Source organism: Mus musculus, chromosome 9, assembly GCF_000001635.26.
Source record: "Mus musculus strain C57BL/6J chromosome 9, GRCm38.p6 C57BL/6J".
NCBI lineage: Eukaryota > Metazoa > Chordata > Mammalia > Rodentia > Muridae > Mus > Mus musculus.
Genome location: NC_000075.6, coordinates 77732646 through 77876824, shown reverse-complemented (window position 1 = coordinate 77876824; position 144179 = coordinate 77732646). Strand labels below are relative to the sequence as shown.

At 43.4% G+C, this 144179-nt stretch overlaps 1 protein-coding gene, 1 long non-coding RNA gene and 1 pseudogene across 8 annotated transcripts; 1 reads left to right on the top strand and 2 right to left on the bottom strand.

Moving 5' to 3' along the window:
• Positions 1-24779: 24779 nt before the first annotated feature.
• On the bottom strand, positions 24780-25244 carry Gm19572 (annotated as a pseudogene).
• On the top strand, positions 24921-80328 carry Gm34654. 5 transcript variants are annotated; one of them, XR_379642.4, is made up of 5 exons: positions 24921-25156; positions 67525-67674; positions 68096-68190; positions 69720-69898; positions 75524-76087. It is a non-coding gene; the product is annotated as a predicted gene, 34654 (long non-coding RNA). The 5 variants fall into 5 exon arrangements; XR_379644.2 differs by lacking the exon at positions 24921-25156 and adding an exon at positions 66200-67251; XR_001779235.2 differs by lacking the exons at positions 24921-25156; positions 75524-76087 and adding an exon at positions 80046-80328 and having other exon boundaries at positions 66200-67674.
• Positions 80329-82335: 2007 nt separating this feature from the next.
• On the bottom strand, positions 82336-122290 carry Gclc (glutamate-cysteine ligase, catalytic subunit). 3 transcript variants are annotated; one of them, NR_151778.1, is made up of 17 exons: positions 121866-122290; positions 101634-101746; positions 100517-100699; positions 97190-97303; positions 95683-95741; positions 95458-95591; positions 91417-91491; positions 90959-91075; positions 89976-90114; positions 89671-89874; positions 89436-89548; positions 88926-89018; positions 88533-88637; positions 85029-85110; positions 84842-84945; positions 84652-84772; positions 82336-83785 (listed from the first exon to the last, which is right to left on the bottom strand). NR_151778.1 is itself a non-coding variant. In NM_010295.2 (16 exons), the coding sequence occupies exons 1-16, from the start codon at positions 122013-122015 to the stop codon at positions 83574-83576; spliced, it is 1914 nt and encodes a 637-aa protein (NP_034425.1). In that variant the 5' UTR covers positions 122016-122290; the 3' UTR covers positions 82336-83573. The 3 variants fall into 3 exon arrangements, 2 of the variants coding, with proteins under 2 accessions (NP_034425.1, XP_006510875.1); NM_010295.2 differs by lacking the exon at positions 89671-89874; XM_006510812.1 differs by lacking the exons at positions 89671-89874; positions 121866-122290 and adding an exon at positions 112664-112743 and having other exon boundaries at positions 82340-83785.
• Between the last annotated feature and the right edge of the window lie 21889 nt (positions 122291-144179).

Sequence of the window (144179 nt, the reverse complement as noted above, 5' to 3'; positions counted from 1 at the left end):
AACACCAGGAAAACAAAGATAAACTCCTTTTGGAGGATTAATACATGAGGTAATCATGTCACAGCTGAGGCTCTGGATCTCACATCTTTACTAGTGTGTTAGAATTTCTGATAAAACAATTTAAAAGCAGATTTATTTTCAGGATCATTATTTTAGTCCATGTTCTCTTGGATCCATTCTTTCTGAGCCAGTAGGTGACAGAGTATTAGGGCAAGGAGATTGTGGTAGACCAAAGTCAACCTATCTCATGGTGGGTTCAGAGGAAAAGAGAGAGAGAGAGAGAGAGAGAGAGAGAGAGAGAGAGAGAGAGAGAGAGACTATTAATTACTGTTCTGCTGCTGTGATAGAACACCATGACTGAGGCAAACTTGTAGAAGGAAGAATTTATTTGGGCTTACAGTTTTAGAGGAGTAAGAGTCTGTCATGGCAGGAAGGCATGGCCACAAGCCATAGGCTTGGAGGAAGGAGTGGAAAGTTGAGAGCTCACATCTTCAAATGTAAGCAAAAACAGAGCAAACTGGAAGTAGGGGGATGGTATATATCCTCAAAGCCTCCTCCTTCCACACTGATGACATACTACCTCCGGCAAGGCCACACTAACTAAACCTCCACAATAATGTCAATACTGGGACCAACTGTTCAGTGGTGACCCTATGAGGGACATTCCTCACTCAAACCACCACATTCCACTCTTTGACACCTATAGATTTATGGTCATATCACAGCATAAAATGAGTTTATATCAACTTCAGAAGTCTCTAGTCTTTCAAAGTTTTGATATTGTTTAGAGTTTCCAAGGCCTAATTCTCTTTTGAGACTTAAAATAATCTCTTAGATATAATCCTCTGTTAAGTCATTGAGTAACTTACTCCAGTAAGTTACGTACATCGAACATCAAATGGCACAGAATATACGTTCCCATTCCAAGGGGAGGAATGGAGCCAGAGTGAGGCGATCCCAGACCAAAATAAGATCAAAACGAAGCAAGTCTAACACAGCAAATCCTGTACCTCCAAGTCCAGCATCAAAGAGTTCAGATGGATCTGTCCCTTCAGCTTTGCCTATTACTGACATGTCTTTTGGGGCTGGCTCCATTCCCTGTATGTACCTCTCCTTGTCAGATGTCTTATGGCTCTGGCATATCCAAATATTGGGATTTCCACTGCAACTCAGGCTTTGCCTTCATAGCTTCCCACAATAGTCTCTCCTAGCCTCTTGACCTCTTAGGGCCTTCATGCAGGGACTCCCCAGTCACACGTGAAGCCTAGCTTCAGTGGCTCCCTAAAACCGCAAACAAAGTATTCACAATCCTTTCCCTCTTACATCCTTTATGCCTCTAAAGCAGTGGCTCTCGGCCTTCCTAATGCTGGGCCCTTTAATACAGTTGTTATGACCCGCAATCAGAACATCATTTTGTTGCTTCTTCATAACTGTAATTTTGCTATTGTTATGAATCATAATGTGAATATCTAATATGCAGGACATCTGATATGTGACCTCCAGGGGGTTTGCTACCCTCGGGTTGAGAACCACTGCTCTAAAGCCAGCACCGTGTAGATATTATTGCCAAAGGTGGCCGCCAGCTTTGGCTGGAGCCAGCCTCTGTGAACCACAGCAACAGCAATTTTTGTTTGTTACTTTTTAGGAGGAAAACTCTTGAGGCTATTTTCTTTCACAAACTGGAAGTTTAACCGGATATGGTCTTGTGGCAAGGGAGCTTTCCACTCATCCCAGTGCAGAGTGGCCCTCTCTTTGACAGAGGTCTTTTTTTTTTTTAATTCGATATTTTCTTTATTTACATTTCAAATGTTATCCCCTTTCCTGGTTTCCCCTCCGGAAAAACACCCTTCCCCTATCCCCTACCCGCTATCCCCTCCCCTCTTTCCCCTATCCTTTATCCCCTTCCCCCTCCCCGTGCTCACCAACCCACCCACTTCTGCTCCCTGGCTCTGGCATTCCCCAACACTGGGGAATAGAGCCTTCATAGGACAAAGGGCCTCTCCCATCATTGATGTCTGACTAGGCCATCCTCTGCTGCATATGCAGCTGGAGCCATGAGTCCTACTATGTGTGCTCTCTGGTTGGTGGTTAAGTCCCTGGGAGTTCTGGGGGTATTGGCTAGTTCATATTGTTGTCCCTCCTATGGGGCTGCAAACCGCTTCAGCTCCTTAGGTCCTTTCTCTAGCTCCTTCATTGGGGACCCTATGCTCAGTCCAATGGAGGACTGTGAGCATCCACTTCTGTATTTGTCAGGCACTGGCCTTCCTCTATACAAAGGATAAACAGGTTGAGAAAGTCTTGTGTGCGCTGGACTGGCCAGCAATAACGATGCTGCAACAGGATCCTTCTGCACACATATATTGGGAGAGCTTGATTGCAGAGGCGAAGAGACCCCGAGCCCAGAACTAGTGCTGCTTATATAGGCCTAGGAGAGGCGTGTCTCACTCCTAGATTGGTTATGCACTAAGCCTCATTTGCATGTTCCTCATCTGATTGGCTACTCTCTCTCTCTGTACCTCACAGAGCCTCATTATCATACCTCATTTGCATGTCTCACATCTGATTGGTTATACTCTCAAAGCCTCATTATCATGCCCGGGCCAGGCAGTGTCTTTGCAAAAAGCTTTACTGCATATGTATACATTGGTTGTTTGTCCAAACTTATGCGTGGTGGCCAGCAGTAGCCAGCGCCACTCTGCAACAGCACATGTGGCTCCCCACATCTCCCCCTTTTTGTTTTAATAAAATGAGGCTGGACTAGGCCTGTGCAATTATGTCCATCCGCCGTGGCTCCTGTTTTAGGTCGTTCCTCTAATGTCACAGCCTTACCCGTCATAGGGTAACCCTATCACCACCGGGCCCATGTCTTAGGTTGGTCTGTGCACGAGGAAAGTTGCTCGTCTCTGGATACCGCAGTGCTGTGTGACAATAACTGCTAAATGACTTAGGGCAAACTCTGCAAAAGAGGCCAGCCAAAAAATGAGTTAGTGAGGAAATCATGATCACCCTATCGCTTGCAATGAGGGAACCTCAGTGATGTGCAAGGGCTGATCGATGATCGTTGAGACTCTCTCATCTCAGTGCCGTGGAGTGCAAGAGCAGAGAACTCAAATGCCGACTAATTCTTGAGCATAGATAACCAAATTTCAGGGGAGGAGCCGTTTTCAATAGCTAAAAGTGCCTGAGTTATAATCACCTTGTCACGTTTTTGTTGGGTTCTGAATTTGCATACCAACCAGAGCATGAACACCAGTCCACAGCATATGGCAGCACCAAACAAAATCACTCCCACCCATTCCTTAAAGTAAGAAAATGCAGAAGTAAGCCAAGAGGTAAAGTCTCCGAGGGTCACTGGTTCCACTCTGGTCCCATTAAGGGTCAGGATCTGTATCTGCAGCCTCGTCTGCAACCTTTCCAGCTCCTGCAACCAGTTCCCCTTCAGGTAATTTGATAGGTCTGTACTTTTAATAAAAGAATTATTAATATACCTATTGGGAGTAATGCACACATGCGATGTGGATGCCACACAACTCATTTGTATGACATCCATCATCTGTTCCATATTATGTTGTAAAATATCCACTCTCTGATTCACTAACATTAACCCTGAGGTGATATGAGAATCCACCCTTTGCAGGGTAAGCAATGCTTCAGACGATTTTTCTGCTATCTGACTTATGGTGTCAGCGGTATTAATTTGATGGGCCATAGCAGTTCCTGTGGTAACTGCTGATGCCGCGGACACCACAATGGCTGTACCAATGGCAGCTGTGATTCCAAAACCTCTCTTTTGCCGAACAAGACTCATTATTGGGAACTTCTCTGGATCTGCCTCAACAGGCACAGGGACAAAGGTTGGTAGATGTACCACTAAGGCTAAGAATTTGGTTCCATTCCAGCATTGTGTCAAAAACAAGTGACATTTGTACAATCTAACCATTCTGTATTATTTTGAAATTCAGCCAATATAAAGAAAAATGGAGGATTGACACAAACTTCTACTGGAGAAGTAGTCATATTTCTGATAACTCGATTAGTGGTCACATTATCTAAATGAGCAGAGGTATTGGAAAGTGTGGCAGAAACATTCAATATCTCATGAAAGGTTCTAGTCAGCAATGCAAAGGCTGACAAACTGGTACTAGCACCTGCCTCATTACTTAAAATCCATTGGTAATATGGCCAAATATTTTCTTTCCCTGTAGCATCTCCTTTATCATTCATTACAGCAAAATCTAGTGGAGGTGACAAAACAAAACCCTTTGCTATTTCTTTCCGAGGAAAAATTTTTGATTGACAAGGTGAAAAAACTATAGGAAATGCGAGGTCCGGATGACACCAAGGCATGCTGCGTATAGCAGTAGCATTGCCAACAGGCCATCGTGATCTTTTGGGAATGGTCACCTTTCCCTTTATCATAATAGTGGTGATGTTTATAGGTGAAGTTATACTATTTTCAACATCACCTGAGTCTGATTGCGCTCCTTGAGCAACTTGTGTTAAAGCATTAAACAACACTCCAGAGCTCACCTTATTTTGGCTAAGGGGATCTGCCTAATTAGAGATAATCTTTTTCTTTAAAAATATACAGGGTGTAAAAGGTTTATCCACATTATGCACAAAGCATAGTGTATAATTCAAATGAAAACTAGTACTCTTATACACCCGTGGCTCTTGAGGAGTTTGTCGTGCATAAGGCACATCCAAAAAACATTCCTTTGCAAAAAACAAAGGCTAGGTAGAAGAATTGGAATGTACCGGTAAAGGTACTGGCCATGATCTTACTATGGCCCACAAAGGTATATTATCCCGGTCTCAATCATCAGGAGCAAGAGGATCATCTTGGGGTTCATCTTGCTCTTTCACGGTCCTTGTCAGTCGGGACCCAAGGTGGATTTTCTTTACCCTCTGGAATAACACAAATAGCTCCCCAGGATCTGATTAAGATAGGATCCGGGCCATACCATTTATTATCAAGGACATTTTTCCATTTGACCATTTCATTGGGCGATTGAGGCCATTGTCCATGCCTTTCAGCTGGTGATATTCCAGCATCATCCAATTTTTAAAAATTAAGAGTAAATATTGTAAGGGATAGAGCCATCTTTGGCGTCATAGCCTCTATTCCCCCTTTCTGTTTTTGCAAATATTGTTTCAGAGTGCGATGGGCTCTCTCAATGATGCCGTGGCCTTGTGGATTATAGGGCAATCCAGTAACATGTTTCACTTGCATTTGTTTGCAAAATTGGCTAAATTTAGAAGAAGTATATGCAGGACCATTATCTGTCTTTAGCACTAGGGGCTTGCCCCATGCAGCTCAAGCCTCTAAGCAGTGAGATATGACATGAACTGCTTTTTTCCCTGTCAAGGGAGAGGCATGTAGGACACCAGAACTGGTATCGATGGATACATATACATATTGTAATTTCCCAAAAGGTGGGATATGCATGACGTCCATTTGCCAAACATCTAGGGGTCACAATCCACGAGGATTAACACCCACGGAAGGTGCATTAATAAATTCTACACATTTACCACACTGTAGGACAATATTTCAGGCTTCGGTTCGTGTGAGTTTAAACTTTTGTCGTAATGTAGAAGCAGGGACATGGTAAAGTTGATGAAAATTCTTTGCACTTTCTATAGAACTTTGTGATAGGAAAACCATGTCTCTGGTGGCTGAATCAGCAATTGCATTTCCCTTAACCATAGGTCCAGGTAATGATGTATGTGCTCTAATATGTTGAATATAAAAGGGATGCTCACGCATCAAAATACAATTTTTTATTTTCATCAAAATTTCAGATACTGGACTAGACTGCTTAAAATTTCCGGCAGTCTCTAATGCTAGAACCACATTAACTACATAAACAGAATCAGAGATAATATTTATGGACATAGGAAATCTTTTAAAAACTTCTAAAACCACCAAACATTCTACCAATTGAGGGGCTCCTGGTGTAAATTGCAACCTTACAACCTTTTCATTGATTACATAACTTCCAATTCCTGTTTTGGACCCATCTGTATAAATATCAATGGCTCCCTTTATAGGGGTATTAGCCATTACCTTTGTAAATATTACTGGATATAATAACATAAAATGTAATAACGGATGTTTAGGATAATGATTATCAATTAAACCAGAATAACTGCATCTAAGAATGGCCCATTCATCTATAGTAGCACACAATATTTGCATTTGTGCGGCAGTATAAAGAACAATTATGCTATCAGGCATTTTTCCAAAGTGAGTAATTGAAGCTTTTATCCCTTTGTGGGCCATGTTTGCTACCATGGTGGGATAATGCTCTATAGTCTTATTAGGGGATATATGTGGATGTATCCATACTAAAGGACCATCTTGCCATAACACAGCAGTTGGCAAATTGATGGTGCATAATATGCATAGGCACAAAGGTTCTTGCTCATTTATATGATTTAACTGTGCTGCTTGGATCGCTTTTTCTACTTTCCTAAGAACATCAGAAGCCTCAGGTGTTAATTGTCTCAATGAGGTAATATGTGATTCTCCTTCTAAAATTTGAAATAAAGGTTTTAATTCTGAAGTAGGGATCCTTAAATAAGGTCTAATCCAATTTATATCTCCTAATAATTTTTGAAAATCATTTAATGTCTTTAGATGATCTTTTCTTATAATAATCTTTTGTGGGGTGACACATCGTAAAGTAATAGTGGCTCCTAGAAAATGACTAACATTAGACTACTGTACCTTTTCTGGTGCAATAATCAAACCATTATTTTTTTAAAGTTTCATTAAGCAAGCCATAAGCTTGCTGTATACTTTCTTCTTCAGGTCCACAAATCACAGTATCGTCCATATAGTGACAAATTTTTAAGGAGGGGAAACCATCCCTAGCCGGTTGTAAAGCTTTTCCTACATATAACTGACATATGGTAGGGCTATTTGCCATTCCTTGGAGTAATACCCGCCATTGGTACCTTTTATCAGGCTCCATATGATTAATAGAAGGCAAGGTAAATGCAAATCTAGGATTATCTTTCTTATTTAATGGAATGGAAAGAAACAATCCTTAATATCTACTACTATAATTCTCCAATCCTTAGGTAGAGCTGAAAGTAGGGGGAGTCCTCTTTGTACAGGACCCATAACTTGCATTTGTGCATTAATGGCTCTTAGGTCATGTAACAATCTCCATTTACCTGACTTCTTCTTTACAATGAAAATAGGGGTGTTCCAGGGTGATTGAGTGGATTCCACATGTCCCAGGTCTAATTGTTCTTGTACTAATTCTTTAGCTGCTTTTAACTTCTCAGAGGGTAAAGGCCACCGAGGCACCTACACCACGTCCTCCGTATGCCACGGAATGGGCAAAGGCTCCTCAGCGGCCCCTAGAAAAAACCCAGCCCTTTCTTGTCTGCTTTTTCTGTGGCTTTAACTGGTGAAATTCTACCTTGTAAAAATTTCCCCAGACCTAGTCCAGGTATATATCCCATTCCTTTCATCATTTCCTTGCTTTTTTTTTGAGAATAGTCATTAGTTAGTATAAAGTTCATGGCTGACAACACATCTCTTCCCCATAAGTTTACAGGTAAAGGGAGTACATAAGGCTGAAAAAGCCCTGTCCTTCCTTCTTTATCTTTCCATTGTAAGGACTTTGCACTTATAGTTGGGGTAGCCTCATATCCTAATCCTTGTAAGCTATGTGACGATTGATTAACAGGCCAAGAAGCAGGCCACCACTTACTGGATATGATGCTTTTATCTGCTCCTGTATCCATTATACCTTGAAAGGGTTTTCCTTCTATTTGTAAAGATATGTACTTTATTTTCAAATCTACTCTTTCTACCCTTTGTACACTGCTTTTTGCATATCACCTGTTTTCTTATGTTGTTTAGAATAACTCCAACCTTGAGTTTCCAATTTTAAGCTAACTTTCTGTTACAAGCAAAAGGCTGCCTGCCCCTTTAAAAGCTTTATTTGCAATCGGCCCTCAGCAGGGCTTTTTCAGCTGTACTTGACTCCCAGCCACCGTGCAGCTAACTTGTCAACTTTTGCTGTGCAGACTGAGACTGCTTTTTATATTTTTCAACATGAAACACAGAACAACAATCATTCAATCATCCAAACAAAAACAAACACAAGTTGGCAGACATATAGATAATTTGGTGCACCAAAAACAGACAATAGAACACAGATATCTTATCCGAAGCTAAAAATATCTCCATAGGAGCCAGAGAGGAAGCAGGACATCTCCTGTTTTCCGTCTGTCCCTAGGAGGGCTCTGAAATAGCTTATTTTCATTTTTTCTCCTTCTTCTAGGAATTCTGCACAGTAGCTGCTTCTAATAGTTACTCCTCTTTCCCTTAGAGCTATCTTTAAGCCTTTGATGAAGGCTGCCTCTTTAGTCAAAGTCCTCGAGAGGAGGGTAAATTGACTTAATTTTTTGTTCTTCATTTTTTATATTATCCTTTATATCTTTATATTATCCTTTGTATCTTTATATTTTTTAGCTTCCTTTCTTTTTCTCTCTTTTTATATTTCTTAAGTTACCTATTTTTCTGTGCGAGTCTTCTTTTTCCTTTCTCTCTGTTTCTGATATGCCTTCCTGGTACTCCTACAAAGTCGCTGTCCTTCCTTAACAGCTGGTCCCACACAAACCCAGCAACAATTACCAGACCTACTGTGTAAGAAAGCATACCTCTCAGAGACTTACCTTAATTTCTTTATACTTACCGGTACCACCGTTCCCCAGCTGAAGAGTTCTGAATCCACGTCGGATCCTTCTCAGCAGTCTGTTTTACGGGAACCTTTATTAACCGCTCCTTCCCCGTGATGCAGTTCTGAATCCTCCTTGTAGCAGGGGGTCTTCGCTCATGCCTGAAGATGTTTCTTGTCCCGGGTTTCAGCACCACTTCTTGCGTGCTGGACTGGCCAGCAATAACGACGTTGCAATAGGATCCTCCTGCACACATTTATTGGGAGAGCTTGATTGCAGAGGCGAAGAGACCCCGAGCCCAGAACTGGTGCTGCTTATATAGGCCTAGGAGAGGCGTGTCTCACACCTAGATTGGTTATGCACTAAGCCTCATTTGCATGTTCCTTATCTGATTGGCTACTCTCTCTCTCTCTCTCTGTACCTCACAGAGCCTCATTATCATACCTCATTTGCATGTCTCACATCTGATTGGTTATACTCTCAAAGCCTCATTATCATGCCCGGGCCAGGCAGTGTCTTTGCAAAAAGCTTTACTGCATATGTACACATTGGTTGTTTGTCCAAACTTATGCGTGGTGGCCAGCAGTAGCCAGCGCCACTCTGCAACGGCACATGTGGCTCCCCACAGAAAGAAATTAGGGAAACAATACCCTTCACAATAGTCACAAATAATATAAAATACCTTGGTGTGACTCTAACTATACAAGTGAAAGATCTGTATGATAAGAACTTCAAGTCTCTGAAGAAAGAAATTGAAGAATATCTCAGAAGATAGAAAGATCTCCTATACTCATGGATTGGCAGGATTAATATAGTAAAAATGGCCATCTTGCCAAAGCTATCTACCTATTCAATGCAATCCCCATCAAAATTTCAACTCAATTCTTCATAGATTTAGAAAAAACACTTTCCAAATTCATCTGGAATAACAACAACAACAAAAACAGGATAGCGAAAACTATTCTCAACAATAAAAGAACTTCTGGGGGAAATCACCATCTCTGATCTCAAGCTGTACTACAGAGCAATTGTGATAAAAACTGCATGGTATTGGTACAGTGACAGGCAGGTAGATTGATGGAATATAATTGAAGACCCAGAAATGAATCCACACACCTATGGTCACTTGATCTTTGACAAAGGAGCTAAAACCATCCAGTGGAAAAAGGACAGCATTTTCAACAAATGGTGCTCGGTCAACTGGCAGTTAGCATGTAGAAGAAGGCAAATCAATCCATTCTTATCTCCTTGTTCAAGTTCAAGTCAAAGTGGATCAAGGACCTTCACATAAAACAAGATACACTGAAACTTACAGATGGTGGTCCTTTATCCCAGCATCACATTCTGGCTCTATGCAGACAGAGTGCATTCAACAAAGATGTACAGCAATGGCCCCATCACCCAGAAGCCACAAGAAAAGACACTGTGAAGAACTTCAGCAAGAGGAGACGCTGCTCCAGAGGACACAGTGTGTGCACTGTGACAGGGACCACCTTTCAGCAGTGACTGTTTTTTACATGACCTGAGGACCGGAGAACCAGAGACAGAGAGAGAAGGGATCATCATTCATTATCCTTCCCTATTCTCCCTTCAAGAATGTTTCCCTTCCTACTCCCACAGCTGTTGATGTAGAGGGTTTGGAGGTCCAAGAGTGGACTTAACATAGTCCACTTATTATAGTCTGGCCATCTTGTTAATTTGAAAATCAAGCTCTCCCCTGTTCAATTTTTACTTCTCATACTACTAAAACTGGAGGCAGATAAAGGACTGACTATAGATCGGAGCAGTGGATGCCAGTGTCGAGTAAATTGGTTCTGCCAGACAAAGCACAAAGTGTGGGAAGCCATTCTGTAATTGGAATTTGTATTTGTCAGAACTGAGAAAATCAGTTCTACCACACAACACAAATCGCAAATCACAAGTGATTCACTGCAGTGATCCATCAATACAGATTCAAAGGCTGATCTACCACTGGAGTAAAATATGAGCCACACTGTCAAGGAAGGAAGGCAGTCAGTCAATTGAGGCACTAGCATGTCAGGGGAATGTGGAATGGACAATGGCAGAAAGAATAGTGAACTAAAATTAGGATTAGAGAACTGAGAGATGCAGAGACAAGGTGGAGCCGAGAGATGCAGTGACAGGTGGAACTGAGAGATGCAGAGACAGACAGGTGGAGCTGAGAGATGCAGAGGCAGACAAGTGGAGCTGAGAGATGCAGAGTCAGGTGGAGCTGAGAGATGTAGCAGTTATTTTGGGTGGCTCCCCATCCCCTTCTCTGATCATTTTCCCCAAATATTTTAGTAAATAATAGCTCACTGCCTTTGTCACCATGGCTGAGGTAACCCACACAAAAGCATCTATGGGGGTTTGTTTATATATCATCTTCATAGCAACAAGCCTAGTGTCAGGGAGGCAGGCATGGTGCTGAAGAAGGACCTGAGAGCTTCTGCATTCTAATCTGTGGGCTGCAGGCTGAGAGCGAGCAGGAAGAGCTGGGCCTGACAAGGGATTTTGAAATCTCAAAGCCCACCCCCCAGAGACACATTTCCTCTAACAAGGCCACACCTCTCCAATAAGACCACACCCCTAGTCCTTCTAACCTTCAAACAGTTCCACTCCCTCATAGCTAAGCATTTAAATATGAGTCTACTATAGAGGAGCCTTGTATTCTCATTCAAAGAACCACACTCACATAATACAAAACTCACCACTTTAGAATGTTTACATTGTTTTTTTTTACACTTACAATCACCTCTACTATCTATTTCAGAATATTTTCGATTAGCAGTTGTTTCCAGTTACCCTCCCATCCACTTGAAATCACTATTTTCTTTCTCTAGACATTTCATATAGATAAAATCCTGCAACGAGTGGCCTTATGTGTCTTATGTAGAATAATGTTTTCAAGGTTGGTCTGTGACATAAGCAGGTGTCTGTATTCCATTCCTTTTTTGGCTAGCTAATATTCTATTTCAAATACAGCATGCTTTGTTGGCTAGTTGCTTAAGTTTTGTTGTTTTTTGTCTGTTTGTCTGTCTGTTTGTTTGTTTGTTTGTTTTTTTGGTTTTGGGGTTTTGTTGTTGTTGTTTTCAAGACAGGGTTTCTCTGTGTAGCCCTGGCTGTCCTGGAACTCACCCTGTAGACCAGGCTGGTCTCGAACTCAGAAATTTGCCTGCCTCTGCCTCCCAAGTGCTGAGATTAAAGGCGTGCACCACCATGCCCGGCGCTTAAGGTTTTTTTCACTGGGATTACTTCTCCTTTTAGCTGCTATGAAGATTGAATGATGTTACTATATGTACATATTTTGGAGTGAATGCTTGTTTCTTTCTTTAAAAAGAAAAACATATATGTCTAGAAATAGAGCTGCTGGTTTATATAGTATTCTGTGTTTAGTGTCTTGAGGATGCTCCAAACCTTTTCCCCACCACAGGATTGATTTTACACCTCTAGCATTCATAGGCTGGCACCAGCGCCCTCACGTTCTCATCCGCACTGGTTGTTGTTTGTTAGAACTATTCTAGAGGTTGATAAGCATTAGGTCTCTGTTGTCTTGCTTTCCATTGATCTGATGGCTACAGAGCATCTTTTCAGGTGCTTTTGGCCATTCGCTTATCTCCTTTGGAGATGTGTCTGCTCAAACCATTTTCCTGCATTGTAGTTTATTTATCTTTTTATTGTTGCATTGTGAGACATCTTTATATATCTTAATATTGCATCCTTATTAGAGATGTGATTATCCTGTATTGCCTCCTTGGTGTGGATAGGATGGTCATTTTCTTAATGGTCTCTTGTTACACGAAAGTATTACTTTAAGAGGGCCCAAGCAATTTATGCATGTTCCCATTGGTCATTGTGTTTTGTTTTGTTTTTGTTTTTGTTTTGTCTTATAGGTAAGAAACTTTTGCCTAGTAACAGCACACAAAGAAGTCTTACAACCATGCTCCCATCTACAGATTTCATAGTGTTTGCTCTTTATTTGGCTTTTGATTCTTTCTGAGTTAATATTTGCATGTGGTATGAATTAAGTATATTCATTCTTAGACCAAAGTGTGGTACTTCAGTCCTTCTTAGAAGGGGAACAAAATACCCATAGGAGGAGATAGAGAGACAAAGTGTGGAGCAATGACTGAAGGAAAGGCCATCCAGAGACTGTCCCACCTGGGGATTCATCCCATATACAGTTATCAAACCCAGACACTATTGTCGATGCCAAGAAGTGCTTGCTGACAGGAGCCTGATATAGATGTCTCCTGAGAGGTCCTGCCAGAGCCTGACAAATACAGAGGTGGATGCTGGCAGCCAACCACTGGACTAAGCATGGGGTCCCCAATGGAGGAGTTAGAGAAAGGACCAAAGGAGCTGAAGGAGCTTGCAGTCCCATAGGAGGAACAACAGTATCAACCAACCAGATCCCTCAGAGCTCCCAGGGACTAAACCACTAACCAAAGAGTACACATGGAGCAACCCATGGCTCCAGCCACATATGTAGCAGAGGATGGCCTTGTCAGGCGTCAATGGGAGGAGATGCCCTTGGTCCTGTGAAGGTTTGATATCCCAGAATAGGGGAATGTCAGGCCTGGGAAGTGGAAATGGGTGGGTGGGTGGGTGGGTGGGGGAACACCATCATAGAAGCTAGGGGAAGGGTGGATAGGATAGGGGCTTTCCGGAGGGGAAACCAGGAAAGGAAATGTAAACAAAGAATATATCTAATAAATTTTTTTCAAAAAAGTATATTCATTCTTTTTTCCCCTGTTCAGAAAATCATATACTGAAAGAATAATTCTTTTCATCATGTGGTTGTCTTGGCACCCTTGTCAGAAATCAAATGAACATAAATGAGGTTCCCTTCTAGTCTCTCAATTTTATTGCGTTATATTCTCATCCTATGCCAGGACCACAAGCTTCTCAATCACTACTGTTTTGCAGTACATTTAAAACCAGAAAATCTGACAAATGGGACCTCATGCAATAGCAAGGCAAAGGACACTGTCAATAAGACAGAAAGGCAACCAACAGATTGGGAAAAGATCTTTACTAATTCAACATCTGATAGAGGGTTAATATCCAATATATACAAAGAACTCAAGAAGTTAGACTCCAGAGAATCAAATAACCCTATTTTAAAAATGGGCACAAGCAAAGAATTTTCAACTGAGGAATATCGAATGGCCAAGAAGCACCTAAAGAAATGTTCAACATCTTTAGTCATCAGGGAAATGCAAATCAAAACAACCCTGAGATTCCACCTCACACCAGTCAGAATGGCTAAAATCAAAAACTCAGATGACAGCAGATGCTGGCAAGGATGTGGAGAAAGAGGAACACTCCTCCTCCATTGTTGGTGGGTTTGCAAGCTGGTACAACCACTCTGGAAATCAATCTGGTGGTTCCTCAGAAAATTGGATATAGTATTACCTGAGGACCCAGCTACACCACTCCTGGTCATATACCCAAAAGATTCTCCAACATATAACAAGGACATATGCTCCACTATGTGCATAGCAGCCTTATTTATAATAGCCAGAAGCTGGAAAGAACCCAGATGTCTCTCAACAGAGGAATGGATACAGAAAATGTGTTACATTTACACAATGAAGTACTACTTAGCTATTAAAAAATGATGAATTCATGAAATTCTTAGGCAAATGGATGAAACTAGAAAATATCATCTTGAGTGAGGCAACCCAATCACAAAAGAACACACATGGTATGTACTCATTGATAAGTGGATATTACTCAAAGCTCCAAATATCGGAGATACAATTCACAGACCAAATGAAGCTCAAGAAGAAGGAAGACCAAGTGCAGGTGCTTTGATCTTTCTTAGAAAGGGGAACAAAATACTCATGGGAGCAAAATGGAGACAAAGTGTAGAGCAGAGACTGAAGGAAAGGCCATCCAGAGACTGCCCCACCTGGGGTTCATCCCATATACAGACACCAAAACCCAACACTATTGTAGATACCAAGAAATGCATGCTAACAGGTACCTGATATAGCTCTCTCCTGAGAGGATCTGCCAGAGCCTGACAAATACAGAGGTGGATGTTCACAGCCAACCATTGGGCTGAGCACAGGGTCCCCAATGGAGGAGTTAGAGGAAAGACTGAAGGAGCTGAAGAGATTTGCAACCCCATAGGAAGAATAATATCAACCAGCCAGACCCCCCAGAGCTTCCAGAGACTAAGCCACAAACGAAGGAGTACACATGGCTCCAGCTGCATATGTAGCAGAGGATGGCCTTGTAGGCATCAATGGGAGGAGAGTTCCTTGGTCCTATGAAGGCTCAATAGATGCCCCAGTGTAGAGGAATTGAGGGCAGGGAGGCAGGAATGTGTGGGTGGGTGGGTAGGTAGAGGAACACCCTCTTAGAAGCAGGGGGAGATGGAATCAGATAGGGGGTTTCCAGGAGGAGGGGAAACCAGGAAAGAGGATAACATTTGAAATGTAAATAAAAAATAATAAAAGCCCCAGAAAATCTGAGTACTCAGTTTTTGCTCCTTTTCTCAGGGCTTTTGATTTTAGAAGGGGTGCTATTTGGAGTCTTCTGTATTTCCATATGAATTTAAGACTCCAAATGCCCATTTGAAAAAGAAGAGTTTGAGAGTTTGATAAGTGTTCATCACATTCTTAGGTCTCCATTTTATGTGAAATGAACAGTGATATAACGAATGCTTTGGAATAAGATTGAATGTATTATAGTGTGAACGTAACCATTGAGTCTGTAATGCTCTCTGCACTGGAGACATAGGTCCTGTCTTAGTTAGGGTTCTGTTGCTCTGAAGAGACATGATGACCACAGCAACTCTTAGAAAAGAAAACATTTAATTTCAGCTGGCTTATGGTTTCAGAGGTTTAGTTCATTATCATCATGGCAGGAAGCATGGCATGGTCCAGGCAGACGTGGTGCTGGAGGAGCCGACAGTTCTACATCTTGATCCACAGGCAGCTGAAGGAGACTACGTGCCTTACTGGACAGAGCTTGAAAACGGGAGACTTCAAAGCCTGCCTCCACAGTGACACACTTCCTCCAACAAGGCCACACCCACTCCAATAAGGCCATACCTCCTAATAGTGCCACTCCCCATGGGCCAAGCATTCAAACACATGAATCTATGAGGGCCATTCATGTTCAAACCACCACAGGTTCTTATTCTAAGGGGAAAAGTGATGTTAGTATAGAAAGAAGGTATCTGCTTTTCACTTCAGACTCAACCTGCCCTTTTTTCCATCTTGTCCTGGGCTGAAAGAGGCCAACTTGGACCCCAGCACTGACGCTCCCTCACTGTCTGGCTTCTGACTACATTGAGCCAGTATGAGGCATCACTGAGAGACCAGAGAGAGGCAAAGAAGAGGCAGCCCTGTGTTTTCCTGTGCGGTGGCCCTGATGCTGTTTGTTACCATGTTCTGCACAGGCAGACATCTGGGCCCTGTAGGAGTCCATCTACTTACATATTTAGCTCTGAAGGTGTGGCTGGCTCCCCTAGTTGCTAGCCCTGGAGTTTTCTACCATCTTTTACCAGTTTCTTCAAATCCTGTGTAAACCTTTATAAACAATCCTGTTTCTAGTGTGCTTTCTGCTCTGTCCTCGTGGACAGCACAAAAATGGACAGACACACGCAAAGCCGGAAACCAATACAAAGCTGTGTAATAGCAGAATGTACAGTGCTTTATTATTTGCAAAAAAAATTATGAAAAATATATTTTATTTTCTTAAATTTTGTATTAGGTATTTGGTTTTGAGGTAAGTGGTGATATACGAAAAGAATGTAAAGGAACAGTGATTTGGGCTGAGGAGATGGATCGGCAGCTAAAATACCTGCTATACAAGGCTGTGGACCTGAGTTCTGATCTCCTGGTCCCTTATAAAGCCTGGTAAAGCAGTGAGTGCCTGTGCTCTCATGACCAGATCGGAAATGAAGACAGGAGAAACCCAGAAGTTCTCAGGCCAGCTATGCTGTGTACACAGCAGTGGACAAAGAATTCTTCCCAAAGGCAGTGGAATACCGTCATCATGGCAGATAGATATCTAAACCTCTCTCTATCCCTCCCCCTTGCACCCCCCTCTCTCTCTCACACACACACAGCAGGGGAAAAGACAGAGACAGACAGAGAAAAAAAGAGACTGAGAGAAGAATCAGAGATTTTGAAAGATGGGTGTGTATTTTTTTTCCTGTAAATGTTTGAGGCAGACAGTCCAGACTTGAGATGGGATTTATGATCCATGACCCACTCAAGGAGTTCATTTCCCTGTAGGTCATTGTCCCTCCAGCTTGAGCACAGCACTATTCTTTTTGAGAGCATAATGCAGCATCTATTTGGAGTTTTGAGGTCAGTAGCATGCAGAGTGGGAAGAAGGGTCAAAAGCCATGCATGTATCAAAGGAAACTCCTGCGAACCACCACATAACCCCTTAGTTTATAGCCCATATGGAGAGTTGGGTGTGGTTTGGAGGCTCTTGGGCTTGACTCTAGCAACACACACACACACACACACACACACACACACACACACACACCTATGTATATACTACCTACTTGCATCCAGTCCAAAAGAGCCAAGGTAATATGATTTTAATTCTTAGCATCCAGTTCTGCAATTAAACGTTCTAAAAATGATTGAAGATGAGAATATAGGGTAATGAGAGTCATTAGCAATTTTTTTCATGTACTTTCATTTTAAAACCACTGGGAAGAATATGGAGATGTTGACAGCAGAGATTCCCTGGGGAAGAGAGAGGCAAAGCAGGCAAGAACAAAAACAGAGGAAAACAACAATAATAAAAAGATTTTGACTAAATATCTTGCTATATATTTCATTATGAACTATGTATTCATATTACCTACTTACAAATATAAAGAGTCCCCCCCCACACACACACACACAGGGCCCCTAATGAAGGAGCTAGAGAAAGTACCAAGGGATCTGCAACCCTATAGGAGGAACAACAATATGAACTAACCAGTACCCACCCCCACCCCAGAGTTGAGTCTCTAGCTGCATATGTAGCAGAGGATGGCCTAGTCGGCCATCAATGGGAGGAGAGGCCCTTGGTCTTGCAAAGATCATATGCCCCAGTACAGGGGAATGCCAGGGCCAAGAAGCAGGAGTGGGTGGGTTGAGGAGCAGGGCAGGGGGAGGGTATAGGGGGCTTTGGGGATAACATTTGAAATGTAAATTAAGAAAATATCTAATAAAAAAAGAAAGAAAAAGACATTCCCCCCAAAATAAGAAGGTAAAAGAAAGCAAATGCTGATTAGTCTTGAGTTTAGTCAGAACAGAGGCTCCATGGAGCCCAGTGGACTAGCTCTAACAATTAGAATGACCTAGTCAAAGGTCATTCTAAGAACGGGTTAGATCCTTGTTCTATAACAAGTATGTGAAACTTCAGGCTAAATTAACACCAGGAAGCTGTTGTTAATACTTTCACTTACACGAGTTACCCAGCACTCTGAGATTCACAAAGACAGAGAGCAGGATATGGCTGCTATAGGCTGTGGAGGGAAAAAGGAACTCCTTTGGCTGGGCTGAATGCAGCACGAGATGAGTGCGTTGTAACATTGTGCATTGCACAATAACCTATACATACCCCAAGATACTAAGCTATGAAACAGTTGAGATAATTTCATATTATTTTTAAACATAGTTATAAAACAAACTCAGCTATACCATTTAAAGGAACCTAATTGCACCATTAATACCTTGCATGTGTAATAATTGCATTGTTTATATATTGTATAATACCAAGCATATTCTTGGGTCCTATCTGCACTCCAAGGTCAGAGGCTTGCTCAAGAGGGAAGGACGGTCACTAGTGTGTCATTTCAGTATTCTGCCTCCCACACAGTAAGACGAGAACAAGCTACTTTTTCAGGGACATTTTCTTTTCTTCAACTTTCAGGTCCCTGCTTAACCTCAGGAGGTCTGGATTCTACTGTGTTTATGAGACAGAATTTCCTTCATTTATGAGACTCAGTGATGCCTGAGCACAGTTCCTAGTGGTGGACACACATTTTTCCAGAATGGAATGACATTTCATTTTGGGGGTTTTAGAATTCATTTTAGATTAAGCTGTCTATGGCAACTCTATCTGAGATAACCATCAAAGCCTGTTTCAGAGAACTCTATTGTTGGTTCCATTTTTTTCCCTCCAGTTTAAAGATTAAACAATACCCTTGAGAAAACCTGAACATGATGTCATGCCTAAGGGACTAGTGTAGAAGGGTTATGTGTGAGCGTGCCAGGACTGTGAATGGAATTTAAGGGAGTGGATGGGCACAATTGAAGCCATTAACACAGTTGGCAGAGGCAAGCTAGTCATGATGCTAAGAGAAAAGTAGGCAAAAAAACCCAGAAGTTAAAGCTTAATATGCAGCATATTGCATTCTGAAAGCAGAGAGACAACCTTATCACATACGTACATGTGTCGCAGACCTGGGTAGCAGATGTATAGAAGACCCTGCTATACTTTCTTCTCTGCTGTAGTCAGAGCATGAGCTTCCGAGTGAGGGGTGCAAGCTGCTCACACATTCAGCATCTCTCTCCTCGTGCCCTCATTTTCAGATGTTGGATGGCTGACACAGCTCTCACGGGATAGATTAGTATGGCTCGTTTAATAATTTGGATCATTAACCTGTTAGATGACCCCATAGTTCACTCAGCTTAATGTTTCCAAAGTAGCACACGGAGTCTGAGGAGCCATTTTCCTCTGAAGATGGAAGTCTGAGGAGGCTGTCTTGGCTGTGTGCCTGCCTAGCTGTGGACATGAGAGGAGCCCTGAGCTACAGAAGAGAGGTGATGCTCTCCCTCCCTAGACACCATGCTTTATTTAGATTTTCCTGTTTCAAAGCTCTAACCCCTTCAATGCTTTCAGGCCATCAATCTGCACCCTGGTGGTTAAGTGTGGCCTATTTCATTTCAAATCCATCCTTTCATACCGAACAAAAGAAGTACACTAATGGAGTGGCCTAATTGGTAACAACTGTGGGAAGTCTAGCTTCTTCTGATGGAGCAGTTTGCCTGCAGACCAGGACCGAGTCTGTGGAAAACTGGATGATTCAGGATCAGCTGAATATCCTGGATAATTCAGGATCAGATTTGAGGACTCTGAGCAACTGCCAGACTCTAGGGGTGTCAGGAGCCATCATAGGACAAGCTAATAACTAGCAGGTGAGCTTCCTGAGATGAGTCTGCATTGGATGAATAAATAAGCCACGACAGATTTGCTCCCATAGGCAAGGCCCAGGAGAAAATCATTTTAGCAAAGATTCTTGCTATTAATATGCTTTTTCTGTTATTATTAAACATATATAACAATCGCTAGGTATTGACCCACACTTTTAAGCAGATCTCTGCAGAACAATGAAGATATATTGTCTTGTGGTGATGCTATATAGACAAATGGATGACTTCTTAATTCTTAATGATGATCCTGTAAGAACTCCTAAAATTTTGTCAGTATTTATTAAGCTCTTTTATGATAGTCAAAACTACAATGCCAAGAATTGGCAAGAACTCTGCCAAGAATCTAAGTGTCACCAGTTAATCGTTTCTACAACTCAGAGCACATTCCAAATGGTTGTAAAACTATTAACCAACGGTCATAAAAAGGGAACTATGATTTATTATAGTTGCTAGGGCAGAAGATAAAATATTGACTGGGTTTATTTATACAAAACTTCACTAATAACTTAGTTATGTTTTTTAACTCTCTGTGAACCTGTGGATCTGTGACAGATGATGAATGTTTAGCCAGATAATTACTCCTAATGGATGTGCACGTAAACATTCACTGTTGTAAACTTCTTATTCAATTTATGATTTGAATTTATGTGTAAACTTGCGATGAACTTTTTTTTTTTACCATGTGAACATGTATTCTGAAAGATGTATAAGTGCTGAGGACAAAGAGAAGAGACAGAACTGAGCTGAGGAGAACTTTTTAGACAGAACACTTTTTAGACGGAGCTGAACAGAACTTTTTAGAACAGAAACGAGGGTAAGTTTTTAGTCAGGACACAAGAGAACCTTTTAGAGAGAACTGAACTCAAGAAGAACTTAGAAGTAAAGGCACAGCCTTGGGAGAAAAGGCATTGAGATTAAGAGCAGTATTGTGACATCAGAGCAGGAGGAGTACAAGATTAAAAGGAGAATGCAGAGTGGAATAACTTAGAAACTATAGGTAACATAAAAAACTAAGAGAGCACTGTGCAGAAAGGCAGAGGGAAAGAGGAAAAAAGAAGAAGCTGCAGAGATCAGAAGGAGCAGGCAGGCTTCTCCTTACCATGCAACAGAACAGGTCTTTTCTTAATAACAAGGCAGACTTAGTCTTATTAAAAGAAACAAAGTTTCTTCTTACAAAATTAAAAATTCATTTAGCATTAAAAGAGTAGAAGCCTTTTCTTTCTTTATGCAATAAAGATTGGAGCTCATTTTTCATCCAGAACGAGTGGGTTCTTTCTGCACTGGTGCTTGGTCTTTTGATCCAAATGCATATGTAAGTATAGATGTGTAAGTATGTAATTGTGAGAATGTATACAAGATGGAACCAACTGGTTTGAATGGAAGTGTATAAATGTGTATGCATGAATATGTATATGAATTTATGTGAATTTATACACATTTGCTTATGTAAAAGTTTTCCCTTCAGGGAAAACTGATTCTCTTCTCTTGGTTCAATAGAAGTTTATTGCACTAAACTTTCCCCTAGCCTGACAAGCAAGAGACTTCCGGATAAAAGGGAAAAGGCTCTTAGCAATTAATCCTTTACTTAATCTCCTGCTGTTTTAGGATAAGGTGCTAAATGCCAGAGACTGCAGTCTCTGGCCTCAGAGGAACACAGAAGGCAGGTCAGCTACATTAGTAAAGTAACTTAGACTTAGATAAGTAAACTTTTTATTATTATACAGCAACTCTATGTATCTAGTAGACAAAAGTCTTACCCTATGCCTACACTTTTCCCCCTTCTGCTACTTTAAGGAGAACTGAGAAGAAAAAAGAAGACCACACTGGGGCTGGCCCCTGGCAAGTGGCCTGGAGACACACATTGCAGGGGTTTATAAAGACAAACCCACAGGCATTGTTAATTCCTAAAAACTACAACTCCCAGTGTTCCAGGAGGTTACCTAGTCCTTGGGAAGGTGAGGGTTACAGGTTAATTTTGGGCATTAGAATTTGGAGGACATCATGCAGAGAAGATTATGTGAAGCTGAATTCAGTAAGCCAACCAGGGAAAAACAACAAAATAAGCATTGTCCTAATATGAAAATATGTCTAACAAATCGAAATATAATATATAAGCAATGGAAATTTGTTTTCCATGAAACAGAAGATTATTGAAGTGTGTAAAGAGAATGAAAAATATTTTCTTTTTATAGAAATGTTTAGAATCCTACCAAGAATGCACTGAGAATTAAACAGGGGACAATAACTTGTTCCAGTCTCTTATCAGTCATCTGTCTTTTGTCACCTGTCTTTTGTCACCTGTCTTTTGTGACTTTAAAATAGTTTAGCACTTCCTGGAGGTTTGGTTGCAGGCATTAAGCAATAGCTGATAACTGCTCTAAAATAACCTACCAAATTGCATTTGCTACCACATCCAAATAAAGCAAAGGCATGGTAGATGGTAGGAGCAAGAGTGGAGGAAAGGATGTCTTACCTCTATGCAACTCCCCATGTGCTCAGATGGGTTGGTGTGTGTGTGCAATCATGAGGAACTCTTGTACACTAAACAAATTCTGCAGGTAGACGTAATGGGTAAAAGTGACCTTAATAATGATCCAGGGTATTGGTGGCTTTGTGGAGCTTCAGTAACCTGGCCCAGCCAGAAGAGTCTATAAAGATGGTATAGACACAGATCCTTAGCACAGCACTTGTGCAATAGGTATGACACGATTGTAGATACTCTTAGTTGTCCTGTGTCCAACACTGCATTCAGAGCTCCCTGCTCACTCTGAGTTGGTGTTCACTTAGCTACATGATCGCTGAGTCTGGTTGCTGACACCATTTTGTGGCTTTCTCTGCTGCAGACACTTAAGTTAAATCTCCTTGGCTTCGCACTTATTTTCTTCCGTTTCTCAGCAGTAAAAAGTAAGGACAAGCCTTCTTCCCTTCCATGTCAATCCTCCTCCTCCACAGCACCTCACACTTCTAGCTTCCAAGGGTCTCTTCCTGTTCTCTGTGACTAAATTGCCTCTTGCAGCTATCTGTCATTCAATGGTCTTTCCCATCACATCTGCCTTGGAAAAGCTCTATAAAAGCCCAAGCCAGGGCAGGATGCTGATGTTGTGAGAGAGCCTCAGTGAGCAGTTTTAAGATGAGTAAGTATATTTTATGCCTATGATATAATCCAAGCTCCACACTAGTGGTTTTCAACCTGTGGGTCGTTACCCCTTTGGAGTTGAATATCAGATATCCTAAATATCAGGTATTTACCTTACGACTCATAACAGCGGCAAAATTACAGTTATGAAGTAGCAATGAAGTAACTTTATGTTTTGGGGTCACCATGACATGAGGAACTGTATTAAAGGGTCACAGCATTTGAAAGGTTAAGACCCACTGCTCTAGACCAATTGATGATCAAAGAAATCCATCATCCTCATCTCCAAATTCACACATAATTTGGCAGATACTAAGTTAGGAGGAATTGGAACAAACTGAGACTATCCCAGAAAATAGAGATACCATCATGGCTGAGCAGGAGAACCAACATTAACACAGGAAGTCACTTTTCTTACTGATGTCCTCTGGGTTGTGTCCCTCCCGATGTGTTATGTTGAGGTCCATGCAAAAGGAACAGCAAGCAGCTTTAGAACTCATGGAGGGTTGCCCACTGGTTGGCACAACTATGGTGGGTGTGCCTTGGAGAGGCAGAGCCCAAGGACGAGGTGTCCTGAGAATTTCATGCTGTTATGGAGCGTCTCTGCTTGTTGCCCTCATGGTCACTGCATCCCTCATAATCTGTGAGTCGGACGAAGGCTCTGAAGGGGTCTCAGCCCCTCACTGGGTAGTGTCATTGGCACTTACAATAATAGCAGTTGATCTTTTCCAAAAGAAAGAATTCAGAGATGTAGATTATTAGTAAAGCTAGGTTAAGATGTTTTTGTCAGTGGCTTTGATGTAAAAAAATTGGAGGAAATTTATAGTTCAGAAAGGCATACTCTTTTTTTTTTCTAAAACAAGCTCATGATGTTTATTATTAGCAAGCAATGAGAAGGAGGAAAAAAATTAAAAGTTTTCACAAAACAGACTGTCGATTTGTTAGCTTTTGGGAAATACTGGACACCATGTACACACAAGTAAGCGTGTTATTAACTGTAATGTACATTAAAAAAAATACAGGGTTGGGATGTGGCTCAGCTGTGCTGTGCTAGCCTAGCATGAGCAGGGCTCTAGTTAGAGCCCTGGTACTACATAAACCAGACGTGCTTCCGCACACTGGGAATCCCAGCACTCATGAGGTACCAAAGTCAAATATTATCCTTACTGACACCAATTCCGAGGCCAGCCTGGGATACATGATACCTTGTCACAGACAGGCAGACAGACAGACAGACAGACAATGCCCAGTGTGATAGCAAAGGCAGGCATCTCTACGATTCAGAGCCAGTCTGGTCTACATAGTGAGCTCCAGGACCAGCCAGAGCTACATAGTGAGACCTTGTCTCAAAAGAGCAAACAAACACCTAAATATTTATGCAAGTATTTTGCCCATTCACATGCTGAATAAAATATACATAAATATTATTTTTACAAAATCCCAAAAATCTAAAATTATGCCAACTATACAAAAAGAAGACAGAAAATAAAAATAGCACTAAGGGATTTTATTGCCTGAAATGACAAAATGAACTCTGTATATCATTATTTACATTGCTTTATTCCCATCCCATTCTTTTGGTTTTCAGTCGTATGACATCTACCCTTCTTACAATTTCCTCATATGAAATGCATTATGTTCCTCTCAGTCAAGGAAAATGTCAGGCTTCCTTATCAGCCCCCAACCTCTAGACATTTAACCTCTGAATCTCTGGAATTGGTCTCTCCATCAGAGTTCCTCTTTAACATTCTATTTTATAAGTTTGGCACGTGAGACTTTAACTGCTCTGTCACGGCTTTCTCTTCTTCAGTCAATAGAGTTAGCTCCAGGTTTGTTTGCTTTTGTAGTTCTTGCATCATGGTTATTGTCTTGTTTAAAATAGCACAAATGCAGCGTTTGGTCTCTTTTTGCTCAACAGAAACTGCCTTAAAGCGTGCACATAGAGCTTGATATCGAGACTTTATTGCTTTGTTGATAATTCCTTTAAAATTGCAACTGCATTTTTCTCTCCTGCTGAATGTGGGTGATTAGTCTTGATTTCATATTCCAATCTCTATTGAAGGTAATCCAAACCAGAATCGGCTTTCTGGAACTTCTAGGCCATCGGTGGAGAACATTGACTACTTACCCGGTAGGTTTCCTTCACTCTCCACTGACCAGCAGTTCCAGCTTATCGAACTCTGCCTTCATATTGAATAGTTGTGGGCATACTCTTGATAATCGCATGAGGGATTTTTTTTTTTTTTTTTAGGTCAGGGAACAAGAACAATGGCAGCCCGACTAATACTAGCTGACCTGCCTTTCTTGCTAGAGCTGGGCTGTTGATCAAATTGTTAATGAGTATATGTACACCCTGAGCATTTAAAGTAGAAATAACTGGGTTTTTTTATATGAAAATTTAGAGTTGTGCTTCTTTAAAACTTTAAAAGAAAGAGAGCTAGAGAGATGGCTCTGTAGTTAAGAGCAAATTGGTTTTTTTTCTAAGATTACTTTTTAAGATAAATAATAAAATGATTAATCCTTTCTTTGTAATTGCAAACTGTAGCCTGCCAGTTAAAGAACGGGCTGAGAAGAATACATTGCTTGCTTATACTTTGTTAATCTATAACAAGTTACTTAAACAGAATGTACTTGGGTTCTTGGGAATAATTTTCTTTTTTAACCTGTAACACATAAAATGTTTAATTGTATAAGGATTTAGGGGAGGATGCTGTTTTTTTTACTATTGTAAGTTGTACTTATTGTAATCATTCACTTAAAGAAACATAGATTGTAATCATATTGTAACTTTTATACTGCTGGAGCGACTTCCCTGGGGGATACAAGCTATGGGAGAAAAAACAAAGTTGTTGGAGCCTTGCTTCATCCACCAAGTGTGTGTGTGTGTGTGTGTGTGTGTGTGTCTGTGTGTGTGTGTGTCTGTGTGTGTGTGTGTGTGTCTGTGTGTGTGTGTGTGTGTGTGTATGTGTGTGTGTGTGTCTGTGTGTGTGTCTGTGTGTGTCTGTGTGTGTGTGGTGTTTCCCTCTTTTTGCTGACCCCAGAGAATAAGTTTTGCTCTCTCAGAGAAATCCTCTGCTGAGTGATTCCATGCTGATTCCACACATCCCCCCTCAGTACCTGGCCCGTCAAAGCTGACCTTCAGCAGTGTTAAGTCACTATTTCTTTTCTTAAAAAAAAAAGATTTATCTTTGAGTGTGTCTCTGTGTGTCTCTGTTTGTGTCCATAGGATTCAGGAGAGGGTGTTGGATTCCCTAGACCTGAAGTTACAGGAACTTTCAAGCTACCTAATGTGGGTTCGGGGAATTGAACCCAGGTGGTCTGGAAGAGTTAAGATTTGGTCTTAACCACCACGCAGCCGTCTCTCTTGCCTCTTTCTCTTTCTCTTTTAAAGATTTTTTTAAAGTTTTTACTATTATTATCATTATTATCATTTATTATTATTACTATTATTGGTTTTTCAAGGCAGGGTTTCTCTGTATAGCCCTGGCTGTCCTGAAACTTACTCTGTAGACCTTGAACTCAGAAATCCGCCTGCCTCTGTCTCCCAAGTGCTGGGATTAAAGGCATGAGCCACCACTTCCAAAAACAAAACAAAACAAAAAAAACTTTATTTATTTGTGAGTATATGTCAGGGTGGTCACAACCCTCTACCACACTGTACTTGTAAAGGTCAGAGGACATCGTGTAGAAGTCGTTTTATTCTCCATGGATTGAATTCAGGTTTTCAGGCTCAGTGACAAACACCTTGACCCAGTGAGCCTTCATCTCACTGGCCAACACCAGTGTTTCTTAATTCTGAAAGTGTATCAGAGTGCAAAAGAACACGCGAGTCTTGTTTTCTCAGACAAGAGTTTTCAAAAGAAATTATGTGTATTTTAAGAGTTTAAACCTAGATTAAAGTTAAAGGATATGTATATTTATTTATAGAGAATATTGAAAAAAATCTTACTTTGGGTTCTTTATTTGTATGAACCCTTGATCAAAGGAATTCTAATCAATTTCTTCTTCTAAGCCACATTTTACAATATAGTTGTTCAGAAGTCACTCTTGAATGGATGTTTGTTAGCAGACATGAGACTATCCCTAACCTCGTGGTACAGCTGTATCCCAGATCATGGCTGAGCAGGTGTCCTACTGATGAACGGTACTTAGCTTTTTCTTTTGTTTAAGAATATGACTTAGCAGGAGGCTTAAAATACCCTGGGAGTCATATTGTGAACAGATGCATTGCCAACCAAACTTTGCTGTTCTGCTAGCAAGGTGTGGGCGGAGTAGACTCAGAGTAATTTACATAGCCCTAGGATTTTCTGAATGAGCTTTGGCATCAACTTAAAGCCACCGACAACATTAGCATAGCCATTGACAAGAAAGCCAATTTATCCTTTAGCCCTTTGAAGTTAGGCACTGACTTTTCAGCAGTTAGGCAAGTCCCCAGAAGGCATCCTCTTCCATATGACAGTTTCATACACAAGAAAGGCCTCCTGATTTAGTGCTGTCACCATAAGTAGCACACTGCAGCTAACACATGAATGGGTACTGTTTCCCTGTGTACCTTCATATTACAGAGTTGGCTTCATTCTTCAAACTTATGATGCAATCTCTCTGGACATCAGAAGAAGGCCTCCAGAGCCAACTAACCTGGGCCCATGGGAGCTCACAGAACCTGAACCAGCACCTTCTCGTCAGTCGTACCCTCACCTCTCTTGGTTTCACAGAGGTAACAAGAGTTAAGGTCTTATACTAGTTTGGGCATTGGCTTTCAGGACTCTTGTGACTAGTTTGAATACTAGAACTTTCTCCATATTACATAGAACCTATGTGGTTTATCTCATTTGTGTGTCTACTGCAGGTGTAGTTTTAACTTCCTTTAGTAGCCCTGTTGTGCATTCATTCCTTAGCTAACTGGTGACCACATCTAACTTTTGACATGCTTGCTTCATTGACTCTGGCTTCTAGGTTTGTTTGTACAGTAAGAGACATACAACTCTGTCTTTTACTTGAACACTCACAGGCCACTGTAGGTTTATTGATCGACCTGTGACCTACTTTGCTTTCTATTGCTGTGATAAATATTGTGACCAAAAGCAACTTGGAAAGAAAAGGGTTTATTTGACTTATACTTTCACGTCACAGTTCAACGTCCAGGGAAGCCAAGACAGTAACTTAAGCCAGGTACCTGGGGCCAGAAACTGAAGCAGACCATAGAGGAACACTGCTTACTAGCTTGTTCCAGGCTCATGTACAGTGTGCATTCTTATATAACCCGGGACCATCTGTCCAGGGGTGTTACTACCCATAGAGAGCTAGACCCTCCTCCATCCACCAGAAATCAAGAAAAGGCACCAGAGATAACGCCCACAGGCCAGTCTGAAAGAAGCAATTACTCATTTGAGGTTCTCTCACCCCCCCGTGTCTTTAGTTCGTGTCAAGTTGACAAAAACCAACCAGCACAGCTCAATTTTAGTGTTTTTGCTTCCTCAAGAAATAGGCATGCTCACAGAAAATAGACAAAAGGAATGACTTGTGGGTGGGCATGTCAGAAACACAGTTATCAACTAAGCTGGCATCTAATATGGACCCAGTTTGTAGTGCTCCAAACACACTGTAACAGATACATTAATGATGAAAACATGAGCTAATTTGTAAACTGTCAAAAGATGACAGAGACACAAAGCCATACAAATCATAGAAGTGTCAGGTTGATTTATTTCCTACTGTGGAGGTCATGTTTATACCTATTGGGTTGTTGTTGTTGTTTTCATTTATAAGCAATGAACAATCTTATGCCTGTATCATTTTGGAACTGTATCAGCATAATATACAGAATAAATTTTTAGATATAGAATTTTGCTAAATGAAAGTGTATGGACAGTTAGGACTTTGGTAATAATTCTTCACCAAATTTATGTCTATGATATTCCACTAGCAATATGGAACTACCTCATCAATTTAGGACCATCAGTCTTCTGACTTTACTATTCTGATAAGTTGGAAATAGACCCAATATTGTTTCAATATACATTCTTTTTAGTGAGATTGAAGATGTCTTCATATTTAAGAGTCAGTTCTACATCCTTATTGGGGACTGCCAAAACTTGAAATTTTGGCATTCTTTATTTGTTTATTTATTTGTTTAAGACAGTGTTTCTCTGCTGAGTTTTCAAAATAATTATAAATCTATGTTCCATCTTTGCTTTCACAAAATCAAAGAGAAGACTTTGTATTATGGAAGTTCTTGAATGCTGTAAAGAATCATTTAGGAGGGAGGGAGGAGGGAAAGAAGAGAGGGAGGTGGGGGATTCAGGAGTGAAATTCCTGGGGTGGTGTAAGAGTACAGCTTCAGGAATATTTAGTAACAAGTATTAAAAGCTAATATCTGCTACAGGTATATCAGGCACAAGTGTTCTAATGCCAGGCAGGAATTAAATAATTTCTGACTGTGAAAGAGGTACTTCCTCCTTCAGACAGCACTTGTATCAGAAATATTAAAAGGTCAGGTTGTGCTTTGGCTAACAGGTTCTACTAACCAGTTGAAGAAGAAACTGATAGTGCCTCATGAGGAAATTGGACATGCACTGAATTACAGGAACTGTCTTTCCTGTCTACTGGCACATATATGAGCATCTACTTTCCTCCCCCCACCCCTATACCTTTATCCTTCATTAGCATGTGCACAGAGACCTACCTGGCACCTCGTTACTATGCACAGAACTTCAATAGCCTTCCCTCCCTGGGATCTCCTGCCCTCAGCTTCCTTTATTGATCACTATAAAGGTCATTGGCTTTCTTTTACCTTCTCATGATAACTCAATGACTTAAGTTCTAAACTTACTCTCATCTTAGTCTTGAAACTGAGACCCACATATGCCTTGCTCAAAGTCACGCTGGGAATGTAAGTCCACACTCTTAATTATAGTTTGTCAGATTGGTAGGAAATACTTGGTGCCTGATGCGACCTAAATGTGTGTTCAAACCCATGCACAGAGAACAGGTCCCCAGTGGGACAGTGCTTGAAGGTAGAAAGTTTGGGAAGGTCGTAAGGCTAAGGGGCTCAAGTTCATGAATGGATTGTGAAGTGGTCTGACAGAGAAAGTGTGGTCCTTCTGCTCCTCCATCGTCTGCCAACTGAGGTCCCACAAAGCACCATCTTGGGAAGAAAGCAGTCCTCACTAGTTTCCTGAATCTTCATCTTGAGCTTCCAGCTTCCAGAAGCTTGAAGCATGTCCGTCTGTTCCCGATGCTGCTCCATATGTAGTGTCTGACAGAGGTCAAGAATCCCGGGTAGAGAGATGGCTCAGCGGTTGAGAGCACTGACTACTCTACTAGAGGTCCTGAATTTAATTCTCAGCAACCACACGGTGGATCACAACCATCTGTAATGGGATCCAATGTCCTCTTCTGGTGTGTGTGAAGACAGTGACAGTGTACACACACACACACACACACACACACACACACACACAGAGCAGACAACTAGGCCAAGGAAGAGCTGCAACAGCAGCAACCGAAGTACAATGGATATTGAACACAGAGTATGAATGCAAACCAGAAATGAGGCAGGGTGAGGCATGTGATTCTGTTTGCCTTCACTCGCCTCCAGTTGCTGACAGCTAAGCAGGTCATTGTTGTTTTTTATCCCCATAGGACTTAGTGTTCCGGCTGCCAGATGAAAACAGTATTTACTCTGAGCCAAGAGCACCCTTTAACCTGTCCTTAGGTGGCTCTGGTCAGACCACGAATCAGCCCACACATCTTGGCTAGGATTCCCATCGCTGGTCCTAGTGAACAAATGTGCTGATGGCTCAGACCTGTGAGAGCAGCCAGAGAAAACAGTCTTATGAATTATGAAAGAATATGGGTGAACTAGATAGAAGATGCCAATCAACAGACTGCATTGTGAAAGGGGCCATGAACCTTATTCTAACACGTACTCAGTATGAGCTCATCACGCAGTAGGTACTGGGTTATCAGACTGAACTCCATCCTAAAGCCCTGAAGGTAGGGCACATGACCGCATCCTTAAGCTCCGCTCAGCAATGACTGGCTTTGAGCCCCAGGTGAGCTGTTTATTCAACAGTTGTCAAATGATCTAATGAATGATGGAAGGCATGCCTCGGTGTCCTTGCCTACGCGGTTCTCTTCACCTAGAACTCATGGCATTTGGAAATGCCTCCTTCGCCTCTAGTTCTTGCCTAGTGTTAACTGTTCCCTTTCTAATTCTACAGTCTATGCAGTTGGATTTATAACAATAGCATATACTATCTACTATTTTGCCTCAATGTCTATGTATTCCGCTCTAAACTATATAGTAATTCCATCTGCATACTGAATTGAAACAGAAATGCCCATGTATTGTTCTCAAACTAGTACACACATTTCCTAAATGTAAGAACATCTTTACATTTTGCCCTGTAAATCCATTGTGTATTACTTTCCTCCTTGGGGCAGAATGCTTCGCAGAAGCAACTTAAGGGAACAATGATTTCTGTGGGTCATGGTTTAAAGAGATGCAGCCCACCAGGTAGGGAAGCCATGACAGCAGGAGCTGTGCTCAGCTGTGGTGGCAGGGACATGGAGTTGCTCACATAGAAGAGATTCACGAAGTAGAAAGAGAGAGAGAGATGGATGTTGGCCTCCTCTGGCTTTCTCTACTTGCCTTCTATTTGACCTGGGACTCATATCCATGGGGTGGTCCTAACCACTCTATAGTTGAGCCTTTCTGATAAAACCTTATAGACCTTCCCAGAGGGGCATAACTTAGGAGATTCTAATTAAGTCGGACTGGCATCGAAAGCTGAGCATCACAATCTAATGGCACTAAGCACTGCCATGCTAGTCAATTTGACTTCTTCAAACAGAAAGTGGAGGATTTCTTGTCAAATCAAAGGAGACAGAATTGAAATGACTTGTCTACCTGATCCTTAGCTTAATGTAAATGTACACACATCTAATTTAAAAAGAGTAAAACATGCCTATTCCATTGAAAGTAGAGAAGTAACTTAAAACATCATTTAGTTCCTATGAAACAGCATGTAACTGTAGCACAGGCTAGCCTGAAACTCACCACATAGCCTAGGCAGGCTACATCTCATGGTCCTCTTCTCTCAGTCCCCCATGGTGCTAGGATTGCAGGCATGCATCACCATGCCTGGTTTAAACTGTCTTTACTGCCTGGCAGTCCCTGGAGTGTGTGGACATCGCCTCCACATGAATCTAAAGATGGAATCTATCAATAGGTGTCCCAGTCTGTTACTGAGTCGTAGCCGGACTAATCCCACAGTTTTCTTTGAACATACACTATATAGTTCTTCAGCTCCTTGTTTAAAATAAAATATTTCAGCCAGGCAGTGGTGGCACACACCTGTAATCCTAGCACTTGGGAGGCAGAGGGTGGTGGATCTTTGAGTCTGAGGCCAGCCTAATCTATAGAGCTAGTCCTAGGACAGCCAGAGCTACACAGAGAAATCCTGCCTTGAAAAACAAACAGCAAAAACAAAAATCAAATATTTCTGCTTTGTATTATGTAGTCAGAGATATTTTTCAAGTGGCTGGTAGGTTATAAATGTTCAAATAGCCTAAGTTTCACGTTATACATTCACCAATGACCTATCTCAAATTCCTGAGGCAAGTGGACTCAAGCTTTCTCCTCTCTATGTCACAGATGGCATCATCACTATCCTAAGGATGAATTGCATATTTGGATCAGGGGGAATAGAAGCTAGCACTGACTAAATCATGCAAGCCCATCTAATACATCCATTTATAATATTCATCCTATCCTGTCTCCATAGGATGTTGACAGAAGGGGATTTAGACTGATGAAGACAGCCTGACTCAGACTGTTGGAGCTGAAAGGAAACTATGAGAGCTCACTTAATTCAAAATCTCCATGGACAAAACAGCCTCTCTTATAGCAGAGCACGTTTCCTTTCAGCTCCACACTTGGCTTTTAAATTTGAAATGTAGATGCATAATCACCAAAGAGTCGCACCATCCCCCGCACACACCTCCAGACTGTGATCAGCCCAGACGCAAATGAAATACAGAACAATGAGAGTGGGAAGGAACAGCAAATTGTTTGTTACCCTTACTCTTATCTGTCTTATCTGGGAAAGTCCGACCTGCTGTTTCACTCATAACCTTCTGTTCTCAACCCCAGTATTGGCCACATCTATTCTTCCTGATACAAAGATGCAATCTACCCTTGTGATAGTATAGAGAAAGCTGATAAAGGTCAATTCTACTTACCCCAGGAAGCTGAATGAGGCCAGACCCTGGCAAGAAAGAGCTAAGTGTTATACAAGATTTATACTGAGGCTGCATGAATGTAAAGGGCTCTTTGGGAAGATTGCTGGCCACCAATGGATGTCCAAGAATCCTGCAGGTCCTTGTGTCACATTGGGACTGTGGAGGTATAGAGCCTTGTTGACTGAATGGCTACTTATGGTTCTCAGCATTTCCAATGTGCTGGCAGCCATTCCTGGCCCTCTTTATATTTGGGCTACTAAGAGAAGGTGCCATCCATTCTCAGAAGATTTTTCCTGGAAATGTCCTCATAAGCCCATCCAGAGGCAACAAACAAGACAAACCATCTCAAAATATCCATACATAATTTCTTCATCTGGGAGTTGTTTATCATTTATTCCTTTGAACTTCTCACAGAGAGAACTGAATTGTAACTCTTATAGAGCTTGGCACTTTCTGTTGGATCTTAGGTATAGGTGTAACCTCTTCTTCAGTGAACTACTAATAACTTCTTAAAGTTAGGGAGATGCCTCAGTAACATTTGTGTTAAATGTAGTGTGGCACCTTGCAAATGCTTTGTTAAGTGCTCACTAACGCTGATTGAAATAACATACTAAAATATGTTAAAATATACATCATTCATTTAATAATTTATTCATGGAATAGGTGACATCTGAGAACAAGCAAGAAGACAAATTGAAAGTCATCAAACGGGGGCTGGTGAGATGGCTCAGTGGGTAAGAGCACCCGACTGCTCTTCCAAAGGTCCGAAGTTCAAATCCCAGCAACCACATGGTGGCTCACAACCACCGGAGATCCTGATGCCCTCCTCTGGTGCGTCTGAAGACAGCTACAGTGTACTTACATATAATAAATAAATAAATTAATTTATTAAAAAAAAAAAAAAAAAAGAAAGTCATCAAACCAAGTAGAGACAATGGAGTGGAATAGAGCAAGACATCTTAATTTATTTTCTTGTTTCCAGGTTTTAAGTCTATATAGTTCATGGTCTATAGATCCTTTAGAGCTGAGATCAGATAGAACTCTCAAAGTTCCTATGGCTTCTGGGCATTCAACTCTGGGGAAATCCAGGGTCCTTGCATTGTCTTACAAAGCCTTGCTTTAAAAGAATGTCTCCTCCTTATCTCTGCATCCTCATCACATCTTGTCTCCTCACTGTGCTTCATTTATTCTGCCCCACATGGTATGTTTCCTTCATTCCCCTGTTAGCATCCCTCTCATGCTAAGCCACACATGTTCAACCTTTTCACATTATGATCTGATGCTGTCATCTACAACCACCCATAGCTCTCTCATAGCTCACCCATAGTCTCTCTGGAATGTCCAGAGACGACTCTTTTGTCTGCCCATGATGCTCTTTTGAGGTTCCTTTAAGTGCCTTCTTTCTGTCCCATCAACTACAAAAGCTGTGGTTGAGTTTGCTTGCTTCACCTCCTTAAGTAGACTGCCCAATATGTCTGGAGAAAGGTGGACAACAGGCAGAACAGGGAAATGCTGTCTGAGCCATTGTTAAAGACAGGATCAGGTGGTAATGGTAAAGATATCTGCTTGTTTTCTCAATGAGGAGGGTGACCACTGCAGGAATTTGAGCAGAAGAATAACACAGCCTGTCTTCTATTATGCTGACTTACTTTGGATGTTGTGGAGAGTTTGCACTACTGAGATTGAGTTTGGAGACCCATGAGGTCAGGTGCATGGTTCAGATGAGAGCTGATGGTATCTTACATCATAGGGACAGCTTTTTAATATTACTTGTACCTGATTGGCCATCAAAGTCACTTCTCTACCTCTCCCATGGTAAGGGAATTAGATTCAGGTAGCCCACTTGCAGAATCCCTTGGTAATGGGCATGTGGAATTAGAGTAAAAGATAGACATTCCCTTTGTACTCAAACCTTCAACCACTTGTAGCCTGCTTTCTGCAGGCTCTTACTCTTCACCACAAGTCAGTTTTGACCATGCAAACGAGGGTGGTACACTAGAAGATGTTGAGAGTCCTGGACCCTACGGAGCAGAGGTCCTGCCATCCTGATTTGTTCATCCTAGATTTTAGCCTGAGAGATGAGCCGCTGAATCATTGTTGATCTTTTTACCAGCACCTTTGTTTGTACGTTTATGAGGTGGTTTAAGCCACTTAAGCTTTATTTTCATGTGTAAACTTTCAGTAATACCAATACATTTCTTGTAAGGCTGTGGTGTTATCCATGAGCTAAAACTGAAATGCCATGATCATTTAGTGACCCTTTGCCAACTATGACAAAAATAATCTCATCTTTGGTTTGGGCAATGGGTATCTGGCTACTAAAGCCTTGTAGTTGATAAGCTGGTAGAAAGACTATTAAGCCAAAGCCTGGTTAGAGACTTCTAGAATCAGTCCCTCCCTTCTCCATTTCCCAACCCCATCTAGTTGAAAGCCTTGGGAGAACAAGAACAAACAACTGAAATTAATAATCAAAGTCAGGGATGAAATTAATAAATAGAAATGAAAAAGTAACACAAAGAATAAGAGGAAGAATTTGTTCTTTGAAAAAATTAACTAGATTAACATTTAGCCAAATTATCTCAGAGAAAGATGATGCAAATTAAAAAAAATTAGAGATGAAGAGAAAGATGTTAGGACAGATACTAGGGAAATTAAAAGAATCATAAGGTCATATTTTTTAAAAAGTTGTTATTCTACTAAACTGAAAAAAATTTTAAAAATGGATGAATATATGACCTACTAAAGTAAAATCAAAATGAAGTAAATAATTTAAATAGGTCCATAACATCCAATTAAATAGAAGTAGTGGACCAGATGAATTCAGTGCAGAATTCTACCAGACCTTCTACTGTAACCAACACTAATACTCTCCAAACTGTCCATAAAATTGAGACTGAAGGAGTATTTCCAAATTCTTTTTACAAAGCCAGTACTACCCTAACACCAAAACCAGATGAAGGCTCAACAAAAATACAACGCCATAAGCCAGAATCTCTGAGGAATATATATGCAAATCTTCTGGGCGGGGGGAAATTCTTGGAAACTGAATTTGACAACATATCAAAAAGATTACATACCATAATAAAAATCAGCTTCATCACAGAGAATCAATGATGGCTCAAAATACATAAATTAATAGACATAATCCACCACATAAGTTAAAGGGCAGAAGTCATCTCATTGGACAAAAGGCCTTTGATGAAATCCAACATGGCTTCATGATGAAAGTCCTAATGGGATGAGGCATATGAGGGCCAAATCTCTGCATAATAAATGCAATTTCCAACAAGCCTGAAGCTAACATCATTCTAAACCCAGAGAAACTCAAAGCATTTCCACCAAGATCAGGAACAAGACAAGGATAATTCTCTATTTCTGTTCTCTATAGTTCTTGGAGTCTTGGCTAGAGCAATAAGACAACTGAAGAAGAACAGGGGGATACAGATAGGAAGGAAGAAGTCAAAATACCCATGTGCAGATGATAGGATTTTATACCTAAACACCCTACCAAGAAATTTCTAAAGCTAATACATACATTCAGCAAAATAACAGGATACAAAATCAACACACAAAAAGAAGTAGCTTCCTATATCCAGTCAACAAATACACAAGGAAAGGAAAAAAGAAAAACATAAAACAACCACCACCACCAACAACAACAGCAACAACAAAAAACCCAATACCACCGGGCAGTGGTGGCACACGCCTTTAATCCCAGCACTCGGGAGGCAGAGGCAGGCAGATCTCTGAGTTCGAGGCCAGCCTGGTCTACAGAGTGAGTTCCAGGACAGCCAGGGATACACAGAGAGACCCTGTCTCGAAATTCACCCCCCCCCCAAAAGAAACATGAACAGCAAAGGATGGCATCATTTAAATGAAGAGGCAGCCTACAGAATGGGGGAAATCCCCAACTTTACCAGTTGTACATCTGACCGAGGGTTAGTGTCTAGACTATTAAAAGAACCCAAAGAACTAAACAAGAAAACACATATCCCAATTTACAAAAAAATATGGGGCATGGAACTAAACAGAGTTCTCAAAGACAAAGCACAAATGACCAAGAAACACTTGGAAAAAATGTTGACCATCACTAGCCAGCAGGATGGCCAAGACAAAAAACAGTACAAAAAAACAAAACAAAATGAAGACAAATGCCAGCAGATGCTGGTGGAGATGTGGGGAAAGGGGTAGCCTCTACTACTGGGAGTGCGAACTTGCGCAGCCACTGAAGTTGAAGCCAGATCTTCCTAAGATCCACCTGAAGCACTCCTAAGGATGCGTCAAAGGACTCTATCTTCTATTGAGATATTTAGTTATCTCTTGTTGCCCTATTCACCGTAGCCAGGAAATAGAAACAGCTGATGCCCATTGGCTGATAATGTAAATGTGGTACGTTTACACAATAGACTATTATTCCGCGAGGAATCAGGTCAGAGCTCAGGCCTTTAGCAAAGGTGATGTTTCTCATCAGGTGTCACCTTCAGACAGGTGACCTGTCACAGCTTGAAAAACAGTATTCTCTCTCTCTCTCTCTCTCTCTCTCCTCCCTCTCCCTCTCCTTTTGCTCATGAGTAAAAACAGAACCTCCCTCCGGCCTGCCTGGAATACTCACCACAGCCTGCTGCTAGGACCCTTGCTGCTCTCACATTGCAGTCTCTGAAGCTGCATAGGACATGCTGGGTCAGTACAAGGCACACTGTGTACTCATAGTCCCGACTGGCTGTGGTCCTGCAGCTTCTACAGCAAAGCCTCCCAGGATTCTCAGAAGAGAGGAAGCTGGAACGTGTTATAGCTGTTTGCTCCAGGCCTGTGTGAACCACCTGGGAATAGGGCCGGGGGTTGAGCTGCTGACCCTGGACTTCTTGGCCAGAATCTTTAGATGTGTTGTGTCTCAATACCCAAGCAAACTGAGTTAGCTTCCCTTTTCATTCACTGAAGGTGTCATAGAACTGACGTGCACTCTTCTGTTTGTCTGGAATATTCTTTCTTCTTTCTTTTCCCTATTGACTGTCTTCCCTGGAACACAGCCTCCATTTTGGCTGAGATTAATACGTATCCTCATTATATATTTGATTTTCAACCTTTCAGACATTCTATTTATTTACCACAGCATAACATTTAACACTGTTTTTATTTGAGGGTGTTGTTGTTTTGTTTGTTTGCTTTCTTTAAAAATCATCTCCCCATTCTTCTTGCAGAAAGTTCGAGTAGGCCCAGCTGGGCTTGCTTTCTAGACTTGCTCAATATTTAAGAACTTGGCACCGTGAGTGGCTCCCACGGTAGACACATGCAGGCAGGACTGAATCAAGTTCTACCTGGAGGCATCGAAATGCTTGTGGATTTTTTTTTTCTTCCTTTTCTCAGGAGATGGTAGAAATTCTTAGTCGTGACCACACTGCCTCCATTGAAGACAAGAGAGGAACATACCAGGAAGTTATCAGGAAGTTTGACTGCTGTCCTCAGAAGAGAGGACCGAGGGAAGGCATGGAGCAGGGAGGGCATTTTCTTAGTATTGTCCCCTTTGGGCAGCGGGGGATGGAACATGGTGAGTGCCTTGAGGCTTCAGAGAACTTGAAATCCTGCTAGTTCTCTTGTACAACTTTAGCCATCACTATTTGCTTCATCTATTTTGCTTCATCACTATGGCGCTACACTCATAGGCCGTCCGATTATTCCCTCTTTGATACTGATATCTCTTCATGCCCTGTTCTCCACCAAGCCCTTGAGGGTTGATTACAGCTATAGTTATAACTCACCTTTTCCAGAGACTTCTTCAGCAGTTCCGCATCCATCATGAGTCTTGACAGATCTATTTCTTTTTAAAAATGTTTTTATTCCTTTTTACTGTATGAATGTTTTGTCTGCATACACGTCTGTTTGACATGTGTGTACGTGATGCTAAAGAGGTCAGAAGAGGGTGTGAGGTCCCCTGGAAAAGGAGTTACAGGCTGCTGTGAGGGTGCACTGTGTGGTCCTGGGAATCAAACCCACTACTTTTCAGCTCTGAGCTGTCTCTCTCTCTCCAGCCCCCAACAGTTCTATTTCTTAATTCTTTTGGAATCAGAACTTGGTAGAAATTTTATCAGTGTGTTTTGATTCTATGATTTTGTTTTGTTTTTTTTCATTTAGGTTGTACTATTGAACAAAAAGTTTATTTGAATCAACAGATATACTTTAAATAGAAAAAGACCATTCTACATAAATAATAAAGTAGCATTTTAAAGTTCAGCTTCAAGTTTATTACTAAATTCTGCAGGGAACTGACTAAACAAACCCCAATACTATTCTTTCATGGCCAGTTTGTACAGACAGCTATGAATAGTGCAGTGAACTCTGCCCGCAAGGCTGCCAATACAAAACCTTATATAAAGAACTGTTGTCCTTTGTGAATAGGCGATTATCAGCTGGTGTTTCCTCAGCTGAAAGCTGAGGAAAGCGACTTGTCAATGGCCCAATACAAAGTTAGATTATTAGATAAAAGTTCCACTCAAAAATGGCATATATATATATATATATATGCAATAATGATTTACATGTTGACAAAGCATCAATAACATATTTATTAATACTTACTGGCTAGAATAAATTGTATAATTTGAAAAAGAGAAATATTTCAATGCAAAATTATTTATGCTCTTAAAAATCATTATGTTAAAAGCAAAGGAGAGATGGGTGGTGGTGGGCCCTGGGAAGAGAAGAAGGGGCTGGAGGTGGGGAGTTGGTAAGAGATAATAAATACAAAGTATGTATGAAAGTACAGTAAGTACAGCCACCATGTGATATGCGGATTTAAGAAGGACAAGCAAAAGATATTATATTTATAATCATGATGCTTGTTGATGAAAGGGCAACAGTGAATATATAATGTCTAAAAGATGAAAGAAATATACCCCACACCTTACCATATTGACATAGTTATTGGAAGCAGTGAAGTTTTGTTTTATCTGCGCTAAGGTCTTCCAGTCTGTCCAACAGCATGCGCATGAACAGTCCACTAAGTGTACTCTGCCCCATCACATGAGGACAGCTTGGAACTCACAGATGAGTGCCCAACATCCGATATCTTCACTTTGGGGTAAGAGAAAAAGGATTTTGGTCTATAAATTTCCCCTCTTGCTTCTGGAGAACATGAGGCAACTCTGTTGTTACCAAGATGTGAGAGCCATCTGGGTGTTGCACCGTGAACTGGCCCAGGACCGTGGACTCTCTGAGTCCAGTAGAAATGGCCTCCCTGAAGCCACACTCTCAGGTGTGTCTTTCCAGACGCGGAGCATCTTTTCCCAGGCAAAAAGTGCTGATGCGCTCAGGAATGTCCATTCTCCCAGGTGCTCAGGGAATCTCCAGGGAAGCAGTAATTTTGCTTCTTATGTTCATCTCTATTGCTAAATTAACTGACAATGAGTATGTACTAATTTCTCCAATGAGAAAAACAAAAATAAAAACCCAGCAAATATTTGAAAAGCAATAGGGAAGAAATCGACTAATGGTCTTCCCTGGCAACCATGGCTTCCTTCAGACTCAATTTCTTCTCTGTTGACTGGCCCCTTTCTTACTGTCACTTCAGACCCACCCAGAGAACTTCCTCTATTTCCTCTTCCTGTTTGGTTAGGATTGACCTTGGTAGAACAATGGGCTTTGGTCTGTTTCTAGATTCTTCTTGTGGTCTGTAATCTTTTGGTATGAATGCCATTGCTGGTAATAGCCTCAATCAGTTTCCTAAGTTGTGTTTCTCTCTGTCTCTCTGTCTCTCTGCTTCCATCTCTTCTCTCTCTGTGTGTCTCTGTCTCTCTCTTTCTTTTTCCTTTGTCAAATCTTTCTAATCTTTATCCCTACTGCAGCAATCTTTTTGTCCCTACCTTGTTAACTAATGACTTGAAAACTTTATTTGGATATTTTAGTTGTTCTTATGTAATGAGGGTGAGTTTTACAATTTATTCAACAACAGCACATGTTATTTTTTTGCCAGTCCATTTCAAAAACAGATGGCTATACAGTGACAAAGACACTTGCCACTGTATCAATGAGCCCCAGAGTTCCTCAGGGTATCTGCCTAAAGTTCTTCCTCCACAAAAATAACAAGACAATCTTCTGCACAGGATTGTTATGAGGATTGAAAGAAATAGGCACTTAAAGTAATAGAGATGATAACAGTGCTACTAATTTTCTGCCTTCATTTGATAACAGCTGGGGAGCCTCTAGGAGGAAAAACTCTGTATCCGGTGGAAGCCGGAGCTTAGAGCTTATAATTCAGTGAGCAGATCTGACCTTCAGTCTCAACCTCACAGGATTGCTGTGAGAATTTCATTTGAAAAGCATAAATCCATGTATATACGAGCATACGTAATCACAATGATCTAGGTTGAGCAAAATGTATTTGCTGCCGATAAACGCCTTATACAGTTGCTCTATATTTCTCAAGAAACATGGGAAACAGAAAGACTGCTTTTCAATATTATCGCCCTAGTATATTTCCACTCTTGTTTTTAAAATGGAATCTATTTTTACCCTCGTTTTAGAAATAGATGTGTTTTTCCTGGAACTAAGTGCATGGAGTAGAGTCGCTACTAGTTTCGAGGGAGCCTGATTCAACATTGGGTGCAGGAAGGAAGGCTTGATGTAGGGCGAGAGATGGTTGAGGCTAGGAAGGAAAGGACCCCCACTGTGATGACTCGACCTTTTGTGTCACAGAAACATGTGGCAGATGAGACTCTGACCTTCAGATGTTACTTGGACAAGAAAAGCTTGGAGGAAGTCAGTTCTGAGGGGTGTGCCATTTCCTGTGGGTAGTTGTCTCTCTGAACTCACCAGGGAGGGACACACTGCACGCTGAGTGATTCCCAGGGCAGTCAGAGCTTCCTGATGTCTTCTAGAGCTCAGCTCTTGAACCTGCTCCTACTGAAAAGACATTGCATGCTAACATTCCCTAAGCCATATGCATGGAAACGTTGGGTAGATTGCATGAAGGTAGTTGGGTAGGAGTATTGCTAGGAGTTCAAAGAGTATAGAATGAGACCCAACTAAAAACAAAGAGAAAAGCTGAGATACAGTCAGAGATACGTGATTCCCCACAGAGGGGGAATTACCTCTTACTCTATCTTTATTGGTCCATCATTTATAGATAACTCTGTTTATTGCCAGACAGCAAAAGTACACTGTCAGCAGACCCACAGGTCTACGGAGTTAAGAGATAAAAATGAGTTTGTCTTATTGAATTAAGTAAAAACATTCACTCTATTCCTCGAGGCCCCCATTTGCATTAGAGCAGTGCAAAAGATGTGGCCAAAACAAGAACCAAGCTATCACGCTGAATGAGATTGAAAGGATTGAGGGGCTGGAGACATGGCTTAGCTGCTAAGCATCTTAACAAACAACGAAAGGCTGAAATAATTCAATACTCTTGTGGTGTTTTGAATATACTTGGCCTAGGGAGGGGCACTATTAGGAGGTGTGTCCTTGTTGGAAGAAGTGTGTCTCTGTGGGGGTAGGCTTTGACAGACCTTCTTCCTAGCTGCCTGGAAGGCAGCCTTCTCCTAGTGGTCTTCAGATGAAGATGTAGAACTCTCAGTTCCTCCTACACCATGTCTGCCTGGATGGTGCCATGCTCCTGCCATGGTGATAATGGACTGAACCTTTGAACTTGTACGCCAGCCCCGATTAAATGTTGTTCTTAGAAGAGTTGCCTTGGTCATGGTGTCTCTTCAACGCAAGGGGAAAGCTAGTTACTAGGGATTGGTATTATAAACCTTATTGTTTATGTGTTTACAATTGAATAAGGGATAGTTATATCATATTAGGTATTATTACTTGGTTTTTGTTTCATTTGGACTTTCAATTTAGAATTAACTACAATCCAGTAGTGGAGAAAACAGGTTTTTGATCTGGATCTTGAGGCATAGTGACCATGAAAAGCTTAGGCCCAGACATGGTGGTATACACCTTTCATCCTAGGATACAAAGGCAAGCAGACTTTTTTCTTTTTCTTTCTTTCTTTCTTTTTTTTTTTTTTTTTTTTTTTGAGACAGGGTTTCTCTGTTTAGCCCAGGCTGTCCTAGAACTCACTTTGTAGACCAGGCTGGCCTGGTCAGAAATCCACAAGCAGACTTCTGAGTTCAAGGCCAGCCTAGGACAGAGCAAGTTTTAGAAGGAGAAAAGCTTAAGTCCAGGCACAGTGGCACAGGCCTTTAATCCCAGCATTCAGAGACAGAGCCATGCAGATCTCTGAGTTCAAGGACAATCTACAGAGCAATTTCCAGGATGGCCAAGTTTAGGCAACGAAGGAGTTGGAAAACAGAAAGCTGGCAATAATGTAAAAGAAAAGGGGATCATGTTCCGGCCCCAGCAGGCAGCAGAGCTCCATAGCTTTGGCACTGTGGCTCTAGCTTTTGAGTTAAGAATAGAAGGGACTACTGAGACAATTGATGCTGGCTAGCTGGAGCTATGAAATTAGTGGTAATTATGAAGAGACCAGCATCACTGATGTGAAATCTTCTGGGAAGTGTTTTCTAAAGAGCACAAAGAAGCTGTGTTCCAGAGATAGCCAATCTTGAACCTCATGCTGCAGTTGGACTTGTTAATGTGTAAGAATCACCTAGGTGGTACTGGTTTTGAAGGTATGAAGGGGTCCTGGAGAGCCTCTGAGGCTTGGCACTGTGAAGAGAGCCTATGAGAGGCTTTTGCAGCAGATGACCCCAGTGTATTGGAAATGCCAGTCCTATGGGATGACCACCAAGAATAACAGCAGCAGCAGTGGAGTTGAGTCAACCAGAGCCTTACAGAGGGCAGAGCTAGAGAAGTGTCATTTTGAGAAGCCCAGATTGTGTGTGGATCCTAGACATTGGAAAAAGAAGCTGTGAAGCTGAAGTTGAGATGTTCAAAACTCCAGAGCTGTCTGATACCTATCAAGGAAAGCTGCTATCAGGGAGTGGAACCAGCCCAGGAGAAAGAAGTTTGTTGCCGTGTGTGTGTGTGTGTGTGTGTGTGTGTGTGTGTGTGTGTGTGTGTGTGTGTCTCCAGCATAGACCGAGCCACCTCTGTCCAAAGACAAAAGTTCTGGGGTCAAACTGCCAGCCTTGAATACCGCTTCTGTCATTAATTGATTGTGACTTTAGTTCAGGATGAAGGTAAATTCGACTTAACTTGTAGTTGTGGGGATTAAATAAACAAATATAATATATATTGGGACAATTTGAAGAGTGTAAGCAGTATAAGGATTTGTATGGACTACATGAATCAATGCATAAGGCACACACAATGAAATGCTTCAGGAATGTATTATTTATCATTGGTTTTTCTATCAGTTTCTAGTAATTTCCATAACAAATTGCCACAGACTTGATGGTCTAGGAACAGCAAGGATTTAGCAGTTATCCTGGAAGCTAGAATGTCACTTTTGGTGTCATTAGGTCAAAAGGTAGAAGCAGGGAGGTGGGTAGGGGTGTGAGCAGGGATGTGGGCAGGCATGTGAGCAGGGATATGGGCAGGGGTGTGAACAGGGGTATGGGCAGGGGTGTGAGCAGGTGTGTGAGCAGGCATGTGAACAGGGGTATGGACAGGAATATGAGCAGGGGTATGGTCAGGAGTGTGAACAGGGGTGTGAACATGGCAACACCCACTCTGGCAGCTTCTGGTGGTAGCCAGCACTCCTTGGTTTGGGGTGGTAGCATGCCAGTGTGTCTCCATTTTCACACTTACCTTTATCTTCTCTGTATATGATACAGTTTCAGGATGATTTCTTCTTTTGGACTCACACAGAAGTTTAGGACTCACACCTGCTCACACCCCTACCCATACCCCTGTTCACACCCCTGCCCATATCCCTGCTCACATGCCTGCCCACACCCCTGCTCACATCCCTGCTCACACCCCTGCCCACCTCTCTGCTTCCACCTTTTGACCTAATGACACCAAAAGTGACATTCTAGCTTCCAGGATAACTGCTAAATCCTAAGTGCTATATAGTAGAGCTAAAATAGCGGAAACTTAGGCCATGTCTAAATTAGGTTTGTCTGTTGTTGCAATAAAACCCATGACCAAAAGCAACTTGGGGAGGAAAAGTTTTATTGTATTGTAGCTCACAGGTTCAGTCCACGATGTAGGGAATTTAAGGTAAGGATCTGGAAGCAGGAACTAAGAAGAGGCCATGGAGGAACGTTGTTTCCTGGCTTGAAATCCATGGCTAGCTCAGTTTGCTTTGTTGTTGTTGGTATTTATTTATTTATTTATTTATTTATTTATTTTGGTTTTTTGAGACAGGGTTTCTCTATATAGCCCTGGCTGTCCTGGAACTCACTTTGTAGACCAGGCTAGCCTCGAACTCAGAAATCCGCCTGTGTTTTGTTTTTAGAGACATGGTCTCGCTATGTAGCCTTAAATTGTCTGGCCTGGAACTCTACATAGACCAGACTGATCTTGAACTCATAGAGATCCACCTGCCTCTGTCTCCAAGTATTGGGATTAAAGGGATGTACCACCATGGCTGGCTTCTGTTTGCTTTTTTGTGCAATTCAGGACTAATAATCCAGGGCAGCACCACTCACAGTAGGCTGGACCCTCCCATGCCAATCATGAATTAAGAAAATGCTCCTTCAAACTTGCTTACAGGCCGATCTGATGGAGGCATTTTCTCAGTTGAAGTTCCCTCATCCTGTGTGACTATATCTTGTGTCAAATTAACCAAAACAAACAAACAAACACCTAGAAGTGCAAGCCAACTCCAGTGCCTGTCAGGGAGGCCTTTGTTCAGGAAGAAGTCATCAAGATAGAACCCTATGGTTGGGCCCTGATGGTTTTCCAGGAAGAGAGAAAGAGATCAGGCACACAGACTGGTAAGAACCCAGTCTCTTGCCTTGTGACGTCCTCTGACACCTCTGGATTCTGCCAGCAAGAAACACATCTCCAATTTCGAGTCCTCAGACCTACACTTTTGAGTCTGTAAGTCCAAATAAACTTTTTTCTTTATAAGATGAACCCCATTCGAGTGTTTTGTTAACACGGTGTAGTATGTCTAACTCCCTCTGCTTCTTTGTGAGACACCTGTGATTGGGGTTAGGGCTTACCTGCGTGGTCCAGGGTAATCTACTCATGTCAAGAGCCCGAGCTTCATTACATCTGCAAGGATCTCCCTTTTACATTTTTATTTTGTTATTTTTCTATGAAGACTTTTGCAAGTATGGGAATTCAAACTTGCCATTCCTGGGAAGTGCTATCCAGCCTACCACCTTACATTACCCTGTCTTCCTGTCATACCTGGTTCTTTTCTTCTCTCCTCTTCCCCCATCTTTCTTCTCCTCCCACCTTCTCTCCTTCTTCTCCTCCCCTCTACTTTATGTTTCTTCCCCTTCTTCTCTCCCCACCTCTCCTTCATCTTCTTTCCCCTTCTCCTCCCTCCAGACAGAGGATAGAGTTCACGTCCTCCAGGAAGCCTTCTCTGATTGAATAGGGCCAGATTCAGTCCATCTGCTGTGTGCTCCCATGTCTCAAATGGAGCTTTGCCATTTCTTTTTTCAGTTGACCTAATTTTTCTACAGCAGTTTTATATGTACAAAAAAAGTTAATAAATCCACAGTGATGCACATCCCCCCTGCTCCTTTATAATTTCCTCCATTATTAACATCTTGTAAATAGCATGGTAGCTACTTTACAATCTCTGAGGCAATATTGAGAAATTATTATTGATAAAAAGTTCATGGTTTACATCAGGGTTCACGTTTAGCTACTGTACAGTTCTGTGGGTTTTCACAAATACACAATGTCCAATGTTTATTATTACTTTATCTTAAGAGTTTCACTGTCCTAAAAGCAGCAGTTAGAAAGTTTACTCATCTTATAGAGGATCAGAATTCAGTTCCAGCACCCACGTGGAGGTAGCTCAAAACTGCCAGTTAACTCTATTTCCAGTCTAACGCCCTCTTCTGGCCTCTGGTGGCAATGCACTTGATGTGTGAGTGCACAACACACAGATATACACACAGACACACTCACACACACTTCAAAATACAATACAGATAACATTGTCAATACATGTCTTCCTCCAATTTGTCCCTCACATCCTGTTAGCTCTTGACGGGCCCCATCTTAGCATTACTTTTTCTTTGGACCTATCAGATCATTACACCCCACCTCCCCATTTTCATTCTCTCTCTTTTCCTGTTAACTTTTTGGGTTAGAAGATGAAATGATTTCATCAATGTGCCCTCATACACATGTAATAATATGCCTTTTATTTTTATTCTTTCTCTGCCCCCCATCCTGTCTTCGATCACCCCTTCCTCGCACTGGCTAGCTTTACAGTTTGTTTGCTGTTCTACCTTGTCAGCTATGTGCCATGACTCTCCCTGTGTCCTACCTCCTTGGAGACTGTTTCTGTCCATCTCCACTCTTTTTCCCAGTTTCATGATGCCCATAGAGGTGACCGAGCACATGATTTTAAAACCAGGTTCCACATGAGAGAAGTCATCCAGCATCCATCTCTCCGAGTTCGGCTTACTTCCATTAACATAACGATTTCCAGCTGCCTCCATTTTCCTGCAACTGTCACTATTCTATTTTAATTCGTGGCTGCATAAAATTGCACTGTGTGTATGGACCCCGTTTTCTATTCATCTGTGGATGGACTTCTAGGCTGGGTTCATTTCCAGTCCCTTGTGAGCAGCACAGCCATCAACATGACGGAGGAAGCATTCCTGTGGCACGATGACTCAAAAGAGTAAGTGTAGCTGGGTCACATGATCATTGTGTAATTAATTTAACATTGAGTTGTAATGGTTTCTGTAATGTTGTGCAATGTCCTGATATAGTACGCCTGAGAGTCCTATAGCTGGGCCATGTGGTAATCCTATTTTCAGTACTATGAGGAACCTTCACACTGACTTGCATAGCGGCTCATTACTTGTGCTCTCTCCAGCCCTGAGTGCATTTCCTCTTTTTCCTCGTGCTTGCCAGCACTGGTTGTTAGATCTCCTTTTACAAGCACATTCAAGTCCCTTCACATCTTTTCACGGCTTGATCTCTTGTTCCCTCTCAGCACCAGATGATGCATGCTCTGTCGTCTGGATGTAGTAGTATAGTCTGTCCTCTCACAGACTGAAGGACAGCTCCACGGTTGCCAAGTTTTGTCAGTAAAACTGCTGTAAATACTTTTGTACAGTTTTGAGGGGGCAGACATAAGTTTTCAGTTCGTTTGAGTAAATACTAAGAAGTGTGGTTGTTGAATCATATGGGGAGATTAAGTTTGCTTTGTAAGAAACTTCCAAGATGTTTTCTGGAGAACCTGTATGGTTTTGTGCTTTCCCACAGACAGTGAGTCAGAGCTCTTCTTGTTCGCCATTGTTGTTGGTGCTGCTTGTTGTTAATGTTTTGGCTTTTAACTGCTCTGACAGGTGAGTGGTGTCTCCCTGTTATTCTAATGAGTAACTCTCTAGTGCCTAAGATGCCCAGAGCCCTTCAGTCAGTGCAGCTTTGCTGAGGCTTCTGTTCAATCTTCTGCCCATCTTTTAATTGAATTATTATTATTGTTTTCAAGACAGGGTTTCTTTATGTAGCCTTGGCTGGCCCAGAACTTGCTTTGTAGACTAGGATGGCCTCAAAGTCACAGAGATCCACCTGCTTGTGCCAACCAGGGTTTGGTTGAATTGTTTTCTTTCGACACTGAACTGCACAGTTTGTAAGATGTTGTGTATACACTTCATTAGGTACCCATTTTGCCATGATCTGCCCTTGGTCCTGCAGTATTGCTTGTAGAGTACTTTTTTCCTAGTGTGTGTATATGTACACAGCATGTGTGGGGTGTGTGTGTATGTGATCACATGTGAGGTCATGGGCATGAAGGCCAGAGGCGGATGTCTTCCTTAACTGTTCTTCACTTGACTTTGTAGAGGGAGGGTTTAATAGTGAACCAAGAGCTATGTGTTTGGCTCGTTGGCAAGCTGGCCCAGGACACCCTGTCTTTGTCTTCAGAACTCTGGAATCCTGGTGGCTATCATACCAGCCTGGTTTCTATGTGCATTCTGGGGACCAAACTCTAGACGTTATGGTGGGCAAGTGTTTATGTACTGACCCCACCACCTACCAGCCATGTAGAGCACTGGATTTATTTTTGAAGATTAAAAAGAAATTATTATTATTATTATTATTATTATTATTATTATTATTATTATTAGTGTGTGTGTATGTGTGTGTGTATACATACCAGAGCCTTGTAGAGCTTTTTTAAAAATTTAAATCTAGTTTATTGGGCTGACCGAATGGCTCAATTTCCAGGCAAACCCACTGAATTGAGTTTGATCACAGGAACCCTCATGGTGGAAGGAAGGAGAGAACTGAACTGATGTCCATAAGCTGGCTCTGACACCCACATGTGGGTGAGGACACACACACACACACACACACACACACACACACACACACACACGAACACACACACAGTAAAATAACAACAATAGTAACAACAACAACAGCCAAATCGATGACACATCTCTGCAGTTCCAGCACTCCAGACGGGTGGCAGGAACACTAGCTTGGACAACATACAACAGCACAAACAGACCTTGCTTAGAGAAGATGGGAGGTGAGAACCAAATTCCACAAGTTGTTTTCTGATTCCACACATGCTTTTGTCACACACAAACACACACTGCCACCACCATCACCACCACCCATCAAAATAATCCAGTTTATCAGTGTTTTTCTTATACCATACTTGTGATGCTGTGTTTAATAAAGTTCATTATAAAACCTAATGTTACCTTGAGTTCTCCAGACGTATTTAGAGAAATACATTATAGGTTTGACTTACAGTACCACAAAAATAGTCATTTAGGTAAAAATCGATTTATTTAGATTTAGCGGCTGCATTACCCTTCCGAAATCTCATGGTTTCCTGTTGTAAGTCTGTCACCTGCTTGCTTGGACTTTCTCCATTCCCCTCACTGCTCCTGGCTCCTGCTCTCCTGAGTCTGAGCCTGCTTCAGATCATTTATTATTTTGCCTGAATTTGTATTCTTGATATTTCCTACGCCCATCTAAAAATATTGGCCATAGGGATTCTATGCTACCCAGTCACCCGGCCACTCTGAGGTCTCATAAACAGGGCAGCTGTTTCCCCAGCCCTGCCCCTCCCCCAGAGCACCCCAGGGCTCACACAGCTATGAATGTGTGTCAACAAGCCTGCCCCTAAAAAGACCGAGAGGAGATGGTGCTTTGGTTTCCACCGAATGCCAGTGTCTCCTTACAAAGGATGTGCTGGTAAGAGGTCACAACTGAGGGGGACAGGCCACAGCTTAGGGATGTGTGCTCAGACTCCCACTAACTTCCTATGACTCGGTTTCTCACTGATCGGGTTTTTGGTTTGTTTGGGTTTGTTTGTTTGTTTGTTTGTTTGTTTTTTATGTGTTTGTGATTTGAAACAAAAGCAAGCGGCTTAGTCAGAGGAAGAATGTCAATTTTTTTTTTACTCTGTCTAAAGCAAAGAATACATGTGTTAAACTGAACTTCCTCTCCCCTAGAGAAACATATTCAAAACAAAATGTTCCAGTGTTATTAGTAGTGAGATCTAACAGCGTAGTGTTTCTGTGACAACCATAATTTCAACTTGGTGGGAAGCAACTCATGCCTTTCAAATCATTTCATGTAAATCATGAATCAGGAAAGTATTTTGTATTCTGACCTGGAAGTTATCCCCCTAGAGACTTCCTTCTTCTCTTACCTCAGCCTTGCATGCAAATACCACTTTGCTAATAGACTGCCCTAGCACTGTTAGGCTCCGCCTTCGGTGGAACTTGGCCACTGTCACTTCAATCTATTAGTAAGACAGATGGTTTTGATTGTTTCCAACAATGTGAAACTTTCAGTAAAAGCGTGTGGTTGGTTTTCAGATATACATTTTAGAGTTATTGTGGGTGGTAGACCGTTAGACCATCTAGTAAATGTTGAAAGGACTCCAGCAGTCTGTACAGAGGGAAGATCCAACAGCCAGTTCTCAGAGGAGCAGGATCCTCTAACTGCACTTTCCAGCTGTGAGGCTGTGCACAGCTGGGGGTGGGGGTGGGGCCCGCCTTGAGGGCCTGAGACTCCCGCACCGGCTCTCTCCTGATGAGTAATGATTCTACCCTCTCCTAACCACACTTCCAGTTAGTCTCCTTGCTGGACAGGAAGTCCAGCTCTGGTAACAGCCATTAAAAGTCTCTTAATGCTTTGCCAGGTTTTTGTTGTTATTGTTGTTGTTTGTTTTGTTTTACAGACAGGCTCTTTGCATTTACAGGATGGTTTCTGGTTTTGTGTTTTTGTGGGATTTCTGTGTGTGCAAATGTGTGTGCCTCTATGACTACACGCATTTCTTGAGTTTTTCCTTTGCCTTTTTTTCTTCCTCTGTTTGTTCTATCTCATTCTAGTTTGTTCATTTTTGTTTTATTTAATTTAATTTTATTATGATTATTATAACATTTTTAGATGTCTGTTTGTAGTTTAACAAGACAGAGAAAGAAAGGGTGTGGATTTGTGTTAGAATATATTGTATTTTAAAAATCTATTTTAAATTAAAATTTTTTATTTTTATTTTATTTTTTAATTAAAGTGTTTAATTAAATTAAAATTTTCAAAAAGTGCCCATAGGTTAAAAATACTTCCAGATTTTTTGATCTCTCTCTCTCTGAAGCATAAGAAAGCTGAGAAAAACGTGCTGTCTGTTTAAGTAGGGCTTACTGGCTAGCTCAGACTGCTGTGCCCACTGGCTTCATTGACTTACATGGCCTCAAGTGCAATTAAGAAGGGGAATCCCACATATAGTAAGAATCACTAATAGTTCAGGTTATAATAGGATATTCTTATTTGCTATAGGAAGACGAAGAATTAAGAGACTAGAAACAGTTCAATTTTGAAAAGAAATGTGTGTGCTATTATACAAAATTATTATTATTTCTACTTGATGACGTTCTCAGGCAGGAAAATATGGGAAAAGGCCAGCAAGTGTAGAAATATCATTTGCATGAGATTTCAGTTCAGATTTTTGTATGTCCACACAGCTCTTCTTTTTGTACACACACCTTTGTGCACAGGTTTTCTGGTCCATGAGGGAAGCTCGTTCTGACCTGATCTGAGTGCAGCTTTAGATTCTGAGGTGACATGGGATGTGCCATGAATTTTCCAATTCTTGAAGCTTTCTTCCATGGTCTCCAGAGCCATGATTAGACCTCCTTGCTTAGCACACACACATCATCCAACACGGTGACTATTCAGTGGGACATAGTACTCATGAATTAGGATCCGAAGGTCTCTTGAGGCCTTCCTTTAGAAACCAGTCTATTATATATAAAATTACATAGCAGTTACAAATGGCAACAACAGGGTTAACAATCACAACTACCTCACTCCCCAGACCTCTGGATTAGGGTGGTCTGGGGTCAAGTTTAACCTGGCCTTGCTAAAGAGTGGCTCACTCAAAATGGAGCAGACCTCAGCAAGGTGAGACAACTCAACTGCTTGGCACTTAGCATTTAGCATATCGGACATGATGAAGAGAGTCTGCAATGTTCTCCTTCAGTGGGGGTCCCTGTGTAGTAAAGTGGACACACAAGGAGAGAGGATGCAAACAGAGAACGTGGCCATGCTATGTGCTTGCTCAACCTCAGGTTTTGAGACAGACATTGAAAATCGCCAGACTAGGAAGTTTTTAGTTCAGTTACAGCTGTCAATTTTTATATTCTGTATTCCCTTTTACCATGAGTTAAGACTTGGCCTGCTTTCAGGCTGGGAGGGCAGTCTGTAATCTATGAATGAATGGCAATTTGGAATGAGAAGCAAAGTAAACTATTAGCCATAAGTACTGATATGTTGAGAAGCCCTCAGATAACGCTGGCTGGTGGCTAAGCCAGAAGCTGTCTATGGGCTTCAGTTGAACATTTTAGATTCTCCGGGCAAATGGTCTTACCTAATGGGAAATGGTGTTGAAGCAGGCTGCTCTGTCTTTGAAGACTAATAAACAGGTAGAACATTTTTTGTGGAGCTGCACAAAGCGACTTGAACTTGTACTATGACGCTTAACCTTGTACACACAGATATGCACACAGGGTCTTGGGATCTTTCTCATTCTGTTCTCTGCACCGTTTCATTAACCATAAGTGCTACTTGCAGATCATTGAAGCACTTGACTAATGAGTTATAATTCGCAATTTGGAACTTAGAAATGGGGAGACAGTTGAGGAAAACTGGGGCTGGGTTGTAGCTCGGTGGCAAAGAACTTGCCTCCTACTATATGCAAGGCTCCAGGTTTAGTCCCCAGTGCATGTGTATACACACACATGCACAGGCACTACTGTATTGGCGGAGGGCAGCTCATCCTTAGATTGGCTGTAGCTATGGTTTCTCAGTCTGAAGAACCAGGCAATTCTACTCTTTGGTTACCTTTGTAGTATGTGTGGTCAAGTCATCTTGGTTTATCCAATGTGTGTGAGATCTGCCTAGGAATAGTGTCAGAGCTACTTAGTTATACGACTTATGCAGGTAGAAAGTTTCTATAATGATTTTCAAGTTGGTGTATGAAGCAAACATATTACTTTTCATAGAAGTCAATCCATAGAGATAAGGATCTGTCAAGGGTTAGGTAAATTCTGATTGTGCTCTGATGGGCAATAGGGTTAGCAACCCAGTAGGGAACTACAATGTAATTCAGAACCAATACAGAGGCCATGTGATTTGGACCATCAGACAGGGCCTTAGAGTGCTGGACCCCAGACGCCTGGAGAATGTGATATGGGCCCAATCAGCAGCACCAACATCACCAAGGAGCTCCAGAATCTAAGATCATCTAAGGGGGAAGCTGTGTTTTATTAAGTTCCTTGGTTGATTCTTATGCAGCCCAAATCTGAGAACCATAGACTTCGTGGAACAAGTGGATGCTTTCTCCAGAAGCGTGTGTGTTATTGCAGATCCTTGCACAGTGTGTTTGGGGCAGGGTGAGGGAGGGATCCTAAACTGATACTGAATAAGGAGGTTAGTAAACCTGGTGAGAGCCTGAGAGATTGACAGCCCCATAGATGGAACGCCCACCACGCTTGACTGGGAAAGGCCTGGTTCAGGAGTTACAGGGACGAGCAAGCGCCTGGTGGGGCTGGAGAGTAGAAGGGAGCTACAGAGTGGGGTAAAGGGGTCTTAGTCACGGTTCTGTTGCTGTGAAGAGACACCATGACCAAGGCAACTTATGAAAGAAAGCATTTAACTTGAAGCTTGCCTATAGTTTCAGACTTAATCCATGACCATTATGATAGGAACATGGCAGCAGGTAGGTTAGAATGGCCCTGGAGCAGTAGCTGAGATCTCACATCTAATCCACAGGTTGTAGGCAGAGGGAGAAAGAGAGAAACTGGGCCTGGCGTGGGCTTTCAAAACTTCAAAGCCCACTCTTGGTGGCACATGCCTTCTAACAAGGAATCACATTTTCTGTAATCTTTCTAGCATACACATTTGTCTGAGGTCAGTCATAATATTCAGACTTTAAGTGAATAATTCAGTGGTATTGGTTTGTTCAGCTTTTGTGTAGCCAGCCATCGAAACTGTCAATCATTCCTCTGCTTCCGTCTTCCACACATTTCATATCAATGGCTCATGTGCTCTCTAACCTTTGTGTTCAGCGTCTTTTATTGGGAATAATGCTTTCAAGGTTCACTCCTGCTGGCATGTATTTTATTCCTGTTAGAGCTGAAGAGTAAACCATTATATGAACAGACCTCGTTTTCGGTTCAGCCTGGTAACCACTACACAATGGAACCTATGTGGACCACACTTCCTTTCTTCATCCATGGATGAACCTTTAGGTTGCTCTAGCTTTTGCCTGTTGAGAACACTGTTGTCACAAGCATTCGTCTGTGGTGACAAATGACTTCTTGCTTTCCCTTCCTCATCAAAAGATGGAGTCAGTCCATTTCATTCCAACTTCTTTCATTTTAACAACTTAACTTCATTCTTGAAAACAATGTTTATATATATATATGTATTCTTGGTGCCCTTGGTGTCCAGAAGAGGACACTAGATCCCCTATGACTAAATGGTGGTGAGCCACCATGTGAGTGCTGGGTATCAAACTTAGGTCCTCTGGAAGAGCAGCCAGTATCTTAACCACTGAGCCATCTTTCCAGCCCCTTCATTTCATTCTTACTCTGTAGTTGCAACTTTTCTGTTGCCATGATAACACCCCACCTCGCAGCCTTGCTTTCTACAACAGACACCTCCCTTGACCTGGTTCCCCTTCCTGTATGCAGCTCTCCTTAGCAGATATCTCAGCTCTGGCATCTCCAGCATCTTGAGATCTCCTTTGCAATCCAGGCTTCACGTTTCCAGTGACATGCTATGGCCTCTCAGAGCTTCTTGTCCTCTCAGGGCCTCCATGCAGGGACTCCTGTAAAACACACTCCTTGGCCTTAAAGGATCTCTGAAACAGTGGAGGATGAATCCATGGGCAACACCGTTGTGTTTGGCTGCCAGCCTGGGATGAAACCGGATCCCCTTAAACCACAGGAACAGTTTGTTTCCAGTTGCTTTCAAGGAGCAGGAACCTCCTTAGGTTTTCTTTCCAAAGCTGGAAGCTTAGCTGGGTGTGGCCCTACCCCGAGGACATCCTTCCCTTTTTTCCTGTGCCCTCTCCTTAAAGGCACTAATCTCCACAATTACAATACCTACTGTATTGGCTGTAACACAGGCTTCTTACTGCTGCTTTTCTCTTCAACCTATATTTTTTATTTCTTTCCTCTCCACTCGCTCTTTTTTAAGTTGCAGACCTGAATAAGAGTAATTACTAATAACTATGCTAAAGAGTTGATATTATGTTGCCTTGAAATTTCTTCTGTCAAATAAATTAGTCTTTGCTAATTTAGCCTTGGGCAAGTTCTTAGGCCATGGGCAGAAAGCAGCAAATTCTTTGCTAAAATATCACAAGACTGACCAGTTACTGTTAAAAGTTTTGCTTTCCCCTAGAACTCCTTGACCCAGGCCTCCACCATCTGCATTTTTCTCAGCACAAAAATCTTGTAGGCTCCTACTAGAAGAACCCACTAAACTGTACCAACAGCGTTCAACCACTTTGAAGTCCAAAGTCCCAAAGCCTTTCACATTCCTCCAGGAAACCCCAACATGATCGGTGCTTTTGCCACAACAACCTAGTCTCTGGGACCAACTTTATAATAGCCATTCATATGTTGTGATTAAATGCCATAACCAAAGCAACTTACGGAAGACAGTTTGTTTTGGCTAACAGATTCAGGGGGGTGAGAGCCTATCGTGGCAGGGAGGCTTGCCAGTACTTGGAAGGCATGGCAGCTGGAGAAGGAAAGGAGAACTCACATCTTCAAATGCAGTGAATGAGAGAGAGAGAGGGAGAGATAGATAGATAGATAGATAGATAGATAGATAGATAGAGAATGCTAACTGAAGATGGCATTAGGATTTTAACTCTCAAAGCCTGCATCCAGTGATGTACTTTCTTTAGCAATGGTAAGCTGCCAAAGCTTCCCCTGACAGCACCACAAACTGGGACCAAATGTACCAATATCTGAGCCCATGAAGCTTGGTCTTATTCAATTCACGTATATCCCAAACCCTGGCTTAGCTCCCCAGTGAATAAGTACAAGTTGCATGTCCTATTTTATATACACTGTAGTTAGTTGTATTAATCCTAGGCCAAATGACCGTTTTCAAAATATAGATGTTAAGTCCTTGTGGATACATGGCAGGTCCCCACCCTTCCATCATCTCTTCACCAGCCCTTCTGGTTCTGCACTTACTATCTTTGCTTAGTCCCACAGGGCCCTGATATTGGCAGGAGTTCTTCAGGCCAGTTCCATCCTAGAGACAGACCATAGTAGTTCCTGAGAGTCTCCATTATCATTCTGTGTATTGGCACCACAGTAACTTCTGAGCTACAGTTATTTTAAATTGTCTCCACTATTGGACTGGAGAGATGGATCAGCAGTTGAGTAGTAGCTGCTCTTCCAGAGCCCTGAGTTCAATTCCCAGCAACCACACGGTGGCTCATGACCATCTATAAAGGGATCTGATGCCCTCTTCTGGCATGCAGGTGTACATGCAGACAGAGCACTCATACATCAAACAAACCAACCAACACACAAGCAAATAAAAATAGAAAAAAAAAAAAAACAATCGTTTCAGTAATCACTATTCTCACATATATAAAATGTTCTCAAATGTATATTCCAATGTGATCATTGAGTGTCCATCCAAAGTGTGGACACTCCTTGGTGGCTCGTCCTATCTCATCCCCACCGTGCAGTTCAGGGTGATAGTCTCTGAAATCAGTAACAATTGTGCTTAAGGCCTTCCCCCTTATTACTTGGAGCTAAACCGTCCTCCTGGGCACAGACTTACAGGCCACACTCACTGAGCTCAAGCTCAAGAAGATCTGTGGGGAATCCATCTTTCACAAAGGCAATCTGGGGAGGGATTGAGGGAGATAAGCCCCTCAGCGATGGTACGGGTGGAGGAGGTGGCTTCCGGATTGTGATAAGAAACGGGAACAAGCTTACAATTGCTAAAGCTAAGCCGCTTTGCTTCATTGTGAGTAACTGTAATTCAAAGTGACAGGAAACCTGGCCAAGCTTTTAATACTTCTCAGTCTTAGGAGGGGAGTGTGGGATGGAATGACTTTTTAAATGCTGCAATAAATTCTCCCAGCCCGAAGATTTGATTTATTTATTTATTTAGTTAGTTAGTTAGTTAGTTAGACAAGCATACTTTTATTTGTCCTTCCTAGCTGACAAACAGCACTACACTTCACTGTCCTGGCACAGCCCATAGCTACATTTGAACTAACTGGCTATGGAATGTGCCGAGGGACCTGGAGAGATGGCTCGGTGATTAAGAGCCATTGATGTTCAGCAGTTAAGAGCACTTGTTACTTGTCTTAGTCAGGGTTCTATTGCCTCGATGAAACGCCATGCCCAGAAAGAAAGTTGGGGAGGGAAGGGTTTATTTGGCTTACATTTCCACATCGCTGTTCATCACTGAAGGAAACCAGAGCAGAAACTCACACAGGGCAGGCAGAAAACTGGACAGAGGAGCTGATGCAGAGGCCATGGAGGGATGCTGCTCACTAACTTGCTTTCCGTGCCTTGCTCGGCCTGCTTTCTTATAAAACCCAGGATCACCAGCCCAGAGTGGTACCACCCATAATGAGCTGGGATACACCCCCACCAATCACTAATTAAGGAAATACCTTGTATCTGGGTTTTATGGAGGCGTTTCACCACTGAGGTTCCCTCCTTTCCAGTGACTGTGTCAGGTTGCCATAAAACTAATTAGCAGAAGACTTGAGTTTGTTTCTCAGAACCCACATGATGGCTCACTGATGGACTGGAGAGAGGGCTCAGCAGTTAAGCACCTCCAGTTCTGGAGTATCTGATGCCTTCTTCTGATCTCTGTGGGCCCATGATATATGTGGTGCACAGATACACATGTAGGCAAAATGCTTGTCTATATAACATAGAAATAAATAGGTCCTTAAAAATTAAACAAAGCTATTCAAAAATAGTTTATACTATGAAACGCTGTGTTGTGGAGACAGAAACACACACACACACACACACACACACACACACACACATACACACACACACACACACACACACATACACACACACACACACACACACACACACATACACACACACACCACACACACACACACACACATTGGTGGAGAGAGAGAGGGAGAGAGAATACAAGTTATAAGCTCATAAAGAATGAATTCTCAAGGGGAAAAAAGAACAAGATCTAACATATATGCTTTGAAGAATTATTGCTATTTGTCCATTGTTTGTACACAAAAGAAAAAGTGGCGTGGTGTGTGTGTGTGGGGTGTGTGTGTGTGTGTGTGTGGTATGTATGTGTGTGGTATGTGTGTGTGTGTGTGTGGTGTGTGTGTGTGTGTGGTGTGTGTGTGGTGTGTGTTTGTGTGGTATGTGTGTGTGTGGTGTGTGTGTGTGGTGTGTGTGTGTGGGGTGTGTGTGTGTGTGTGTGTGTGTGTGTGTGTGTGTGTGGTGTGGTGTGTGTGTGTGTGTGTGTGTGTGTGTGTGTGTGTGTGGTGTGTGTGTAAGATATTTATGCTTACTTCTGTATCATATACTTCTCTCTTGCTATGATAAAGCACTGTGACCGAAAGCAACTTATGGAAGAGTTTATTCTGGATAATAGTTCCCGAGGGGAAAGAGGGGGAGTCCGGAATAGTGGGAGAGAGGCAGCAGCAGGCAGCCAGAGCAGCAAGCTGAGAGCTCATGCCTCCAATCACATACGGAACATAGAGAGAGCCAACCGGATGCAAGGCAAGGCTACAAACTCACAACCCCTACAACCCAGCTGTGGAACTCCTCCAGCAAGGCTCCACCATGTAAAGGTTCTAGAACCTCCCCAAATAGTGCCACCAGCTGGGGACCAAGTGTGAGAATACAGGCGTCTACAAGGCATATTTCTCAGTAAAAGCTCCACAGTGGTCTTAAAGGTCTTCAAACTGCAGACTGCCTAGTGTTTATATCGAGCCAGCCTTTTTGGCTCCCTTAGGGGCCTCCCATCAGCTGCCTCAGCCTCAGCCTCAAAGCTGCTCAAGGGGGTGGAGGTGGGGGAGGGGAGGGTGGATGGGAGGGTGGTGGAATGCTTCACCTTGCTTTACCTTCACCTCACCCTCAGGGTCAATCAATCAGAATGTCCTTTTTTCTGTCACCTTTCTTCCTCATTCTGAGTTAGCTGTGGATTCAAATCCTCACTCTAACTCACGCATGACCCCTTGGACAGCACCAGGAGCAACCCCGAGGGCAGTCTCCACTTCCGAGAGGCATTGAGAGGGTGAATGGAGGTCACACACAAACAAAAAACCAAACCTGTGTGGAGGCTCCCTGCAGGGTCCTTCAACTTCTTACTGGCTCAGCTTAAACCTCTTTTCTGCCTGTGGGTGTCAGTGAGGTGAGCCTTTGGTAGAGACCAGTGGACAGTGACATAGCCTGCCAATTGCACGTTAGTCTTTTGATGTCACCTCACACCAACACACTGACTCCCTACTTATCTGCCTGAAGGAAACTGGGCAGAAGCACAGAAGCACATGTTGAACAAGCCCCAGCGTTGGCCTCAGAGAAGCGGAAAAACTTGTCGGACCCTCATTTAAGACCTATTCTGATGTAATCACAGCCTTCTCTCCATCCTCACCCTAGTCATTGGCCTTCTGAATAATTTTCTGACCCCAGAACAGAACCCCTCTCTTGCTCCTGCTTGTCTTCCTGCTTCTTTTCTGCCCTGTACTTTGGCCGTCATGGTTCCCCCTGTCCAGGGTCTGGTTTCCCCACTTTGCAAGTCCTTAACTGAAAGTTGCCTTTTCCAAGAAGCCTGCCTGCCGCTTCACTGGATCTTCCAACGGTCTTTCCCCGTGTATGGCTGACCAGGACCCAAGGTCTCGGTTTAATTTCCACTGATGTGTTAGAAAGCATAACCAAAACCAACCAGGGGAGGAAAGGGTTTATACATCTCAATCGCAGCACGATTCTTGAGAGAAGCCAAGGTAGAAACTTAAAGCAGGACATAACCACGGAGTCTGCACTGTCTTCAGACTGCAAAGGCAGCACAGGGCTTTGGCTCTACACCTACTCTTGGCCTTCTGTTTCACCCAGTCAAGTCGGGCTTCTCCTTAAATCATATGACTTAGCCCAGGAGGGATACTTGTGGGAACAAGATGCTAATGGTGCCACAGCGGACAGCAGGATGACAGGCATTGAAGGGATTTGTCTTCTCAAGAACATACCCGCCCACACTTGTAAATCCAACTCTCAGGGCGCAGAGGGAGTAAGCGTGCAAACTCGGGGCCAGCCGGGGCTATAGAGTGAGCCTTGTTTCAGAAGACAAACAAACAAACATACAAACAGAAAACCAAAACAGAACAGAAACCTGACAAATAGCTTCCCATCTTATGCGTCTAGACCCTGCTGCTTCCTGGCATCAATGACATGGCCCTGTACCTTCTTAGGAGCATTTCTCTCTCCTGACCTCTTTCTCTAACACTAAAACTCTTCTTTGCTCAAGGGCCAGGTCAGATCTGTTTTCCTCCTTTGATTGAAACCATTCCCAGGCCGATTGTGTGACCCTACTATCTGTAGTCCCACCTGAGAGACATCTCTTTTCTATGACTTTCCATGTCATGATATCCAAGAATATAATCCAAAGGCTGGGCTAGTTAATGAACTGCCTGCTAAAGGTTATATTAGGATATTTTGTTGTAATCTTGGACTCTACCAGGCACACCCAATGTCAGCAGCGCCCATAGGATGTTCAAAACAATGCCACCTCTCCTGTTTCTGCAGTGAGGACCTATGAGGCAAAGTACGTGTCACCATCCAAAGATCACCCTTCTCTCACAATGTCTGTCCTTTGCCACACACCAGCTTTGAATGTCTTCAAGAGTCACAGTTGCCCATCATCAACTGCTGCTGCCCAGCCTGGGGTTCAATGCCAACTTCCTTTCCTTTTCTAGTTATTACAGTCTTTGGCATAGTATTCCCAGTTATTTCTTTTTAAAAATGTTTCGTTGTACTTTCAGCTACTTGCATATGTGTGGGCTGTGCCCTTGGAAGCCAGAAAAGGGTGTTAGGTGCTACAGAGCTAGAGTTACAGGCGGTTCTGAGTCACCTGTTGCACGTGCAGGGAACTGAACTCTGGGCCTCTGTAAGAGCAACACATACTCTTAACCCCTGTGCCACCTCTTCAGCTCCTATCAGCTCTTTTTTTTACAGCATCTTGTGTCTCTCCACATGCCCTTCGGTTCTTACTGTCTCCATCATACTTTACACTTATATTTAAAGGATTCCAAAGCCAATGGTTTGTGTCTCAACGATGTGTCTGCTCCCAAGAAGAGGATTTCAAAGGTTTGGAGTGCCTATAGCCTTGTCCATAAGACCTAGATGATCTCTGAGCATGCTTCTTCATTAGTGAGATAGGTTCTGCAGATGCCATGGGACTGCCCCGAAACCACAAGATTCACAGTAGTTTCTATTGACTGGCCTGTTCATAAGTCACTTGAGTTAAATCTATGTGGGGCACGCCTGGAGCCTTCTGTTCATTCAGAGTGGTCTGAAGGTACTGGGACATCAAATTGAAACGGCCTTTATTCAGGCTGGGCAGCATCTGGCCAGATGTTCTACATGCTTACACTGTGGAGGTGAGCAAGAACTCTCCTATAGGCACTGGCCTACTGGGAGGTGGACTGAGAACATACACAAAACATAGGCAACTTAGAATCGGCTTCTGGAGGAGCCAGGGCTAGAGAGCAGTAATGGGAGCACTGGAGCAGATATGAGCCTCGCAGCAGCAGCAGCAGAGCATTCTGGGACGAGGAGCAGAAAGTGCAACAGCAATAGAGGGGAATACTTGGGGTGTGTGTGTGTGAAAGAGTCCCATGTGACCCAAGCACAGGGACAAGAGTACAGGAAAGGATGAAGAGATACCACTGGGGTCAAGACACTGTAATATTTTTCAGGCCAAAGAAAGGAATTAAGAAAAGACCTTGATCTCAGTTTTGAAACCGAGAAGAACATGCAGGCGATTAGGAGATAAAATTCCAGGCAAAGGCAACGTCCCATGCAGTGGAAACAGCCGATGCTGGCCTCTCATTAGATCTTTGGGGAAATTCCCGAAGGGGTGGTGATGGTAGGCCCAGGGTACGGAGAGGTTAGGCTGCCAGGGAGGTCAGAGCCCAACAGTGCATGTCATCCCAGTCAGGCTCCTGGTTCCTCTTGGGCGGTTGGTGGCCTGAGTGTGCTAGGCCTGAGTGTGTCAGGTCCTGTTGGGGAGCCGGGGGTCATTCAGGTCCTGTGTCTCTGACAGAACTGTTGTGAGTTCAGGCCCAGATGCACTGCAGCTTTTAGGTTCCTCCTCAAGTCCAAAGGTAGAAGGCCCAGGAAAGTGCTGCTACCTGAGATGGAATCAGGTTCAACTAGTGGGGCCTCTCAGGCCCCTCACAGCTGGGAGGTTGAAGGAAGAGGAAATTCCCAAGCAAATGAAAGGCTTGAAAGAGATATTGGCAAAAGGTGAGTAAAAACAACAACATCCTTAGTTAGGAAACCGGATGCTAAGTTAGGATGGTTGGACCAGAGTCAGACAAACGCCTTTTGCGTTCTCTCTGAGGAAGGCCTGGGCCTCTGGGCCTCTGGGCCTCTGGGCCTCTGGGCCTCAAGCAACCTTCTTGTGATGGTATTTGATTGCAGGTTGCCCACCCTACTCTATAAACAATTCCCAGCACCACACAGTGATTGCTCTGGCATGGAGCTAGGAATACCCTATGCTCCCTACTCAGGGGGCCTTTGACAAAGTTCAAATAGTCAAGGTTAATCTTCACTTCCTCTGTGTTCCTCTGGGGTCAGAACATTGCTGTGGTCTCAGGGATGTTAGCTGATATGGTGTAGGGTGTTATTGCTGTTCAAGCTATGCACAGGCCCTTGCTTTGAGCACCTCGGTACCCTCTTTCTGCAGTAAAGTGATGTAGGCTGAAATAGGCAGAGATCCACCTTACTTCTGAGAGAGGAAGTATGGAAATTGCTCCTTTCTCTTTGACCTCAAAAATAAGAAAGGGATTTTAGATAATTTTTTGACTAAAGAAAGATTCTGTGGTCATGAGAAACAGGTGAATGTCACCCCACACGGTGGCCATCATGTACTCCCATGCCCTTGAGCCAAATTTATTGAGATTCTCTATATGCTACATATCATTCCAGATGCCATGACTACAACACTAATATTTCCTAATTTAAATATTGTATGGGTAAGTAAAGGACTTCAGGAGAAACCCTTCTCTTCTGCGCAGACCTTGGTAGTGGGTTACTACTGAGCATCCTGTAGAATAGTGGGTGGTGGAGAGGATCTGGTGACATTATTCAGCAATTCCAGATCTTGTTAAGTATCTCTGACTGTTAATCAAGGAAGAATAGATACGTAGCTGGTTTCTCCCAACGTGGGTAAACTTCCAAATAGAGTTTGTTTGAGCCACTGACCACTATGCTTCAGATTGTCTGGACTGTGTCAGTTTTCTAGGTCCGCTGTAGCAAAATACACCAAGCTAGGGGTCTTCAAATTGCAGAACGCTACTCTCTCCTGGTTGGAGAGGAACAGTGGAAAACCAAGGCACCGGCAGGACATGTTCCTTTGAAGCCACACAGACAAATTCTCTAGCTTCTTCTCATTCCTGGTGGTATCTAGAGATACATACTCAGCTTCTATCAGTCTTGGCTTCCATGGCCTCTCTCATTGTGTGTCTGTATGCCTCCAATATTAACAACAACAACAACAACACAAAACACAGCAAACCCTGATGGAAAAGTCATTGGTAGCCAGTAGACATTGGATTTAGAGCCCTTAACTTAGTTATACCTAAAAAAACCTGTTTCCAAATAAGGTCAGGTTCACAAGTACTCTCTCTCTCTCTCTCTCCCTCTCTCTCTCTCTCTCTTTCTCTCTCTCTCTCTCTCTCTCTCTCTCTCTCTCTCTCTCTCTGTGTGTGTGTGTGTGTGTGTGAGACAGTAATGAGATTATGCCCTGTAACTAGAGTTTAAGCCATATGGGAATCAACTTGGGAACTGAAAGGGATGGCATTGCTCCTAGCCACAGTGTCCACTCACTGGCAACCGTTGGCTAGCAGCCCTAGTGTGAACAGGATCTTCTGCAGAAGCCCTGGCGCAATCATCCAGTATCCTGCTCTGCTTCAGTGTGCATTTGGCATATACATGAACAGATATTATATAGTATGTATGACATTTTAACCCTAGCTCATGTACTAACAGTGCATCAACAATTTTCTCATGACATTAGAAGTTGTTTGGAAAAATAGTTTCTAACAGTCTACATGAAGGGTGTTCTATCATAGAGCACCCACAGAATTTATTTCTTACTAAGCTTTGGGCTGTTTAATTTTCTTTCTTTCTTTCTTTCTTTCTTTCTTTCTTTCTTTCTCTCTCTCTCTCTCTCTCTCTTTCTTTCTTTTTTTAGAATAGGTAACATGTTTATTATTATTATTATATTATTTTTTTATTACTAATGATTTACCACTACCAGGCATTGAACGAAAGGCCTCATGAATTCTGTCTAAGTGCTCCATGTCTCTCTCTTTTTTTTTTTAGGTATTTTTCTCATTTACATTTCCAATGCTATCCCAAAAGTCCCCCATATCCTCCCCCCCACTCCCCTACCCACCCACTCCCACTTTTTGGCCCTGGCGTTCCCCTGTACTGGGGCATATAAAGTTTGCCTGACCAATGGGACTCTCTTTCCAGTGATGGCCGACTAGGCCATCTTTTGATACATATGCAGCTAGAGTCAAGAGCTCCGGGGTACTGGTTAGTTCATAATGTTGTTCCACCTATAGGGTTGCAGATCCCTTTAGCTCCTTGGGTATTTTCTCTAGCTCCTCCGTTGGGGGCCCTGTGATCCATCCAATAGCTGACTGTGAGCATCCACTTATGTGTTTCCTAGGCCCCGGCGTAGTCTCAAAAGAGACAGCTATATCAGGGTCCTATCAGCAAAATCTTGCTAGTGTATGCAATGGTGTCAGCGTTTGGAGGCTGATTATGGGATGGATCCCTGGATATGGCAATCTCTAGATGGTCCATCCTTTTGTCTCAGCTCCAAACTTTGTCTCTGTAACTCCTTTCTTTCTTTCTTCCTTCCTTCCTTCCTTCCTTCCTTCCTTCCTTCCTTCCTTCCTCTCTCTCTTTCTCTCTCTCTCTCTCTCTCTCTCGTTCTTTCTTTCTTCCTTTCTCTCTTTCCTAATTATTGATTTATTGATTGGTTGGTTGGTTTTTCAAGAAAAGGTTTCTCTAGGTAGCACTAGCTGTCCTGGAACTCTCTTTGTAAACTAAGCTTATGTCAGACTCACAGAGATCTACCTGCCTCTGCCTCTCTAGTGGTGGGATTACAGGTCGGTGTGCCACCAGGCCTGGCTCTAATTTTCTTTATTATAAATAACGGTGGGACTAGATCTAAATACAAGCAATTGGCATTGTGCTTTAAAGTGGGGGAACTTCCCTTCTGCTTCATCACAGCCAGCATTTTCTGTGAAAATCAATCCCACTTGAGCCTTTGCTTTATGTTGTGTGAGTTTATGTTGTTCCATGTGTTCATTGCGGTCCTTTCTTTAAAATATTTTAACTATGTATTTTTATCTTTAAGTGGTAAAACACATATAAAACCTAAGTTTATCACTTTAGCCATTTTTACATCCTCACTAACAATGCCTAAGTGCACAGCTCTGAAGTGAAGTACATTTATAACGTTGTTCAACCAATTTCCATCTCACAGAACTGAAATCCTGGACTCATTCAACAACTTCCCATTCTTTCTTCCCACAGTTCCTGGCAACTACCATTCACTTTCTGTCTATGAATTTGACTGCTCTCTACGTTATATAAGTCGGACAATACAGTATTTGTTCTTTTGTGACTGCATATTTAACAGCACACTGTCTTCAAGATTCATTCATGCTTTAAAACTGATCAGAATTTTCTTCTTTTTAAAAGTTACCCAATATTCCACTGTGTGTAATATTCCATCTCCCCCCACCCCAGTTGGTCTGTTGTTGGACATTTGTGTTACCCTAACTCTCACAAGTGTGAATGATGTTGCGCTGTATAAATACATCTTGAGGCCATGCTTTCAGTTCTTAGAGGGTATGTGCAGAATTCGATATGTTGAATCATGCAATAATCTTACTTTTCATTTTTGAAGGACTTCAGTGCTCCCCTGTTCTGAAGGGCTTTGAAGAAATAGCTCTTCTATGCTCTCCATGGATCTTGGACACAACTCCATGGCTGCTAGACCATGGGAAAGCCTGTTACGGCTGGATCTGACAGTTTCAAGGACGTAGCATTCTTTTTTCCTCCCTGAAGAATCCATCTAATAAAACCTGGAGAGCTAAAAAGAACAGATACAGCCTTGTGGCCATTTCAGCTACTCCTCCAGGTAGCCTGCAAAGTTGGTTTCTCGGGACCCCTACCAGCCCAGGGCTGCTACAGCTACTGCCAAAATGATGCTCATCAGATGGAGTCAGTCTGCTTTTCTGCACTGCCATGTTAGTGCAGTGAAAACTGGCTAGGGTAGCAATGTGTGCTGTTAGCAGTGTAGCATAATACAATATATTACACTCATTATTATATCAATTAAATATAGCACAATCTTTTTTTTTTTTCAATTTGTATCTATTGCTGAACACTCTGATGCTGCGTCGCTTCTAAGCACACTGGCAACAAACATGGCAGCATCCACCTCCTCTGAATGATGAGACGGGGAGAGAGCAATGTCATGTGACCATGAGATGGTGATTCTCTTTGGAGACTCCACAGAAGCCCACAGAGGCCATGAGCGAGAAGCACAAGATGCCCACAGGTAAAAAGGAGCGGGGACTTGACTCCTGGGATCCACTTTGACTTTCCCATTAGCAGAGCTTTTCTGTTTGCCATCCTCACTGACTTCATTGCAAACGTGTGCACACACACCAGGCTTCTATGTCTTCACAATACTGAGTTGATGAGGTGGACATTTTCCCCACCCCGGAGAGACCAGTAGCAGTAAGGCTTGTCTAGGAGGGATATATTTGCTTTGCATTCCTACTCTCTAGCGACTGGCCTCTGGTCCCCCTAGGACTTTCTCCTATGTAGCATTGGCTTCAAACAATGAAGGACACCCTTTCTCCGCAGAAAAGGACTTCGGCCTCGCGGTCCTCATGCCTTTTGTTCAAGAATAGTCACCATTGCTTGCTCCAGACCCCAGGGAGTGTGTTAACCTGGCTGTTTCTTTTTCCTTATAGGAATGATGCAGGCAGGGCTGAGGCTCATGTTAACTGAGCACCTTCTGCTGGGCACCCAGCCAGAGCAACACTTCCTGCTTGAATGACTTCATCACGTATGTGTTATCATTTCCATGTTTATGGGGGAACAAGAGGGAAAACGGGGTCACAGAGTAGGTTTGAATTCCAGAGAATCTATTCATTTTGATAGCAAGGAAGATTCTGTGAGGTATATATATATCTATATATAGATATATATATATACCCATTGAACTTTGTACCAAAAGATGATGTCTTTGTCAGGACATGCATGTAGCAGACACTCACTTGAAGTAAGTTTACACTAAGTTTCGGATTTATTGGGTAGGACATTTGTCAGCCCTTTAGAATATAAGGACAGTTGGACAACCCTGACCTCAGCCTCAGGAGTCCTGAGTTTATCTCCCTAACATCTCCCCATTGCTGGAAGTAGTATCCCGTGCCTGTGTGCTAGCTGACTCTCAAAGGCCAGACCCTCAGTGGCTCTGAGGTGCCTCTCCTGCGTTAAGCATTTGCCTCTAGTCTAGCCAGCCATGTCCAAGAGTCATGGGGTAAAAGGAAGACCTATGGAAGCTAATTCTGTTGATCAGTAAATGGTTCCAATTGCTAAAGAATCAGCCACCAAATGCAGGCACTATTGCATATGCCAGCAAGATTTTGCTTAAGGAACCCTGGTATAGCTGTCTCCTATGAGGCTATGCCAGTGCCTGGAAAATACAGAAGTGGATGCTCACAGTCATCTATTGGATGGAACACAGGGCCCCCAATATAGGAGCTAGAGAAAGTACCCAAGGAGCTGAAGGGGTCTGCAACCCTATAGGTGGAACAACAATATGAACTAATCAGTACCCCGGAGCTCGTGTCTCTAGCTACATATGTATCAGAAGATGGCCTAGTCAGCCATCATTGGGAAGAGAAGTTCCTTGGTATTGCAAACTTTATATGCTCCAGTACAGGGGAACGCCAGGGCCGAGAAGTGAGATTAAATGGGTAGGGGAGCAGAGCGGGGGGGAGGGTATAGGGGACTTTTGGGATAGCATTTGAAATGTAAATGAGAAAATATCTAATAAAAAACGTGTGTGTGTGTATGTGTGTGTGTGTGTGTGTGTGTGTGTGTAGAATCAAACCACTACAACAACAAAGACCCAACTTGCGCTGAGTGACTATTGGACTTGGCTATAACTCAGTAAATGCTTATGGCCTGGTATGTTTAGGGTTCCAGAGGTATGTTCATTACTCTCCATAAAGCACTTTGAGAACCTTGACTGAATCATGTTTTTTGGCTGTTAGTGTAATTCCCAGGCAGGGGCTCATAAGGTCATACACAGCCAAGACAAATATGTGACATTTCTATGGTCCAGTTGTCCTTTTGTTTACAGCCATAGGGGCCATCCAGGAAAGGAGAACTGAACTATTTATTCTCAAATGCTTGCTTTCAGGGGGCCGAGGAAATGGGAAAAACATTTGTAGACAGGGCTATTGTGTTTGCTGCTGGCTGCTGTCCAGTACTTATGAAAAGGGCGCTCTCACCAAGTAGACGCTTTGTGTCCCTGTAAGAAACTGTTTCCTCTGTCTGGAAAGTGAGTTGTGTTTCTTTGTTTCTAAGGTTATTAACCCAGATGCATGAGACCCTTTGTCTCCTTCAGAGTAACCTGATTTTGCGGTTCCCTGGGTTCTGGAGTTTGTGCCTTTGCCTGTAGGTGAGGTCCTGAGCCTGGAAGACTGCAGGCATATTGACATGGTGGTGTTATACCGCCACCATGGGGGCACTGCTGGAATTTCAAGGTACTTAGAAAGCTTTGTTCTCGTCTCTAATGTCCACGTTCAGAAGTGAAAGTGAGCACGTTAATTTTACGTTATGTCGTTCAACTCAAGTACTATGAAAGTTATAATTTATCAAAAACCATAAGGACACAACCTGCCTGTGGAAAGGCTCTGGAGGGGTAGATAGCTTCAGCAGGTGTGTCTGAAGGACTTTAAATAGGAAGAGTCTCCAAAGATCCATATAGTGAAGGCTTGACTCCCAAATGCAGTAATGCTTAGAGTGGGGCCCAGTGAGGTGAATAGATCAGGAATGTTCTAAACTCATCTACAGAAAGTAGGTGAGTCTGTCGGTAAGTTCATAGATAAGGGCTATTAGCATATAGGCCCTCCCTGGAGGAAGTAGGCTACATAAAGAGAGAGTGCTCCATCTCCCCTCACCCCTGCTCGGGAGAGTGCCACTGAAGGCTATGTCTCCCCTCACCCCTGCTCGGGGAGAGTGCCACTGAAGACTATGTCTCCCTTCACCCCTGCTCGGGAGAGTGCCACTGAAGGCTATGTCTCCCCTCACCCCTGCTCGGGGAGAGTGCCACTGAAGGCTATGTCTCCCCTCACCCCTGCTAGGGAGAGGGCCACTGAAGGCTATGTCTCTCTTCACCCCTGCTTGGAGAGAGGGCCACCTTCTGCCTGTCACCAGGTGAGTGGCTTTGCTCTAGCACATGCCCAGCCATGATGCTGTCTCATGATGGCCCAGAAACAAAGTGGATGGAACCCTGTGAATCTACAGGCCCAAAGAATCTGAGTGGGTTTTCTCTGTGTTTCTCAAAGCAATGGAAGACTACTAGCCTGATTTAACCTACAGACCAGACATTTCAGTCTTCTAAGCCACAAATGTAGTGACCCTCTGGGATATCTCCAGCTCAGCAGTAGAGCTCTGACTGAGGCCCTGGGTTGGCATGTCATGCACACACACACACACACACACACACACACACACACACACGCACCACTGACAATTCATTTCACTACGTTTTGTCTTGATTAAGTGACACAGACTGTCTCAGTCATTGGTATTTGGAAATTATTCAGTGAAGGACTGCTTTGTTGCTATTATCTGACACTGACTTTGCCTTTGGGCAACCTTATGCATGACGAAAAGTGTTGCGGGTAAACTTGCTCAAAACCCAGTGAAGTCAGCACCCAACCTGCTGCTAGAGAGGATGCTCCTGAGACCCCTGGGAAGTCGGAAGAAACAAGTAACAGCACCAACATTGATGCTAATTGCCAAGGTGGGGATGAAATCATATTTTCATTGCTTGATCCTTTGGAATCAGAGAATCATAAAAAGTACACTCCTTCTCCTCTCCCCCCATGGAGCAACCAACCGGGTGTTTAAGTCACTTTCAAATTAAAATGTGAGCCAGTGGAAGGGTGACTAGAACCTAAGATTTTCCACAAATCATCCAGTGTTCTTTATGCAGCATCAAGATATCACCAATGGTCACCAGTCCATATCGCCTTCGACTGGACTAGTTACAAAGATACTTCATCCAGCGATGTATTAGTCCCCATCTCAGCAATGGAAATAGCGACACCTTATTGCAGAAGGCTGTGGTGAAGATCAATGAAATGATGTGTGTCAAGCATCAAGAATTGCACATCACTCGTTAACCAGTGTGAATGTCAGCAGAGATAATTGTAGATGAATCCAACTATAGAAAGTAATACAAAAAAACCCCATGCACCCTTTATCATTTGTCTCCAATGTACATGGCTGGCCAGACTGTACAGTATCATCTGCGGGCTCCCCGAGTCTCATCTGGACTGTTCTTTGTGTGTTATTATCACACATGGATCTGTCATTTGTGTAGGCTCCTGTAGTCACAATCCTAGTCAACTCACTGAGCAGCTCCATCATCCACGGCATCTCTTGCACTGACCCACCTATTCTAACCACACTAATCCCTCCTCTCTGTCCCCGATGTCCTGAAACTTGAGGAACCTGACTGGCACAGGGCTTTGTTGTCTTGGCATTGATTCCCTAGGGACTCATCTAAGATAGCTGCTCAGATCAATACTTCATCCCGTTTATGAGATTACTACCTCATCTTAGATGATACAGATGTACCGCTGTTTGCTTGAAGGATAGCTGAGTCGCTTCTTCAGTTTGGCTGCTAGGAATAAAGCCGCTACAAACATGTCTTTGTACAAACAGGAGTTTTCGTTTCTTTGGGACAAATGACCTACAGTACAGCATCTGGGTGGAATGGTAATTACATGCTTAGCATCAGAAACTCTCAAACTGTTTCCCAGAGTAGCTGTTATCGTTGTCCTCACCAGCAATGTAGCTACACTATTTTTTTTTTTATTTCAGCATTCCTGGTAAGTTGTAATAACATCTATTGTGCCATGTCCTTTTGTCTTTCCCTAGTAGCTAGTAGCATTGAGTGGCTTTTCATGTGCTTATCTGTCCAGTGTCTTTACCTGCTTGGTAAAATATTTCTTCATATTTTTCAAACATCTTATAACCGAACTGCTGTTTGCTAATGAGTTTTTTTTTGTGAGCAACCACTATTGCTAGCTCTTCACATATGTGAGATACAAAGACCTTGGGTGTTTAATTTTTAGTCTAAAGTACCAACATTGGATTGTGAGCAACATCACCCACTTCAGTAAAAGCCACCACCCAAAGATTGGTGACCAAAGAGTACACAAACTCTTATGATTTGAAGACTTATTGACTCCTATGAAGACTCTTAGGTGACTCTTACAGCACACATGAACCGTGACAGTGCAGATCCATGCCTCTCTGTGATATGTTAGAAATGTGCACTATGATCACTGAGAAGTATGTAAAGATGGACCTTTAGCAGAAACGAACAAGCTAATAGTGATGAGAAGATCACATAGCCCAAACCAGGAAGAAATGTGCACAAAAGGACCAGGAAACAAACAAACAAACAAACAAACAAACAAACAAACAAACCTAAGAGGTTGATGTACCTAGGCCTGGCCAAACCATAAATGCCCACAGATGAAATAACTGCAGTTAAAATATTTTACAAGTTAAGGCCTAGTGATGAGAGGTTTTAAGGGATGTAGCTTAGTTAGAAAACCAAATAGGTATATAGAAGAATGGAAGACAAGTTATGAAAGTGCCATCTGGAGAGATGAGATGATATCATGAAAATATCATCTAAAGAGAGCTTATGTGACTATATTAATCAAGGTAAAGACCAAAGCAGAAATGGAGAGGGAGAGAGAGAGAGAGAGAGAGAGAGAGAGAGAGAGAGAGAGAGAGAGAGGATGCTGTTACAGTCAACTGCAGTGCAATTGACTGAGAAAGTGCATTTCAACCCTAGAGGCCAAGGCAGCCAAGCACAGAACTCAGGTTCGTTGGAAAAACCAAAGTGGAGAAGACAACCCCAGTCACCTTGGACACATCACCCCAGGTATTGAAAGAAAAACAAGAATACGAGTATAGAAAAATCTGCACATTGCCAACGAAGATCCCCCCACTGAAGGTGCCAAGTGGACATTGTATGGAAGTGAATACAGAATATTTTCCATGAAAGGCCAGATGATGAGCTATTAAAGAGGTTTTTAAAAACTGCAAAGCACTGAGATAATTCAGAATCTTTTGTGAGCAGAGAAATTATGCTAGACATCAAGAATAATTATCTAGAAAAATGCTCAAAGATTTTGAAATTAGGCTAAACACTTCTAAATAAACACCCAGCCAAAGAGAAAACTCCAAGTGAACACTGACAACAGCCAGGTGTGGTGGTGCAGGGAGGGCAGAGGCCCGCAGAGCTCTGTGAGTTCTGGGGCAATACACAGTAAGAACCTGTCTTAAAACAAAGCAAAGAAAAACATCAGAAACAGCAACAACCAAACCAAAACCAAAACCAACCCACACCCCCCCCCAAAAAAAACAAACCAAACAAACAACCTCACCCCACTTATAAGTGAATAAAGAAAATGGGGATGTAGATGGTTCAGGGCATAGGGGTGCTTTCATGTAGGCCTGACAACCTGACTTCAATATCCTGATCCCATAAGGTGGTCAAGAGACCTATCCTCTGACCTCCATATGTGGTGTTAATGTGTGCGTGCAGGCTACTGCACGCAAAAAAAATTTTTTTTTTCAAAATAACAGGGACGTAACAGCTGTAGCAACAGTGAAAACACTCACCAGCTTGTGTTAGAACGAAAGGTCATTTACACCTAAATATAATAACGGAACTAAAGTACATCTCAACACGGAGTTTCCCACTCCCAGAGGATGCAGCGCCCTCTTCTGGCTTTTGGGAGCACCAGGCATGAATGTGACTTGCAGACATACATGCAAGCAAAGCTGTCATACACATAAAGATAAAAGCTCAGTGTGGAGTTTCACTTTACAATCAGCTGTTCAGAATAGGTATTTGTAGAGGAAAATAGACAAGACCAAAACTCTGAATGAAACTGCATCAAAGAAGGCACCAACAGAATAGGTGGCTCTACCATCTAGCTTCAAAGGGATGAAGGCTTCCTTGTCGGAAACACAGTGGTCCTAGAGGAAATCTGAGAGAGTGCTGAGATTTCACAAATTTTGAAAAGAAAATCAAGGTCTAGAGGGGGCAGACAGCAGTCCCGATATCAGAAGTCCCAGGAAGACTCAGAACAAGAGCCGCCTTTGGGACTCTTCACCGTACACCGGACTGGCTTTTGCTTTGGACTCACAGCCAATGAGAATGCCTTGAGTTACTGGAGCAGCTGTGGCCACGTAGGGACCGTACTCTGAGAAAGCACAGGCCCTCTGTGGAAGTCTAGGACCTGAGGACAAAGTGTCACATCTTGGACATTTTACTATTCAAGTAGATAGGTTGGTTAGCTTAGTTTACTTTAGTTTGGTTATGAACTCGAAGCCAACCGAAATCAGTGGCTCTTTTGCCACTCACACCTAACAGCTCTACACACGCCCAGCACCAACACCTCCCACGAAGGCTCAGAATACTCAAAACACATAATTCTATTTTGACACAAAGTAACCCAAAAGCCAAACTGAAAGAATTGTCTCTAGGAAACTTGACAGGCGTGCTGTTTGAGAAGTGACTGAAAGGGTAAGCGCTTTTATCACCACCCCTACTCCCCATCTCCCCCCAACCCGACTCCACAGCATCTCAGCTTTGTTTCCAGAGTGGCTGGGGTTTTTTCTGATTTCTCGTATTGTTGGAAATATCTCCGATTGCAAAGGAGGTTAAGAAGACGTGGTAGGCTGGCTAGAGTTCAGTGGGTGTGTCGGCTATAACAGGAGAGCATCCTCTGAGAGGACAGCAGTGGGGTAAGAAGGCCGTGCTTGGCTTTTACTTTCCACCCATGTGATGCCTAGGAACAGAGAGGTTAGATTTGCTATTTATCTATTTGCCAAACCAGTGTATGAAAATACTAGGGTTTTATTAAGAACATAGTTGAAACCGTTTTGTGTAACGGTGTCATGCAATAATGTGATGCCCCAGCTTGTTGCCAGGCAGCTCTGATAAGTCCCTGGCAGACCACTGGGACAGCTCAGGTGAAGCCTAGTCCAGCACTGACCTTGATATGCTAATGAGCTAACCCCAAGGTGGTGTTTTTTTTTGTTTGTTTGTTTTTTTGTTTTTTTGCTAGAGAACCAGCCCAAGACTGTGAGCCTTGAGAGTAAAAAGCCACTACCTGATGAAATAATACAAAAACTAGAATTGGAAATGATCCTGAGATATGACTTCAGTGACCATTGGACTTCCAGCAGTATGGCTGAGCCCAAGCAGGCCCACCTGTCAGTGGTCTCAAGGACCTCCTGGGCCATCAACCAGTGCCACCCTCCTACACCTGTCACAGCTAGACTTCAAGGCAAACGTGGGGTGAGCCTGCAAGCTTCCCAAGTTTTCTCACCAGCGGAGATTCCCAGTATAATCCTGAGGCAGCATCGCTGCCCAACCGTCTATTTCTCCACCGGTGGAAAGTCTGTGTAACTTTTATTGTTTTTTGTTTTGTTTTGTTTTGTTTTGTTTTGTTTTGTTTTGTTTTGTTTTGTTTTGTTTTGTTTGAGATAAGGTTTCTGTGTGCCCTGGCCATCCTGGAACTGCAGGATGGCTTGAAGGTGTGTGCCACCCCACCTGGCTCTATTTAACTTCTATATTATCAAGACATTATAAGGGTTATTTGTGTGAATAAACCTAGAGTATTTGAAAAACAAATCTTGAGTGGACATCCTAATTGCCAAATACCTTCTAGCTCATAGGCGGTGCTCTCCACAGGTTTGAATTTGAGTCTGTATGGCTTCCCTCCCTCCCCCCCGCCCCCATACCCCGCTAGAAGTGCTTGTGTCCTTTCTGAACACAAACGTCCTAGATTGACATGTGAGCTCTCAAAAGGCTTTAAGATACCACAAGGAGGGGCTTCATGTGTAGAGAACGTGTAGGGTGTGGTTCTGATCTCTGATCAAAAGTGAATGCTGAAGGTCCTGTTCTCCAGTTGGTTCTTGATTGATCAATAAAGATGCTAGCAGCCAGTGGCTGGGTGGAAGAGGCAGGACTTCCAGTTTCTGCCCAAGCAGGTTGGCAGGCATAGAAGGAAAACTATTTACCATGCTTCAGAGGGAGAGGGAGCCACAAGCCATGTGAGATCTTGAGTGGAATGCCCACTGGCTGCTTCCCTGACTGGGTTTGGGGTAGCAGGTGGGAGATTAGAAACATAACTAAGTTGAGGACAGAGGTGTTGAGCTGGGAGTGAAGATAAGGGCATGTTAGCCTCGGGAGGCTTAGAAGTGTCTGGCCATTGAGCAAACAGAATATTAAAAATAAGCTAATGTGTGTTTCATTCGTGGGCCTGGGGTGGCTCCTGGGCAGGGTCTGGTAGTGCGGTCCTCCAGTCTGGAGCTTAAGGTGGGTAGTAGAAACTACACACTCCTAGAAGGCACAAGGAAGGCTCTTAAGTAGCTGGGGAGAAGGCTCAGTGGACACAATAGCAAGAAGACTTAAGTTCTGGTCCCCAGAATCCACATAAATGCTGGGTCGACATGGCTGGTAATTCCTCTCCTAAGAAGGCAGAGCTAGGAGAGCCCTGGAGCAAGCTCACTAGAGACTACATGGGTGAGTTCTGGGCTTGATTACAAGACCTGTCTCAAAGAATAAAGGTCAATGAAGATTTCCAGCATCAACCTTAGACCTTTACATACACATACTACACAAACTACATACTGCACACACACAGTTACATATACACATGTGCTTGCCCCCACAATGTGTGAAAGAATGTAAAAAAATTCACATTAAAAACTAAGTGTAGTGGCACACTTGTCACTCTAGTACTCAGCAGGCTGAGGCAGAGGGGCGAGGTGGAGGCTTAGGAAGAGGAAGAGGAGGAGGAGGAAAGAGAGGAAGAGGAGGAAGGAGAGGAAGAGGAAGAGGAGAAGGAGGAAGAGGAGGCACTTACTCTGTACAGGTGCCACAGGAAGACCATGGAGTAGGGTTTGCCTTCCCCTTATTAACTGTGTGTGTTTTATCCATGTACTGGCTGGTTTTGTGAGTCAACTTGACACAAGCTGGAGTTATCACAGAGAAAGGAGCCTCCCTTGAGGAAATGCCTCCATGAGATCCAGCTGTGCGGCATTTTCTCAGTGATCAAGGTGGGAGGACTCATTGTGGGTGGTGCCATCCTTGGGCTGGTGGTTCTGGATTCTATAAGAAAGCAAGCTGAGCAAGCCAGGGGAAGCAAGCCAGTAAGTAGGATTCCTTCATGGCTTCCCCATCAGCTCCTGCTTCCATGCTCCTGCCCTGTGTGAGTTTCTGTCCTGACTTCCTATGTTGATGAACAGCAATGTGGAAAATGTAAATTGAATAAACCCTTTCCTCCCCAACTTGATTCTTGGCCATGATGTTTTGTGCAGGAATAGAAACCCTAAGACAACCCATTCTTTTTGTTTACCATGATGTGTGTAAAGTGCTGCCACCCAAACTATACACAGCCCTGTCACTGTGCAGGGCACTGACTCATTACCCAGACGAGGGAAGAAACTGAGTCTAGCATCCCAGAGTCTAGCATCCCAGAGTTGATGGCTTTGCAGTCAGTGTTGTTCACTCTGGAGCTAACTACTCCAGTATCACCCATCTTTAAGTATTGAATTACAACTGGTGTTCACACAGTGCACAATGTATCTCTCTGGCCTCTCTCACTTGAGACTATGTGTGCTACAACAGCACAGTTCACTTCACTGCTACACTTTTCTTTCTCTGTGGACCTTCCCTACTCCTCCAAAATGTATCCCAATGATGTTTAGAGTGACAAGGGACTCAGACCATTTGTCTGCTTGTCAGGGAGTTCAAAGATATACCTTTCCCAGCCAAGCCCTGGCTTCCCCACTTCCTTTCTGCTGCAGACTGCAGTCTTCCCTTAAATGCCCAATTGCCAATGGGATCTACCCAGTGATGAGGCTGTAAGGAAGTAATTAGGTTCAGATAGTGATGGTAGCTTATGTAAATGGAATCAAGCTGTTATCAGAACGGCGGCATGAAGTTAAGTCTGCAAGTCAGGAAAAGCTCTCACCAGGAACCCTATGTGTCAATGCTTGAGCCTAAATTTCCAGTCTCCAAAACCAAGAAATGATGTCAAAGCCATTTGTCAAGAATTGTGTAGTGTTCTGGCGTCTGAACTGAGACATCTCCCAACTTTTACTTTTCTAAGCATCATTTGGTATGAACTCCTAAAGCGCTCACGGGAAAGATGGAATGCAAGAGCAGATAGTTCTCTTCAGGAAAAGATGGCGACCCTCCCTAACCTTAAAGGGAGCCATGACCAGGACCTCTGACAGCCCTGTGACCAAGCAGCTAGCTGAAGCTCCAAGAAGGCCCCTAAGCTAACTTCAAAAGGCTCTGCAGCATAGCCTCACTGCCATCTTCCTTCACCCTTAACCCTGAGGGATTCTTCACCTTTCCTCTGCAGAGTCTTAGTAAACTTCCTAGCACTGAGACTTGGGCCTAACCATGACCATGCCAAAACCCAGACATTTGCAATACCCAGTTTTTCAATTAGGCATTGGTTTAAGAGGCCACCATATGCTTAGTCTCTGAGATGATAGAGCCATCTTGAAAATAAGGGGACCAGCTCAACACCACCAGGGAAATATGCCCATCTGACCAGGAGGTTAGAAACAGGTAAGAAAGGCAGAGTCCACTCGGGAGGCAGAGGCAGGTGGATTTCTGAGTTTGAGGCCAGCCTGGTCTACAAAGTGAGTTCCAGGACAGCCAGGGCTATACAGAGAAACCCTGTCTAAAAAAAAGAGAGAGAGAGAGTCCTGGCTTGGCCATGGTTTGGTTTTTTAATGTTAATTTTTATTATAACCTTCGAAAATTATTTATAGCTGTATCTTGATCATAACTACCCTTCCCTTCAGCTCTCCACAGAACCCCATTACATCTCCCAACTTTATAATATATAATTATGTATTTGTTTTTTAACTCAATTAATGCTGTCCATACGTGCATGGCTATTGGATCAGTGGCCACACTCCCAAGAAGTGACTATCTCTCCCGAAGCAGCCATCAACTGGAAATAGCTCCTCTGCTAGAGGTGTGGCCTAGGAAATCTCCCCTTCCTCTTTGTGGAATTTTTTAGCTGTCTTGGTTTGTGCGGGTCATTGGCAGCTGCTTTGAGTGCATGTGTGCAACAGGCATGTCATGTCCACAGAGCAGCACTTCAGCCCTCCTCCAGCTTTTTGTATATTCGTCCTGCTCCTCTTCTGTGAAACTCTCTGAGCGGGGGTGTTGATGTAGCTATCCTATCTACAACTGAACACTCAGTTGCTTCTTATTAGCACTCTGCTCAGCAAATCAGGACTCACTATGCACTACCACTGCAGTGAGTAGCTTCCCTGAGACCAAAGGTACCAATCTATGGGTATAAAAATCATGTGGAAGGCAGCTTGACAACATCATCATTTAGAAAAGCAGCAACAGGTTCTCCCCTGGGCTTGTTAACTTCTCTAGCCATGAGCACTGTGTTCACAGCACTAGGTATTGGCTCCCCCGCTGTGGAGTAGGCCTCCAATCTGATCCAGTGGAGGGCATATCTTGTCTGGTAGGTGGGTACTGTAACATGCTGAATCTAGTCTACCACTGGGTTCTTAGAAGGTTGGTGTCTTTTTCTCCCCCAGAAGCCTACACAGCCCTTTTTTGGATCTACAAAAGGAAGCATGCAAGTAAGTAAGCAAGCATGGAGAGAGCTTCCTGGACAGTATAAGATTACGTTTTCTGTGTCCTGCAATCAAAGCACGTGGAGTCGTTCATCAGCAATAGTCTTAACCACCTTGCCGGGCACCCGAAAGCACCGGTAATTATCTGCATCATCTTGGGTGCCTTTGGAGCCTCTCTGACTGCAATTCATATAAAGTATCCCATGCCTGGCACTGAAATTTTTCACTTAGTAGCTGTCTTCTCGGCATTGTTCACTAATGTGAGGTACTTCCATTCAAACTCCTTCTTTAAAGTTGTTTAGTTAGCTTACAAGCCAGTGGCCTTTCCCAAGGCTTCCTCATACATTTTCACGGGAGACAGCGCATCTTCTGTTCATGTCAGTGTTTATAATTTGGCTTGTGATCCTGAATGCTGTCTAGATGGTAAAGCTCATGAGTTGTGGGTCATACTTGCTCTGTCTAGGAGTGGAGAAGAGCATGCGACACAGGCTGAAATCTGCCTGGTTTAAAATTTAGCAGGACATCTAGACTTATACTGAGGGCGAGTGAGTACTGAGGCTTTAAGTTGATGGATCTGAACTTGGATGTGAGGTGGTAATAAGTCTTGGTATTCATGTGCTCTGCAGACAGCAATACACAGGAGCTTACTAGCAATGTATTAATGTAGACGCCACTCTAGGTTACATAGAATACAGCTAAGTGCTGCCGAGGACCATTTAAGAAGTGAGCGCCCTGAGTGTATTGCCCAGAAGAAGGTGAGCAGGGGAAAGCCCTTTGGGGACACAGTCCTTCATTAAAGCACCTTCCACATGGCTTCTCCTTTATTTACAGCGAAAATTGACGAAAGCCCAGCACACCAATGTGTGTCTTCTGTTTCAAGAACCAAAACCTGTATACCATGATCTTGAACTAAGCACCCCAATTTCCTTTTTTAAAAATTTTTTTAATTTTTTTAATTAATTAATTAAATGTAAGTACACTGTAGCTGTTTTCAGACACTCCAGAAGAGAGCATCAGATTTTTTGTTACGGATGGTTGTGAGCCACCATGTGGTTGCTGGGATTTGAACTCAGGACCTTTGGAAGAGCAGTCGGCGCTCTTAACCGCTGAGCCATCTCACCAGCCCCCCAATTTCCTTCTTAAATTATCACCTTAAATGGAGCATGCTTGGAAATGTCTCTGAAGTACTTTTCCGAATGAGGTCCCTGAACAAAATGAAGCCCCTCTGTGCTTCCTGAAGGGAGCACTGTTTTGGAAGTAACTCTGGCGCTATGGGTACCAAGTCTCTCCTTTTTGGCTGGGCTATACTTGTCTAAGCTTCATACACAGGAAGGTGTGGCCCAACAAAGCCATATTCTGTGAGAAGCCGCCCTTGCAATTGCCATTACAAGATGGCACTGATATCCGGTGTTCTAACTGGTAAACAAGTAGTCTGCGCATGTGCTGGGGTATTTTTCCATTCCTTGTGCCCTGCCTGTCCCGTGGTGTCATCTGGGCTGATAGTGAGCAGCCAGTCAGGGTGAAATACATCTCCAACCCCTCTTGCAGTCTATTTAAGGACCAGTTTCCAATGTTCTAAGCCTCCTCCCCCAGAAGCTAATCATCTTTCTCTCGAGATGGATTAAAGCTATGCTGCAGAAGGATCTGAGTGTATCCTGTGTGTGTGTGTCCTTGCCGGTGAGACTCCATATCACAGACACATCTGGTGCCGAAAATATTCCATGAATTTGCTGTGTGTGAGGGGCTGGGGGAGGGACACTGATCCAGACAGGTGGGAAACAGCTCTGCAGGGTTCGCTGGTTCCTTTGTCTCGGTGTCTCCAGTGTAGACTACATTCTCCATCCAGGCCTTCACTGGCCCAGCGGCATGAGAGTGGTTGAGAGTAAAAGAAACATTCATTTTCCTAAGGAAAGCAGTTTATCGGCTACAGCTCGGGTCTTGTGAGAAGGCTGATGTGGGAGACCCGTCTGTCTTTCTTAGTAGTCCTCTTAGAGGACTAGAGCTGAGATGATGAGATGACATCATACAATCTGGCCACGCAAAAACCCTCCTGACCAAGGCTAGGCACACCAGCTCATGCGTTTAACAGTACTAAGTGAATAGAGGCAGGAGGGTCTCTATGAGTTCAAGACCAGGCTGATTTACATAGTGAGGACAAACCAGTACCCAGGTGACATAGTTAGAAATAAAAACAAAACCTGAAACAAAAGTCCCCCCAATCCAAACCCCCGAAAGCCACTCATACACGTACTACCTTTGAATAGGAATCCCATTTTTTATTTTCTCAGACCACAAACATTTTATTCTTTTTACAACCTAATTTACATAAGAGAACTGTAGAAAAAAATACTTTCTGAAGTAAATGAGATATAGAGCCAATTCTAGTATTGAAAGCTTTAAGATGAAGCGGCTTTATTGCAATCTTTCAAAATTACCATTACAGTGTAAATATTTATATCTGTAAAGCTTGGCTTAATCTACAGTAGTTATTTTAGAAGTAAATTTAGTTAACAATTAAAAAGATAACACAAAGCTAAAAGCAATCTATGAAACAAATTATTTACAATTAAACATTTAGGGTCCTGATTCACAAAAATTAGTGCATTTCATGATTGATTTGTGAGTTTTATAGAGAAAGCAAGCGGGTGGAGACTACTCCCTGGGGAAAGTCTGGAATGAAATGAATGGCTGTTAGAAGACAGCCTGTCAATCTGCTCCTGCAAACTAGAGAAGGGCAGGAAACCGTGGCTGCTGCACTGAGTTGATTATTCATCAGCACAGGGGTCAGACAGCAGGTGGTAATGGAAGAGCGGACACCATTTGACAAAGCTCTCAGTGTATGTAGAAGGAAGTGATTTTCCTTTTCAGATGAAATATTCTCTGAGTCTGTATATTTAGACAATTCCTAAAGTAGTTTCTTTTCAAGAGCTAGCAGAATTCAGTGGCAAGAGAGTGGGGCTGCTTTGCAAAGGAAATATCACAGGTAAGGTGCCTCACCCACGGAGGGCATCAATGCAGTCCAGTGACTTTACCTACATAGTAAGAGGAGACTCAAGAAACAGGTGTGAGAAAGCCTTTTTTTTTTTTTTAAGTAAATTTCAGTGAATCAGGTCCCAGGTAGTATTAAAGGAAGATTTACAGTAAACATTTGAAACTCTGGAATGCCGGTATTATTGTACAATTACATTTACAAAACTGCTTAGACAGTAGTTGCTCCAGAGTAAGAATTCAAAATGTACAAGCCAGTTCACTATGACTTTAGATACAATGTTATTAAAATACACTGTTAATCATAAAAATACTTTAGTATATACATGTACAAACTCAGATTTACCTACTGAAGGGAGCTTCTAGTAGCCACTTGCAGGCAACTGGCGCAGAAACACTGCAGGTCATCTTGGTCTTCCCAGCGTCCCAGCGGGCCAGGAGTCAGGGCTGCACACGCCATCCTAAACAGCGATCACCCTCTCTCTCTCTGCTGGCTGAAGGCTAGGCTGAAGGGTCGCTTTTACCTCCACTGTACTTCGCTTTTCTAAATCCTGATCCAAGTAACTCTGGACATTCACACAGCTCATCTGCAATTTGGTTGCACTTCCAAATGAGGCTATAGTTGATTTCATCAGTTATTACACTGTCTTGCTTGTAGTCAGGATGGTTTGCAATGAACTCTCTCATCCACCTGGCAACAGTCATTAGTTCTCCTGAAGAAAAGAAATAGGCATTTTAGAAGTAGATATTTAGTGACCAGTGAACATGTGCCTCTAAAAATGAGATCAGCATGACCTGAGAGTGTCACACATTAAGGACTGAGAGGAGGGCTTTTATCACATTCAAAGGATTCCTGCTGGGGACAAATGGCAGGTTGCAGAACAGCAATAAGAACACATACGCATACACATAAAAAGTTGCCACCCATAGGCTAACACTACAAGCTCTTAAGGGACAGAGTCAGTATTTGTACGAGCCGGGTTATTCTCCTTCTTGGCCAGAGGGCTATGTCTCTAGTTACAGAACTAGTTCAAAGGACTACAGGGTCCCTACGGGGATGGGCAGGGGAAAAAAGGGAAGTCATAGATACAACATCCTGGAGGAGATATTCTCTTTCAGATGACCTGTGTCCCCATGTCGTTAGCATTTGCACTGAGGTTTGTGTGGGCTGTTCCGGGTGTAAGTACCAGCAAGGCCAAGAATGACAAGGAAAGGGCCTGGGGTTGGCCGGAGGCCCTGTATAGAAGCTGAAAGCCGCACACAAATCAGCGGACAGCCTCACTGAGCCATGCTTACTTAGCCCAACAAAAGTTAGCAGTGACAGACAATACTCACAGATGACACTGGACTGACACTGCAGTCACTACACCTCACTGATGATGCCACGTTTTAAAACCATCACTATTTCATAAGCCAGTAGAGGAGAAAAAAGCTCTCTGAATTCACTCCTCAGAGTGTAAGGTGCATACAACTGTACAATTAGTCAGATGCAGGGAACCAAGCATGGCTCAAGTGGGACAGACAGACTGCCAAGCACGAGACAGAGGCAAACGAGGAAAGGGAAGCAACTCTACTGTACCAGATGCTCTCTTCTTAATTAGCTTTAGGTAGTTCAGAATACTGCATCGGGTGTCCACATCAACTTCCATGTTCTCCAGATAGGAGTTCAGAATGGGGATGAGTCCAGGAAATACCCCTTCCTACAAGAAGAACACGCTATAAACCCTGCCAGTTGGCGCTCGCAGTGCAGAGCCCCGTCCAGGCCGTACCTTCCCATTGATGATGGTGTCTATGCTCATCAGGGTGTACTCCTCTGCAGCTGGCTCAGAGCTGCTCTGGGCCTTGCTGCACCCGTCCACCACAGCGTTGCCGCCTGCCAACCAACCAAGGGGAGCACAGGTGAGCTTCAGCAGCTTGCTCAGCACAAACCGACCCTAGATCCCCAACACGTGATACCTTTGCAGATGTCTTTCCTGAAATAAAACATCCCCTGCAAGACAGCATCTCGCTTCTGGGCCACTTTCATGTTCTCGTCAACCTAATGAGAGGAGGAGTCAGGACCAAGTTAGAACACCTTGGATCAAACAAGCCAGTGCCTGCATGGCTCCCCTCAGCCCTTCACAGCAGCAAAGACAGACCATGCGCTCATCACACAGTATCTGTGCAAAACAATGGGAATTTAAGGGAAGCTTACTTTACAAACCAAACAGAAAATGCTAGCTCATGGTCTCAAAGTCGGTGTTCTCCCTAGCCCCACCTTGCTTAAGTGAACCAAGGGGCAGGAGACTGTTTTTTTGCGGTACCCGGTAGCCCACCATGGGGAAGGGTCACCAATGCCATTTGCCTACCTGGCAACTCAATTCATGAATTCTCAATTTCTCCAATAAATTTTTAAATTTTCTATAATGTTATCTTTATCTTTTTCTCTTTCCATTTTATGTGTATGGTGGTTTTGTCTGCATGTATGTTTGTCCACCATGTTTGTGCAGTGCTCTTGGAGGATAGAAGAGGGCATCAGATCCCATGGGACTAGAATTTCCGAGGGTTGTGAGCTGTGATGTAGTTGCTGGGAACTGAACCTGGGTTCTCTGGAAGGTGGGTCACTGCTCTAACAACTGAATGGCCTCCCCAGCTCTCCATAATGCTAGCTTATATAGAGCCTCAGTATATATACAAACACAAGCTGGAGGGCCAGGGTGGGGCCACAGTTGATATTGGGGTGCCTTTCTTAATCACAGCATCGCTCTGAACTTGGAACTCCCAGTTTCTGCTAGGCTGGCTGGCCACAGCCTGGGGTCCTCCTGCCCCCACCTGAGGAGCTCCCGATCCACTGCTTGAATGATGAGGAGGACCTGCATCTGCCTGGTGCCTGGTGAGCCATCTCTCCAGCCTGGCTACAAAGTCTTTGTGATCATTTAACCTCCTCCCACATTAGTTATGGAGAGAACCTTGTTGTTACTCCCTGATGCTTTTAAAGGGATACTGAAAGACCTTGTGAATATCTAGACCATGTAGGAACACACTCAAGTAAGAGGCTGACTGCAGCTGTGCTGTGGGCAGCTCGAAGGTTTGGCGCCTATGCTTGGTTCTTACTAGTTTTGGTCCAGCAACATTCACACCATGAATTCTGCCCATCAGTCATTCAAACTTCAGCTTACTTCAAGATTTATTATATTAGGAAAGACACTTCAAACTTTAAAAAAAAAATAGGGGACTTTTTTCTTGAGTATTATTTTGTGGGAATACATTTCAGATAATGTCTACTTTTGAGAAGTGAAGATTTTTCAAGTGATTTTTATCAATCTTCAAGGCATATAAACAAAAGATGCTCTTTTGGCATGACGGGTCTGATCTAACCTACACAACTAAACTTGTTAATTAACTTGTTAACATTTAATTCCTTTTAGCGGTTCACCTGTCAGGGACCTATATGGCCCCATTCTCTATGTGGAAGGAAGCACAGAGACCTAAGCAACTTGTCCACAGGATAAACAGCTTACAAATTTAGTTTCCTATCTCACGCATTTATTTTCCCCACATTAAATGCCTCCAACAACGTCACGGCCCTTTGCTATGTAGACAGCCAATGCTGCTGCTGCACATCTTGGGCGAGCGCCAACACTGCTGTCTCTAGCAGCCTGCCTGCCTGCCTGCCTGCCTGGCGCACATTCTATTCTGTAAAGCACTTGGTCATGCTTGCTATGATTTTAAAAGGCCTTTGTTACCTCTCGTTTTGTATCTCTATATTTTCAGCATTTGTCCTTGTTTTGGAAATATCTTATAAAAGCAACACATACCGAAATGTTGCAATTTGATATTACCTGTTTCTTCATAAAAAGATTTTTATATTTGTTTGCTTATCTTTGTGTGTTTGGGTCAGAAGCAACTGTGTGGGAGTCCTGGGACTCACCCGGCTTGGAGGCAGGTGCACAGTAAAGACCTGCACAGTCATCTCTCCATGTCTGCGCCTGTCCTCAGTGCTCTTTCCTGCCTGTCCTCTGCAGGATGCCCTCACTGCACTTTTATAATACCAAGACCTTTTCTCTCTGCTGCCTTGCTTTTCAGACAGTCGTTTAGAATTAACAAATGCTCTTTTCAGACTATTTACTTTTTATGTTTGACACAGGTTCTTGATTATGATGCCAAAGTGGCCTTGAACTTGTGATTCTCCTGCCTCAGCTTCCCAAGTGCTAGAGATCTTAGGTGCATTGTCATATGCTGCCACTGATGACCAATGGCTTTGTATTTTTGTCTTATTTTTTGTTGTGGTCAGAATCACTGACACATCAGACAAGGGCTCTGCTAGTGAGCTTTACTCCCAGATGTTTTATTTTTATTTCAAATTATTTATTTACTTATTTAGTTTATGTGGAGCAGTGGGACCACACATTGCTACATAATATACATGTGGTAGTCAGAGGACAACTGTTCTCTCCCTAAATTGCTTTTGGTCACAGTGTTCATCACAGTCACAGAAAGCAAACTAGAACATGCACTAAATTATACAAAATAGAGAAATCACTTGCTGGGAAGGGAACTCAAATAGTGCTCTTTCCATCTCTCTGGCATTAAATTCAGTCCACCCACTCCAACCCACCCCAACCCACCCCACCCCACTCCACCCCACCCCACAGGTGTCCTTACCCCAGTCTCTCCTGTCTAGAACATTTCTGCTGAGATAAAATCCTAGTTTGGGTTCTGGAGTTAATGGCTTCACTGAGGACAGTCTGAGTGAGGAGTCCTCTCTCTTTCTTAATTTTCTGTCAGCTTTGGGACATGAACTCATGCTCACAAACAGAAGCCTGGGTGTGTGGCTCACTCACATGGACTTCTACACCTAAAGACTACAGAAGCCTCTAGAACCCCTCCCAGGGTTGCTATGACAAAGCTGCTGCCACTCCTCTGCAGCCGTACTCCTTGAGAGGAGCCCACAGCAGCAGAGCCCGCATCCATTTAGCGGTCTCTCCTATCCGCCATTACGTCAGAGGATGACTTGCCCAAGAGTTCATGGTGTTGACCACCTTAAGGGCTTCTCCAGATTACATAGCTTCGTGGCCTGAGCAAGGGGATGCTCAGAAGCTTGGCTGGCCACCTTCCTCCAGAAAGCCTCTTCTGTGTTCTTTGTGGGGGTGGGGATGCGAAACTCTTAATTTGCCATCACATCCTCTGCAAACATGCTAAGTTTGGTTGCACTGAAACCTTCCCTGAATTCTACCAGCAAGCCTAATTTTGACATTGTAGACCAATGGGAATATCAGGGAGATGGCTCTAGTTTGTGGGACCACCTCACCATTATTTTTAAACAAAACCTTAAATTTAGGCTTGCAAGGAAAATCAGAGTTCAAGTAGAGACAATTTATCCTGATGAGTAAAAGGACTCTACGTAAAGCTAGGTTAAACTGGACAGTGAATTCCATCTACACTGTGCATGTTCATCAGGGTAAGCACACCCATCTGTACCTTGGACAGCGGAATGAGGAAGTCTAGTTTGTATGAGAGGATCACCCTAGTGAGCAGTACCACGAATACCACATAGGCAGAGTTCTCAAAGTCTGTTAACTGCACCTGTAGACGAAGAGCAGAAATGTTAGGAATCCACTGCCTACCCCAGCTGCCCCGCCCCACACCTTCAGACTGATTATTCCCAAGCAGCTGCATCTTCCCCATTGGAGGACGGACGTCCTCTATCCAGGTCCACACTCTGACAGCAGCTCCCAGAGGCGTTTGCAGTTGCTATTCATAGGCAAGTTTGGATTCCTACTGCTTTTGAATAAACTCAGAGCCCTCTGAGAAGAGCATTGGAAGGGTGGGGAGCAGCCAGTGGGAGCTTCTGAGCTGAAGCATGGGTCTCACCTCCATTGGTCGGAACTCTACTCTCCATCCAATATCTGAGTTTGGAGGAGGAGGCTTAAACCTCATTGTCTGCCAGTTTGTAGACTGAATATTCTATAACGGCAAAAAGAAAGAGGATGAAACCAACTCTCTACACATTTAGAACACATTTAGGTTACATGTATTTAATCAGGGACAAAGACTGTTCACTGTCCACCTACACCTAATACTTCCCAATTTACAAACACCAAAAACAGTTAACAACTTAAATGCTTTGTCACATGTGACCTGGGAGAAAACAAAGTGTGTTTCCTGGAAGTCAGGATATGTCTGCAACACTCACTCTGTGCTGCTCGTGTTTAGTTTCACAGAATCGAGAAGTAACTAGGAAGCGTCACGGAAGCACTCTAAATTCATCCTTTAGTCTTTCTTACTTAGTTCTGTATTGCACTAGGTAATCGCTAATGCTCACAGGCACAGAAACAAGCCTACTGTAGTTTGTGGAGTGAAATCCATTTGAATGGGAGATACCTCAAAATGGTCAGACTCGTTGGCATCATCCAGGTGTATTTTCTCTTCAAAAAGGGTGAGTGGGTCTCTAATAAAGAGATGAGCAACGTGCTGTGCCAGAAGATGATCGATGCCTGCAAAGACAGACACAGGGGACTAACTGCAAAGGGTATAGCACTCTGTAGAATTTCTAAGTCCACAGACTGAAGAAAGGGTCTAGAAGCTTGGGAATGGCTGGGTGGTTCAGTGTTCTCACCTTGCCCAGGGTTTTATCCTATGGACACTGGGGAAGACTCGGAGTTTACTCACTCCTCACACAATGCCTGCTGGGCACTGGTGTGGACCTAGATACAGAGCTCCAACAAGTTCCTTTTGCTAAAAGTCAAGAAGATCTCACAAGTATTTGGAACTTGAAACTTTAGGAACAAGCAGCCTCATAAGAAAAGTTAGAGACTTCACACTAAAAACAGAAACCAGACCAGGAGTCAGCAAAAAGTTGAAAGTGCTTTGAAGAACAAAAGGTGCACATATGAACAAGTCGGCACGTGGGGCGCTGCTCACCTTCCTCCAGGAGCTGCTCGTAGATCTCCTTATCGATGGTCAGGTCGATGTCATTGTACTTCTCCCCACACTTAGACAGGTAGCTATCTATTGAGTCATACCGAGACTTACTGATCCTAAAGCGATTGTTCTTCAGAGGCTAAAACACAAGCAATGATCTGAACTTAACAGCCAGGTAATTAATTGTACAGAAGCACCCTTGCCTGGGGACCTACACTCAATTCTTGGAACTCAGAGTGGAGAGGACAGACTTACAGTGTTGTTCTGACCTCCATGCATGTGCTCAGGCACACGCCATGCCATCCCCAAGCCTTTCTCTTTCATACACAGCCACAAAATTATAGAATATGTTCAACAATTTGTGAATAATTATGAAAGGGCCAGAGCAGAAATGCCCATAGTGGAAGATGTCCCTTGTGGAAGTCTTTGAAAACACTGAGGTCCGGCCAGGTCCTTGTCCTGCAGAGTCTAACCTAGCATGAACATGGGTACCTGGCTCTTTGAGGTGGGTGGTGATACATGCTCCTGGTGCTAAAAGGAGTTAAAAGGACACACTACTACAGTTCAGCATGGACAAGAAATGCTAATACGGCTAACCTGACCTTACAGGGTAAAGCCTAAAGCCTTCAAATGAGAACATCACCCAGCTTCCTAGCAGAAACTACTGGACAGAAGGCAGTGGCCAGAGCCTTTTGGTAAAACAGCTGCCGGTGTGACTGCTACAGCACAAAATGGCCAGTATTTTTAAAGGAAGCTATATCTAATGCAGATTTCTAGACTTCCCACCCAAACCAAGTACCTTCCTCCTGTGTACCCACTTAAAACAAAGCCGGCTCACTACCTGTATTCTCTTCCCTGATGTGGACACCCAGAGGGTAAACATCTAAGGAGACTTCAAAATGCCAAGGGGTTACAATATACACAGGTCCCCGGTGTGATGCAAAAGATCTATTAGGGTTAAAGAAAAAAAAATCATTCCTTACCTCCAGGCCTCTCTCCTCCCGTGTTCTATCATCTACAGAGGCAGAAATCACTCCCCAGCGACAATCAATGTCTGACACGTAGCCTCGGTAAAATGGAGATGCAGCACTCAAAGCCATCTAAAGACAAAACAGCAAGTGAAGGGTCAACGTGCTGCGTACACAGAGAAGGCTCCACCCACTCACCATCCTTGATGTTCCACTCATGTACTCCCAGCTACTGTCTTATAAATAGAATGTACAAGAAAGAACTCCAAGTCTGTACTCACTAAACTCATCCCTTCTATAGCACCAGGACATACTGGCAGACAGAGAAAGAATGGTCGTACTCAAATATAGTACTAGCAACAATAAGCAACTATTGCTCTTCTCCTCAGTGCTCCTTCTATATGTTCATTAAATCGCACATGGTCTTATTTTCTACAAAGACGCATTTAAAGAGAGACATACTTTCTACTTACAACAATTGGGCAGATAGTGGCCAGCTGATCATAAAGGTATCTTGCCTCAGATATGCTGCAGGCTTGGAATGTCACCTGTTTGAGAACAGAAATTATTAAAACAACGAAAGTCATTATCAGGCCCACAAGCAGTAAGTCTGAGAAGGACGGTGGATAGAGAAAAGAAGGTGGTCACGTCACAGATGCAAAGGCTTCAGGTATGGCTTACAAGTTGTCTTGGGTAAATGTCTGTACTCATGTCCCACAACTCATAAACACACCAGTGAAAGCCAAAACCACTGTCAAGCCAGGAAAGAGAAGAGAGACTTGCAAAAGGCAGCAGAGCTTTGGTCTCTTGTTGGCTTCCAGTAGCAGCGGGCTTACATGCATTTTGGTATAAAGACGGGTCTGGAGGGCTGTATTTGGTCTATTTCCAAGCACGGCAGAGTGGGGTGAGGTTGTTGGGGATGTGGAAGGTGGCAAGGCCAGAAGGGACTAGAGTAAAATCACTGGTCTGAGAAGGAGAAAGCTCAGGGCTAGAAGAAGGGGCATGCCAGAGTTGAAGAGGTGGGCTCTGGGGACCTGGGGACAGAGCATGAGGGAGACTTCTGTTGGGTGTTCCTAGGGCATAGAGGAAGAAGAGGTACAGGTGCTGTGACATGCGGGTTAATGGATGTTAGGGGATGAAAAGTCCTGGAAACAGCTAGGTTTCCAAGGCTCTGGACTTCAGAAGGAAAAAAAAAAAATCAGTGTCGGAGTGTCTATTCTGACAATGCCCCAAATTCAGTAAGATTACCTAGGAAGCCTCACAAGGGGAAAGTAGGCACCAGAAAATTATAGGAAAATCACATTGGTTAACGCAAATCCTCTACAATAATAACCCCAAAGAAACAAAGTTTTGCGTTTCTTCACAGGGAAGAGTGGCAGTGGTGGTCAAGGAGCACAGTTTGTGAAAACAGCACAACTATTATAAGCACAAGTTGAAAACAATTTTACCTTCCTCCATTATGGCCATTCAATAATGACAGTTTGAGTTTGGTGCTGATGCAGGAAATAATTGATGTGCTGATGAAAGCACTGTTACGACTCTCAGTGTTATTGTTATGACTCTTAGTTCCAGCGGTTTAACTGTCTCTCTCAACTGTCCCTTATATCATCAAACAAGTTCCATGGGGGACATCTGCTGAATTATATACGGCAACTGACTTCTGAAACAATCATTTAAATAACTTGGTGTTCTGATCTTCCTGTAGTTTCCATGGTAATGCTAAAGTGAGTAACACATTAAGTAATGAGATTTACTAGTCACTACAGATTAAGATAATGTGAAGCTATGTTGTAGCCATTAAGGAAAAAAAAAAAATCAAATGTTACAGTAAAAATTGAGGAGAGCTGGAGATAAGGTCTCTAAGGACATGAGACCATCAAACAATGTGAGGCCAGGGAGAGAGCGGAGGAGCTAAAGTGTTTGCCTTGTTAGCACTAAGACCTGACTTTGATTCCCTAGAACCCCCACCAAAAGCTGGGTGTGGTGTATGTGTTTATAGTCGTGGGGCCAGAGAGGCAAAGACAGGCAGATTTCTAGGGCTCGTTAGCTCTAGGCCAATGAGTGACCCTTATGGACAGTGCTTGAGGAACGGCAGCTGAGGTTGGCCTCTGGTCTCTGCATGCATGTGCACACTTTATGGAGTAAGGATTCAGTGTGGAATGGAGCAGGATAGGCAGAGTACTGCTCACTGTCTGTGGTCCTATCACCAGGATTCTGTCTTGATGTTTTCTGTCCCAAGAATGTGGGGCAGTGTTTATTACCTATTTACTAAATTGACAGAAGGTCATGAAGGAAAGAGGATGCTGAGATGTAAGACAGTCACGTGTTTCTGGGTGTTGTGACGCAGACAGAGTCTGTTGGACATGTGTTTCTTAGATCTATGTCTGTCCTGTGACTGTTAGGCATGTTCCTGTGCATTACTCTTTAGTTTTGCAAAGATACTGCAGTGACAACTTTTCTAGGATGGTGTCTTTCCTTGGTAGCTTGGGACAGAGTAGGATTCGTAGGTACATCCTGAAAAACCCAGCTTTAGAAAACTCTATGAAGAGGAGGGACTGGGATTTCCAAGTTGCAGTGTAACAACAGTTATCGTAAGTAGATTTCCTAACTGCCTTCCTGTCTCTAGAGCCGAAACACTCTGCGCATCAAGTCAAGCGGAACGCCACGCTAAACGGTGACTTTCATAAACAGTGACTTTGGTGGGGAAAGCAAAACCAAGGAGCTCTGACCCCTGACAAAGGCATAGCACGGGAAGGCTGGCTTCTGTTGCCCTCCTAAGAGATCCCACGGGAGGAGACGTCACTAGGACACTGACAGGAGGGAAGGAGGACCTGTGAAACACGGAGATGAGAAACCAAACCCGACACTTACCTAGAATCTGGTTTTGAAACCACATAATTCTCTTAAGTAGAAAAAAGGAGGAGGAAAAAAAATCCATAGCAGGCCATGGCCTTTTTCTGAAGTGTAAAGATTTACTTCTCTGAGATGGTCTGGATATGGAACCCACACTGGCCTGAGCTCACACTCCCTCTGTAGCACTGGGATGCCAGGCAAGCACTATAGCACTCAGCAAGCTCACAAACTTGGAGGAGTTTTGTTTTGTCCAGTTAAGTCTACTATTAACTAAAAAAGTACTTACCATTTCTTTTTGTGCTTTTCTATAATAAATACTTCTTTCAGGTCCCAGTCAGAAGATATAAGGCAGGGACTTTTGTAGCTACTTCTGAGTTCATCTCATTGTGTCACTACAACCTTTTGAAGTGGGATACTGTAACTGGTTATGTTGGGGGAAGTACTAAACTCATACCTTAAATAGATTAGACAACTGTGTCTTTACATGAAAATGCTTGTCCCCACCAGTAGGACTCACTTATTTGCATAAATCAAGTGTCTCAAGCGAGACTGTCACTTTGTGCAACCCTGAAAGACCCTGGTTCAATATTAAGCCAAGGAAGGGCTGGGTTCCAAGAACACTCCCAGAATACTGAAGCCACACATTTTAAGTGCTGCAGCTTAATGATTAATTCCAGAAATGTTTGTACTTAAGATAAGAAAGCGGGTAACACAGTCAAAAGTCAGCCTTGTTTTAAATGATGTGTGACCGTTCTTAAGGGAACATTCTGGCGTCTGTTTGGAGGCTACATATCTGATTCTACTTAAATATGCAAAGGAAACAAAATACCTTTTCATGCTATAGAAACATGTAGCATGGGAAAGTCTGACTTGGGTATTAAATCTAAATTATCTGTACTTTCAAAAATAACAGTTGGGAGGCTAATGTGACAACTGTGTGTACAGCTGCAGCCCTAAGAAAAGAATGCTGAGTTTTGTGCCCTTTGTGCTGTGGCTACAGTCAGTTTAACTAAGTAAGCCAGCTCAGCATGGAGGCAGCAAGGGCAGAGACGACCACGGGCCTGTGTGGGCTGGGAGACTGCACTCCCCACTCTGCTCCTGAGGGAGCCTGGTGCAGTCACTGTTGGAGGCCATCAGTTATTTGATTAGTCCCAGCAAAAATTTTAACTGTTCGAACAGAGAAATACTATTGTATCTCTAGTGTAATTTAGCCAGGGGCAAGGCAAAGACTGTTAAATATTTATTCCTTTTAAACCACGAGGTAGCTTTGCACAAGAATAAAAATTTAAATGCCAAACAACCTTTGCCCTTGGATCATAAAGTCACTGGATTCTCTCACCAGAGGTCATTTTCAGAAATAGAGATCTGAGCCTTGTATAATATCCTCAAAGGCTGTCACTAGATGGCGGTAAAAAATCAGGCATCTAAAAAGGGCATTCACCAACATCTGTTTACCAATAGATACCAAGTTTAGTAACAACCACACACCTCTGTGGTAAACTGTGAATTTTCAGTCAAAAGACAGCTACAAAAGACTTTACTAAAGCAACATCATTTTTCAGAAGGTAAGCTATCTTTCGAATCAGATTAGAAGGTGACTTTAAACCAGACACATGCATAGTGAAGAGGACATTTAAGTCTCCATACAACACAGGCAATACCTGGAGACAGCAGTTGCCCATCCCGAATCCCATGGCATCCATGTAGATATGGTCTGGCTGAGAAGCCTTTGATGCCTCCGCATCTTCTGGAAATGTTTCTACAAATGGAGATGGTGTATTCTTGTCCTTGAATACTGCATTATTAATGAAAAGAAGAGGAGCTGAGAATCAAGGCTGCCGGTTGGACTATGCTGCCCCAGCCCCAGCCCAGCCCCACCCACTTACTTGGCACATTGATGACAACCTTTTCTCCTCTCCGATGCCGGATGTTTCTTGTTAGAGTACTACAGCAAGCAAACAAAAGGACAGGTCACCCAACAACTGCCACATTAGAATCTGAGCACATCGAACTGAATGGAACTGAATCCTACCGCAAACTAAAAATCCGAGACTGGCTCATGGCACGTGACATGCTACCCTAAGGGTTTCCTGAAAGGGGACTGGTGAGCAGCAGTTCCTGCGCTCTGCCTGGGGACCACCCCTTCTTGCTCACCTAGTCAGCACAGGTGTTCATGGCAACCACAGTCCAGCTAATTCTAACATTACTCATGAAAATTCCAATGATTTTAGTCAAATTTAAGAACTTAGGTTTTGGTTATCACTGAAGTCTCAAAATCACTTGCTTCAGCCCCCGATCCAAAACACAGACTGATTCTTACCTGATGCGCACATTATGGCCACCGACACTTGCAGTCACTGGTCCTAATTCAAACTCACAATTTTAACAGCACAAAGAGAGGAAAAAAAATTCCTCTCAGATTTTTGAACTGACTCTAAATTGCAGCAACACTTTAGATAGATGAGGTTTGATAAATTATGAAACCAAGGTTCACTTATTTTATGTTATATGACTCCTGCTTTGATCCCTCAGTCAGGACACGAGGACCTCCTGTGCTGGCCTTTCCCGTGAGGGATTCTGGGTAGCTTTTATAATCATCATGATCCATCTTTGCAGCAGCTCAGTGTTTTCTTTTTAACACACGCAATAATGGCTCTTTAATCCCAGTACTAGAGAGAGAGGTAGGAGGATCTTTGTGAGTTTGAGGTCAACCTAGTCTATACAGCGAGTTCCTGTATAGCCAAGCTTCCTAGACAGACCCTGCCATGAGTAAGTAAACAAACAAGCAAGCAAGCAAATGAATGAATGAAGGAACAAACAACAACCCCTGCCTCAAATAAACAAATGAATGAACAAGTCAGTCAGTCAGTCAGTCAGTCAGTCAGTCGATCTCTGTCTATCCTTACAAAGACTTTGAATGTACAACTGTGGGAGCCTGGAAAAGGAGTAAGCTGAGAGTTCCCTGTGTCCCTCATGTTGGGTCAGGGGCTTCTTTCCAATATAGAAGAGTTCATAGGAAGAACCAAGATCAAGCTGGTGAAGGACCTAAAGCAACTTCAACTACAGACCTAGGTACAAGGAGAGTGCCTATGCTAAGTGCTGTAGCCACCTGACCGTGTCAGAGCAGAGGGCAACGTGGGTGAAGAGAGATCCCAGCACTAACTTGGACAGGGAAAGGAAATCTCCCAGTACATGTGTTTGTAGAATCAGGACAGAAAACTGTCTGTAAACAAAATGTAGGAAAGGAGCTACGGCCTGTAAAGACGGCTCTGAAATGGACAAAGCAAACCTGTATGTAGGAAGCAACATGAGCAGATAGTGTCTGCTGTCTCCTCTGAATCCGACGTGTGGGTGAGAGGAATTCACAGACCGCAGAGTCTGAGCCTCACTCACCCGAAGCGGGGGTGCTTGTTTATGGCTTCATCTGGAAAGAAGAGGGACTTTGATGCGCCTCCTTCCTCTGGGTTGGGTCTGTGTTCTGGCAGTGTGAATCCAGGACAGCCTAGTCTGCAACCAATGGAGAAGGGATAGGTAGGAAACGGCTTCAGAACTGATTAGCTGTATCTCGCCGCAGTCGGCCAGGGTTAAACACACCTACTGTCCATCACTCCCCATCCTAGAGGGTGGAGCAGTGTTTGCAAACCAATGTAAATGCTGGCTCCTCTGTGGCCCTTTTCTGTACTATAATGTCCTGCACTGGGGTCTCTTGTGTTTATTCCCACTGATTTTGACTCCACTCAGCATATAGGAACATTTCCTCAGCTTCCCCCAAGGTCTGAACGAGCTCCTTGGTGCTGCACCTGCTGCTGTGAGGTTCAGGTGCTCTCTCCAGCTTTGGAACTAGCCAGATACATGTTCAAAATGACCTTTAACACCGTTCACTACATTACTCCAACCTCCTGATGAATCTGGACCAGCTCTTCTGTTTTTGCCTCGGCTATCTCCTCAGAAGTCCCTCAAGGTTAAGCTGTGTCTCCAATGTCCCCGGTATACACCAGAGTGCCCTCTGATAGCCAAGATCCAACCTTATTGTCTTACTTTAACCTTAAGAAGAGTTCTAATTTCAAAACAGAAGGACAGGTTCCATCCAGTTCCCTAAGTAGGGTGCTCAGACCTCCCACCTCACTTGAGCAAGGGAGTCCTTCCAAGTTAATGAAAGCAAAACCAAGCAGGCTCTTTCCAGGGTTCTGGAGCAGTAGTAGGAACTACTAACCCAGACCTTAGTTCAGCTCCCCGCCTTTCACAAAGACAAGTCCTACAGGCTGCCCACCACCCTGCCAGCAGCTATTCTCATCTGCAAAGCAGTTCCTAGCACCACAGCTTCCTGGACATTCACGCAGCCATTGTGTAGTCTGTTCTGAACCTGTGAACTTAAACAACAACAACAACAAAACCCTTTAGGAATGTGACAGGTATTAGCCTGGGGGAAACCCTAGCCTCCTAGAACTGGGCAGAGGCAGGCAGTTCGAAGCCAGCCTGGTCTACAGAGCAAGTTCCAGGAGCTACACAGAGCTACAGCCAGAGCTACACAGAGAAACCCTGTCTCAAAAAGCAAAACCAAACCAAACAACAACTGAAGAAGATGAAGAAGAGGAGGAAGAGAAGAAAAGCAAACAAAAAAAGAGAAAGAAATAATTGCAGACTTTCTGAATGGAACCTATTTAATTCACTCTATAATAGAAGAAGCAATTATAAACTTTTTCTCCAGAGAAGAACTATTTCACACAGAACCATTAACTGAGGCAAGGTACACAGTAGAGTTTAACTAAAGACATTTACTCTGTGGCCCAGAAAAAACACTGTTTTTCAATGCTGGACATTTCTTAAATGTCTACAACCTTTGGCTTCGTGCTGCATCCTCCTGTCCCACTTTAGTTTGCTAAAGCAAGATGTATAACTCTTTTAATGGTAAGGAGAGAAAGCATTTCCAAGATTGCTAAAAGTTGACAAGCAACATCCACAGCCTGACTTCCAGGCTGATACTCCATTATCCCAAGGTCCCACCCAGTCACCTATAGCACTGTCCTTCATCTGTCCCCTCCTCTTCAGCAGGCTAGCTGATTCTGTCACTTTATGACCCATCACTTTTCCACTGTCACCGCCTACCATCAACCAGGTCACCATGACAGTGCCTAAGGAGCACCCTTTCCCTTACCTGGCACGCCCTGCACTTGCTATGCATTTGCTCCCATGCCAACAGCCGAGATGAGGGCTACAAAGCCAACATGTGATACTATCTACCCAGCCTAGATTCCCAAAGTCTCTATTGCTTTCAGAATAACAATCAAAGTTCATAACAGCCTGCCCGGCCTCCCGTCACATGCACCCTAGCTTCCTGGTCACAGTGGGTAACTCCTTTCTTCTACTCCCCACCAGGCTGTCTATGTGACCCCTCTACCCCCAGAATATCGCTCTGCTCCCTCTCCTGTGAAATTCTTCCTAGAGTTTTGGACATCACTCCAATCATCTTCCCTTGGAGATGTCTTCCTCTACCCCAGAACTGATAGCCATATCCACACCCCATGCCACTCCTTAATTTTATCATTATATAATTATATAATAGGTATTTGATTGATCTCTGCTGTCTCCTCAGCTCTGCAAAGCAAAGCCTCTCTGGGTCTGGAAAAGAAAAGGTGCTCAGAGACTCTAAATATCTGACAATTGACTTGAAGGTTTTAACTACTCTATGTAGGAATGACAATGGGGAGCTTAAAAGCTACTAATTCCTACTTAAAAGAATGCCCTTCTAGGATCAATGGTATGACTGAATGGCTGTGCTCTCAGAAGGAAAAACAGCATCACAAAAGTTCAGTGCTTCAAGGCTAAGGATCCTCTCCCATGTCTTTGATGGAGCAGGCAGGCATCTATAGCAGAGAAACGAGCTTGATGAGCAGAATTCCAGGCTAACCCAGGGCACTGCACTCAGTATCGACATTCAGGCACCCCTTTCTAATCTGGGATACACTTTACTTACTGGTATTTACCGCCATAACTAGATTTGGTAACAAACCCTAAATCTCCAGCACACTATAAACGTGACTTAGCCTGCTCAGTTAGTAGCTGGCAAGAGCACTCCAGGAACAAGTGTGCCCCGAGGTACCACTCCCCAGGATCTCGCTTATCTGTGCTACATCTGCCAGGTTGTAAAAGCCTGCTCCCTCCTCCACGTTCAAAGGCTCTCTGGGGGTTGGGATCACAGCTCAGAATACCTCAGAGAGTGCTGGAGAGCAGATGCTCCTTTGAATTCATCTGCAAGTACAACTGCTACAGTCCTGACAGGAGCCTGGACTCCTCCCCAGTGGGCCAGAATCACGTTCTCCCCACACTGCTAACCAGTCCCCAAGTCACAGGGACATTCCAACCCTCAGCCAGCGCCCAGCCCAGCCACCAACTGAAGATGCTATGCACTTTTACAGCAGCCCTACAGCAAGAGTGTATCAAATGTTAGCAGGCAAATCCAACCCACAGCCCATGGGCCACACATGGCATGGTTAGCTGTGAAGGTGGCCAACACAAGATTTGGTGGGGGCTGGGAAGTGACTCAGTTGTGCAGTAGTTCCTTAAGGTGAACTCTTCAGATGGCAATGCTCTGCTGTCCAACAGTGTGAATTTCTCTGTCAGGCATGAGAACTGTCGAGGACAAAGCACAGGGCATGCTTTCCTTTCTTCAGAGCCTCCAGTCTGATGTTCCTGCTAGAACAGGCTGATGGAGGAACTAACCTGGGGAATGAAGTGATGGTGCAGAGAGCCTGATGCTCTCCTAGTACAGAAGTAGCCTCCTTCCGGCGTTTCCTCATATTGGCCTCCACAGTGTTGAACTCAGACATCGTTCCTCCGTAGGGCTGGCCAGGCGTTCCTTCGATCATGTAACTCCCATACTCTGGTCTCCAGAGGGTCGGATGGCTGTAGAGAAGTCATTTTAATTTCAGCTTATTCTTTTGCTGTAGGCCACAATTTTTTGAGTTTTTAAAAGTTGCTTTAAATTTTTTAAATATATTATGTACAGATGAGTAAAATGCTTACTAAAGCTATAAATTTTCCATAGCTTTTCAACTCCTTAGGACTGCTAAGTGTTGAGTTCAAAATTTATAAGTTTCTGGAAAATGCACACAGGTATTCCATCCAGGACAAAGCTAGCCCACTTTACAAGGAAGGAACTGAGCCTAACAGGCTGTAAGTCAATATCAAAGTTCTCCAATGCAGCTTCTCAAAACAGCAAGTAGAAAATGAACTAGAGAGTAGATGCTCCTGGCCCTGCTCCACTCCCAGGTAAAGAAGTATTTAACCAGGAAAAAAAAGTCAAGTGTGGTAGCACACATCTTTAATCCTAGCCAACTGGGAGGCAGAGACGGGCAGATCTCCAAGTTCAAGACCAGATTGATCTACAGAGCAAGCTCTGGGACAGCCAGGACTACCCAGAGAAACCCTGTCTTGAAAACAAAACAAACAAACAAAAAGGAAACAAGAGGAAGAGGAAGACACTTAAACATCATGCTGCCAAAACAAAACTGCCTCCAGTTTTGTCAGCATCTCTGCTGTGGATCTCAATCATATTTCAGAAATATGTCTATGAAAGTCTCTCCACATTGTAGCTGACTGTGCTGAGTATTCTGAAGTGCCTGTGAGGTGACTATGGTTATCCAAACTTCATAGAGATGAGACTGAGGCACAGAGAGGTTGTTCAAGGCTACTCACCAACTAGATGAGGCAGACTTGGAGACTCTAACTTGAGATCCACCCCTCACTCTTACCCTCTAGACAGCTGGGGAAAGATCCTATGTCCTAGTTACTCAGAGGCTCCAGAAACACCGGGCTGAGACTTAGGGGCTCGGCTTACTTGGGGTTTGTCCTCTCCCCCTTCTCCTGCAGAGTCTCAAGAACATCGCCTCCATTCAGTAACAACTGGACTTTCCTATTTTCATGATCGAAGGACACCAACATGTACTCCACCTGTGGAAGTAATAGAGAGATGAATGTTTTCCCAGACTTGAACTCAGCATGACCTTCAGAAGCAGAGCCAAGCAATGTAAAAGTTGCAAAGGAGTCACAGAAAATAGGGACAGCCTAGCCACATGTGCTTGTACCACAAGCCTTTGCATAACATCAAAGCCTGCAGATCGTGGGCTGTCTACAGTTCACTGTGAGAGGACAAGAACTTATTTTTCTTTTTCTTTTTGGAACAGGGTTTCTCTGTGTAGCCCTGGCTGTCCCGGAACTCACTCTGTAGATGAGGCTGGCCTTGAACTCAGAAATCCGCCTGCCTCTGCCTCCAAGTGCTGGGATTAAAGGCGTGCACCACTGCTGCCCAGCCAAGAACTCATTTTTCAATCCCTCTTTTCTCTCCTCTACTCCACATCACACAGAAAAGTCAAGATGTTCATTTTGACAAGAGCTGCTTAAAGGAGGCGTCTTGGGAGCTGAGATGCTGAGAGCAGTTTGTGAAGAGGCACCTGCTGCTCATCTCCTCAGCTGGTGACAAGAGGCTCTCCAGATGAGTCAAGAGAGATTGAACTTCCTGGCAGATTCTTCTATATTCCTGTAATTTCCCACCCTCCTCCTTCAAGAATTAAAATCATAGACATGCCAACATAAAGACATTATTTTAGAAGCCCCAACAATTTAGTTCGGGCATGGCACAGGTAATCTCACACAACGTCTTTGATCTGTAATGCCGTACCATGTTTAATGTAGGACACACGGGTGTGTTTATTACACACAGTAGAATCCACTCCCCCACCCCCCAAAAAAATCACAGGTCAAATACCAAAGAGAGACTTTTGTGGGCAGAGTACAACTTGAGCTTGCTTTTGTTTTCTCTGATATAGCATGCTTGAAAAACAAGAAGAGTTGGTGTAGAAGGTTAAGATTATTAATCACTATCTGTGATTTAAATGAAATGCCTATTATCCAATCTAAGTGAGAAGTTGTGGGGCTGGGTTATTCAAGCCAATGCTTAGCTGACTCTTCAAAGACAGCAGTCATAGAGAACATGTGGCAAGCGAATAGCCCACAAGACAAACCAGTCCCATAAGTAAATATATATATGTATGTATGTATGTATGTATGTATGTATATATATATGAATGAAAGAAACCAGGCTTGGCCTATTTTTATTAAGGAAAAAGGGGGGAAAAGGAAAGACAAGGTAGGTTAGAGTGTATCTACTTTCTTTTCCTGGCATTTAATATAAAAAGTCAGAACCACAACCTTAAATCTATCCAGAAGGCAGCCTGCAGCCTGGCTGCTTTCTTCTGAGATTATATAGTTGTTTGTCAGTACCTCTTCTTTAGTTATGTGGGCTTAGCTCAGTATTGTTGGGCATTTAAGCTGTCACTCCAAAATTCGTTTGCTGTTATTTGTTTTATTTTTTATTTATTTGTTTTATTTTCTCACTTAGTTGCCCAGGCTACCTTTGAATTCACCATGTAGCCAAAGCTGGTCTCAAAATCTTCCTACCACAACCTCCTTAGCACAGAGAGTACAGGTGTACACCCATACCAGGCAGAAGCAATAATTTAAAAGGATATTTTGTTCTTCAGTTAAAACATACAGATGAACATTTATAACCACAGGAAATGGCACAGCAGTTTAGAAAAACAAAAGAAAACAAAGCAGCCAACTGACCAACCAAGTAGACCACTTGCAGTTAATATTACTAGTCATCTAATTGATGGAGTTAGGTTCCTGTCAAGAATGGGCGACACTGACTTAGGTATGTGAAATGATAATACAAGATGTTATGCCCCTCAGTTAATGTAGTAAAAACAAAGGCTGAAGATGGCAAGGTTGTCCATAACAGAATTCCAGTCAGCATCCAGACCAGGACTGACAGACTCCTCAGCTTGACACTGTTGGAGCTGAGAGGTACATGAAACTCACTCCCTGAATCAGTACTATTGTCGCCACAGATTTGTTACGCTGTCTGCAAATGAGAACGAGAGAACGGGTGCCCATGACTTTTCATACATAGATCTTAACCTTTTAAGCTTATTGTTACAGTTTAAATGTGAACTGCTCCCACAGCCTCAGGTGCGGCAGACAGCACTGTTCTGAGAGATGGTGGAGCCTGTGGAATTGGAGTTACTGCTGGCACAGGTAGTCAGTGGGAGCCTTGAAGGCTGCATCTGCTTTTGGCTCTGTCGTGAGCTCTCTGCTTCCCACCTTCATGTTTCCTCTACCAGCAGTTCCCACTCTCATCAACAGAGCCTTCTCATGTACCATACACCCCCACTTCTCCACAGGTTCCCACTGCCATGGACAGACCAGGAAAGTGCTCCCTAAGTTGCTTCTCATAGCTGGAAGGAAGCTCTCCCTTAAACTCTTTGGCCGCATGCATCTGCCTGGCATCACCAGTTATGGCTACCTTAAGTAGATAAGACACTTTCTACAAGAAAGACTAAGAGATAACTTTTAGTTTACTGGGTCTGCATCATTTATCTGTGTCCAAAATAAGCAAGAATATCTGTGGTAATTATACAGCTAAAGTGAACTGACTTTGGTTAGTTTCCTAGTTTAAACCTGAAATCCTAAATTTCAGAAATCCTGGCCTCAAATTTGAAGCATCAAGAAGAGCAAAACGACAAAGAGCTCAAAATCGACCTGTTTTACGTCAGTGAAGATGCTAACAAACCCGACTCCTAATCAGAGACAATCATCCTGTCATTTTCTACAAGAAAAAAAACTAACTTTTTAATAGGGCCTAAATTTGAATGAAATCTTATAAAAGTTCCCAAGCACTTTTTCAATCTTAAGTATAAAACAAAGTGGGGCTTGTCTCTCTCTCATTTCCATAGCAGCCCTCAGACCTGCTCGCTCCATTACTCCAGTGCAGCAGCAGCAGCAGCAGCAGCAGCAGCAGCAGCAGCAGCAGCAGTCACCTCAATACAGTAACGGACTCTCGAACAACCAAAGCAGGGCTAAACGGGGTTTGGCCCAGTCATCTAAATAACGAGTGATAACAAACATGACTGAGTAAGCCAAAGCTTCCCATATATGACATCTGAAGCCACAATCAAGGAGCCCATGATGAAGCCTGATCTCACTCCTTCCCTGTTTCCTTGGATACAACAGAGAAACACAGCTCCCGAGAAAACAATGGCACAGTGTGGATGGAGGCCTCTGTGTCTACTGACCCCAAGGACTAACAACAGACAGCATTCGCGGTCACTGCACCAGTCATTCCTACCCTGGGAAATGTGCGGCCACACAACTGAGTGTGATGGAGAAGGGAAGGCGCCCAGGAATGGAAGTGACAAATTATCAATAAGGTAAGATTCAGAAAAGCTCAAAGGCAGAAGTGCCAAATAAACCCACAAGCCGTTTCCCAGCACCTGGGTTCAGGGGGTTACAGAGAAATGGACATGAGAGGGAGGGGAGGCTAAAGAAAAATGAGTGTTCACACCTTTCTAGAACAGCCAGATTGTCAGTGCCTCTTTCTCCTTCTATGCTTTTCCAGTTGCTACCATGGCAACGCTCAGGTACTGGGGTGCCAAGGATGATGAGGCTTGGGGAGCGGTTGTCTGACAGCCATCTCAGAACCAATTTCTGCTAGTCTACCTGAATAGGGACTTCTGACCCACAGGCACCCGGTTTTCCAAGAGGAACAAGTTAGAGCAGGCAAAATCCAGCTAGGTCACCTAGGCAGCACTTAGGGTAAGCAACAGGAACAGCCACCTTACGTGAGGTTTAATTTCTCTGGTTTCAGCGACCTGCAGTCTTTACTTCTGACAAAGATCAGTCACATCACGCCTCTTGTAGTGCATTTTAATTCTTTGTCACGCTCTCTGTGAGCAGCAGCTAAACTTGATTAATGTGGAGGATCTTATGAACGGTTCAATGCTGTGTATGGCTTCAGAACCCCCTGGAAGGCTGTCTTAGTAACTAACCCTACAATAAAGGACTGAATAGGCCGATCCTCTACCACTGCCTGGACTATCTAAGGCCAGAATCCCAGCACCATCCCATAGGCAGGCTGAACACAGACACGATTCTGCAAACAAATGGGCTGAAGAGTGACTGAATTTAACGTCATGTAATCAGTGTAGCATCCCAGAAGTAGCAGGGGAAGAAAAAAACCCTTCTAGTACCTATGTCTACTCTCCATAGCACACAGAAGACAGCTCCCTACAGAGTTTGAAACAGAGTTATCCTTCCATATGGAGAACAGGCCCAGTAAAAACACCTGCCCATTTTGCTATCTTTTAAACATAGGATGCTTTCTCTATACGTTACCATTTAGGTTCCTGACATTTCCATTGCTGACAGTAATTTTTATCCTGTTAAATAAAGGTCTCTAATAACTTTCAACAGCTGAACCGAGAATAGAGACAAAAATCTAGTCTCAAATATCTCTGAGCTACTGAATCAAGACAAAGACACACACAAAAGACTATTGTGAACACTGCTGTGCTAGTTTTGCTAGGAACAACCAGACATATAATCCTAAATCATAATGCAGGTTTGAGCACATGTGAGCATCTTTATACTCATGTGAAGTTATACCGATAAAAATAAGGAGTCTTAATTGAGGGCGATGTAAAGTACTCTGTAATATACTGAGGACAGAACACACATACAGCAGATATTTGTAGTATTACAGCAGATATTTGTAGTATTAAAGGTTATAATAACAGTAATATTCAAAATCTTAGGAATTATATGACGCCTGTAAGTGGCATTTGCCAGTAGTACAAATTAATGTTTCCACCTCCTCTGAGTCTTATGATTTTGAGGCTGTTGGGAAGGGAGCTAGAGGTAGGCATTTATTTAATGAAGCACTGCCTTCATGCTTGCTAATGAGGTGGGTAAAGAGGAAGCGATCCGTTTCTCAGGACTATCGGGAAGTTTCCAGAAGAAGGTGTACTTTGGGAAAGCTCCTTTGTCAGCGTCTGTATGAATAACAACTAAGGACTCTCCACACTCAGAAAGCATTTAACCCATCCAACACACACCTGAACCTGATGTATAAAAAGCTGCAAAGTACTATATATTACCCCCATTTCTACCCCCAGCATGTTGGGGACTCTACATGCTAGGGAAGGTCAGTGTAGAAGGGCAGGATGGCAGTTTCTTATAGCTTAGACAAGTCCCCTCCCACCGTCCAGGAGCTGGGCTCAGGCCAGCCCTTCTGCTGTTAGCTGTCTCTGTACAGCCTCTGTAGAGTCACCTTCTAGAACCCTCGGCACTCCCCAGAAACCCACTTTTCTCCTCAGACCAACTCCACAGCCATTGTGATGGGCAAGGAACCGGTGAGAACAGATTACTAAATCATTGATGGCTGGGAGTTCTTCCCCCAGATTAGTTATTAATATTTTGCTGTGTGCAGAAACTGTTTTCTAGATCTAAGGCGTGGTCCAGCTAACACTATTTCTTTTGTTCTTTTATCTCTTCAACAAAACCTTGAGCTGAGCAGGTATCGGGACACTGAAGAGCCCGGGAGATGTACCTTCTGCTCTCAGCATTGCACTAGAGTCGGAAAGGTGTCAATAACACAAGAAAGCTAAATTAAGGTGCTCAAAATATATGTGCAGCATCAGAGCCTAATGAAAGATAGGGATTCAGAGGGCTTCCCAGAGGACATGCCACTTCCTAGAAGGGACACTGGCCACACAAAGGCAAGTGTCTATAGAACATTCCTTCAACATAAATACAACTTCCTTCAGCACACTCTACTTCCATAGCCACTACTGAGAACCGTTGTCTCTGCAGAAGCTGTACCAAGAGCTCACATACTGGACATCATCCCACAATAGTTATCCTCTAAATCATAAACTCTTAACCCTGGGACCTGGCCTGGGGTCTCAGAAACCAGAGTCCCAACACAGATAAAATTAATTACTCATTTTGGGGGCATACCCTCAGCCACCAAATTAGATAGCACCATTTCCACATCCAGCGTGACACACACATCTGAAGTGCCTGAAGGCTCGAGATGCACTGGTACTACTTAATGTCAGTCACCCCACAGCTAGGTAGACTCTGAATGTCAAGAATGAAAATATTTGCCTTGAACACAGTGCAAAACTGAGAAATCTGCAGGGCAGTAATGGTGCACGCCTTTAATCCCAGCACTTGGGAGGCAGAGGCAGGTAGATTTCTGAGTTTGAAGCCAGCCTGGTCTACAGAGTGAGTTCCAGGACAGCCAGGGCTATACAGAGAAACCCTGTCTCGAAAAACCAAAACCAAAACAAACAAACAAAAAATCCAAAAACCTAAGCAGTCTGTGGAGGTCAGAATAAGAACAGCTTCCGTAGGCTCGTGTATTTGCCATATTGAACACAGTCACTAGGGAGTGAAACTCTTTGGAAGATTGGAAAGATTAGGAGGTAGAGCCTTGCGGGAGAAAGTGTGTTACTGAGGTGAGCTTTGAGGCTTTAAAAGCCTATGCCAGGCCTAGGCTCTGTTCCGTGTGCTCGGCTACTGCTCCAGTGCCGTGTGTGTTGACATGCTCTACCACGATAATAATGAATTCAACTTCTCAAACTGTAAGCCAGACCCAGTTCAATGCTTTCCTTTTAGAGTGGCCTCGGTCATGGTGTCTCTTCACAGCAATAGAACAGTGACTAACACAAAATTCTAATGCAAATATTTTCATACAAAAATTTGAGATGGGTCAGATTTGATTCACGGTGCAATCTAGTGTTAGAATTCCTGCTCTTCCAGTCATGCTTGAGTCCCGCTCACAGTGTGACGACCAAGTGTCCTGTGGCTTTCTGCCTGTGACAATATGGCAGTACTGTAAACTAGTGAGATGTTGTAATAAATTGCTCATGCCTCAAAAAGGAGTGGCTCTAGTGGACTCCTAAACCCTCTCATATATCCTATGATAATGGCTCCCCATCCTCCTCATACACTTCCAGATGTCAGTTTATATCACAGAATCATAGAATGTATCCCAGAGGAAGTTTATAATAAATTTGGTTCCACCCTGACCTGATCTTTGGGTGGCATTGCTTGATCAGGCTGCAGCCTCCAGCACTGGCTGTTCTTTTACCTTAGAACATATTAAATGTTCATTGCAATTTTATCACTGCATAAGTGAACTTCTCTTGTAAGTGACTTTGGCCCACAGAGGAAATTCTCCACATGCCTAGGTCAGTGAGAAGAGGCCCACATGAAAGATCAAGACTTTAAAGGAGAGAAGAAAATGGGATTGCGACTCTTACAAAAGGAAAGTTCTCCTTATGGTTTAGACTCATTTTAAATATAAAATAAAATTTCAGTTATCAGATCTCAACTAAATAGTAGAGTATTTAGTACTAGAACATTTCTATTACTGTACAAATGACAAAACCTAAGAAAGACCAGAATTCTGACCCAGACACTGACAGTGGCACAAAAGAAGCCACAAATGTAGATTTCCTCCCTCATAATTACAGTTTTCTCCACATTTCTCTATAATTTAGGCTTTGGGGCGGTCGTGGTGCCTGTGTATGGAGATGGGGTGATAACTAGTGGGAGCTGGCTATCATCCCATCATCACACAGGCCCCAGCAGTCCTATCCAGGCTGCTGGGGGTGTTGGGAAGCCACCTGTATCCACTAAGCTGCCCTGCTTCTTCACGCTGTAAGGATGACATAAAACATCTATTTTCTGGGCCTCTGAATTTATGTCAGTTATTTTTTTTTAATCATGCAATCACCTTCAGCATGCCATCTTGAACCGTCTGACATGTATGAAGGCCACCCTGTTTATGAACTGAGCTCGTAGTCTCACTCAAGCCTAAGAAGGAAGCGCATCAGGTTACTGATGTGACGGGGGTTTGGCCAGTAATGACTCACAGTATTATAAATATAAGTAGTTATTTACCTCAAAACAACTGCGCTTCAGGACTTCAGCACCTAGATTTTAAGGGCAAATGAACTCCTTAGCTCTTTCCCCAAACTATAATCCTCTGCCAGAGTTCCAGTCACAGTGTACAGGGCGGCTGTTTTCATTGAACTGCCCTGCAGTAGGCAGAGCTGGAGAGGAGCTAAGGTCACCATCTTAAGTGTGTGAGAACTGTGGACTGGGTGGCCTCAGCACAAAAGCAGTCTAGTACTAGAGAGAACATGCATGGGTATTCTCTATGGGTGGCAACCCACTCAGTGCCTGAGGCACCAGAGAGGTGAGTAAACACATCCCCTTATACCGTGTTTACTTTGTCCTAAGTCCTGTGAGAAACAGGAGGATGTGGTTTAAGTTCCTAGGAACCAATCACAAAACAGGTAACTCCAAAGCACCCACTGTACTCACAAAGGACCATGCGTGCCTCAGAGACAGGATGTCAGAAACACAAGCCCCCTTTCTCCCAGCATTTGTAGTTCAATGTCATCCCAAACTGTTAAGCATCTGAATGTGAATACTCTGTAAGTCACAGCTCACAGAGGCAATGTCAGGGTCCCCAAGCTGTACCTGATGTTAGCAGGCTGAGCATCAGTCATCCCACCCTGCTTTAGACATGACCTGGGACACTCAGACAAAGCTGAATCCTGTCTAAAGGTCAAGGGTCTCTGGTTCAGCGGAGGCTGCCTAACTCTAAAGCAAGCTCAGCCTGAGTAGCTTCTGAAGGACTGGTCTAGTCTTTGCCTTTCCTCGGGTCAGTGTGCCAGCAGAGTGGCTAGGAAGGCTGCAGTTACACATTCAACTTGGCAGCCTCTGTCCTTGCACCAAGGAGTACACTAGGCAAGCAGTGCGCAGTGTCAGCGCGCTGACCTCTCACTGTCTGGTAGGGAAGAATGCTTACGTTCACCTCTATGGCTCTGAGATGCATCCATGTCCTCGGGAGGAGTGGTACTTCATCCCTTGCCCTAATCCTCTTTCGCATTCATCTGTGGTGAAGTCTGTACACACCACCAGCTCCTCCTGCCTGCCTGGGCAGCGACCTGTGGGGAGCAGTGAAGAGTACAGCCAATCCTTTTGGAACCACATGCCTCACTTTCCGGTGTTTTTATTGTAGTATGTTTTCTTGTAAAACACGAAGATAGTATCAATGTCACGGGGCCCTGAAGAATGGCACCAAACACACTGGTAGCGCAGGCCAGTGCTCACTGCTGTCTTGCTCTACAGCAGGGTCGTAAAGCTTTTTACGGGTCGATTACGACACCTTGGTGGCCATGTTAGGTATGATTAGTACTAGAAAATATGTATTTATCGTAACAGAGAAAAAAAATACGAGAGTATCCTATTTAGTTGACAAAAATATTGTTCCATGAGAATCTTATCTGGGATTTGGTCTTAGTTAACCGAAGGCTGCCTATGTACTAAATGTGCAAACAGGGTGGCCCAGGGTCCTTCAGGGTGCTGCTCAATCAGGAGCATTAGGTAAGTCCCATCCTTCATCAACCCCCTTCCCACCATGCTGTAGGCGCACTTGCCTTTCTGTGCCTCCAGGAACCATGCCAGGTCGCCAAAGGACTCTCCTGCATCCCTTCTTTGGGGCTTCACACACTGACTCCTCCTAAAGCAACTACCCACACTGTAACAAGCTGCCTTACCTACTCTGCCTTCCCAGGATTCCTTTTTACTTAAATGCAATCTTGTTTCTAAAGTTATCCTTTAGAACACAGGCTTACAAACCTCTCCATATACATGAGTGGGAATCTGAGCCAACTGCACGCTCTTCATATTTTCACTTTGTATTAGGTCTTTAGACTTCTTTAGACAATTGCATTTCTTTTTTAGTTAAAGCAAGTCACTTAGAGTTATACAGAGTGGCCAAACTGACTCTTGCTATCTCCACCTCAATCCATTTTCCCTAGTTCATTCTGAGCCAAGCAACTAGACAACCAAGCTAGTCAGAGCGAGTACAGAGCAAGCCTTTTCTGGGTGGGAGCTGGGAGCGAGGTGCCTGTGAGTTCTGTGCTCTCGGCACTTCCTGGCTTACTCTACTTGGTTAGAAGGGTCAATGGATCCTAAGCCCTAGACATAGCCGCCTCCTGGCCTCGCAGCACAGTCAGGACTACTGGAGAGCGCTAGGCAATGGATCAGCACTAGACATAGCCGCCTCCTGGCCTCGCAGCACAGTCAGGACTACTGGAGAGCGCTAGGCAATGGATCAGCAACACTTAATTCCCCTTTAGATGTCTGAGACTTGTAGCTCACAGAATAAACTCCATGAGGTTTGTTTGTTTTTTTTTTTTTTTTTTTTAACTTTCTGAGCTTTGAGTGACTGCTGTTACCTCTAACTATTTTAAACAGTTGAGTGAAGTATGGATGATCCTTTAGGACCATGCCTATATCTGCGGAGCACAAAGAACCCCACCTCCTGATTCCTATGTGTATTTAACACGTGAAATGTGTGGGCGCGCTCCTGTGCATCAGCCTTCTTGTTTTCTATTTAGCTTGAGACACCTCTGCCATTTTTCTACTGTGTGTGCCAGGCTAGCTGGCCCACAACCTTCCAGAGATTCTCCTGTCTTCACAAGAGAGCAGGGTCACACAAGCTTGGACTATTACAGCTGGGGATTGAGTTCTGAGGATGTGAACTCAGGTCTTCACTTTCCACAGTAGGGACTTCACTCACTGAGCCATTTCTCGGTTCACACCTCAGATTTTGAATGGTTTCTAAGTTTGAAGAAAAATATTCAGGAGTCCCTTACTTTAGGGTTTCTGAGAAATCTGCATGCCTTTTAGAAACAAAGGACTTCGAAGAATCTTGCAAAGAAACTGCAAAGAAGACAATAGATGCGTGTAGACAACTGTGTCACCTGGAATATCTGTCTTTGGGATACCTTTGTAATCTTACTGTGGAAATCAATTAAACTACAAAATCCTGACCACAGCAGACATAGTATGAACACAGAGAGCACTTAACAACACAGAGTAGGACCACCTACTCTCCTAGGGCAGACCAGGGCAGGCCTACAGCCAAGTTTTCTGGTTACTTACAATGATGCATCAATAAACTCTTAGGGAGGATGAGCTCTTGTGGCCGCCATGTGTGAGGTCCTCTAGGTTTGACGCAAGCACTGTAACACAAATGTTTAAAAGAAACAAACTAACATCCAGACAAAAAACCCTGCTAGCAAGCACTACATGCTTGCCCACGAGCCTGTGCTATGTACCCTCAGTGCTGTCCCATCTAGAAGAAATCTCCAAATACTATCTTTGAACCTCCAGGCAGGCTATGTGTAGCACTTTCCTCTAAACCGAAATACTTCCTTCATGAAAGAGTGGGGAGGGCCACACTCCCGAGACGCAGGAAGTTCCTGAAATTAGTGAGATCTACAGGTTCCCTTCTAAGACTATGGAAGCAGTAAACAAACACTGGAGAGGAAAAGGGAGACTGACAGAACTGTCCACTGCCTGTACGTTCCACAGCAGCCCCAAGACTAGCTTCACTGAGTCAGCACCCAGGCTGGGGTAGCCTTTCCCGGGATACAGCTGCCTTCTAGCTGTCTGTTCTCCTGAAAGCCACCCTTCCCCTAGACCCTTGTAAGTGTCCCCAGTAAGTACAATGGTTTGCCAAGCAGAACTTAGATACGATTGTTTCTTTGGTCTGCCATCTGTGCCTTATCCGGGGTGAACAAACATTTGTTCACTTCTGTTGCTGAGTCTCATGCAACAACTTACAGTCCCACACAGCTCCCTACACAGTCTATAAACAAGTACACTAAGAACATGGCCTCAACCTTCTTTTTGGCCTCAACTTCTGGCCATTCTGTTTTCCGTGCTGGCTCTGTCAAAGCCACGTGAATTCTGCTCTGGAAATGGAGCCTACCCTCCAGCCACTGGCTTCCTCAGCGGTAGCAAGCTTCTTTCTCTTCTTCACTCTTTCTTTTCCTGGCCAGCACAGGACACGGTAGTATACAGCAGTGGTTCTCAACCTAGGAGTCAAGACCCCTTTGAGGAGGGGTCAAACAACCCTTTCACAGGGGTCACCTAAGACCATCAGAAAACACAGATATTTACATTATGATTAACAACAGTATGAAGTAGCAATAAAAATGATTTTATAGTTGGGGGTCAGCACAAGTTGGGGAGCTGTATTAAAGAATCATGGCATTAGGAAGGTTGAGAACCACTGGTATACAGTTAGTCGTCAATAAATACTCCTGAATTTGAAAACAGCCCACCATAGAAATATGGCCTTTGGAGTCTTACTGTGTCAGAAAAGTTGAAGTTTCAATTTCTCTGAAGAGCAAGTTTATACCACTTAATCTGCCTGTTAATTTCTTAGAATAGCTGCAAGGGTGTGTACTTCCTTGGCACAGACAAAAATCCCTAAGTTTACTACGCACGACTACACAATCTGATGGCAGCCTTTAGTGCATGCTGCGGCAGAGACAATGTTAAAACCCCATCCAGACAAGGAAAGAAAACAGATTCTAATATTTGTTGTGTGCAATTCAGAATTTTCAAAACCTGCTGGCATTTAGAATATACTCAAATAGTTAAAAAGTATTAAAAGCACGTGCCTAGAATGCACAAGGCCCTGACTAGAATCCCTGGCACCACAAAAACAAAAGGATATCAAAAGAAACAAGAAAAGCTTGGCTAATCTTGGTTATTGAGTGTCTCAGAACCAGGAGGACAGCCAGCTTGGACAGAGTAGAGGCAAAGGAGAACAGAGAGGGGAGGATAACGAAGTGGGGAGGGAGGCTTCCATTCCTACCCTTAAACAAAAGGAATACAGAACCCAAACACACGAGAAAAGCCCAAAGAGTTGCGGAGCCTCTTCCTCAGGAATTCAGAATATTATGCAGAATTCAATGTTATGCAGGAGTATCCTAAAGTATTTGCACTCCGATTAAGTTCTAATTCAGGGGCACTGGGTGGAAGACACACGAGTATGTAGACTTTTCTGGAGCTACTCATAAACTATAAAAACTACTTTTTAAAAAAATCCTCTCTTGCCGGGTGTGGTGGCGCACGCCTTTAATCCCAGCACTCGGGAGGCAGAGACAGGCGGATTTCTGAGTTCAAGGCCAGCCTGGTCTACAGAGTGAGTTCCAGGACAGCCAGGGCTATACAGAGTAAAACCAAAAATATAAAAAATTAAAAAATAAATAAATAAATAAATAAATCCTCTCTCTAAATAATTATATTTCAGGAGTATTATGAACTCATACAGGAATATATTAACACTAAGCAGCTAACAAGGTAAGTTTATTTCTATCATTCAGAGATTACCAGGCATCAAAGCATAGAAGCATACTAAAAATGGAGATTAGGTCAACTAAATGGCTGGTGACCTGGAATGTCCAAAGCAGTCATTAGAACCACACTAATTATTCTAATTCAGTGTCCAGAAGACTGGGTTTAGAAGGTGGAAGGATAAATGACAAATTTAGAAAATCAGCAAGTTTATATGCTTTTGTACGTACAAGACCAACTACAAAACACTGCTGAGAAATTAAAGATGTAGAGAGAGATTTACTTGTTCATGATTAGAGATTCAATATTGTTTAGGTTTCAACTCCCAAAATGATATGCAGACTCCATAGAGTTCTAATGAGATCAAAATCTCATGAGGGCTTATTTTTTTATATATAAACTAATTACCTGGTTCTAAAACTCATGGAAATTCAATGTCTTTAGAAATAAATTTAAACTAATTAAAAAAAAAAAAGCAGTACACATGCCTTTAATCCCAGCCCTTGGGAGGCAGAGGCAGGCAGATCTCTGAGTTTGAAGCCTGCCTGGTCTACAGAGCAAGTTCCCGAACAGATAGGGCTACACTGAGAAACCCCGTCTCCAGAAACCTGAAAAACAACAAGCAAGCAAGTAAGCAAACAACGAACAAATAAAACAAACAAAACCAAAACAAACAAACAAACAAAAACCACCCCAAAATCCAAAGCAAAGAGATGGTATATCACGATTTTATGCTCTACAGAAATCAAAGGAAAGTCAGATCAGCGGCCAGTGCAACAAACACAGAAATAAAACTGCACAGAGTGGGAAAGCACTTTACAAGCAAAGGAAGCCTAGACCTTTCAGCAAACATTGGAGCAATATTCAACATAAATACATGTGTATGCACAGACACAATACATAAGTTGCCTTTCTTTTCTATGAAATATAGATAAATTGGGGCTAGGAGAAAGTCATGGACCCAGAATCTTTGTAATACCTATTAAGAAATGAATTGTCTTCACTTCTGATAAGAAGTTAATATTCAGAGTTTATAAAAATTGCAAAAATTAAATACCAAGGAAATAAAACTGGCCTCTGGTGGAATGGCTAACATCAATCTATGTAAGAACAAATGTTAGAGAAGATGTGGAGAGAAAGGAGCCCTTACTCACTGCAGTGGGGGTGAAAATTAACACAGCCACTTCGAGAATCAGTTTGCAGATTTCTCAAAAAATTAAAACTAAAACTACGAGGAGTACTGTGTGCTATACCACTCCTGGACATTTCCCCACAGAACTCCACACCCTTTCCCACTATAGAAAGGAATCGTAATCAACCTAGTTGTCCATCAAACAGAGGAACAGATAATGAAGAGTTGGCATCCATACATATAAATAGTGTAGATAATACTATTTAGCGTTAAAGAAAAATGTGATCACAAAACTTGCAGGAAAATGGATGGGCTTAGAATGGACTTAAGAGAGGACAGACAAAATCAGAAAGAAAATCTCTGCATGTTCTCTCTTATCTTTGGAATCTAGCTAATAATATATATAAATAAATGTACATGTAAGTACAGTGTAATATGTAGGAAAGAGAATTTTAAAAAGCTAAATATTAGGGAATAAGAAAGGACTGAATGCATGTAACAGACCCAAACTATATAAGGATATAAAACTAATTGTTTTTCTAGTTCTATTTATTTTTGGTAGTAGTTATACATATATTCATTCAACTGTCAAAATATAAAATCCAACATGAAATTTCAGTTTGTGTTCTGAATAGCTAATCTGCCAGAACATGGTCCAAGAATGCAGTCATATGAGGAGAATTCTGAGTGCTTGTGAGAAAACTCCAAAGAAACAATCTTGTGACCTTAGTTTCTTCAAAACACGGATCTGTTCATGGAATGAGTGTACACGCTCCTCCCAGGAGCGTCAGGCAGGAGTGAGCTTTCTGCAGATTACTCATTACTGCCCGCTGGCGTTGGTCCATTAAGTGTTAATCTAGCCGTTCTGTGTGTGTGTGTGGGGGGGTCCTTAACTCAGGTGATTCTCACCCCTCAGTGTATAAACTGTCTGATGCTCTGAATAGAGTTGGTACTGCACTTCTGTCTACCCCATTTATCAGCTCTGCTGTCCCAGGTCCCACCTATTGCCTCTACAGTGGTGGCACTATTCTAACTGCAATATAAGTTCATTGGGTCTTTGGGTTCAGTCTAATTTTGGTGTGTGACATTTTTTACTTACAACGTTTTACAAAATAAAGTTTAAAATAAGTAAAATTCAAAATAGATGTGTTCAACAGCTTATTCTACTAAGTCAATAAATGTGGTTCTGAAATGCAATGTTATTATTCACTGTCATTTTATTCTGAGAGTATGTGTATGTACGTCTGTACCCCAGGAGTGTAGTGCTCTAAGAGGCCCGAGGCGGGTGTTTGGGACTGGAGTTACAATGGCTTTGGGGAGGCAATGGAAACTGGGTTTTTCTGGACAAACAACAAATACTCTTAACTGTTGAGCCATTTTAAACTCCATCACAAACTACTAAGCTAATGAAACGGATCAGGCCTTAAAAACAAAATGAGGAATGTGGAATGGCTCACCTGCAATGCCTATGGTTATTTAAATGAGATGTAAAGTGAGGCCTGGCGACGACACAGGCCTATGACCCCAGCCTGGAAGCAGGAGGATTCCTGTTCACGGCCTGAGGGCTGAGGATGTAGCTCAGTGGCAGTGGTACTTGCTGAGCATATCCTTGAGACCAAGCAGCAAACTTGGAATAACTCGGTTTGGGGAAGACACTCTGAGAACGAACTACTCTATCTGGTTAAAAACATCTCAAAATATTTGCTTTCTTTTTCCTGCATTTAAAACTTTTTGTTTAAATTTCTATTAACACATACTAATTATTTTTCAAGGTCTCATCTTTACCACATCTGAGGCTGAGATGAAGAAAGAAGACACAAATAGGGCTTAGATAGGCTATGCTCACTCTGATGGTGTGGCGCCAACTACAGCAATAACTGAGAATCTCTACATAGGAGCGGGGAATTAGCTGGTCTTGTGAGAGGTCTCTGTAGGTGAGTAGTTTTAGGATGTAACACTCACACTCAGACCAGAGGAAGGCTTTGCCGTTCTGAGCCCGACTGGTATGGGAAAGGACTTGCCAATGTCCCCTGAGCCTGAGGCTTTGGTCCTCATTCCCTCACAGCTTTATTCACTCCCGCACGTCTTGACGTCGTCCATACATCTGTTTTTTGCGGTATGTCCTGACAGCTCCGTGGCCTGCATACTGTAAGTGCTGTAAAAGGGGATTTGGGAGCATGCCAAGCATTGCAAATATCTAAAACTTTAGAATCAGGTTTCAATTCTGCTACTAAATAACTGAAAAGGCTTGGCCAAGCTGACAGCAATTTTTTTTTCTTTTTAAGTAGTAGCTACACTACAGGATAGTGGAGATTAAACCAAGGGTCTTATGCATGCTAGAAAAGAACTCTCTAACTGAATTATGTCCCTAGCTTTGCATCAGTATTTTATTTGTCTGTTTGTGACAGGGTCTCTCAATGTAGCCCTGGCTGTCCTGGAACTTACTACATAGTCCAGGCTGGCCTCGAACTCAGAGATCCAACTGCTTCTGGAAAGGTGTGTGCCACCATGCCCAGCTTCCTCCAACAGTATTTTAAAATACAAACACTGAGCTATAAACAAAACCTGTACCCGAAGACTCCTCCTTTCCCACATCATCCTCATCGGGGAAGAAGAAGAATTCTGGTTCTTTGGGTTAGAACTTCCATTACCCAAAGAACCATCACAGTAAACGGTGCCCAGAGTTAGGAGCTATCATACTAACAGTGAAATAGGCATGTGGAGAAAACAAAAACAAAAAACAAAAACCCAAGCAAACAAACAATCCTATCCAAACCGTCCACACTCAAACTGTAAAAGCTGTAACTGGGTTCGAGTCCCAACAGTGAGTCTGGCAAGCAGCAAACATGGTTCTTTCTGGTGTGGAGATTTAAACACTGTCCTCATACAAGGAGCAGAATATTTCTGAAGTGGCAGGCTCTCTTCCAAACATAGCTATGACCAGTTTTAAGGCTTGGCTGTAGCTCTTTTTGTTTTTTACCAATCAAGTCTATGTCCCCCATAGATACAATGTCGACCTTCCTAATGCTGAGACCCTTTAATACAGTTTTCATGTTTTGGTGACCCCCACCATAAAATTATTTTCATGCTACTTAATAACTGTAATTTTGCTACTGTTATGAATCTTAATATAAACACCTGATATGCAGGATATCTGATATGTGACCCTCCCATTGTATTTGGTACTGTGCCTATCCAGTGCAACACACCACATCTAAAACACTTCTCCCCGGCAGAGCTAGCCTCATCTCCAGGGCCCACACCACCCACCACACCTTCTCCCTCTTATCTACTTAGTCTGTCTCTCAGTTACTCTCTTCAGACATCTCTGTGTGACAGTAAGTTCCCACTGTGCACAGGGACTTGTGATAACTTCTGCTCTTGTACATAAGGCTGACATCATCTTCTGGGCATGAGACTGCCAGAAGAAATATAAAAGTACCACAAGAGAGGCTAGGTGTGTGTACTCCAAAAGTCATGAAGCCCCTGGAGGGGAGAGACCAAGGCTTCACTGAAGTGTCGTTCAGGAGCACCAGAACGGTGGGGGCTTCTCCTTACCATCTAGGAACTTCTCACAGTTCTAATCCTTCCAGTGTCAGGCTATTTCAAAGGAAACGTCCAACACTGGAAGGTTGGGGGGGGGGGGGAATCAGTTCATAGATTTTTTTTTTTCTTCTCATATGTTTACATTTTTTTCCATTTTTTATTAGGTATTTAGCTCATTTACATTTCCAATGCTATACCAAAGGTCCCCCATACCCACCCACCCCCACTCCCCTACCCACCCACTCCCCCTTTTTGGCCCTGGCTTTCCCCTGTACTGGGGCATATAAAGTTTGCAAGTCCAATGGGCCTCTCTTTCCAGTGATGGCCGACAGTTCATAGATTTCTATGTAACTTATGACAAGAATATTTGCAAAAAGAAATTTGGAAATGCAATATCAGCAGGCGCTAAGTTTTCAAGGGATATTGCTGATGTCATCTAATGTAGGAACAGTGCTAGCCAGGCAACTTACTGTCGGAGGATTACCTGTGGAGTCCAACTTCTCTACAGACCTGCCTAGCATGCTCTGTTCAGGAAGTCTTAACTGTCAGGCAATGATGGTGTACACCTTTAAGCCCAGCACTCAGGAGGCAGAAGCAGGCGGATCTCTGCGTGAGTCTGTGGCCAGCCTGGTCTACACAGTGAGTTTCAGAACAGTCAGGACTACACAGAGAAACCCTGTCTTTAAAAACAGTGTTAATTGGTTGAAATGCTGGGCCCAACATTCTCCCCCTATACAGACAGAATACAAGTGCACAAGATTGCCTGGCTTCTTCAGTCTCCTTGATAAGGATTGTGGGGAGGAAGGTAAACTTGGTACCGACTCTATTCACCAGATCCCGTCACGATGGAAATGTGTGGTACACCTGAGGTCCTGCTCTGCTGTTCCTCTCACACCACTCACTTTACTCGTCTGCCATGGGAAGTCTCTCCAAACAGGCAGTTAGTTGTACATGCTCTTCCTGCCAACAGGGGGAGCGTTTTTTTTTTTTTTTTCTAAAACAGAAAGAAGGATCTGGATCCGGGAGGTTCCTGGTTAGTAGAGAAAAGGCAAGGGGCATGGTGAACCACTGTGCTTCGACTGCACTGAACATCTGCGGATGAAGTTCAACTCCAAATGGTTATAAAGACATTCATTTGTTTTTATTTTTGTCTTTATGGAGTCCTAGCAAGACAGCGAAAAGTAAATTTTTGATTGCTCAACAGTGGCTGGTTCCATGAGAACCTTAAAGGACGCCACAATTTGCTGCTGCCAACTATATATATTTCCTAGTTAGGCCCTAGGAAAAACAAGTGGATAAAACCCATAATATCCCTGCCCTGTATATGATACACGGAACACAAATGAAGAACTGTCAAATGTAAATACACAACAAACTTTGGACTAAAACTGGAGAACTGCCAAACGAGTGTGTCCCTTTCCTGAAAGAAAATGTGGTGATAGACAATTTTTTTTGTAGGAATATATATTAGTCCTAATACTTCCTTAGGCCAAGCATAATTCTTTCAGCTGCAGATGGCAGAATCATCTACCAACATTAGATACAGAAAAACTAACTTTTCGCAAGCTAGTCTATGCCGGTACAGCAACACTTTGAAACTTAGCCCAAGGATAATACTAAACGATAAATACATACAGGAGTGGCACGCTATCTGCCGTAAATGCCAACCCCACACAATAAAGGTCAGACTCAAGAGGTTATTTAACTTTATGTATCTTTTTATCAATGTGCTTATTTAAAAATAGGGGATGCACACACAAAAAAATGTTTTTAGCGTTGCCGCTTTCAGATGGTTCGAACAAATGGGTCCCAGAGATCATGCACAAGTTTTAGCATTGACTGGTAACGCTTAGCTGCTGGCTCTAACCAGTCTTACCTAACCTCTAAGTTGTAAGCATTTACAGTTAAACCGGATAATGAAGTCTCCCGTCTTTTAGGAAGACAACCCCAAGTCCTTAGGTCTAGCAATGTATTTGTTGCAATGTATAACTCTAAAGTTTGCGGACAGATGTGAGATGTGTCAGGCGTTTAAGAAAAAGAGCTAGAGAAAACCGAGGGCCGAAGCAAACACCCTGGAGATTTGAAACGTGATAGCAAGCCAGCCGGGCAAGTCGGTCCTGTACACACTCATCTCCAAGGCGAACAGTGCGACCGGACGCCGGGAGGCAGATATTCACACTCCTCCCGCTCAGGCCCTCCCTGTGTCCGAGCGGCTTGCCTCCCGACAGGAATGAATGAGCCCGAGTGGCCAGCGCCGAGCCCGGGCCGGTGGCGGGGCCGCGGGCGGCCTGGCCGAACAAAGGCGCGCGGGCTCACCTCGTCACCCCACTTGAGCACGTCCTTGTGCCGGTCCTTGACTGCGTGGTAGATGTGCAGGAACTGGAGGATGCCGTGCCTCCGCACGTGGTCGGCGTGGCGCTGGGTCTCTTCCCAGCTCAGTGGCGAGCCTTGGGACAGCAGCCCCATGGCCGCGTCCTCCTCCCGGCCGCAGCTCCGCTCTGGGGGCGCCCTCGGGCCGCGCGGCGGGCGTCCCGTCCGTTCCCGCTCCGGCTCGGACCCCGCCGCGCGGTTGACAGCCCGGGTCGGGGTCTCTCGCCGCCGCCCGGTCTCGCGCTCCCACGCCGGCCCTGCGGCCCTGGCCGCCGCGGCAGCGCTCCACTCGGCGCCGCCGGTGTCGTGCACGGGCTTCCTACTTGCGACCCAAAGCTGCGGCGACACAGAGCATGCCCAGTTCCGCGCCTGCCGCTCCGTGCGCCGCGCTCCAGATTTTATAGGCTGCGGCGGGGGCGGGGAACGAAGCGGCAGGTCGTGGGTGGGGCCTGGGGCGGGGGCGGGGCTGAGGCCGAGGGTGTCCGCGGGGGGGCGGGGCTGTCTGCGAATAAGGACTGAAAAGTCTGGGTCCTAAGAGAAAACTGGGTCAAAAAAAAAAAAAAAAAAAAAAAAAAAAAGGGAGGGGGGGAGAGGGAGAGAGAGAGAGAGAGAGAGCTGAAATATCTGAATATCTGTTCAACTCTGTACTGGTAGAAAGGGTATAAAGTTAAGAGTAATCCTTTTTTTTTTTTTCTTTTTTCTTCTTGGTTTTTCAAGACAGGGTTTCTCTGTGTAGCCCTGGCTGTCCTGGACTGGCTTTGCTGGACTCGAACTCATAGAGATCCTCCTGCCTCCCATGTGCTGGGATCAATTATGTGCACTACCACGCCTGGCTGAGTAATACTGTGTGAGTGTGTGTGCGTGTGTGTGTATGTGTGGTTTTTCGAGACAGGGTTTCTCTGTGTAGCCCTGGCTGTCCTGGAACTCACTCTGTAGTCCAGGCTGGCCTTGAACTCAGAAATCTGCCTGCCTCTGTCTCCCAAGTGTTGGGATTAAAGGCATGTGCCACCACTGCCTGGCTGAGTAATACTTTTTAATAAATGTTGTACGACTCCACATGGCATGGATATGCATAGAGTTGATTGCTGGTTATTTACATGCGTCCATGTATGGGCAGGGATTAGATATATGTATATCATCATTGTAAACCCTGTACGTTAACTATTTGCCAATGGGATCTCTGGTCGGCACAGAGATCACTCACTGTGCAAAAGAGGTCTTGTCTTGTCTTGTCTCCAAGTGTGCAGTGTGAGAAGTTTCTTCAGAAGTTTCCCCACCTTCAGAACCGAAGGTCCATCCAGCGGTGGTCATTCTATTGCTCAGGAGAGCTTTACCCTGAGTGCGGAAGGCTCTGGGAACTGGATTCCGTGGGAACGAAGGGAAGGTACCTTGCCCGAATAGTTATTCGATTAATGTTTTGCAACTGTATAAATATATGCAGTAACTAGATGATCCATTCATGTACAGAGGGCAGAAAACATTTATTACACCCTCCCCCCCCCCACACACACATTGTAACTACATTTTCAACATGTAGTTACTTAGAGACAAGATCTCACTAGATAGCCCAACCTGGCCTTGAACTCCAGGCAGCCATCGTGCCTCAGCCTCCTGAGTGTTGGGATTAGAGGCATGGACTTCCACATTTGCTTTAGATTTAATAGTTAATGAACACTCATCACAACATTCAATGAACACTAATCGATGAATGCATGATAGGAATATTTCCTCATTGAATGAGGCCATCAAAGAGCTTGGGGCCACAGATACTGAAAGTGTGGCTGTGATTTGCACAGTGGAATGCATTTAAGTATGTGCACAGGTTAGATGGCATCTAAAACTGAGGAGACATGATGCTGTCTCTCTCTCGCACATAGCTGGAATAATATTCTTTTAAAAAACCATTCTAACACCACCACCACTCAATCTTCACTACTTACTGCCCACTACCTTATTGTGTCCTCCCCACCATCCTTGCTAGGTTGTTAACTATGTTCTGATCCACCATTCTTTCTTCTTTTCTGGGTGCTGCAGATTCTCCAGCTGATACACTCCTTTGAGTCCTGACTACTCTGTGTTGTGCCTGAATTTGTATCACTATATATGTTGGATACTGGCTTTCCTTAGAGTACCGGTGATGTCTGTGTGTTTGTGTGTGTGTGTGTGTGTGTGTGTGTGTGCGCCCGCGCACGTCTGTGTGTGTATTTTGTACTTCTAGGGAACTGTTCAATATAGACTAGTGTTTAATAAGCCTAGGTTCTCTGTGAGCAGAACAGGTATTGGGAGATGGGGAGAGAAGCTGTTTTACCTGCATGTAAAGTACCCCAAAGAAGATTTGGTTATTCTCAAAGTCTCACCTCACATTTTCATACACCTGCATGACTCAGCAGGACAGCTGCCAGCCTCAAGTGATTATTGAGCATTTGGAATCCTACTGACATGACATAAGAAGTGAACTTTTAGTTGTAGTAAGCTTAATTTTGGGGGGCTGGAGAGATGGCTCAGCGGTTAAGAGCACTGACTGCTTTTCCGAAGGTCCTGAGTTCAAATCCCAGCAACCACATGTTGGCTTACAACCATCTGAACAGCTCCAGTATACTCATAAAAATAAATAAATACATCTTTAAAAAACTTGTTTTAAATGTATTTCAAAATTGATTTCAGTGCCAGTGGTGTCTCCCACCTATAACACCCCCCTCCTCACCACTACCCCCCCCCCACACACACACACTGGATGCTTCGACAGAATTACCACAAATTTGAGGCTAGTCTGGGTTAGAGCAAGACAACAACCAACCCGTTAAAATTTCATCTTTCTCTTGGTAACCGGGACACTTTTACATACATTTGGAACAAGTTGAGAATGTGCACTCGACTTTTTAACTGTAAATTTTATTAAATCAACATGCAAATGAAGTCTGATGAAAATGTAGTGACTCGGGGGATACCAGATTAGAAGACTTACTACAAAAATGAAAATATCTCATTAAAAAATCTAGCCAGGTGATGGTGGTGCATGCTTTTAACTGCAGCACTTGGGAGGCAGAGGCAGAGGCGGAGGTGGAGGCAGAGGCAGAGGCAGGAGGATCTCTGTGAGTTCAAGGATAGCCTGATCTACAGAGTTCCAAGTCAGCCAGGGCCTCAGAGAAACCGTGTCTCAAAAAACCACACACACACACACACACACACACACACACACACACACACACACAACCTTAATAGATTTCAGATATGTTTGGTTAAAATAAATAACCCATTGTTTACATTACCCCCACTAAGTTTCTTCTTCAGTTTTTTAAGGCAGCTACTAAAACAATCTGACATGTCTGTGGCCTCCTGCACTCCACTTAGTTGAAAGAGCTGGTGTAGGCTTTAGTTTACACGTTGGAAAGTACTTTCCCTACACACCTGCTGTTTTCTCACAGAGAGATCATGAAGCAGTCTCTAGGGAGAGTGTCAACTCAGTGTCAGGAGGAAAAAAGATTTGAAAAAAAAAAAAAAGGAACTGATAAGTTCTAGCATAGTCAAATTCTGGCGCGATACTGAACACTGGATTTACTCTGTGATCTGGGTTGCCCTGCACTGAACTGCACCGCTCTCCTCCCGTGCGAGGGTCTCCGAACTAAGGACAGTAACTTGGCCACAGACACTGTGGCGCCACTGGGCAGATCTGTTTCCTGAGTGTGCCCTTAGCTATGTTTGAAAAGAAAAGAGACACCATCAGGAATCAACGCTCAGCAAATAGCTCCCTTCTGCCAGAGCTTCCTTTGCACCCGCATGTTCCCAAGATTGCACTGTTACAGACGGCCGGCCGGTTGAGCTCCAGCCCCGGAGCTCATTTTTCAGCAGACGGAGGAGGGATCGAGAGGGGGATGCTATGGGGAGAAAGAGCTCCCAGCTTGCTCTTCCCAGGAGAAGCAGCTTAGGGTCTTGGGGCACCCAGCGGTGCGAGCAAACTCCGCGCGCCCGTCGCGCTAGCGAGCGCGCGCGCGCGCGCAGGCCCCGTCCGCAGGCCGCGGGAAAACCCGGACGCGGAGCTGGCACCGGCCCCGCAGCGCCAGGGCGTCGCCGCACGCCCGCCGTTGTTGTGGTAGCGCCGGCCACGTGACCATCGGCCCGCCTTTCCACCGGGCTCGCCGTGCCGCCTCACCGTGACTCAGCACTCTGCGCGGGCTGGCCGCCCACGGGGGTCCGGTCCCGAGCAGAGGCTGCCGCGTTCCCCGCGGGGAGGGCCGTTGTCGTAGCAGCCGTTTCGGATGCGTGCGTCGTTCTTCGGGCGTCACGTTTCCTCGTTGGCTGCTTCTCTGAGATCCTGTGAAGGAAGCGGAGGCGTAGTGCCTTGGGGACTCTTATGATGAAAGCTCCCCAGGGTCTGAGAGCGCCTAATGGCCTCCAGTGGGTTTCAGTGTTAACTCTGGACTGAATCTGCTAGTTTAACGGGGAAGCCGAAGACTGGAACTAGTTCCCAGGCTTTTCTCAATGAGGCCACTGAGAACCATGTCAGGAATATCTATGGGGATCTGAACTGTGGCTTCAGCTTGCTTTCTGCTACAGCACAGAGCACAGCCTGGGTGAAGCCCTCGGCGGTCCTCAGTGGGATTCCAGATGCGATACTGATAAGTTGTTACCCCGCTGCCGGGAAAATGAGCCAATTCAAACCAGATTATATTAAAGGCAGGTTTATTGGAAAGCTGCTCTCAGGCGGGCAAGTGCCCCCAAGGACCGAGGCAAGAGAAATCGCCTTGGGGGAAGGGCGTGGATGGATGGGGGGGGGGGAAGGAAACTCTCGCTCAGAGAGAAGGGGAGTCTAAAATGTCTTGATTGTAAAAGAAAGAGCTTCTGGGGGGAGGGCAGCCCAGCCTCTGGGCTGGAAAATTCAAGGTTGGGGCTGAGGGATGCTAGGAGAACTTAGAGGCCAGGTCTGATTTGGTATGTAAAATAACACCTCAGTCTCTTGTCGGGGGTCAGAAACCAAACTGATACCACTTACCATTCACACCTCCTTTGACACCCTCCAAGGCCCTCAAAAGTTTACTTGAAGAAGAGCTTCAAGCTGTGTTTTAAATTTAATTGATGGAAACAGCCAGTACCAAGAGATGTGGCAGGGATTTTATTTTCATCCTTTATTTGAATTATCCTTGGGATTTGTTCAAATCCAAGGAAGTCTCTTGTTTCTTGTGATGAAAGAGGTCAACGGGATATATTTCACAGATTTGCATGATTTACGTACTGCCAAGGGACCTGTTATGAATGAGTCTGGAAATCACCCCAAACATCCTCTGATGCCAATACTACTAAAGGAGTTGGGGACATGAAAATACTTTTGCACTGTTGGAACTCACGCTGTTGAGATGTGCTATTATTTGAATAAAAATGGAAAGCTCTTGTGTGTTGTTTGAGACAGTTTCAGGAGGCTCAGCCTGGCCTCAGATTTACTGTTGAGCCAAACAAAGAGAGCCTTGAACTCCTGATCCTCCTGCCTCTACCTCTCAGGTCCTAACATCACACACCCTTACTCCTCTTTTAGTTTATTTAGAGTTTTGAAATGTAGAGATGTGTTTGTTTTTCTGTAATTACAAAGACAAGTGAGTGATGAGGGCCAGTATGGGAAGGAGCAAGACACAATGCTTTACGAAGCAAGTTCTCACAGGACATACAGATTGATGGATGCCAGACACATGGCTGGTGAGCTCCCATACCCATACATTTTCTATCTAATGAAACACTGGGGAAGAAGATACAAGTGCCAAGCTGATGGTTTGGGACAGGGAGGGCTAAATCTGCACCCAATAGATTTACTCTTTCTTACTGGAACATGGTTCAAAACAAAACAAAACCAAAAAAACTTTATACTGTGAAAATTTCTAACATCATGAAAGCAGATATAATGGCATACACATCCGTTCTTTATTATAATCGGTGTCACTACATGGCTAATCTTGTCGCTCTTAGGGATGAAGATAGAGGAATGCAAAGGATGGTTTCAGCAAGAGATTGGGAGCCTGGGAAGATGGGAAAGAATGAGTGGGTCAATCTTCAGACAAATGGTTTCCTTCATTCTGTAAATGGGAATTCTACACATTTATTATCCTGGTGTTTTTCATTCCACATTATCAGATGTTCTAAATTACTAAACATTCCATTTAAAAAATAAAAATTATAATAAGAATTTTGGTTTCTTTAAAAACTCTGTTATGTAATTAAAAAAAAGATTTATTATTATATGTAAGTACACTGTAGCTATCTTTAGACACACCGGAGGAGTATGTCAGATCTCATTATGGGTGGTTGTGAACCACCATGTGGTTGCTGGGATTTGAACTCAGGACCTTCAGAAAAGCAGTCAGTGCTCTTACCTGCTGAGCCATCTCTCCAGCCCCTGTAAATGTTCTTTGTTTTAATGCTAGGTGTGGGGTGAGAGGCTGCTTCACAGCAGGTGATAATTTGCCTCATGCACTAGCAGGGATTTTTTTTTTTTTTTGCCCAATTTTTGTGATTTTTGCCCAGTTGCAGATAGTTTAATTCTGGGGACTCTGGAGAGGAACAAGTGATAAAGCCCTGAGAGGGCCTGTGGCCACAGCTACTTTCTCTGCTAAGGCCTGCTTCTTCATTTGCTATTGCTGGATTGCTGTTTGGAGATATTCTACAACCAAGATTGGCCTTACCCCTAGTAACCTGATGCCCTTGATCAGCAGGAAGTCCTATCCAGAGGACTGTGTTTCCTTTTCCCTCTAACCACTTTCTTCTCCTTCTTAGTGGTGGGGCGGGGTGGGGGGATGGAAAGAAGTAGAGGTGTAAAAAGCCAATAAAATAAATAGCTAAACAAATATGTCAACACTCAAAACCTGTGCTTATCATTCATCATGTAAAGAAATGTTTCATAATGACTGGCATGGGTGATGAATGACCCTGTTACATAGACACAAAGATTCTATATTTTTACATTCTACTCTTCCCATCTCATTCAGTTAATTTTGTATAAATATATGTACTTTTCACTTTAGATATATTTAAATAATTGTACTTGGAACACAACCTACTTTATTTGGATGATGTACTGCCTGGTTTTGTGTGTCAACTTGGCACAGCTGGAGTTATCACAGAGAAAGGAGCCTCCCTTGAGGAAATGCCTCCAGGAGATCCAACTGTAAGGCATTTTCTCAATTAGTGATCAAGGGGGAAAGGCCCCTTGTGGGTGGTGCCATCTCTGGGCTGGTAGTCTTGGGTTCTATAAGAGAGCAGACTGAGCAAGCCAGGGGAGGCAAGCCAGTAAAGAACATCCCTCCATGGCCTCTGCATCAGCTCCTGCTTCCTGACCTGCTTGAGTTCCAGTCCTGACTTCCTTTGGTGATGAACAGCAGTATGGAAGTGTAAGCCAGATAAACCCTTTCCTCCCCAACTTGCTTCTTGGTCATGATGTTTGTGCAGGAATAGCAACTCTGACTAAGACAGATGATGAGATTTAAAAATGTCAAATCATAGTTACATGTATGTGTAAAGACAAACATAATGAACATTGAGCAACTTTGCTTAGACAAGACCAATTTCTAAAATATTGTAATTGTACATAAATGATTTTTCCACATACTGTGCCTTCTGTCATGTATTTCATTGTAACACTTAGACTTAAATGTAATAGATTCTTATGGAAAAAAACTGAAGTTACCCAAAAGCAGTTTATCCTCCAGTGTACAAGACAGTTGCATAGCAATGATGCAGTTTATAAGATCAATAGTACCAAGTGTCAAATTGGGAAATGTAGGTTGATATCAACACACACACACACATACACACACACAAGTCCATTACACTCCCTTAAGTATAACAAAGCTTTCTAAGGACATTAAAATGATTTATTGAGAAGAATATAAAATGGTTGCAGTACCCCCCCCCCCCACACACACCTCTTCTAAAATGTATTTGGACAGGAAGATGAGGACAGGTGATCAAGTTGCCTATTTGTCTTTGATCTGGTCAAGGATGGGGAACTAGGACATTAAAGACATTATTCAATAGATGATGATTTGGACAGCTTTATATTTGATTCTTCTGCAAAGCAAATATGCAAAATGCCCAGACTGTGACCTGAGTACCTCTGGGTACTCCTATGCTGATCTCTTCCACCCAAAGATGCCAAGGCAGGAATTGAGTGTGATGATGTTTCCCTGATTGGTTAACAGGGCTGAGGACAGCAACAGCCTTGGAGGGGAATAGACTCTGTGGCTGTACAAACTCCTTACAAGCATTAACAAGGCCGAGTAAGGAGGGCTTCAAGTTAAAGGTCAGGCTGGACTACATAAGAACCTTCCTCAAATGAATCAGCAGTGAGCTTAGGGGAGGGGAGGGAGAGGAGAGGGTGAGTTTGCAGTCACATGCCCTTAAGAAGACCGAGAAAGACAACTTACTGTAAGCTGTTAACTCCATTTGCCAGAGTGGGAGGGCCCTAACAAGGCACAGTAATAAACAGAGGCAGAATTTAATCCAGTCTATTTGCCTTCAAAGTCCAAGTTCATTCCACTTTCCTCACCTTGCCAGAAACAAAACAAAGCTTACACACAGTAGCTGTTGACATTTGAATAGGACCTATAGCTTGCAGAGTGGTTAGCCAGAAGGGTAAAGGAGAGAGAGGGAAAGGAATGAATATGTCTCATATATCCACAATACACCTTTACCTTGCACTAAGCGTCTGATTTTATGGTATGGGTTTTTTTTTTTGTTTGTTTTGTTTGTTTTTTTTTTTTTTTTTTTTTTTTTGTTTTCGGAACAGGGTTTCTCTGTGTAGGTCTGGATGCCCTGGAACTCACTATATAGACCAAGCTGGCCTCGAACTCACAGAGCTCCTCCTCCCTCTGCCTCCTGAGTCCTGAGATGAAAAACACGCCCCACTATAGCTTTTAAATTCCTTGTCCATAAACTTGGTAAGAAAACATTGATTTTTTTCATTATGGATTTAGGGTGGGATTTTGTTCTTTGTTTTTGCATATTTTTCTGTGTTAGACTACTTCTAAGGGCTGAACTAATTCATAGAATTCAATTCTTATAGAAATATGGAGTCATAGAAATTGCACTTAGTCCCAGGTATTTTGACTGAGTGATGGGATAAATCATTCAATGCAGATTTTCCAAATAATATAGTTAGGTTTACTGTATTAAGACTGAACAAAGCCATCTTAGTTTTGGTATTCTGGGGTTTTAAATAATTTTATCTATATACCCTTACATTTCTTTGTCTATAATTTTTGATTTTAGAATACCGTCTGCTTTAGGGTGGGATGTGGCTTAGTTGGCATAGCACAAGCATGGCTCCTGAGTTCAGTCTTCAGGAAACCCTCATACACATACTGGTTATTGAGGTAGAGTGTTTTGAACTTCATTATGATATGAGGAGATACAGGGAAAGGCCTATAGGCATACCAGAAGTTGAATCCCTGGTCACAAAATGCAGCCTTGAGAGATGAGAGAGTAACACAGGCATTAGGCAAGCTCCCCACCCCCACCCCAAAATCTGCAGGGAATGTTGTGTTTTAAAAAGAAAATCCTTTATTTTAAAGACCCTTAATAAGCACAGGCCATTTCTTTTTAGTATCATTTTATAATGTCATATGTGAAAATTCATATCCAAAGTGAAAACTCTCTAGATAGTCTAGAAATGTGCCTTTCAAGGTCACAATAAGGTAAGATTCTTCTCTCTCCAGAAAAAAAAAATCAAACTTTGATGAGAGAGCGTGAACTATTTCCACATACTGAGAATTAACCAGTGTTTACATTGCTCTGGGTAGGATCAGGGAACAGTTCTGTAGTCACAGGCAAGCCTGATGAGGACACCCTGTTCTCCTGAGTCATAATGGCTTTGCAGTGGTCCTAGCAGGAGCCCCAGCCCCGGAATGTGAGGACACATCTTAGAAAGTAGATTATGACTGAGGTTACAGTTGGCACTCTCCGGCTTTACTGTGTAAACAAATAGTTAGCAAATCTTTTACAGAGCTGGGAAGAGAGCTCTGTGGTGAGGTGCTTGCCCATACATGCACAAGGCTCACAGTGCTGTCTAGGTGGGGCTGCAGAGAGCCTTCTACAAATGACCATTCTTATTTTCTCATTTGGACTAATATCTTCACAGATTAGCTGTGAGGTGAGTAGCGGTGTTGGTCTGGCCACAAAGAACTCACTTTGAAATTTTCCATGTGAAGTAGCTAGTGTGATTATATAACTCAGTCTGTGGTGTTCTCGAAGAGATTTCTTTCTAGAGTCAGATAAGTTAAGCTGGATCTTTTTTAAAATGTCTTCTTGAAAAACATTATAGGGAGTGCCTATTATATCGTGTATCAGACGGCGTTTTGTTTAGTTTACCAAAAATATAGCTACAGGTCCTGTGATCTTGCATGCTAAAAAGCTTGCCAGACTCTTAAGAGAATTTCCCCTCTTTTTTTCTGGGGGTGACATGTGTCAGTGGAAGCAGAAAAAGCTTTCACCATTTTCAGGTAAGATAGCTAACATCATTATAAATGCAAAGTAAAGAAAGAAACAAGAAAACGAACCAAAAAACCAACCAACCAACAAACACAACCAAGATGCCCAGTTCCCTTCAGTAGCTCCTACTATGAGGAACCTACAGGTCTTATTTTTAGCTCCAAAGCTGAGGAGTGGAGGCCTGGGGGTGGGGGTGGGGGGGGGGTTGGGGGAGATGGAGGCTGGAGGGATGAGGGTAGGGGAGGTGCAGTATGGGGGGCTAATGGCAGTGCTGGTGACAGGGTCCGAAACAGAAGGACTCTAGCTGGATAAACAGAAGGATCATTGGGTAAACCAAGGGGAGCTGTTTACCAGGAACCTCCCTTAATTTGCCCCAAAGCTCAACTACTTTGGGCAAGGGCATCTTCTAGCTCCCTAGTGAAAACCGTGCTAACTGGCACCTCAGATATTCTCGCTTGCTCAGGAGTTTGCTCTTCTCTCTCTCTTTATTCAGTGTCCCCAAAATAGTGTCAAAACATCAAAGAATATTTTACATTATAAATTGTCTTGACATACTACCTTTTCCTCAAAATTTCCTTGGGCTGAAGGTAGCCATTTCTGGCACGGTTTTGCTCTCTTACACAATGACATTCTCTAGGAAGAGAATGGTCCCTGGCACAGGATGGTGGAGGACACAGAGAACGTGGAGGACACAGAGAAAGTGAATCAAGAAGGAAAAAGTACAAATAGTCCTGGCTTGGTCTATGTGATGATGTCAACTTCATACAGATTAAATAACAGGCCGTATTAATTGTATCATGTTCGATTTGTTTGTCAATCTGGGGTTGGTTCTCACAAGAAGTAAAAAGTTCTGCTGATGAAATTGGAATCCTTACTAAAATTAGTTTCTTCTCTTTTCTTTTCTTCCACTTTCTACCTGGAAGTAGAGATTTATGGTCATTACATTTTAATTATGGTAGTATATTTAGATATTTTCAAGTCTTAGTTTTCAAGTTGTGACCAGTTTATAGTTTAGGGCGACTTATTATAGTCAGGTGATTATATACTTAATTTACTTAAAAGGCAAAAGAAACATCCACACAGGTCTGCAAGTATCTATTTCAACACCCGATGTCAGCTCAGGTAGCATGTTGCTGCATGATTAAACAATGCTGCATTTCTTTCAGCAGCATGGAATACATACTGTTCAAATAATGGCAAAGCAATGACCAGTGTGTTTTTGTTCTTTGATTGTAGTAATCAGAAATTCAAGGGAGCCAGAGGAATGACGTTAGAAACTGATGCAGAGATAATAATAAAAAAGGAAGGAAAGAAAGAAAGAAAGAAAGAAAGAAAGGAAGGAAGGAAGGAAGGAAGGAAGGAAGGAAGGAAGGAAAAGAAAAAATTACCAAAGAAAAGGAGCGGGGACAGGGAAAGGGATAAGGAATACAAAGGAAAGCAGCCTGGATCAGTGTCTAGCCCGGATCAGTGTCTAACCTGGATCGGTGTCTAGCCTGGATCAGTGTCTAGCCTGGATCAGTGTCTAGATTCCTTACTTGTTACCTCATCTCTCTTTCAAAATATTCGTGTAAATGTGTTAAGAATTTTGACAAATATGTTTACCTCACAGCCTTAGTTCTGGGGGAAAAAATGGGAAAGCAACAACCTGCTGGGCTTGTGTTGTGTGCAGCTCTAATCCTGACACCCCGGAGGCTGAGGCAGGAGGACCCCAAACTGAGGCCAACCTGAGTTACAGAATGGGATGGTGCTTCAAACAGGCAAATAAAACTAGAAACCTGAGTCTTGTCTCACGGCTACTGTGCTTAAAGAACACAGCATACACAAGCGTGCGTTGAGAAAATTCTTTATGAAAGAAAGCTCTTTGCAGCTACTACTGATTAAAATAATAATTTCAAAAAGCTAGGACTAATATCTAATTTTAAAAATCTCTTAAAAATCATAATTAAAAAAAAGAAACAGCCCCCCATCCCCGACACACACACAGAGCCAGGACTATTTTCTCTCTTACTTGTAGAACCACATTATCTCAAGCAGCCTTCAAGAGCTCAAACGGAGAAAGCTAGGAAGCAGGACGAGCAATGTCCTTATCTTCTGAGACTCTTAGTCCTCGGGTTAAGCAGATGAGAGCGCCGCAAAACATTTATCACCTTGATTGAAACCCAGGGCAAAATAACAAAAAGTACTACTGCGCTTACTTAAGATGTAATAGCTCTTTGAGGACTAACAGATTCTCGTTCTGCGAGATAAGCTGAGGAGAAGCTGACTCTTCTGGTTTCATGTCTGTCTTTACAACCCTCAGTCAAATAACTGACCACCTCGTTCCCTCCCTGTCCCTCAGTGGGTCCTGACTCTGAAACACCTTCTCATTTAATTCCCAAAGCAGGCATGAGGTTGTCTGTCAGCAGCTTCTCCAGCTTGTACTTGACAAGGGAGCCATTGAGTGTGTAAGTGTTGTTTTAAACTTTTATCTGTTTAGTGAATGGCAGACTCTGAATTCAGGTCTCCATCTCTGCCACCTTGCTCCTCCGTTTCCCTGGTTTCCAGGACAATAATAGCACTGGGTTTGGGGCTCTCCAGCAAAGTCAGCTCTTGGCTCAGAGGTCACCTGAGTAGTGACCTTTCTTGGCTCAGAGGTCACCTGAGTAGTGACCTTTCTTGGCTCAGAGGTCACCTGAGTAGTGACCTTTCTTCCTTTCACCTGTTCCAGTTTCTTCTGGGAAGAGCCATGTTCTCCTCACCACCTGCAGTGTGTAGTCAATCATCCACTTCTCCCTGATAGTTCTTGTAACCCATGAGCACTGCATAGGGGTCAACTACTGGGAAGTGAGTGTTCTGGCATAATAATGACAAAGGACAGAAGTAAAGTAAGGAGACTTAGAGCCATAAATAGATTTGATGGAAATTATGCCAGACGCTGTGCTGGGAGCTGAGACAAAGGAGCAAACACAAGGCTGGTAATTGTCATCCTACAGTGTTGTTGGGTGACAAGACACTGGTGTTAAAGACATTTGTGAATTAATCAGTTTAGTGTTTTAGGACAATAGACAAGTTCTATAATAAAGAACAAAAAGAGGTTAAATGGAGAAGATATTTCTCAGGAAAGGTCTCTGTGAGAAAACAATGTTTAACATGGGCTTGTAACCTAGATACCAAACTATGTGCATATTGATGCTTCTAGGATAATGCATCGTTGACTTGGTGGAATTTTGGTTGGCAGTTGGAAATTTATTTCTAGAACATACAAGTAATTTCTCCAATGGCTTTAGAAGTAAATGCCACCTTAAAGGTGGCCATTTTTGTGTTTGATTTAATTGTGAAGGTTCAGGAACTATCTTCCTTCTATTACCTATAGACCATGGCAATAGTTACCAATTTTTACAGTAAAGAACAGATAGTTTTATGGGATTTCTTTTTTCTTTTTTTTTTTTTCAGTTTTTTTTATTAGGTATTTTCCTCATTTACATTTTCAATGCTATGGATTTCTCTTTTCTAAGATGCCTTAATTAATGAAAGTTCAACTATTTCGCTCATAAAAATCTCCTTACTATTTGTGATGGGTAATCTTGGTTGACAACTTGGCATGTCTGGGAAGAGGGAACCTCAACTGAGGAATTTCCTCCATCAGACTGCCCATGGCATCTCTCTCTCTCTCTCTCTCTCTCTCTCTCTCCCTCTCTCTCTCTCTCTCTCTCTCTTACACACACACACACACACACTGAAAAAAGTAAAAGTTTCTGACTTGAGTTTCATTTAAAAAAATTCATTCAGCAAATTTTGGTTTGGAATTAGAGGATTTCCACCAATTCAGAAATGTCTGGAAATGTACTTCTGTCATTTTGTATTGTTTTGTATTGTGTATTTATTTATGAGAGGTGGTGTTCCCAGCATTAATGATCGCAAAATCAAAATATCAATCAACTGAAAACACTGGAGCGTCTCTGTATAAGTGTATAAGGAAGGGTACAGTGAAGCCACCCAACTGGACCACTCCATGGGTAGAAAGTAAGGTTTATTGGGGGCCAAACTGCCAAGGCTATCTCTCAGGAGAGAGAGAAGAGCAAACTCCTGAGCAAGCGAGAATATCTAAGGTGCCAGTTAGCACGGCTTTCACTAGGGAGCTAGAAGATGCCCTTGCCCAAAGTAGTTGAGCTTTGGGGAAAATTAAGGGAGGTTCCTGGTAAACAGCTCCCCTCAGGCCTTGGTTTACCCAACGATCCTTCTGTTTACCCACGGCATCAAATATTCAACAAAACAAAACAAAACAACCAAAACCAAACAAACCAAAAAACCCCCCCAAACCCTACACATCTCATTAGTTCTCTAATTTTCTTTTGTTTTTAATGTGTGGTAAATTATATGTATACTAAAGAATTTTTAAAAATAAGCTACTCTGTGATTTATTACCAGAGAATGTTTTCTTGGCATACCTGTTTTATTTAGCTACGTACTTGCTTGGGGCTGTATAAACTTTTCTCAGGTGAAAGGAGTTGCATGTGGAAGTATATTAGGAAGCTTTGACTTAAAGAAATCCATGTAATTCTTGTCTTATCTTCAATTTGGGACTATAGTCTTAAAGTGTCAATAGGATACTTTAATTCAAGTCAGCTTGGTCATTAGCCTCGGTCACCATCCAAACGGAAGGTAGCGTGCTTCCTGTCTTACTCTTCATCTTTCTCTTAGTTTTCTCTTTTGTTCCACCTCACTGTCTTTTTCCCCTCTTTCTAATTTCTCTCACAGCCTCTAGAATCACTCCAAAATTCTTTGCCGAGAATCTATTAATGGTCTCTTCTCATACTTGAATCCGTTGTCGAGAGTTTCCTCATCTTTTCCCAAAGCTTGTCTTGTCCCTGAACTCTGAGTCTCCCTTTCAGGTCCAGGCCTCTCATGGTCTGCGCTCCCTGATGCTGGGATCTGTGGTCAGTTTAAAGTCTCCTGCTGCAGCTTGAAGATGTTTATTTCAACCTATATGTAAATCGTTTATTCCGTTTTAGATTGATGCTGCCTGGCTCACTATCATCTGTCATTATAGTAGGAGACCTCTTCATACACATACATGAATGTCTAGCTCCTGACATGGTTTACTCTTTGGTTTTATTGTCTCTCTGAGCTTGTTCTTCATCTTGCCTCCAAACCTAATCAATTGGTATGCTCTTGAGCCTCTCCCATCATGCCAAGCGCTAGGTCCACTGACTCCAAGTACGCTAGCTTACATTCAGCTCCCTAAACCAGCCACAAGAGACTCATCCAGAATTTAATTCTCAGAGGATACCACTAGTTTGGATATAAGCTGGGGATTTTACTGACCAAGAAGTAAGTAAATACCATGTATAATTTAAAAATCCAATTTGCTGTGAAATTAGAGAGCCATATATCATAGTAACATATCCAGTATATGACATAATAGAACTCCAAAGGTCAATTTCAATGAATCCAAACCTTGCTCCTTTTGTGGGGGAAAACTTTTTGCCACAGTAGGAGTGAATCTCTGTGTTTTCTACAGAATATTTCAAACACCAAAGAATACAGATTTTAGTCAGCCATGGAAGCTTCTTTCAAATAGAAGGCATCCTGGGACACGCACACATGAAATCTTAACAAATTTAGAAAAGTTGAAATAACTCGGTGTATCCTTTCTGACCATAATAAATCAACATCAAACAAATCTCCAATAAGTACAAAAACTCAAGGAGGTTAACCAAATCATTTGCATTTTCTTTAAGATAAATCCACTCTTTGCTTCGATAATGTTCCCTGAACAAAGGGACAAATATCCTGTCTATTCTTCTTTGTTGAACATTATTGAATAATTTTCTTCATCAAGCCCATAGCATATATGAACAGAGAAATGGGTAGACCTCTGTTCCTATGAGATTTGATTTTAGAGTTGAAATTTAACAAACCACTTTGGTAAGAATGAAAAATGTAACTACTTCCTGTACCTCAAGGATCAGAGGTAGTTTGTGGCTTCCTCCACTGGACAACTGGAAAGAAGGATCCTAGGAGAGGCGTTGAAGCTTGGTGAAGGGATGAAAAGTGGTGGGCAGAGCTGCAGGGTTGGATGAGGTGGACAGAGCTGAGGAGATGGCTGTGGTGGGAAGACAGCTCTGGTAGGAAGAGCTGCGGGGATGGGTGTGACTGGAGAGAGAAAATTATTTCCAGGGGGAGAATTGTGCTTAGAAAGACTGGATGAAGGAGAATGGTAAGACTGAAACAGTAAGCAATTCAAACCAGAGACCATGTAAGCATGCAAGTCGCATCTGGGATGAGGGTGGCGATCTGCTTGTGTCATTGAGTGGCACAGCTAACATTTGCTGAGTGGTGCACAAGTGAACGGGAAGAAGTCAGTGTGTCAAACGTGTCAGGACATTTGAAAGACCTTGGGGCTAAATAAAATCAGGGTATCTGATGTGTGATCCCAAGGGAGTAGAGACCCATGGGTTGAGAACCGCTGCTCTAAGAGAGAAGCCACTGGGCCTGTCTGTAAGAGATATTCTCCATCAGGTGATTTGTAGAGGGAAGACCCATCCTAAACACACGCAGTACTTCCCCATGGCAGCCAGATAAAGGAAGGCACTTCTCTTTCCCCCTGCTTGTTTCTCCATGTCATTGGTGAGTTCTACTCTCTTGCAGACACTACTTGCTACATTCTTTCACTGATAGCAGAACCCAGCATCTTCAGGCTTCAGTATCAACTGAAGACCAGTGGCTCTGAAGGAGTCCTACATGCCTTCAGGGCTGGGTTCTAATGATGCAGGCTCAGGAAATGCATGGCAGTGGGATTCTCAGCTTTTCCAGACATTAGTAGACTGCTCGGACTGTGTCACAGAAGCCGCCGTAAGAAATCTATTTTTATTTGGTATTCACTCTGTCAGTTCACTCCCTCTAGAGAAGCCTGACACATCCACCAACAGCCCGTTCCTTCTGGTTCCTCTTTTACTGTCTCCATTCAAGAGAAGACAGGAAAGGGGTAGAAGCTGAGGTCAGCATGGAGGTGAACTCTGAGGGTGTGAGCCAGAAGACTGTCTGATGTTTATATGTGGGCTTCTACTTTTAGAAGTCTGGTCAGGGATGCTCTCTTGAGTGGGCTAGGACTACCTGACCAGGATGAGAGAAAAGAGTGGAATTTGAATCTAGGAAATTTTAGAAAGGCTATAATGGAAAGCAGAATTTAAAAAAAATTTTTTTTAAATTGTTGTGTATGAATGTTTTGCCTGACTGCTGGCATGCCCATGCACATGTATGTGCCTGGTGCCCACGGGATCAAAAGAGAGCTTCAGACACCTTGGAACTAAAAGCTACTATGTGAGTACTAGGCATTGAATCTGTTTCCTGTGAGAGAGCAGTCAATGCTCTTAACCATCAAGCTATGAAAGCCAAAATGTTTTAAAATCAATTTATTATTATTTTATAATAATAATAATAATTTTTGTTTGGAGTTTCTCTATGTAGCCCTGGCTATCCTGGAACTCACGCTGTAGAACAGATCAGCCTAAAACTCAGAGAGCCACCTGCCTCTGCCTTCCAAATGCTGGCATTAAAGGTGTGTGCAACCATGCCAAGCTGAAAGCCAGAAACTGGCTATGAGCAAAAGGAAGGGAACATGAGTTTTAATTCAACAAGCTACTTTTTAGGTCCCTAGTCAAGTTCTTCACTCACTGAAGATTCGCCTTTCCTTTCCAGGTTCCTTCCCCACCAGATAGAAGCAACAGAAAGAGGGTAGGGGGGCTGATTTCTATCTTGAGAGGGACACTTATGGAGGTTCAAATAGGAATAGTTCCATAGATCCATGTGTTTGAATGCTTGGCCATAGGAAGTACAACCTTGTTGGAGTAGGTGTTGCTTTGTTGGAGGAAGTGCGTCACTGTGTGGGGCGGGCTTTGAGGTCTTATATATGCTCAAACTCTGACCAGTTGTAGCACAGTCTCCTGCCAACGGCAGATCAAGATGAAGGACTCTCAGCTTTTCCAGCACTGTGTCTAACTGCATGCCGCCGTGCTTCTCACCATGGTGATAATATTCTAAACCTTAGTAACTGTAAGCCAGCCCCACTTAAATGTCTTCCTTTAGAAGAGTGGTCATGGTTGTCTCTTCACTGCAATAGAAACCCTAACTAAAATAGCACTGTTTGGTTTTGGACTCCGGGACAAGGGACTGGGGTGCATATTTTACACACCAAAGCAGACCTGGCCTCAAGGTTCTCCCAGCATCCCTCAGTTCCTACCTGGCATACCCTCACCCAACCCTGAACTCCGAAGACCAGAGGCTGGGCTACCCTTCTAGGAGAGGCTCTCTCTAATCCAGACATTTCTCTCTGTCTCTCTCTCTCTCTCTCCCCCTCTCTCTCTCTCTCTCTCTCCCTCTCCCTTTCCTCTCCTCTCCTCCTATCGCTCTCTGCGTGTGCATGCCCCTTTCTCTCTTACTCTCCCGTCCCCTTTCTCGACAGTGACTTCACTGGCCTTGGTCCTTGGGGCCAGTGAACTTGTCTGCCCAAGAGCAGCTTCCCAATAAACCCGCCTTTAATATAGTCTAATCTGGCTTAAATTGGCTCATTTTGTACCTATCAAGCACTTCTTGTTTTGTTGTGGTGGACATTCCCTGTCCCCAGAACTAATGAAAACCCCAAACCAAAAATAAATCAGCTGTGCAGAGAATTGAGAGCCCCAAAGCAACACCAAGGCAACCAGTTAACTTCTTACAGGGACCAAGGTGAGAAACCTGGCCTAGAAAGTACCTTAACGGATGGAAATTTTCCGAGGATGTGACTGAGATGTCAATCATATGATTACTCCCAAAATGGGAAACGAAGGGTACAGGGGAATACCAGAAACCGCCAATGCTGGGAAGTGAGAAAGCTAGCAGACAGGGAAAGAGACATGAAGACTCTTCTCCTATGGTCCCTTGATAGCCATGACAACAAATGAGCGTCTGGGAAGATGACTCCCGAAACAAGAGAAAAAACAGGAGCACTGATGTCTTGGTGCTGATTTGGTGGTGAGACCATCCTAGAGACTGTGGGAGAGTGAGTGAGATGTGTATTTAGATGTGAGTGGGATGTGGACTCCCATCCTGTGGCTCCAGCCTACCACAGAGGGCCTGGCTGGAGATGAAGTGGTTCTGATCTGGGAATACCTTCAAATGACTTAGGTGGTCTTTTAGACTCTTCTAGGAGCAACCCAGTCAAGGATTTGTAACAGTTTACCAGTAGCCAAGAAGTGCAGCTATGATGATTTCCAAAGGCTTTTCAGATGTGCCGTGGTGGGGAAAAGTGTCTCATCAAGACATCACGAATACAAGATAGGAATAGAAAACCAGGCTCCCTCTTCTGATAATAGGAAGGAGAAAAGATCTTAGACGAGTAACAGTAAAACACCCCCACATAGCCCTCTTAGGGTACATACTCCAGTGTTAAGGAGATAAGTCCTAAACAAAAGGGAAAAAAGAAACAGGAGAGGAACACTGGGCCAATCTGTCATAGAATATGTTGATGATAAAAGCCACCGGAGTCAACTGGAGAAAGGGGCCTGTGACCCTCTTTTCTCTGAAACAACAGCAGAAAAGGATGGTCCGCCTTCTAAATGGCTCCTCTTAGTCACCTTCCTCCTTTTGTGCCAAGAGCCCCAGTGCCAGTGCCTGAACCACCAGCTCCATTTGTTCTTTATTCTTTATTTGCCAGATTAGGAAGACAAAATAAAACTAAACTAAACCCTTAAGCAAGGTCAGAAGGCTATCCAAAACCTTCGCTTCTCAACAGAAGAACTCCCCTCAAAAGAGGTTCCCATTTAGGGAACTTCTCTTACATGGGAGAGAAAGAGAGGATCTGTGAGCACTCTTCATCAGTTCAGAGGTCCTAACTCTAAAGAGGCCACTGAGGTCCCTGATAGAAGAACCATGGTGGTGAGTGGCTAGTTATTTGGATGGATTCTTTGGGTCTCAATCAATTCCTGGCCTAAGCTGATGTCGTTACTGAGCCTTTGTTTCCTCTGATGGAGAAACTGAGATGTAAGAAGGGCCACCAAAGCTAGTTGGGAAAAAAATACATCTACCTGGATAGGTGACAGAGTTTAAAAACCAAACACTTCCCCAGCCACCAACTTCACGGGGCAATAAGAACAAGATGCATGAAGGCCACATGTGGCTTCCTGGAACCCTGATCATAAGCAGGTTAGAAAATCAGCAGCTCAGGCTGAGAATATTAAAACCAAAAAAACCCAAAAAACAACAAACAAACAAACAAACAAACAAACAAACAAAAAGCTTTAATGTACAGCAGGAAAAGGAAGTTACAGAAGACTGAATGTAGGCAGGATGGAAAGAAGATTGAACAGTATTGTTTTTTTTTTTTAACAAAATATCAAACCTTTGATTTTTACCAATAAAGACTTGGGGACCAGATGCTGAGGTGAAAGTCTGCTGGCTCAGTGACACAGAGAAAGCGTCCAGCTGACCTTCCTCCTCAGCTGATGTCCCAAAAGAAAAGGGAAGCTCTCCTTCTCCATGTGGTCTCCAAAATCCCTCCAACTAAATGTCCCTCCCTTCTATTTCCTGTGTGTATCTCTCTTTAGCCTCCTGACTCCTCCTTACTCTGGTTTTCTTTACCCCTCTGTGTTCACTCCCTGTCAACTGGTTGGTTGCTCTGTCTCTTGATCTATGGTTGACTTTATTTAGTTTTGTTTACAGTAAGTAGAAAGCTCTGGGATTAAAAATGTGTGCTAGAGCTGAGCCACATCACAACTAGAAACAGGTTTTTCCCAGTAACTAACAAAATCTCAGGTCTCACAGTATGATCCATACCCTGGAACAGAAGAGAGAAATGGAGAAGGGACACTTCAACAGAGAACACCCTGTCTAAAAAGGAGGGTAAGGAAAATAATCCCTTATGACTTTTTAATGTGGATTCAAAAACATTAATGGATGTCTTTTGTTATCTAAAATCTCAATGACAGGGTTAACATGTAAATATTTTTGGTTCTCTGTGTACTTTTCTGCCCTATCTTGTTTACAAAATACACACCCTTGTTAGTGTACAAGCAATTCCATTAGCCTGCTCTCAGGGCCCTAGCAACAGCTTATGTCATCATCTGTTGTATCACCTGCCGCCAGGTGCACCAGGTGTGTGCTGCAGATAAAAAGGATCACCAGGCACCCCAGCTCTCTCTTTGTTCTCTGTGCACGTCTTCCTTTTCTCTGAGACCTGTCTCTGGTTTCTCTTTCTGCCCTCATGGCTCTCTCACGGCTCCTTGTCTGTCTGTCTGTCTGTCTGTCTGTCTGTCTACATGTCCACTTGTCTACATCTATCCCTTCCCCAGGTCCTTGCTCCTCTCCCTTCTCCCAATAAATCTCTTTCAAACCAGATCTGTTGCATGGCATAACTTCTCAGGGCTGTACCTTGGCATGGACCCCTTGCTGCATTATATTTCAGAACATTGGAGTCATGACCTCAGAGGGACTCTCCTGGTGTTTAACCACGTTGGGATCCCACCTGTCTGATACATCGTGGGAAGATCTGCTTTCTGCTTCACCAGTCATTGGGCATTCCATCCAACCCTGACAATTGGTGAGTTCCCTCTCAAACTCTGCTTAAATGTTTCTCTGGTTCTGACCATTTCCCTGGATGAGGCTTTGTTCTTTCAGCATGATTTCTCGACCTCTTGGCTACTCTTGAAAATCCTGGTACCAGGTCAACTATGTCTGTTCGGGCTTAGCCTTGGCTCCTGTTCACTGGATGATGACTCGTGCCTTCTCAGGTTGGTCTCTCCCTGCATCCCTGGGATGCCTCTGACCCAGGCCTGGGAC

Bases quoted from the DNA above. Each gene is read 5' to 3' on its own strand.
- Gclc (NM_010295.2), bottom strand. From the start codon at position 122,015: ATGGGGCTGCTGTCCCAAGGCTCGCCACTGAGCTGGGAAGAGACCCAG. The intron at 91,076-91,416 runs GTAAGTAGAAAG...TTTTGTCTTTAG, and splicing joins CCACTATCTGCCCAATTGTT to ATGGCTTTGAGTGCTGCATC. The intron at 88,638-88,925 runs GTGAGACCCATG...CTTCGTCTACAG, and splicing joins TAGAGTTCCGACCAATGGAG to GTGCAGTTAACAGACTTTGA.